The following is a 141,908-nucleotide window of genomic DNA, read 5'->3' as shown; positions in this document are numbered from 1 at the left end:
GGAAGGACCCTGACGCATGAGAGGTGGTTTCTAAAAATCTGATGAGGAACTGGACAGCGAGGCCCAGCCTGAAGAAACTAATCCCAGACCAACTATGGAGAAGGTTCTGGCACTCCGCAGGGAAAAGGCAGCCAGGATAGGGCACCAAGGGGCTCGAGGGGAGGAAGCTGCACGTGGGCACTCTGAGAGCCCTTCCCCAGACTTCTCTCATTCAGTCCTCACCTCGAGCTACTACGAGGTTAGGTGCTGTGACCCATTTTAAGGTTGAGGAAGCTAAGGCTCAGGTAGGTCAGGGTAGAGGCAGGATTTGAAGTAGGGTCAATGTGGCTCCCAAGGCTGCAAAGGAAAAAAGTTTACTGGACAGAAGGCTCATCAAGGCTGGGACTGTGCCTTGCCCAGCACCTGTCACCGTGCCAGGCACAAAGCAAGGTTGGTGAATGGTTGCTAATGATGATGTCAGTATCACAAATAAATACACACACAGAGACAAATACACAAAATAAACATACAGGTCAGGAGATGTCCAGGATTAGCAGAATTGCTACAGGCAGCAGAATGATCGATGTTGGATTAGCATACTAGGAGGATTGCTACTGTCATTTATTAGTAATTAATGTGAACTGTTTTTAGCAAGAGAGGGCAGAATCGGAGAATGCTCTCAGGGTTCGAAGGAACCACAGAGGCACCACAGAGGTCACTTTATAAATCCCCCCCGACATAGGCTCCACCAAGCAGGGTGGCCCTTTGGTAGTGGTTAAGCTTGGGGCTCTGCAGCCAGACTGCGGGGTTTGAACCTGGCCTCTCTGCGGCTACTCTGACTCTGCCCACCTGCCTCGATGGCCATATGCAGAGCCCCTCCCAGCTGCGCAGTCCCTCACACTGGCCCAATAAAGAAATTTAATTGTTCTTCTTCCTACTTCTTTCCCCTTTGCAAAATCACTTCTGCTTTGAATTTTCCCTCTGCCTCTCCCACTGGAAGACAGATGTCCCCAAGGAGAGGAACTTTGAATCTCATCTCTGCACACCCAACATACGGTGCAATTGCTGATGCCCGGGAGGTGCCCGGACACGCTGCTAAAGGCTGAGTAACCCACAGCACACAGGACATCAATGAGAGGCAGACCCACGTGTCTGAGTACACAGGCAGGCCCTATGTCCACATTTTAACATTTCTGAGATCAGGACGCATCTTACACCCACCGTGGCTGGCGGCCGTCATTCCTGCATGTGTACGTCAAAGCTTACAGACTGTGGGTGAGCCTTAGGCCATAGTGGAGCACTCTTTTAAGAAAGTACTGTATGCGGTAGGCAGAATAATGCCCCCCAAAGATGTCCACCTCCTAATCTCTGAAACCTGTGAATGTGTTACCTTCCATGCATGGACTAAAATAAAATCCTAAGCCCCGCCCCCCCACCACTGCCAACTGAATGGACCCCCTCTTGGCCAAGAGGACCCCAGAGAAACCTCAAAACTGAGTTCCCAGCCCTGATGGGATGGGAGGTCAGACACAACTCATTCCCCCCACCCCCTTGCTTCCCTAAGGGCTAAACAGAAACCAGTCTCATGATGCTCCTCCCCTTTCGCAGTTTCGCTATGACAACTGACCAGCATTCCTTCCGGATAAGAGAGATCAGCCATGGAGTGGTTCCGCGGAGGCTGCCACAGAGAGGGTTTTTGTTTCCTCTGCTTCACCTTTTGATGTCAGAGGGCCAAAAATTCCACCCTCAGATCATGTTAAGGCTGCCATTTCTGAACATGCATCCATGAAGTAGCATGAAGCTCAATTTTGCATGCACATTTTCTCCTTTCATAAATACTCATGACTCCTCCTGTAGCTTATTAAATATGTGTGTTTGGCTACCCTGCTCAGCACAAATTCCTGTTCCCACTGCCTTTCCCTCAAAGCACATGCTCTTGGCTTCTGCCCAAGGCTATTGTGCTTCCCAGCCTGCAAGATGGCCAGCCTGCAAGATGGCCAGCCTGCAAGATGGCCAGCCTGCAGGCTGCAGCCCTCTAAGAGAAAAAAAGCTCTCCCTTCCAAATTTATGAACCTCATCATTTCGTCAGTGGACACATGGAAAAAGGAACTTTGCAGATGTAGTTAAGCTTGCCCAGGGCAGACCCTCGGGTGGTCCATTCAGCTTCTGTGCCACTCAGGAGTGCCTCGGCTGACCCTTCTGGCACCTTTCTGAAGGTGGGCTCCAGGGGAACAGTCAGCAGCCCCCTGTCTGTCCACGGGGCACCCTCACTGCTCCTGCACCCTGCCCTAGGCTTCTGCCTCCTTGGCCTTCCATCCTCTCACACCCCCTTTCCCTCTCCCACAACTCCCCAGGCTGGGGGGCTGCTTGCTGTCTTTTACCTCCACACATCCTCCCAGATTCCATTCTCAATGGCGGCTGGGCCTTTCCCTCACAGACCACTGGGGATCTCTGAGAGTCTCTAGGCTTTGCCCTTGATATGCTAATGAGGGTGGTAGAGGAATCCTGGCATATCCTTTCTCCTCAAAGCTTTCAAAACCAGGTCTTGCACACAGCCTCTCTTGCCTTGGGGCAATAAGCCTCGGGGAGCCCCTGCTAGGAAACTGGATTTAAAGAGGGAAATGAAAATGCATGGGCTTAAATTTACAAAAAGATTACCGTTTGTACATTACTATGATAAGTATGGGCCTGGGAGTCAGGTGCGGTCTCCAGAGCTTGAGGATAAACTTCAGGCAGAGCACTTGCAACTCCATGGTCTTGAATCCCCAGCACAGCAAGTGTGAAGGAAAGTGCACGGAAGCAGAAGTCCTTAGCTGGGTCTGAGTCCCGAACGCTCCAGAGCTCGTGTATGTTTCCTGATAATTAAATTCAGGGTTTGGAAGAGGCCATCTCCAAGGGCTTTCAACTCTGACAGTCTCTGGCCAAAGGTTCTCATTCCATATACTTTAAATTTCTGATTAAAATTGCCAAGTACAATCAATATTTTAAAATCTAGGGTGCTTAAGGAGTTTGAGATCCTAAGTTCTGCCAAAGCCAGCTCCGTGCCGGGATGTGGACCGGCTGCATCCACCTCCCCGGGAGAAAGAGTGGTGGATCCTAGGGAGGGTTCCTTAGCAGGCAGCTGTCCTGGGCAGGTAGACAGGAGAGCAGAGCCCAGCTGGAGGGCACCGACAGGGAGCAAGAAAATGCAGAGCAAGGTGGCAGGATGTGGGGCCTGGGTGACGTCATTCCAGGAAACCTCGCCAGCAAGTATGGAACCATCCGCTTTTGTCTATTCCCATCGTCGGCAAGCCAAGGGCAGAGGGAGCTGCTACAAAAACCGCCCACAGGTTTTCCTAGCTCCATTCTCAGCCCCTCTAATCACTTTCCCATTCTCAAGAGCCGGAGAGCCCCACCCTTCTGTACCTTCACACTGATCAGAATCAAGACCAGGCCCTGCAGGGCCCTGTGTGGTCTGGCCCAGTAGTTCTCAACTCTGACTGCACACAGCAAGCCTGCTGGCCCGAGCCCAAGACATTGAGATTCATGAGAGTTGAGTGGCCGTGGCAGAAACCACTGGCCCACAGAGCCAAAAGTATTTCCTTCTGGCCCGTTACAGGGCTCGGAACTGTTCAGTGGGGGACAAACCCTGCCTATATTGTAAAATGTTAACAAAGACAAATTGAAGAATTTGATCCCCTGAAATTGTATGTGGATCTAAGTGTCAGGGAACCTGGGGCAGGTACTTTTCTGTCTCCAGAGGTTGGATCCCACACTCAGTAGCGAGGCGTTAACCCTGAGCAAAGAGAACGGCCCTCCCTACCTTTGCCCCTTCCCAGGGTTGCCCCTGTGTGCTCACTTCCAGGAGCTGCTGGGACAGGGGCTGGGCTCCAGCTCAGGGTGCTGCCCCACCCTCACCATCGCCGGTGCAAAGTCCAGGCGCCCCAGCCTTCCCCCACCCCAGTGTTGGGGAGACTCCTTCCTGAGCCTCACTCCTGCCCTCCTGCACCCACCCCAGCGAGGCTCCATGACTGAACCACGGAGAAGAACCTGCACGAGGGCAGCCCCCTGGGAGGCCAAGTGGGCTCGCTGCCCATCTACAATAGAGGAGGAGAGAGTCAAAGGCCATAGTGCCCAGATGATCACTCCTCCTTGTATGTCCTTAGCATTTCACACCTGGGATCCGTTATCTGTTCTCTACCCCCAGGGCACCGTGGATACCAGGCACAGAGTGACTGCTCAGTGAAAGAGCAGAACAAGGTCGTCCCCCAACTCTAGGCTGCTGACAGTACCACCTCGTGTGACCGTACCACAGCCCAGAGGGAAGTACGGATTGTCTCTGCCTTTTGCTGAGGCACAAAGAACTCAGGTGACTTCCCCTTGATCACATGGCTGGTGAGCAGCAAAACGTGGATTTGATTTCAGGGCATGCTCTTTCCACAGCAAACTTACGGGACAAATAAAGGTGAGAGGCAATAGGAGACAATGGACTGGAACAGGGGCTTGGAATCGGTGGGTTCTGGGGAAAATCCTAGCTCTGCAATTCATTGCAGTAGAGGCTGCTACTTACCTCAAAGACTATTCTCAGCATCCTTTGCCTCTAAGTGCGCCCAGGTACCCGCAAAGCAGCTAATAGGAGGTGAGCAAAGTATTGTGTGTGACCTCCATCAAGTCGTTAAGTCTTTAAGATGAACAGGTGCACCCTTCTCTGTCCATTCCTCCCTTCTCCCCTTGGAAAGAGCATGTGATGATGGGAGCATTGGCAACCACCTTGGACCATGAGGACGAGGGTTACACCCAAGAGACCGGAGATTGAAGGGCAGAGAGTGCCTTGTAGAGCTGCTGCACAAGCCCTGCGTGTTTTTACACAAGAGAAAAATAAATTTCTTTAAGCCACTAATTGTGGGGAATTTTTAAAAAGCAACTGAATATAATCCTAACAAACTTACTCTCTCTGAGCCAAGTTTTCTCATTGTGGTCTCCTAACCCAGAGTATGAGGATAGTAAGAGCCACGTCATGGAGTCATTATGTGGCTTAAATAACAGCAAATGCTTACTGAGCACCTGCTACTTACCAGGCATTTTTCTAAGCATTTTACATTTTACTTACTGTGTACTGACACGTTAAGTCCTCAAAGCAAACCCCCAAGGGAAGTACTATTGTTATTTGCCACTTACAAACAGGAAACTGAGGCACAAAGAGGGCATAAGTTAATTAGGTTCAGCTGTGAGTGACAGAAACTCCAAGCCAACAATGGTACCTGTGTTTCTCCCGCACGACAGCCCAGCGGTGCGCTGCCCTGGACGCTGCAGAGGTCTGCCCCATGAGGTCCCCGTAGCTCACCAAGCTGCTGTCTCTGGAGTGTGGCGCCCACCAGGGCCCATGCTGGCAGCACCAAAATGCAAGCAGCATGATAGAAGATGGGATTGGGGTTGTCTCTTAAGAAAAACTTTCCAGAAACTAACATGTGACATTTTGGCTCAGATTCCATTAGGTGGGACTTAGGTGCATGGCCACACATGGCCACAAGGGGGCTGGGAAATGTGGTCTTTATTCCGCAATGGCACGTGCCCAGAGTAAACTTTGTCACTTGAAAAGGGGAGGATGGATGCTGGGGGACTTCACCACAGAGGGTAAAGTCTAATGAAATAAAAAGTGGCAGAGCCTGGATTCAAACCCAAGCAGTCTGGCTCAGAGATCAGTTATTTAATACCAATGGGCCAAATTCATGATTTGGTAAATAAAGTTTTATTTGAATACAGCCAAGCCCATTTGTTTACATATTGTCTACAGCTGCTTTTGCACTACAAACGCAGAGTTGGGTAGTTCCAATACCAACTTTGGTTGGCTAAACCAGGCCAGAAATATGGCTAAACAGGGCCAGAAATATAATATTTTACCCTTTCCAGAAAAAGTCTCCAACCCCTGCACTATACTGACTATCTTAAATGAGATAAAGTAGGTAGAATGATTGGCACAGTTCCTGACCGAGAACACACACTCACAATGGTGATTGTATCGCCGTTGCTGTAATAGCTGATAACATCAGGATTGCCATTCGAACCGGCCCCACTATCGGTAATTCACCAGGCTGCCTTCCAAACGAGAAGCAGAAACCCCACTGCCAAGGTGAGGCTGACGGAGAGATTAGCAAATGTTCCCAGGGTCCTCAGCAAGTTCTCCCCGCTCTGCCAGGGGCCAGCAGAGCGGTGAGGTCAGTGAACGCAGCTCTCAGAAGGTGGAAGAGGAAGCGTCTCCGGCCAAGCGGAGCTTATGTTTTGCAGGGTTGGGGACAAGCTGAAATTGCAGCTATTTTTCAATGCCTCAAATGTGTGTAGGTGAGCAGAAGTTAAAAAGAGAATCTGTTGACAAAATGATTCTAAATTTCATCAGTAAGAGGAAGCTGGAAAGATAACCAAGAAAAATTAGAAAAAGAAAAACATGAAAAATGAGAGAAACTCTGCCAGGAATTTTAGATTATGGCATCTCATTTAATCCTCACGATAACTCCGTAAGGTAAACGCTGTTACTAGCCCCACTTTATCTATCTATTTCTCTATCTATCTATCTATCTATTTATTTATTTTTAAAACAGGGTCTCACTCTGTCCCCTGGGCTAGAGTGCAGTGACATCATCATAGATCACTGCAACCTCAAACTCCTGGGCTCAAGCGATCCTCCTGTCCCAGCCTCCTGAGTAGCTGGGACTACAGGTGTGTGCAACCATACTTGGCTAATTTTTAAATTTTTTTGTAGAGACGGGGTCTTGCTCTTGCTCAGGCTGGTCTCGAGCTCTTTGCCTCAAGCTATGCTCTTGCCTGGGCCTCTCAACATGCTAGGAACACAGGTGTGAGCCACCACACCTGGCCTTAACCCCACTTTAGAGATCAGAAAACTGAGGTAGATGACAAAGAATCTCCACAAATTACAGATTTTTAAAAAAATTTTTTGTAAAGACAGAGTCTCATTATGTTACCCAGGCTGGTCTCAAACTCTAAGGCTCAAGCCTCCCAAAGCACTGGGATCTACAGGAGTGAGCCACCTCACCCGGCTAAGGATTATAGATTTAGATGCCTCTATATCTTTATGTATACCTAATGCCCATAGCTAAATCTGTGCCCACACCTTTCCCCGTTCCTATACAAATGGCTTGAAAACGCATTTTATGCAGGTTTTTTCCAACCAGATCCTAGACTCTCTGCTTTCTCCCAATGCCTCCAGAAACCCTGGTCCCCTGGGAAACGCCATGGGAATGATTAGTATGTTTATCTCAGATGGCTAAAAAACCTAGCACACTGCTGGCACACTGTGATCTCTAAATGTTGCTATTTAATACATAACCCCCTGAGTGAAAATTATGTCACACGCATACAGAGAAAGAGAAAGAGCCCACGAGTGCCCACATACATGCAACAAGAAGCTTTACCATCCCAAACCTGAGGCTGAACCATGATTAGTAAATTCCAAGCCTCTTCTTCTTCCTGCTGTTTATTACTAGGACTTAGAGAATCTCAAACTGTTGGGTCGGTTATTTGATCCAAAGGACAGGGTTGATCAAAGACTCTGATAACCTCTCTGCTAATTAAAACCTATTCCACACACCAGTGCCAATTAGAAACTGCAAGGGCATCCAAGGCTCTCTCACATGACTAGAGCTGATGAATAATTCCTGATAGCACCTGTTAGCACCTGGCTCTCACAGTCTGCTCCCTGGATGGGTTTCAGGTAAGTTAAAAAAAGCTGCCAGGGTTTCTCTCTCTCACTTCCTCTTCCCATCCCTCCCACGCCCATGCAAATGGGGACACCACCACATTGCTACGTTGTATACTATTGGTGATCACTGTCATCAGGTGAAGGAAGCCCTGGACAACAGCAAATCTGGAAGCCACCCCTGACTGGCCCGGGGAATGCTGGTTCACAGGTCATGGTACTCAGCTCCGGCTTCTCTCTTATCCCAGCACCTCCACTTCTTCCTTCTAAATATCCCTCGAACCCTTCGTTTGTCTCCACCACCACTGCTACCTTTAAAGATGACGAAAATCCCTCACATAATCTGAATACCTGGCAAAGTAGGATAAGTAGAAAAAGTAACATCTGAGCTATTCAGTTTACTTGGTATCTCCTAGGTGCAAAGCACTGTGTTAAGTATAGACGAGCTCTCTTTTAATTCTTTCCACAACTCTATAGGTAGATATTACTACTGCCATAGTACAGATGGTAAAACTGAGCCCAAGAAATGTCAAGCAACAGTTTCATGGTCCCCAGAGCTAGAATTAGAACTAAAATCTGAGTTTTCTTTTCAAAATCCAAGATGTGTTGGACTCAGTTCAATTCAACAAGTATTTTTTGAGCATCTACTGTGAATGCGTGAAGAATTTATGGGTTTAAGGGTGAAAGCGAAAGTACATTTCCTAAGGGGAAATGGGTCTGTCTCTGTGAGTGGAGAAGACGCTGGCTACATCTATGTTTCTCTTTTTATATGCTTTTTGTTTAGCTAAGGTTAGTTATAATTGGGACTAAATTCCTTTCTATGTTTGGACATGACTTAAAGGTCATGTTATACGTATTGCGGGGAAAGTTCCATAACCTGGTGGTCAGTGTTCCACAGCCTAATTACCCCATTCTTTAAGACTGAAATACCCGCTTCTTTTCTTATTTTTCTGTAACCATTTCCTCCCTATTGTTTTTCTATAACTGCTTTCTCCTTTCTGCTTTTCTGATTTCCAATACCTCTCACTTGTTTTTCTGTCCCTAATAAAATCCGCAAGATCTTGTGGAGAGCCACAAACAACTGAGATGCTTTCTTAGATGACACATCTGCAGCCCCAAGGCAGAAGAGTCCGAGTGCCTCCGACCAGCGTCCCCTACGGAAAGGAGAGTGAAGTTGGCTTCTCCAGCTGCCTAGGGCTTCATCTGTCCCCTCTCTCCTCTGCCTCCCATATAAATCCTACTTTTGCCTTTGCTAAATCTATTTTGTTTGTTTCCCTTGAAATAAGAAAATTAATATGCTCATTATTCCCTATGTTTCTGATTTATTATTTGACAGGCACTATATTATTATCTCCATTTTACAGAAGAGGAAACTGAGACTCAGAGAGCTTGAGTGGCTTGTCCACATTAAGTGGGAGGCAGGTTTTCATGGAGTCCCCAAATTCCCTCCTCTCTCCCCAGGACAGCGCAAAGCCCAGATTCTGGCCAGTTAAAGGAGGTATTTCTAGGGGGAAGAAATGGACCTGACACCCACTAGGCGTTTCTGATACGAGTGTGCCCCCTGGTGCCACAGAGCTCTCCCTGGAACCGCCAAAGTGCCCGCGAGGGATGCAAGGCCCAGAGGAAATGTGGAGCGTGGGGCGTTGGGGCTCTACCTGGGGACAAATAGAAATCTGCCTGCTTTGCTTTTCACATAAAGGATTCCTTAGGGGAGGTCAAGAATGCGTCTCTGCGTGGCTGAGCCTAAGTCGCCTACCCGCTAACAGGAAGGGAGCCGGGAGCCCACGCGCCCGTGGGGGCTCATTCCCAGGGAAACAGCGCCATCTGCTGGACCTCGTGGTGTGACGCACTCGGTGACAACTGAACAAAAGCATTCCGCAGCAGCACCTACCGCAAAGACACGCGAAATGCTAGCTTGATGTTTTACTGTTAGTAAAATTTGAGACTCTGCAAGGATTGATCCACTTAGCATTTAAAAAAAAATGAAAAAAAAACAAGCTACTGTGGTTTGAATGTTTTTGTCTCCCCCAAATACCTATGTTGAAATCCTCACCCCCCAAGGTGATGGTATCAGGAGATGGGGCCTTTGGGAGGTGATTGGGTCATGGGGGTGGAGCCCTCATGATGGGATTGGTGCCCCGATAAAGGAAGGCCCAGAAAGACCCTCACCCCTTCTGCCATTCGGGGAAATGGCAAAAAAGATGCCATCTATGAGGAAGTGGGCCCTCACCAAACACCAGATCTTCCAGCACCTTGATTTTTAACTTCCCAGCCTCCAGAATGTGAGCAATAAATTTTTGTTGTTTAGAAGCCACCTAGTTTATAGTATTTTGTTATAGCAGCCCAAACGGTCTAGGAAATGAGCATTTGTTAATTATTTAATAAATATGTATTGGACACCTAGTCAAATAAGACAGGCATGGTTTCTGCCCTTTTGGATGTTGCATTCTGGCCAGAGGTAGACCACCACCTCTCTCTCACATGCACATACACTCTCATGTGCACACATGCCTGTGTACACATGCACACGCATGTACACACATGTATGCATGCATATGTTCATAGGCAAGCTCGTTTTAGGTGTTGACAAATGTCATGAAGACAAAATATAAGAGATGACATTTACTGGGGTTCTAAAGTAGTAAGTAGGGATTTGATCTCCAGCCAGGGCAGTGGAAAAGGCTTCTTTGTATTAAGACCGAATCATGAGAAACAGGCAGAAGGAGGACACATTTTCCAAGGAGAAGGAACAAGGGCAGAGGCTGGGTCCTGTTAGGTTTGTTCCGGGCGGGAACCCGAAAAGTATGTATAGGATGGAATGCAGTTAATGGGAAACTTAGTGATCATAAAGCCTGTGAAAATAACCTCAGGAGTCTGCAGAGTCTGGAGGTTGTAAATCTAACTCTGACCACAGAGCCGGCATTCCTATGCCCCTTGATAAGGACGAAGCTACCCCTACCTCTGCAGGATGAGACCGAAGAAGGGGTTCCAGAAACTGGCTGTGTGAAAAAGCATTTATTACAGCGGCTGTTCTGGCCCAGTTGCTCACTCCCCCTGGAAAAACCCTTTATAAAACCCAAGGCTCCCCTTTTTCTCTCGGGGGTGCTTTTTCCAGCCTCCACCCATCTGCACCCAAGGGTTAAGATAAACAGCATTTTGCTACACGTGAGGCTTTGTGTGTCTCCCTCTTGGCTCCGGACCTAACAGGTCCCACCTGACAAAGGGAGAAAGCAGCCACTGTGGCTGGGATGTGGCAAACACTTGGCCCAGCTGAGTTCCATAAGCAAAAGACCTAAGTTAGTAAGATTCACTTTTCTCAAGATTATCTCTTAAAAAAAAAAAGTGCTTATAATTGAACCTTTCCAGATTCTTACACTACAGAGCACTCTTTCAATTACTTTAGTTTCAATAACTATGGTCTTTCTGGGGATGAACTCAGGTGAGCTACTTTGGCTAAAGACATTTAAACCAGATGCAACCAATAGTTGTAAAGAAGGCTTTTAAAGATCACTTTCAAAAGCAAACCGATAGCTGGTTACATCATAGAGACCATGGTTAAACACCTACAGGTACAGGTCCTGCCCATGCAGTCACTACGGAGCACGACACACGATCCCACAGGGACCCTAGCCTCTCAGACTGGGCCACCTCTGTCACTTGCACACCAGTATCTCTCTCCATCACCAGGGTCTGCCCTTGATGGGACACAGAGGTGACAGCAAAGACAACCTACCAAGGAACGCTGTCTAGTGCCGCCTGGTGCCCCCAGGGCCATTGTCCTGCAAGACTCAGCACAGGTGTCACCTCTCAATGACCCCCAGCCCCACTCTGTGTCTCCCTGTCACCCGGGCAGACCCTGCTGTCATGCTAGAGATTTCTGTGTTCTCAGCCAAGCCCCTCACCAGCCCACGAGGAGCCAGCCATGTCTGGCTACGAATTGCACCCCATCACCTGCCCATCCAGTGAGTGAATGCTGAGTGTCTGCCATCCACCAGGTGTGATTCTAAGCACTCGGAGCAGAACAGGGAGCAAAACAGCTCCTGGCCTCATACAGCTTCCAACTGCTGTGATGTAGTAGGCACTCGATAAAAGCTGATTAAATGCTACACGTGAAAGAAACATACCCCAATAAAAGTGAGTGTGTTAAGCTGGTAGTGGGGTATAAACTGCTTTTTTGGACTTAATTTAACAACTTGTGGCCCGGCGCAGTGGCTCACGCCTGTAATCCTAGCACTCTGGGAGGCCGAGGCGGGCGGATCGTCTGAGGTCAGGAGTTCGAGACCAGCCTGAGCAAGAGCGAGACCCCCGTCTCTACTAAAAATAGAAAGAAATGATCTGGACAGCTAAATATATATATATATAGAAAAAAAATTAGCCGGGCATGGTGGCACATGCCTGTAGTCCCAGCTACTCCGGAGGCTGAGGCAGAAGGATTGCTCGAGCCCAGGAGTTTGAGGTTGCTGTGAGCTAGGCTGACACCACGGCACTCTAGCCCGGGCAACAGAGCGAGACTCTGTCTCAAAAAAAAAAAAAAAAAAAAAACTTGTAAATATTCATTATCTCTGACAGAGAACACTATTTCTTGGAATCTACCTGTATTAGTTTCCTGGGCCAACATAACAAAGTGCCACAGATTCAATGGCTTAAAACAATAAAACAGAAATTTATTCTTTCAGAGTTCTGGAGGCCAGAAATCCAAAATCAAGGTATTGACAGAGAGAATCCATTCTCTGACACTCCAGCTTCTGGTGGTTGCCGACTTCCATGGCTTGTGGCCACATCACGCCAGTCTCGGCCTCTGTCTTCCCATGGCCTTGTTCTCTGTGTGTCTGCGTCTTCTTTCCTGTCTCCTATAAAAACACTTTCTCATTGGGTTTAAGGCCCACCCAGATAATCCAGGGCAATCTCCCTATCGCAAGATCCTTAACTTAATTACATCTGCATTCACGGGTTCTGGGGAATAGGACGTGGACATATCTTTTTTGGGGACCACCTTTCAACCTACTACATTACCATAGAGCAAAACTTCTCCTATTTAAAAATTTTAAGATAACATAAGCTCTCTGCACAAAGATCTTTAGCGTGGTATAGAACTAATGGAAAACAGCCTAGAGGTTAAATGATAAGAGGATATTTAAGCCAACTTTCGTACAAGATCAATTATTGCCACAACCATTAAAAACATTTCCAAAAGTTTCATAACATAGGAAATGCTTATATTATAATGAGTGGAAAAAAGCAGAATATAAAATTGTCTATACAGCCCGATTTCAAATATGTAAAATTATTCAAAGAATAGTAAGTAGAAGGAAATGTGCCTATGAAAAGTATTTATCATCCATGAGTGGGATTATTGGCCTATCTTTTTCCTTCTTACTAGTTCTCTGAGTTTCCTAAATGAACACAAATTATTTTTAGGATATGAGGAAATTTTGAGGAAAATTTGTTTATCAAGAGGTATGCAGCTAAACATGGTGATTGAACACCTATACTTCTCTTGGCTTCCTCCCTAAACCAAATGGGGAGCAAAGGATTGAAAAAAGATATAACAATGATATAAATCATAAATAGGATAAATGATATAAAACCACAAGCAAGGGAGAGAAGAGACAAAAGATGAGAGAAGTCGACACAATTTCAGGGGATGGGAAAATGTCCGTGAGCCCAGCTGCTTAGGACAGGCGAGCCCCACCAAGGTGCCACAGAGAGGGGGCGGGGCTGCAGGTAAGGTGGAAGTAGGTGTAGGAGGCAGAAGACTTGCAGGGTGTCCTCCTCCCTTCCCCCCTCAGCAGTAACCACCTCCACCCTGGGGAGGGAGAAAACAGGCCCAGTGGAGAGAGTGGGGGGCTGGGGCAGAAAACCGGAACAAGTGAACATACACACTCCAATCAAAGGGGTCCCCAGCCTTCTTTCACTCTAGCTTCTAGAAGACAGGTGAACATCCCCTCCTAGGTGGGATGGAAGATTCTTCCCTGGAGAAGTTAAATGGCCTTAGAGAAGAGATGTCAGAAGACTGACATTGGAGAGTTCACCTCGAGGCCAGCTGAGCCCCAGCATCTCCACAGGGACGCCACCGGGCAGCCAGCCTCGGACTCACACCCCCTCGCAGTGTTTCCAATCCCCTCACTGACGCTTCAGCTCTCAAACGAGACCCACCAGCCGGGGCCTCCAGTTGGAAAGTCTCCAGTACAAAAGAGAGACCCAAAGAGACAAAGACATGGAGAGGAGACCTGAAGGTTCAGGGAGAACGTAGAAAATGGAAACCTTTGAAAAGAGTGCTTTAAAAAAAAAACTCTAAGTAATATCCTGAGTTAAGATATTACATTTACGAAAGGTGGCCGGGCGAGGTGGCTCACGCCTATAATCCTAGCATTCTGGGAGGCCAAGGCAGGAGGATCGCTTGAGCTCAGGAGTTCGAGACCAGCCTGAGCAAGAGTGAGACTCCGTCTCTACTAAAAATAGAAAAATTAGCCGGGCATGGTGGCATGCACCTGTAATTGCAGCTACTCAGGAGGCTGAGGCAGGAGGATCCTTGAGCCCAGGACTTTGAGGTTGCTGTGAGCTAGGCTGATGCCACGGCACTCTAGCCCAGATGACAGAGCAAGACTCCATCTCAAAAAAAAAAAAAAAAAGACATTACATTCACGCAAGTAGAACGAGAAGGATTAATCAACACCATTAGAATGGCTACTATCAACAAACAAAAACAGAAAATGGCAAGTATAGCAAGGATATAGAGAAACCAGATCCTTTGCACAGCTAGTGGGAATGTAGAATGGTGCAGCTGTTGTGGAAACGGTGAGGTGGTTCCTCAAAAAATTAAAATAGAACTACCATATGATCCAGCAATTCCACCTCTGGATATATATATATCCAAAAGAATTGAAAGCAGGGACTAGGACAGGTATTTGTAAACCCATGTCATTGCAGCATCATTCACAGTACCAACAGGTGGCAGCAACCCCAATATCCATTGACGAATGGATAAACAAAATGTGGTAGATGCATACAATGGGACATTATTCAGTCCGGAAAAGGAAGGAAATTCTGACACGTGCTACAACATGGATGAACCTTCTGCTAAGTAAAATAAGCAAATAAGACAGATACTGTGTGATTTCTACTTGTGCGAAGTACCTATAGCAGTCAAGTTCATGGAGACAGAAAGTAGAGTGGTGGTTGCCAGGCGCTGGGAGGTGGGGGCATGGGGGGAGAAGAATGGAGTGTTATTGTTTACTAGGCATAGAGTTTCAGTTTCAGAAGATGAAAAAGTTCTGGAGATGGACGGTGGTGATGGTTGTACAACAATGTGAATGTACTTAATACCCCTGAACTATACACTTACAGATGGATAAAATGATAAATTTTATATTTATGTATATTTTACCACAATTTTTTTTCTAAAAAGATTGATGGGAAATAAGAGCTCTCTTAGAAATAATATTTTTTAAGTTAGCAGAATTAAAGTTAGATCTGTCTGCTGTAGTATTATCCCAGCCTTAGAGAGCCTTCCCCAATCAGCCAATCAAAATATTTTTGACCCCTTACCCTGATTTTTCCTTCTTAGCTCTTAACCTAAACAATCATCGACCTGCTATTAGTGGCTTCCTCTGTCCCCACTGGCAGAGGGCCCATTAGAGCAGGAGCACGTTCTGCACCGCTCGCTGTTCTCTGCCCACACCTGGGGCCGTGCCCGAGCCGGGGCTGGCACACAGCAAGCACCTGTGGGACACAGGGAGCAAGGACAGTCGAGGGAATCTTCCAAAAGGAGAACAAAAGCATAAGGATTTTAAAAATAGGGGAGAAAAGATAAGAAAACTATGGAGCCAGTTTAGGAGACCCACCCTCTAACAGGAACCAGAGAGAACAGGAAAAACCAGGCAGAGGAATTCTCAAAGAATAATAGTGGAAAATTTCTCACAACTGAAAAACAGTACGCCCCAGACTAAATGCCTCTGAAAGGAAAACAAAGCAAAACAAATATTCACACTGAGGCACACACACTGGGGATTTAAAAAAAGATCTTAAAGAGGATTTTTCCTACAAAGGAAAACAAGTGACAGAAGATCAGGTACCAGAACAGCGCCGGACTTCCCGGCACCCACAGCAGCGCTGGGAGCTGGAGGAGAGTGAAGCAATGCCACCGAAACTGGGAGAGAAGTGTCCCACCCCAGCCAGACTTTCCAGTACAGCACCTGGGTACGATGAAACCTCTGCAGACAAGCTGGTCTCAGAGAGTGAGCCTCTTGTGCATCCTCTTTGGGAAGCTTTTGCTGGATGTGCTCCAGCAGAGCAAGGGAATAAAGTAAAAAAGACCAAGACACGGGCCAGAGAATCCAACACGGGATGACCAAGGACGGTGGCAGCCACCAGAGGGAGCAGGAGGGCGGAGGAGTCCAGGACCGGGTTTGGGAGGGAGGGGAAGACCGAGTTTCTCGCTGCAGCTGACGGTACACTGTATGAAAATCAAATTAAAAGTAATCAAATAGAAAATAAACAATTTAAAAAAAGACAATCATTAATAAAGGGAGGAAAAATTTATATAAGAAAGGACTACAGTATTTGACTTAGCAAAAAATACATAGTCATAACATCATAAGGCCAACACTGACTATTGCTCTAATTGCACGGGGAACCGGAAGAAGGAGAGTAGGTCATGAATGATATAAGGACACTGAATCTTTATCAACCCAAATGGCAAAGCGATTAGATGATGTCTGAAATTGATTAGTAAACAAATAGCAATATAAGCACGTTAAGAAATACGGAGGCAAAATGCAGAAGAAACAGCTTAAGAAACGGAAATTGGCTGCCTCCAGGGCTCAGGACAAAGGGCAGAAAGGTGAAAGGCAGGAGATTGCTGTTTTTCATTATTGCTGTAGTTTTTTTAGTATCATTTCAGTGATTATATGTATGCATTATTTTATTAAAGTGAAAATTAACTAGCTTAAAAATTCAAATTAATGGGATTCCAAAAACGTATACATTATTTGACAATGTTGCCACAACCAGAGGGGACAGAGAGCAGCTGTGACAAAGGGCAGGCTGAGAGGGCGGACAGAGGAAGGAGGGACGGCTGCAAGGGCTGGGCCCGAGGGACACTGGCAGGAGACAGAACTCTGGGACTCAGGGCAACAGGTGGCTCTGCAGATGGATAGAAGTAGCCGCCCTGGGCCAGGGCTGTGACTGAGGTCGCAGGAAGGACAGGGAAAGCCCCGCAGACTATAGGAGCCTGTTTGCAAAGCACTTTGTTTACTTCCTGCTGTTTGGAATGTCAATGAGTGAAGTCCAGCGGGACCTCTGACCTAGTCCCACTTCCACACACCGTGTGGGGCCCGGGAGTACTTTCTGTGGCATTGTTTGCGCTCTCTGTCCATTTGTCCAATCTCAGGGGTGGGACCCTCCGCCTCCTCACATACTTGAGAGTGGATGGCCGGGGGCAACTTCCCTGGCAACTTCTCTGGCTCTTTCAACAGGGAACCCAGGATCCAATTCAGTTCTTCCTGTCTCTGCAGACACCGTGGCCGGAGCTGCATGGCGTGGCTGGCGCTCACTGGGCCGGAGCTCTGAAGTGTCACAATATGAAGATCACAGCTCAGATTCCACTAGGTAGTGACCCTGGACAAGTAAGTGGCCAGACCTCTTCCAGTCTGTGTCATCATCTGAAAGGGAAAAATAACACCGGACATTTGCAGATCTTCCGTGAGGAGCCAATTAGGGATCCACATGCTCAACAATTGTTCAAGCCTGTCTGCTCATACCAAGTGTCGGCACCATAAAAATCCAGGCAACCAGTTTATTAGCTTCCTGTTGCTGCTGTAACAAATTAAGACAAACTCAGAAGTTTAAAACACCACCAACTTTTTATCTTACAGTTCAGAAGCTCAGAAGTCCAAAATCAGTTTCACTGGGTTGACATTAGGGCCTGTGTTCCTTCTGGAAGCTCCAGGGGAGAATCGTCTCCCTGCCTTTCCCAGCTTCCAGAGGCCCCCTGCAGTCCTCGGCTCGTGGCTGCTCCCCCATCTTCTAAGAACATCACCCCAACCCTGCTTCCCTTGCCACACCGCCTTTCTCGGCCCCTGTCCCTCCTGCCTCCTCTTACAAGGACACTTGTGCACTAGGCCACCCAGATGACCCAGGATCATCTCCCCATCTCAGATCCTGAACCCAAACACATCTGCAAAGTCCCAGGTAACACATGCACAGATCCCGGGGATTAGGACATGGACATCCCACCACACGAGACCTTTTGAAAGCCCACTAAAACTGAGCTAAGGAGACTTCACTAAGGAATCATGGGCAGAAGTTGAAAACCAATTTAAAAAGCCAGAATGACAGAAAGGGTGCTGCTAGGTCCCGGGATTACAATTTACTTGGAAAGGTACTAAACAACTGCTGAAGCTCTCCTTAAGATCTGAAGTATGTTGACACCTGCCAGAGGTCCTGTGTCCCCACCAACACACACCTCAGGGCAAGAGGTACCTGACCCCCGGCTGAAGTCTCGGCCTCCGACCTGCCTGGGTGCAGGGCAGGAAGAGGTCCCCACAGTCTAGGGCTCGGCGCGGTGCTCCGGGAAGGCGGGTTCATCTGTGGTTGTTGATTAGCAAAGCTGATCACTTGCTCAGGACTAGCGAAGGCACAGCGGTAATGTGGAAATACCTCCCACATTTGATCAGCAAATTTCCCATGAACCAGGGGACATTTCTACCTCCTGTTTCTGGCAAAATGTATCCCCGTGAAAATTGCTCATTAGGTACTGCAGAACCCACTGTCAGTCACATCCTTGCTACCGATAAACTGGAATCAACTCAAGGTTAAACTGCACTCTTTCAGGCATAACTACACACAGTAAGTGCCTAACATAGCAGTTCAGAAAAGACTTACCACTGTAGTTGAAATAGATGTAGAATTTTTAAAAATAAAACTCAGTGGTGGTTGCAAGTCAAACTATAACCTTAGGAAAATGATTTATAGGGAATTCTGTCTGGCTGAATGCCCTCCCGGCCCCTAGAGCAGCTGGGACATTCCACTGAGATCATCACAAGTATTAGACCTTGTCCTTCACCTTCAAAGACCAACCTCCATGGCCCGGGAAAAAACAAACATTAACAATGTTCCTTTAATAAACGTGGACTTACCTCTACCCCCTCAAAACCCTCAAATGGTGGTGAATAACACAGTGCAATGCTAAGCCCAGATGTAATCCAACGTAACTGTCAAGGCTAATTCATATTGAGAGCTCATTATGGACCGAGTTCTTGATAGAGTTCTTTCATCTAAGCTCCTAACAAGCCTGATGAGCTAGGTGGCATTTGCTATTTGCCCAGCCGAGTAGGCAAAGGAGGTTACTAATTTGTTTGAGGTCAGCAGCACAGCCAGGAAGAATGGAATGCAAATCCAGAGAGCTTGCCCCAAGTCCAAGCTCTGAGCTACTGCCCTGTGCCGCCAGGCTGCTAAACTGTAATAACCCCCACACTTCTTGTGACTAATCCAAAAGGAATAAAGGAAGGAAATTCTTCACTCTTTTTTAAATATATCTTTGTAAGCCCTCTGTAATGCTGGCCACAGGGGTTCCTGAGCGAAGCCAAGTGTAGGACAATTAGGTCCTGGGTGATGAACAGGGAACAGGGCCGTGGAACATACTGGGCTCTGCTGCGTCCGGGGAGGTCAGGGAAGGCTCTCTGGGGTAGAAGAGACCTGACGGTGAGGCCAACACAGCGCCCTGGGAGGTCTGCAATGAGGGGAGTGACGTGCCCGTCTGGCTGATGTTGGGAAAAGGATCTTTGAAGCAAGGTGCATCTTTGGTGGTATCTATTATCGGCTTGGACTCAGGCCAGATCTGCACTGAGCCCTTCAGCGCCGGGCTCACAGAGCAACTGCCAAGAAAAAAAATGTGCTCATAAATTGCAAAATGCCCACGTGGCTTTAAGACCTAAAGTGACGCTACTCTTAGGAAATAAGATGATAATGCAACTTTATACGTTTCCCTCCGTCACTTCGTACATCCAAGTCCCTGGAACTTAAAACAGCTCTTCCCCCACCATTCCTTCAAATTAGCTATTATATGGTTCTTCGGTATAATTTAAGCTATTTTTTAGATTTAGTACACAATTCTTAAGGGGGATATTACATCCTTTTCTTTAAACATTTATAAAAACAAATCAGCTTTTTGTGTAACCATCCCGACAGGAAAACTTTCTCACCTCTAACTTAAAAATTTGCTTCAACAAAACCTTGCTAACGAGTCATTCCTAACCCTCAGCACAGTCCCTCCTGTCACGAACAAGGGACCCGACTTCTTCAGATCAAAGTTATGCCTAAATATCCAAGCAAGCTATTTAACGAATCTAACAAGAATTCTGTCTTAGGCTGGATGTTACAGCTTTAAAAATTATAGGAAAGCGCCAGGCCCCAGATTCTACAGGAGTGAATTCAATAGGGCCGATAAAAATAAACTCACCTTAAAGGTTACCTTCAATCCTAAAACATCTCCAAAACTCATAGCTGAAATGAAGTGGAACAACATTTACGTGGCTACCAATCTATGAAACAAACAAGAGCTACCTTAAATAATAAAAATGTTTCATCTTCTAAAATAACTTCATCTATTTGTAAAGGGTCTAACAACACTCCACTCTGAAACTGTGACAAAAATCCAACACAATCACAATGACGCAAGTCTAACGTGCTATGCTGGGAAGCTGGGGACCTTCCCGTGCATTTTATATAGATGATGTGTGATCATACTGTTGGCACAAGGACCTTCCATGTCACTGTTCTGATTCTCTCGGTGACTTCTAATCATGTAGACCACCAAATTTATTCAGACTCACATTAGATAGCATCTTCAATTTTCCACTTGGTAAAGATTTAAGCACACAGAAAAAATTACTAATTAACTTTGGGAAAGAACATTTACATTTCTTACAGAGCTCAGTGATTCCTTCAACTTTTAAGTTCGCTAGTGACTTTGATATGATCTCACTATGATTCACAAGTCTCTGAGTCAAATCATTCATTTGGCGGCCTCCTCTTCATCCTAATATTCTAGAGAGGTTTCTTACACTGATGTTTCCCTGCTAATACGTTTCTCATTATTTCATTTTTCCCTAAGGGCACGTAGGCAGATCTAAAGGAAAACCAACAGAGTGAAACTGTGGGAAAGTACCACATTATACACCAGGCGTGAAGGCCGGAGACACTCTTGCAGACTCGTGTGCGACCCGCAGCTGTATTCATCCAGGGACGGTACAAAGTGATCCATGAATGGTCCCCTTTATATAGGACAAGGTCACAACCTTGATGACAGTACAGGCGAGGTCTTGAGCACACACCCTCCTTCAGGTGCCCCTGCTTTCCTCATCTGGGAACCAAAACGGTTGACTTCTAACCTCCTCTACGATTGTAAATGCTCTTGGCTTAGACACAAAGGTTATCAGTAGGATGTAGTGTACAACTGATGTCATGCAAAACCTTTTTCTGAGAATAATCTGCTTTTCTTTTCCTTGGGGCCGTGAGGTCAGTGACGGGCGAACGGCAGTGTTCTAATCTGATGGGACAGTCCCCAGTGGGGGGACTTTCATTCCCTTTCCTTTGGGAATCCCAAAACCCCCGGGGGCGGGTGGGCAGCAGGTGTAGACCCTGCGGCAGAGAGGAGGACCCCATCCTGTTCTGGCCTTACCTCACCAAGGAGTCCACTTTGAGTTTTCTAGAGAGGAACTCGAGGAGACCAAACAGTCAACACGGAGCAAGCCTCTGGAGCGGCTCTGGGGAAAGGAGCTGTCCTCTGTCCTTCTTGCCCTTTTTATTAGAAAACACATCCTTCTTCCTACCTCTGCCACTATAAAGACGCGCTTCTAAACAGATGCTCTCTTTAAGTCCCTGGAGATGAATAAATGCTGCCAGGAGCCCAAGCCACACCGCGCTAGGACGGGCTTTCTTCCCAGGAGCCACTGTACAGCTCTCCCGGCTCCACCGTGCCCAGTCTCAGGATGAAAAAATGCACGGAAAGTCTCATAAGGACACCAAATACTGGAAGAATCTCTGTCACAATTTCAATTATTTTCTTTTTTAGGAAGGCCCCATTTTTTTTAAGAAATAAAATACTCATCAAATCCCATATCTTAGTGCACTGCTGACAGCTTCTCCCTATCTGACTGCAGCACAGCTTGCCAAGCACAAGGATCCAAAGATAGGCAGAAAGCCAGGCGTCATGGCACACGCCTGTAGTTCCAGCTACTCAGGAGGCTGAGGCAGGAGGAGCTTGAGCCCAGGAGTTTGAGGTTGCTGTGAGCTATGATGACGCCATGGCACTCTACCCAGGGCAACAAAGTGAGACTCTGTCTCAAAAAAAAAGGAAACTGAATGCCCCTCCTCACCCCCTCTTCATTTAAAAAAAAAAAAAAAAAATGAAAAAACAAAGATAGGCAGGAAGAGCCGCCTCTTCTGGACTCATCCATGCCTCCAACTTCCCCACCAGCCACCTCCACTTCCCTCCAGCCACACATGCCTTCAACTGGACTGCTGACTCAGGCTTCCCCTAGAGAAAGTGGAGCATAGCTTCAGGTCAATTCTTGTGGCAAATTTAATAGAAAAGCATTAATTAAAAAAAAAAAAAAACCAAAGGTCACACGCAGTCACTAAAAATTCTTACAGACATATTCACTTCAGAATTAACAACCCATGCACGCATGGGACCCCTGTGTTGGCAGTTTATTTTAAAAAAACAACACCCTAGTTATCACAGTTTCTTCTTTGCCCACCATTTTCCTTAACAGAAGAAGTTCCAAAAAATTGGGGGGATATATTCTCTTTGTAGACTGACACATTTGCAGAGGAGTCATGAATCCTAATGATTCAAAAGCTCCTACTTCAACTCCTGAATGAGGCAAAGAATAAATGACAACGTAAGAACAAATTTTGTGTACAGCAATATCATAATACAACATTGAATTATTACAGTGCACTGGTTGCAATCAAGTTCACAATAGAATATTCTTAGACCATACACCAGACAAACTAAATTCACCCAACTGCTTACAAACTGGAATAATCAGTGCAAACAGTTGTCTCAATAGTGAAAACCAAAATCGGTAAGGCTTTTCTGGCAGTGAGTCTCTGGCACGCACGGCCCCCTCTGCTCAGAGGACGCGGGCGCCCTCACTTTGAGTCTTGGTCTTTCTTTTCATCTAAAAGGGCGGAGTGGATCCCCAGCTTTTTCAGTTCTTCCACCAGGTCCCCATTCTGGTGCATCTGCAGAAGAATGTCACAGCCCCCCACAAACTCGCCGTTGAGGTACACTTGCGGGATGGTGGGCCAGTTGGAATAGTCTTTAATGCCTACGGGGAAAGAACATTTATTCAAGTGTTATTTCAGTGGTCAAAGCTGAACCTTTCATGGCAAAATATGACTTTTACCCACTCCTAGCAGAACACCCACTGTCCCTCCCTTGCTTCCCCAATTCTTGTAGAACACTGTTTGCTACTAAGAGCATGAGCTTTAGAGTCATACAGACCAGAGCTAAAACCTTAGCTCTTACAATTACAAACTTTAAGACTTCAGACAAGTTATGTGTCCTCCATCCTTTGTTTCCACCCTCATCTTACAAGGTTTTTGTGAGCATCAGGTAGGTAAAGCTCTTAGTGAAATCCCTGACACATCATCGACACTGGATTAATGGCGGAGAACCAGACTGGTTAACATAAATCACGTAAGATACACAAAGCCATAATTCTCCACACATCTGCCAGTCATGCTTTCAGTAAAGCTAAACCTGAAGAAATGTCACAACCAACTTCCCTTCCCAATGGACTACTTAACATGGATCCATTATGGTTAACTCACTGCCAAACCAGGCAATCCCACCCATGCGCTTCTCAAACTTGTCTAGGTTGGTGCATACTCCCAGTTACTTAGGCCCAAGACGTGGAGTTGTTAATTTTTTAATCTTTAATAGTTACTTTTACTCAGAGAAAAATCCCTGTCCTGTGGCTACGGACAGCCAGCTTCCATCCTACGCAGCTACCTTGATGGCTCTCTGTGGGGCAAGTGATTTGGCTCAACCCAAAGTGACAGACAAGTCTAAGGAAAGAACAGGCCAAGGCTCCTCAAGGTCCATGTCCCGGGCCTGGGGGTGAGACCTGCTCTGCTCTCAAGAGCTCACAGCAAACAAGAAACCAACCAGCGTGTATGTGATCAGTTCCATGTGCAAAAAAATTTGGCTTTGAGGACACAGAAGAGATGAGGCACGCTCTGTGACAGTGCAGCGTGCGACTGTTCTGTTCAATTCTGGGCCACAAGATGGTTATGACAAGACAGTAGGAAAGCAATGCGCCTTCAATCTTGAGACATAAACGATTACTCCTTTTTAACACACATTCCTTTCCATCACTTTTTTCCTACTTGTACGCTGAAATGAATGTACTTTCAAAAACATTAGGCTGATAGAAAGTCTGTGTTGGGCATGTTAAAAAACAGAGATGGTCAAAGGATGGCACTTAATTCCTAGAGTTACATATATGTGATTTTTCCATATTTATAAAGATAAATATTTTCAAGTGGCCCAAATAAGCATGAAGATAAACAAAACAGAAAAGCCAACAGATTCTTCAAGCAAAATACTATATTATACAAATTTAAAAATCAGTCAAATGCTGATATTTATGTAGACAAACTAAAAATACAAAAACTTGTTCCTGACGTCGCATCATTTATTATCAAACATTTATTTTCCAAATAAAATTACCAATTTGAGTTATATCAAAAATAACAGTCCCAAGATACAATGTATTTTTCTTTTAAAAGTTACGGCCTTCTAAAAAAAACAGTGACTTTGCTCTAAATGACAGCCCTGGAGAAAGCCCTTGAGCTTTATCTGTCTCCTCCAGACTTCACTTATTAACAAATGGTTACAATCTTACAGGCCACTCTGGGTGTTAGGGAACAAAATCAGATAGAGGTTTGGTGGTCACCAATAAAGGGTAAATTCCATTAAACACCAAAACATCTTTATAATACCAAATATCTAAATCTACTAAAATACCCTGATGAATTCAAGTTTTTCGTCATTCTGATGTTGGGTGCTAGGTAAACAAAAACAATTACTTAGCATATAAGTTGTGTGGTTTTGGTTAGTTTCAAACTCTCCTCAAATACAGTCTGTCAGAACGTACTTTTTACAATAATGCCAGTTACAAATCTTTTGCCTTTATGTTGACTGAGAGCAGGGTGTGGGAATTAAGAAATGCTTAAAGTAAACATGAGCTGCTTTTAATTCTCCTAAACTTTCTTAAATACCTTTTATACCAGTAAGCCACTTGTGTGCATATTTTTTTTTTCAGTTAGTAATATACCATGTGGGGTCGGGCGCGGTGGGTCACACCTGTAATCGTAGCCCTCTGGGAGGCCAAGGCAGGAGGATTGCTGGAGGTCAGGAGTTCGAGACCAGCCTGAGCAAGAGTGAGACCCCACCTCTATTAAAAATAGAAAGAAATTATCTGGACAACTAAAAATATATATAGAAAAAATTAGCTGGACATGGTGGCGCATGCCTGTAGTCCCAGCTACTCAGAAGGCTGAGGCAGAAGGATCGCTTAAGCCCAGGAGTTTGAGGTTGCTGTGAGCTAGGATGATGCCATGGCTCTCTAGCCCGGACAACAAAGTGAGATTCTGTCTAAAAAAAAAAAAAAAAAAAAAACCCATATACTATGTGAAGCTTTCCATGACAATCAATTTTTACTGATTTCTCTGGATGGGTGCCTATGATTTTTGAAACACATCAAAAATGAAAATAAATTTGCCACCTGAGGGCCACTCAAAACCACGTTTAATCCTAAAAGGTACAATTTTTTTTTAAGTAAAATCTTTGCTGAGTAAAAGAATGAATTGCTTTTCATCAATCATTTTTATAGTATCACATTCAATCAAAGCACTGGGCCTGTCTCATTCACTAGGCTTTACGCCGTGGCAGACCATCAGAGAAGGGCACCAGAACGCTTACCACCAAACAGGTGGGTTTCAGACCAGATGGGTTTCCGGAACATCCTGAACACTCAACACACATAGACATGTGCGAGTAAGACTAACCGCTTCCAAACCTCTCTGCCCAGGGCTGTCTTCCCTAATGACTTACGTTTCAAGAACTCAGAAGAACTCCACCTCAAGAGTGAATGGCAGCATTTTCTCAACAGTATCCAAGGTGCCCACTAACTGACAATTCATCAAAATTAAACTTACCTACTTCTTATATTTCTAGATTAACAGCTGATGTCAAGGCAAAACTTTAACATCCTTCTTAAAAACAATGCTATTTTCCATTTTTAGGAAATCTGACTTGAAGTTTAAATATTTAAGGAAATATCCAATTGCTTCCTATAGAGTGAAGTGAGAAACTTTTTATTTTTTTATTTTTAGAGATAGGGTCTCATTCTTTTGTCCAGCCTGGAGTACAGTGGTTCAATCATAGCTCACTGCAGCCTCGAACTCTTGGGCTCAAGTGATCCTCCTGCCTCAGCCTCCAGAGTAGCTGGAACTACAGGTGCACATCACTATGCCCGTATAATTTTTTTTATGTTTTGCAGACGGGGTTTTGCTATGTTGCCCAGGCTGGTCTCAAACTCCTGGCCTCAAGTGATCTTCCCACCTCAGAAGTGCTGGAATTACAGGCGTGAGCCCCCACGCCAGCTGAGAAACTTCTAATAATAAAAGACCACTTTTCGTAAGTTGAATATTAAAATGAATCCAGTGGTTAATTTCTCTTATATTTTAGTTTTTAAAAACTGTAATATGCAGTGGTAGTTCTTAAAAATATCACCTGAAATAACTCAGAATCAGAGAGTAACTCTTGAAAATTAGAAAATCATACCCCAAAATGGATTTTACTGGTAATCATATTTCATACGTGACAGTGATTCAATTTGGGACAGAAAATGTCGACTGCAAAAACAGAGTAACACTAGGAATTGGAATTAGGAGGAAGTCTTATGAAATTAGTCCATACACATCTACTGCTCTACCAAAAAAAAAAAAAAAAAAAAATTAATAATCCAAAGTATCAAGCCAGCAAGAATAGAGAAAATATACTTGAAAATTCCCTTCCAGAACTTTCAGAAGGTACCTTTCAAAATCCTTCACATTTCAGAGCACTGGACTTCGCTCCTGGTTTGGACAGTAAACCGTAAGAGCACCATAATCGTAGTTTCGTTTTTTCCTGGAAGTATTTCACTACAGGAGCTTCGCAGTCTGATGCAGATTAATTCCAACTCTGTCTCTTCCTTACTAGGCTCTGTGACCTTGGGCAAGTCACATCACCTCCAGGAGTCACATTTTCTTCATCTTCCCTAGAGAATGGCTTTAGGACTACATGAGATCATCTGAGCTGAAACCATGGAAACCTGAAGCACAGTTTGGCTTCCCAGAGTGGGCAAGGCACAGGCACATGGGTAAGCAGACCTGACTTGCTAGCCTACACAGGTAGCCTCAGATAAACCTATTAATTCCTTACCCTCAGTTTCCTCATCTGTAAAATGGGAGTAACACTTCTATGCCCCACAGATTTGTTATAAAGATGAAATGAGATATAATTGGCGAAATGAATTAAGCTCCTAGCATAGCGCCAGGTGCAATGTGAACATTTTCGCCATGTCAATGTCATCTACCACCCACCCTTCACAGGAATGCTTTTTTCAGAAAAATATGCAACCAAAAGAGCATATGGAAAGAATGCAGGAAAAATACCAATTGAGTATGCCATACGGGAATAAAAATACCATCTACAGAGCTGAGGGTTACTGAGCTTCCTACTCTTAAGTGTTTTACATAATTAATCTTGTTTAATCCTTACAAAAATCCCAGAAGGTAGGTATAAGTATCCCTGCTTTACAGATGAGAAACTAAGGCTCAGAGAAACTAAATAACTTACCCAAAGTCACAATGTTAGCATGTGGTGGAACCAGCATTTGCATCTAGGTTTCTAGAAGTACAAAAATCCACATGCTACCTGACTCCCTCAATAGAGGTAGTATCCACCCTGCGGCTACCATCTGTCTCTCCTAACCACGAGCTACACAAACACTGCACCTGTATCTGCAGTATATGGGACTGTTTTACATCTCTTAGATGTATATACACAAATACCATTATGCTATAATTACCTTTTTGCAACTTGTTTTTTGACTAAACATTGTATTTCTGAGATTTAGCCATGTTAAATATATTAGACCTAGTTCATTTTAAACATAATTTAGTTTTCCATCATATGACTAAACTACAGTTTATTCAGTTGGCTTATTCAGTCTGCCACTATTAATAATAGACCAAGATCCTGTCTTGTCAGTTTCTCATTATTGCAAGCAATGCTAAAATGAACATCTATATATATATATATATATATTATATATATATATATATATTGTGTGTGTGTGTGTATATATATATATATATATATATATATAAAATAACACACATATGCAGGAGTCAGTCTCTCTGAACCACAGGGTGACAAACTATGGGCTTCAGGCCAAATCCAGTCTATTTCCTGTTTCTGTAAATAAAGTTTTACTGGAACTCAGCCATGTTCATTCATATATGTATTGTCCATAATTGATTTCAGGCTCTAACAGCAGAGTTGATACAACAAAGACCACACAGCCCACAAAGCCTGATGTGCTTACTCTCCAGCCCCTACTCCCTTACCATCCTCTGCAGCTCCCCCCTCTAGACTATATACACCTAGGAGTGAAGCAGCTCAGTCTTAGGCTCTGTTCACCATGAACTTGACTGAGTACTGATCACACACAATTTGTTATCCAACTAATTCCCTGATACTGCAAAAGTTGAGCATATTTTCAAATGCTTAATAAACATTCAACAATAGGATAATTATTTATTCAATAAATATTTGAGGCCCCGTTCAATCAGACACTTGTTCCAGGTGCAAGAAATACAATGGTGATCTAAATCAGCAGAAATTTACGAGTGTTTACAATACTTTTTAAGATCAGGGAAGAGGCTTTTGCAATATGATAAGTAAAAGAAGCATTTATTTATTCATTAAAACATACATTGAAAGCTTGCTTTGCGCAAGCAGTACACAGGGCACCACAGGCAGTTGCGTAAGACCTGTCCCTTGCTGTCAGGAGGCAAAATATCATGTATAGACAAGCACAATCTCATTATGTGTTTTAAAAAATATTAGGAAGCAGATTCAAAGGTTAACAATACTTTATGTGGAATTACAGGTGATTTTCATTTTCTCCATATTTTCTGATGTTTTCCAAGTTTCTTCTTTGAGCATGTTATATAATTATATTTATATTTGAATATAAAGGATATTCTTTATTAAGACCAGGGTTAGGAAACAGTGCTGTCAGTCTACTGGAGCCTGATCTCTTTGTGGCTGTCTTCTGTGTGTGTTCCAGATAAAAAGGAGAGGAATAAGAAGGCCAGAGCCCATTGCTGCCTCACAGTCACCTTTGTTCCTTGGGTCACAGTCTCAAGACCTCTCTGTATCACACTCCTTGGAACCCAGGCCCTAGAACTAGGAAATAGTTCCCCAAACTTCCTCAGGCTTGGGCCCTTGTAAAGCTCGGCCCTCTCTGGAACCAGAAAAAAGAAAAGGCCAATTTTGCAGGAGCTCTGACCGTGTTACTAGCAGTGACCTTGGGTCTGGGCAAGGTACAAAGACATATGTTTGGCTGACAAAAGCAGCATCAGACAGGCTGTGAATCTCTCTTGGTAAACTCAAAGGTGCAGAGAGCAAAGAGATGAAGAGTCTTAGTACCCTAGCTAAAATAATCCCCATTATGGAAACACGCTTATTCTACCCTGCCCCAGTCTCACTGTATTAAGAACATAAGTTCAGAAGCCAGATGTATAAGCTGGAAGACAGAAATATAAATGCTATCAGCACACATTCTTACTTCTGCTCCTACTTTCAGTTTATTAGCTATATGTCAATATATCCCATCTCTGATTAAACTAAAGGGAAGAACATAAATTCACAAACCAAAGACCCTCAAAACTTTATAAGAAGCAAGACAACAACACAACTTTTTACTAACGCCATATTGGCAATGTATGGGGACATGTTGCAAGGCCCCAGTTAAAAGACCGCAAAACAGTTACTCTTATCTTTTAAGCGGAGAAGCTGCCTCTGAATGAAGACTACAGATCCCCCGTACATGATAAAACCCAGAGCCTAGCAACTGGTAGAATTCTAGGAAGACAAAAGGGTCATGAGAATAATACATGGTAATATTATATATACCTGGTAATGTTAATCTGCCTTCTCTACTCCTCCACTTAACAGGCCTCCTAGGTTCCACCCACCGAAACTATCGCCTACAGCAAATATAGGATCAGGTATCACCAAGAATTTTTAAGGATTAGATAACTTGGGAAAAAATACATTTGAAAGCCATAAGTGCTAATAATAAAATAGCTACCATTTATCTGGGTGCTTTCTGTATCAGGCAAGATAATAAGCACTTTCTATCATTTTGACTTTCTTCCTCACAAAAATTGTGCTAAGTTGGATCTCATTATCCTCATTTTATGGAAAAGGAAAATGCAGTTAAGTGACTTGTGTTTGCCAAAGAAGAGGATTCCAACCCAAAGCTTTTCCACAACACCAGCTTGTCTCATTAATGTAAGAAATGACTATGATTAGTAATCTCAAATGTAGAATACCAGTCCATTCTAACATAGAACCTGGTACCTCCTTTTAGCACATTGTGACTAAACAAGAGTAGTAGGCCAGGGACATGTGGGAGACTAAGTCATTTAAAGGCTCTAACTTGAATGCAGGGGTACCCTAAGCCAAAAGGACAAGGTACAACCTTTCCAGTTCTCTGCCAACCCTGACCAACCCTTGCCAAGGAGCAGGCCCATGTGCCTGGCCTCTTCCTCTTCCCCCACTCAGATAAAAATGGGAGAATGCAGGTAAGGTGTCTGGAAAAGATGCTAATTAGCTGTCAGGGTCTTCCCTCCTTGCCTGGGGCCAGTGAAAAGTCACAAGCCTTCCGTGGCTCCGAGATTGAGGGAGTGAGTTAGTCTCGGGCGCAGGAGTCATTGCTGCTGCTTCTTCCCACAAGTCTCTCGAAGTCCTAGCCCCCACACAGTCAACCCTGCGTTTGAGCACGTAAAAGCCAATGTCATCCCTTTTCCCCCAGAGCACTAGATCCCAACTAAGACCAGTCAACTGTAGCACCAACCCTTTCCTTGTAGCAATACAGAGGATGGTCCCTGACAGCCTGTGCCTTGAACCAAGAAAGGCCAGCCTCTGACCTCACTAGCCTCAGATAAAGGCAACCTCCGCCCCCTTCCCAACACCAACAGCATCAGTGCCTTATCCACGAAACAGGCCAATAGCTTCCAATCTCCTCAAAGTGTCCCCCAAAGTGCCTACCTTACAGTGGGCACTTATTATGAGTTCCCTCTTTGCCCCATTTCCCAGCCCTACAGAGCGGGGAGTGAGGCTGACGATCGCCTTCCTCGGACCCAGCCCAAGACAAATCACCCTGAAACGCCTATTTCAGCTCAAAGTAAGGATCAGTGAACCCCCAGAACTTACCCCACTGCCCAAGCTGGCAACAGTACCAAAGCCTCAGACCCTTAAGACTTAATTCAAGTCACCCCCGATTCAGATCTTCACCCCAGACTCTGATCCAGAATAGCGCTCCCCGGCCTGATCCCGTTGGAACCCCCAGATAGACCCTTATCGATAGAGCCCCAACCCCCAACCCGGCGTGGCCGAGCCCCTGACCTTCGGCCCGGTGCGGAGAAACCCCTCAGCCTCGCGCAGCTACCCTCCCGGTCCCGGGGGCGGTGGACCCCTGACAGGCACAGCGGCCTCCGCCGGCCATCCCCACCCCCCGCCGCCGGCAAGCCTGACCTTGTCGGAGCTCGGGGTCGTCCAGCACGTTGTAGGCCGCGTAGTCGCGGACGCCGTGCAGCCGCAGGATCTGCACCACGGCGTTGCTGAAGCCGCACTGGGGCTGCTCCGGCGTGCCCTTGAGGAAGACCACCACCTTGTCCTTTTTCACCAGCGCGTCCAGCTGCTCCGCCGAACCGCCGCCGCCCGCGCCCGAACCCGCCGTCCGCACGCCCGGACTCCGTAGGACGCCGCTGCCGCCACCCGCGCCGCGCCCCCAGCGGAGCAGAGCCGCCGCCGCTCGGCCGAGGGACCCGCTCATTCCCGAACGCTCGCCGGAGCCCTCGATCGACTCGGACCTCGGCTCGCAACCCCACTCCCTCCCAAGCCCGACTGCAGCCCGCCCCGCCCCCGGAAGCCCTGATTGGACCGCCTCCGGCCTGCTTTCCGTGATTGGGCAACACTGACCCGCAATTACTCAATTCTACCAATCCTGTTGCTCGTCCCGCCCGCCAGATGGGAGGTGGTCCTTATGCCTGAGCTGCATCCTAACGCCTTACAATTGGCTGCGAGCAACCGTTTTGTCAGTTGATTGGAGAAAGTGGATGTCTATCAGGGTCACGCTCGTAGGGCAACGAGAGGCAAAACCAAGGGGAAGACCACTTTCCTCCCGAGAGCCGACGGGGCCAGCTGGGATACTCCGGGACGCCTGAGAAAGGCGCTGGGCGGGGTCTCACCCGCTTCGCGGAACGCCGGGAAGGGGTCACGTCCAGATAAAGGTTCCGGTTCCGTGTCGGCAGCTGCTGGATTGCCATGGCAACCCGGTTGGCTGGCGCGTGATGTGAGCATCCCCGGAGGTGGTGGGAGTAGGGCAATCTGACGTCCCCCTCTGCCTGCCTAGGTGAGCGTCCCCGGTGCCCCCGGAGGGCCGCGGCCGAGTGCGGTCCGTCGTGACGGGGAGCGGGGGCCTGCCTGGGGCCTCCAGCGCCAGGGCTGTGATCTCGCTTCCAGAACCTTCCCTCGGCCCCTCCGTCCACGTGGGAGCTGAGGCTCTGGCCTGGCCCTGCGGCTCCAGCTCTGGCGCGCGATTCTCTCTCTAGAACAACTTCTCTTTTAAAGTCTTGTAAAGCGCTCGTGCCTGTGTGATTTCTTCTGGGTTTCGAGCCTCATTGGCCTCCCAGCCCATGGAAGCCCTTGGGCCAAGGGTCCGGAAAAGTTTGTTGAATGGGGAACTAAACAGTGACAAACGTTTCCGAAGCAGGTGCTGGGTGCTAGGCATTGTACCGGCACAGAATCTTCAGGGAGACCTAGTGCCCAAAGTTTGGAATCAGCGTGAGAAATAAGCAGATACAAACGAGTGTGGGAGTACAGAGGAGAGAAAGCAAGCTTCGGTAGGCCAGTTGCTTGCTCTCTTCTCCATTGTACTTGTTATTGTTTAACATATACTGTATTTACTCGCTTGTTTGTTGACTTCTCTCCCAGGCGCTCCACATTATTCACTGCTGTATCCTCAGTGCCTAGGACAGTGCTTGGAACGTGGTAGGTGCTCATATTGGTGGAAAGAATGGATTCAGGAGGGCAGGACTCAGTGGAACTGCTGTATAGTCTGTAGTCTTGGAGCCGCACAGGGTTGGCCCTACCCTGGAGCACACCAGACTTGCAGAAAAAGCATACCCCAGAGGAAGCTGAGGCATGCCTGCTCAAGAGCCAGCGGTTCCATGTGCAATTTTCCTCTGATAATTCTAAGGTACTGTTGCCACGGTGATAATGACTGTGCCATGTCATTATCTATTCACCAACAGTAAGAGAAGCTTGGCAGTCGAGATATTGTTTAGCAGATGAAGTGGTTTCTGTTGGACACTTTAAGTACTGCTACAAATCACTTTTAAAAACCTTGAATATTTTTTTAAATGTTGCTGGAGGTGACCAGCATTTGTACTTTGGGAGTGCTCACGTTTAAAATCAATTTCAGTGAGTGAGTCTTTCAAGTAATGGTTCGGCCTGAAACTTGAGCCTAGTAAACTAGTAATATAAACTTAGGACATTACCCAGAAGTGTTCCTTGGTGTCATATTTTCACACCCATCAATGTTTTTGGTGCTTGCTAATTTTCTAATGTGGGGCAGAAAATGGATCAGGTGCTTAAAGAATCTTTTTTTTTTTTCAGATTCATTGATTCCAGGTAAATCAGAGGAACAAGCATCATGAACAGAAATATATAGAAAATGCTGTTATGCTGAAGCATAACTTGTTTCAGAAGTCCAGCATCTGGTGCACTTAACAATAGAGCATCTATTAAATTCTGTCCAAAATGACGTTTTGTTCATGCTTATATTGTAATACGTTTTTTGTTTGTCTTTAAGTAAATATTGGTGATTTGTCTCTGAAAACCTAAGTTGTTTTTCGCTGTTGACCTTAATAATACACAGGCTAAAAGTAAATGGTATTTATACAGGAAAAGTCATTGCAATGGGAGAATGTGTGCCATAGTAAACTATGTTTGTATGCAGGGACATAAAAGAAGACAAGTTTTTGAAGGAAAAATGAGGATGATTACATAATAGTCTTGAGGTAATTATCCTTGGCTACAAGGATCAGTAATAAGGGTGACACCAGGCCAAGGTTGGAAAGGCAGTTGCTGGGTAGATGCCCTTGCAGGCATATTTTTTGTGTAAGGTTATGATGGCCTTTGTGCAAGTTTCCAGTTTTTGTGGAGTCTTCTGTGATCGATTTTGTTATCAGGGATTTATGCACGAGAGCCCTTCTCTTCATGGCGTTCCCAGGTCTATTTGTCAGGTTTTTCTTTTAATACAAGTGGCTCCGTTTTGATGCTGGCAGCTTTCACGTTGCCCACTCTAAACTGTCTAAATCTGCTTTTGTGTTGCCTGCAATAGGGAGCAAAATTTGCAAACTTGTATTCTGAGGATCTGAGACATAGAGCAGTAATGGGGAGTATCACATCCCTTACCTAATGTATAATATTGGCTTCAGAAGCACAGTTGTCTTTTTTAGTTGTTACATGTTTTATTAAGTTGAAAATACAACTGTCATTAAACATTAAGGGTAATCCTTGAGCAGGAAGAGTATAAAGCCTGTTTTTCAAAATTATAGTGGAGTTGCCATGTTATGTAGAGTATAAGAACATACAGCATATGAAATGCTAAGGATAGGAGAAAGCATGTTGGTGCTAGTTCAAGGAGCTGAGAGGGATGTCTTTGATAGCATGAACAAGAACAGGGAAGCAAATCATGTATCTAAAGTGAAGAAACTGAAACAATACATTTAAATTTTTAATAAAACCCAACCCAAAACACAGTGAAATGTTTATTGTATATGTTAAGCAGATTTTTTTTCCTGCTTTTGGTTTAATGCCATTCCTGGAGTATTAGCACCAAGCATCAATGATTTTAAGAAGCAAAGAAAACAGTATTTAAAATACTTCTTCCAAAGCATCAAACTTTTGTGTATAATTTGGCATTTTGGTTTTGAGATTTCTCTTTAGAAATCCTATAATGAAAACATGACAGAGTATACTTCTTAAATAAACAGTTGTCATTAATTTGCACCTATGCTCAAATATTTTTAAGTATTTGAACACATAAGTAAATGATCTATATCAGTTTGTGATCTCTGCCTGTGGACATTAATGGGGAGGTGGGGATGGGAAGTACACAGAAACTTACGAGAATCCTGGGATTTTGGTCACAAAATGCAATTAAATTCCAAACTAAATAATCATTCCATGTAAATGTGCTGACTCAGGCATCCTAAAAATGTTTTTCTTCCCTGTGCTTATTTATAGATAAGGAAGGCTTCACTATATTTGGTAAAACCCTTTCTACCCACTTGTCCCAAAGCAGATTCACCATTGAATCCAGAGTGAAAATGCACAAACCTGGGATAGGTTCTTCCATTGTCGGCCTCACATGAAGAACTAGCGTTGGATTATTGAGCCTGAGATCACACTTGACCTGAACGTTCAGCATGTCAGTGTTTCCATTCCTTTACGTTCCTACTCAGTGCTGCATTCTTGTTTATTCAGCAGTGACCACTTCTTAGAAAACGAGAGTGTATTTCTGTGTACAAGAGCATGTGATAGAGAAGTGTCTGTCAGGGCTGGCCAGAGAGTGTTCTGCAAATGTCATGTTAAGAGAAAAGTGGCTGCTTGGGTGGACAAGGGGCCGAGTCACCAAACATTCCTGAGCTAAAATAGTGTTTTGAACTCAGAGTTCCATCAATTTCAGCTGGAACCTGAAACCTTTCTCTGGTGCACTTAGTTATTATCCAGTAATTTTAGATCATCACTGCAGCCCTGGAATTAATTGGATTCCCTGATGATACCAAAAATAATATAATGTGTGAGAAAGCAAGGCAAAACCCAGCCCACCAAGAGAATTTTTCGAATCCCTAATGCAGAGATAGAAATGCCTTTTGGATTTTGACTGCCTCTCTCTGACAAGGCAGCTGGTTTATTAATACTTCCCTGGCCATGGGAGTGGCCTCAGCTTTGCTAATCGCTGGCGCCCACTTCTTGGAGACAGGCTAGAGGCAGGAAGGCAGGCCCTGCTCTCCTTGCCTGCCCTCAGAGTACTGGGTGAGTGAAGAGAAATGGTGTGCAGTAGATCAGGTTAGTTTAGTCTAGAATAGACCGTGGGAGATAGGTGATTATTTATGAAAAGCCCCGATGGTGTAACAGCCTGATTTGGTCCTGGGTTCCAGTCCTAAACATCACTAAATACTCTGGAGCTCTTTTTGACTTTCTTCAAATTTTTCCATACCACCTATTTTCCCCTTCGTGGATTTTTGAAAACTGTGTTCGATGTCTGCTAAAGGTTATACATATTTCAAGATTTCTTTATATAAGGGCTACAGAGTTACAAGGGGTCTATTTGTACTCTATCCCTCTGCTCCTAAATATTTACCCCAAAATGATACCTTGTAATTATCTTGTATTTTTTTATCCTTTAAACAACCTTTGTATATTATATATACATGAGTTCATTTGAACCTTACATTAACCCCAGGATAACAGTTCTCAGACATTTTGGTCTCCAAATTATGTTCTCTTTCATATTTATAACATCTTGTTGACAGACATTAGCACTTTGTGTACCTCTGTAAGTTTTGTTGCCTTCACGTGGAGTTTTTGTTTTCCTGCGCTGAACCATAGCATCACCAGCAATTCCTACAGAAAATTAAGTATTTCAGCTATCTTTGGTAGCTCTGCATGTGTATACAGTGAATTCAGAGATGATTTTTATGCTTTATAAAATTACAATGACAACTTCAACCCAAAGATCCAATTAAAAAAACCCCTAAGCCATAGCTTTCACTTCTCAAAGTTGTGTCCTCTCGTCCCCATGCTGCTTTCTCACTGGGGACTGAGCTCCTTGTCTATGTGCCTTTGAAGTCACATCTGCTGGCCTTTGTTCCATGGTGAGCCTTATTTAATTCCAAGGAAAATAGCCTGAATCGCCTGTAAAGTGGTATTAAGAACGAAGTGGTAATCATAAAACTTGTTAAGCCTTTTGATTAAAGGTGGTGAAAGAATTGTTGACTTTTCCTCAACTGCCTGTTTAATGAATTTTAATGTTTCGTTTTATGTGTGTCTATTTTTACCAGCAGATAGTTTCTATAACTCAAATTATTAATTACATTCTAAATTTTTCTGAAAAGATCCCAAGACCACAGAGTATACAAAGCGAGGAGCCAGTGCTGGTGTGTGTCAGAACTGTTAGGAAGATTTATCTGTTAGCGGAAGTTTATATCTGCCTCTGATAGTCACGGAGTTTGCAGCTAGAAGAACATTTAGGAAGTGTAATTGTTTTCATTTGAATAATTGCTAAGATGTATTGCCAAGGCCGTAAATACTCTTTACGATGAGTCAGAATTTCACTTTGTACTTCAGCCTTTGAGCCTTAGTCATTTCATGCCTTCAAAATTAAGTCTTGCTCTTGTGAGAATCCAAGCTCCAGCCTTCTACAATTCATCTAGCAAAGAAGGAGAAATTCACCCCAGTTTCATGGTTTGAAAGGGATGGTTCAGGTTAGAAATGGGATGAGACATTCTTTGCAGGAAAAAAATGGAGGAGTTTGAATAATATATTTTCTGCTTTTATGGCCAGAAAAATTCTATTTGTTAATTCTAAACTTTATATTTTTTGAAAGTGTAGCCTAGTGAGATAATGTTAGTATCAAATTTCAGTGGGCCAGAGTTTCAAAGAGTTTTAATAAAAGACATATCATAAACCAATTATATTCTGTTAAAAAAAAAAACAGAAAAAGGGAATTTTTTTAGAAACAGGCTTACCTGCAAAATTGGGTGACCAAAAGAATTTTGTATTAAAAGTCTTAAAGTTCAGAGAACAAGCCTGTGAATAAAAAAAAGAAGTCTTGAGACGTGCCATATTAACATACCTTCTTCCCGCCCCAGATGCACGGTGATCTGACATTTTCATATCGTAGCTTTGTCAGTGCAGCCCTAACAGGACGTGTCAGTCCTGTTGATGTGGTTATTCCCACTGGTTCATCTCTTCCTGCTGTTCGGTGGCCGCCCTGTGATAATTCACACGTACTGTTGGCTGTCTGTGCATAGGGCCAATAATACCGTTTTACTTGAAGGAATTTTTGCTTGTGTTCAAAAATACCACATCTTTCATTGGGAATAGTAGTCAGAGGAGTTAAAGCACACGCTTTTTTTTTTTTTCCAGAAAGTAAAAAGAATACATATTTCAAAATCATTCGGTCTGCTGAGAAACTTGGGGCATTTTATAAAGAGTCTCTGTCTTACCCGACCAGGCAGGTAGAGGGCGGTAGGCTGTTTTGCTTGGGAAGCTGGGGCAGCCAGGAGCCAATAAGGGCTCCCTGGTAATTACATACGGTGTCTGGGACTTAATCAATTTGCCCACTTTTAGGAGGGGTCCCTCAGTTCTCACTCAAGGTCTATTATTTTGGGGAATGGCTAACTTGCTTAGTTTTCTAATATAGCTACAACAAATTAGAAGCAGTAGATGTAAAAGGCTAACAGTAAAAGAAGGAAGAAGAAATGACTGATCGGTCAACAGAAGATTAAAGAATAAGCAGCAGACATTCTGGAATTTTTTTTTTAAAAGCAGAATTCTCAGGACATTTGATATAAGAAGGGGCAAACAACCTTCACAAGGGATTATTCCCTGTGCGGTAGAGCCTTGTGTAACCTTTCCAAGTAACCTCGAAAAGAATAATTTCCACATACTCGGGGTAAGAAGTCAAGGAAACATGCAGTTTATTTTAGCTTCCCAGCAAAAATTATGCACACGGAGCTTAAGGTTAGGGTTATGTTAAAAAATAAACTCCAGAGGAATGCTTTCTTTCCCCATTATGCCAGATAAACAGTTTTATTCTAGCTCTTATATACCTCATATTTGTCCATGGTAAACACCATAGAAATGCTTACTAAATTTAATTAGGTGGTGAGGGATTGAATGATATTGCATAAAATTGAGTTTTTATAACTGTAAAGCAAATGGGCTTGAGAGAGCTCAGCTGGCATTAGATCAGAAAGGGCCATGCGTAAAGTGGTTCTGCCAGCGCCGATGTACGATTCAATCCAGGACGTACGCTTCAAGGCATCAAAGAATATAGCCACTTCACTCGCCTCACTGCCCAGCCCTATTTCACGGCTTTTGGGGACCAGAAGCCCTTCAGGGAGTGTATGTATCATACTTTTATTTATTATGCCCCGCCACACACACACACACACACACACACACACACACGACCATCAGCTTCTAATTCCGCAGAATTTATTGTTGTAACTGGTGCCTTAGCGCCATCCCTGGCACTTAGTCTATGCTCAATACATAATTATTGAGTAAAGAACACATGGTGAACAATACAGACAGTATCTCAGCAAATCCCCAATTGTGTGAAACTCACTATTAACCACAGGTGCTGTAGGAGGTGAAGAAACATTCGGCACTAGAGCAGCGGCCAGCTCCGTGCTAAGCAGGATGGGGGAGGGGGGCACTTGGCTGAGTCTTGAAAGAAGGTAAAGAGCTTCCATAGAAAAGGGAGGGACATTCCTGGAAGAGGAAACAGCCAGCCAGGGCAAAGGCACAGAGGCCCATGAGCGCCCTGGAGGAATGCCAAGTCATCTCTTGAGAAATGCAGAGACGCGGACATAGCTAGGGTGAGGTCAGGTGGAAAGGGCCTTAGGATCGTGTCCTGTGGGTGAGAGGTCCAGAAGTAGAGTGAACTGCAGAGTATTTGAGCTGTCACACTGGCAAGAGTGTTGAGGACGGATTGGAGGTGGCTGAGCTAACAGAGGGAGAGAGTTGTAAGATTTAACCATTCCATTCTCTGGGTGGTGCCAGGGAAGGGCTCCTACGCAAGCTGAGTTGGATACCTTGAAGGTAGGTTTGGCAGCATTTGGTGCTGGCTGCGCGGGGAGGGGCTGGAGCTACTGCCTGCTGATGCAGGGACCACGGGGAGGAGGCAGGAGGGTTGAAAAGCTGAGGTCATGAATTACTTTCAGACATTCTGAGTTTACAGGGCCATGAGAGACATCTAAATCATCAGGTGATAATCTGAAACGAAGGGGGAGATTATCCAGATTATTGCCTCTATGGCTCTGGATCTATTGATAAAAGAGATTTGGGCAGGGAGGGCAAGAAACAGAAGAGGGCAGAGAAGAAACCCCAGGGCAAGCATGTCGCTGGGAAGGACAGGCCATGGGGAGAAACGGGAGTAAGTGCTTCAGCAGAGAGGGAGTGACTGGCAGTGTCAGAAGCCACGGAGAGCGGCCAGGTAAGGGCCCAGGGTCTCCTGGACTTGGCAGTGGAGGCAAACATGGTGTGGGCTGAGGCAGTCTGTGTTTCCTGACCTTGGGCACTTCACTGAACCTCTCAAGGGCTCTGCAGCGTGACAGAGTTGTGTCTGTGCATTTGCCAAGTGTCTTCTGGCTATCATATTTGTCTGTGTGTAAGCCTTGGTGTCAGGCCATCTTACAGTTTGTGAAGCGAGCAGGTAGGGCCAGCCCATTTGCCCATAGTCATCATGACACAAACAAGCGTTTCCATTTGGCTGACGAAACAGCCTTGATTGCTGAAGCCGGTGCGCTGGTCCCATGGCATTGACCACTCCCACCTTCTCTCCTGCCTGCTCAGGGGAGTTGCTTCTGTCTGCCGAACATAGCTTTTCAATTAACCAGGGGTAAAGTTAGCGGCACTGACCATTTCTCTCAGCATACCAAGTCTACAACATCAAAGATGAAATTTAGGATTAAAGTTCTTTAAAATCTTCAGCCCCTGCTGCAGCTATTACAGTTGTGAGGACTTGCGTCAGCCTGTTTGGAAAGCATTTGTTCTGCATGTGTTTGGTACCAGTTGTTTGCAGTAAGATTCTAAGGTTTTGTGGCTACCACAGTGAAAGTCAACTTTCTCTGTTAGGGAAGTAACCTGGCTCGTCAAGAATTGTCGTCAAAAGCAACAGGTTTTATACAGACACATGAACCTATTTGAATTTAAGAGCCCCTGCCACTCAGATAAAGGAATAACCTGGGCCCCAAGCGTGGGTGTCCCCAAAGAGCAGAGCACCGCCTGATCATATGGGCATGGGTGGGGATGACATAAGTGTCCTGGATTGGTTCCACTGCCCGAACTAGGGTGCCAAGGCCACACCTCTGAGTGTGTGCTGGGACTGAGCGTGGAGCCTCCCCCGGCTTCCTGGGCACTCTGCCTATCACGGGGCGCTTCTGATATTATCACGTGTTCAGAACAGCCACGTCTGTCAAAAGCAAGGAGAGAACACTTCAGCAAGTTTCAAAAACGTGTCTCCAGGGAGCAGAAAGATGAAAGATTTGTTTTTCTCAGTGAAAAAGTCCTCCTTACTTACAGCCTATTCACGATTTGATTTCTGTCATGAAGTTTTGTTCAAAAGCACAGCAAGCGGAGGATTTAATTTACCCTAGTAGTACACATTTGCACAGAACTTCAAGTTTGCAGCACATTTTCATCGTCATTACTCTATGTGAGCCCCATGACATCTCTTATGGGGAAAACAGAACTAGAACCAGCCCCATTTGAGAGATGTGAGGAGGTGACGCGGTTCATCTCCTCACCTGGCTGGGGAATGCAGTGCAGAGAGACGCCAAGAGAGGAGACGTGGATCTAGGGAGCGTTTCCTCTCCCAGCCCACACCGCAGCTGGAAACACTGGCAGGATCAAGGCTGCATCTAGAATTCAAAACAAAACCAAGCAAACAGGCCAGGTTTATAGTATGCTGTTGTTTAAACCAAAATGATGAAGTCTGAAGGCCGTGTGCAGCCGGGAGTGCTGTGAGTTAAGAATAATCGCACATCTCATGTGTCTAGCAACCAAGGACAGAGCTGAGCGTGAACATGACTTTCCTGGAATGTAGCAATTCAGAGAATATGAAACCGCATTCATTATCTGAAATGAAACCACATTCATTATCTGAAATGGGCTCAGCCAGCCCTGTGTGTGTTATGGTATAAAGCTGAGGACGCTGATGTTTTTCTTGCTACATATGCAGGGAATCCACATAACTGGAGACTTCAGCCTTGCGTGCTCTCTCTCTCTCTCTCTCTCACACACACACACACAGGCTGGTGCTCTCCCTCTGGCAGCAGATAAATCACACACAGACTTCTCACCTGTTATGAGTGCTTGTTTCTTTGCAAACTATTTGAACTTTTCATCAATAACCTTGACCCAGAAGGAACTCATTATTAACATTTTGGGCTCAGCATAGCTCTGTGTGAAAATATAACCTAAGAAACAGATTGGAATTTAATCATGACCAGAAAAATGTCCTCCACTATTGCTCTCAGACAGATTCCTAGTTAGTACTAGTGTGGGCGCTGGGGTCGGATGCCCGGGTTCATACCCCTGGTGAGTCACGTGATAGCTGTGTGATGATGGGCAGATTATTACCCCTCTGTTTCCTCATTTGTAAAATGGGATGACGATAGTAGCTATCCTGAAGGGTGGTGATGAGGATTAAATGAGTAATATAGGTAAAGACTTAGAACTGTGCTTGGCACATAGCGCTAAATAAATGTTAAATATCATTATTATTCTCCATCATTCAAGATATATCTCACAGCCCACCTTATCCAGAGGACATTCCCCCAGACATCAGGCCTTCACACCTCTCTCCCATCTCTGGATTCCTCTCTGAGTCAATTCTGTACTATGCTGTCTAGCATTTGATGACATGCAGTGTTATTTTATTATTTCAATGTTTCATGTGTCTTAATGTTGCTTCCAATAGACTAGAAAGTCCTGGATGGCAGGAACCATGTAATTTTTTTTTGTTGGATTTTCACAACTTGAGACCCGATCCTGGGAAATTACTAGGCAATTAGGCCACTTAAACATCCTTGGAGTGTGTTCATCACTGGGAATAAGTAGGAAAAGTCTGGTGGTGTGGGAGTGTATGTGACTACTGTAACAGTTGAAACTTAAGATGTAAAGACTTATGTTGATACAAACACCTCTACAAAATGTCTGTAGCAGCTTTATTCATAGTACCCCCAAACTAGAAAAAACACAGGTGCCCTTCAACAGGGGATGGTTAAACAAACCATGGTACGTCCATACCATGGGATACTACGCAGCAATAAAGAGACAAACTCTCGATAACAGGCAACAGCCCAGACCGATCTCCAGAGAACTACATTGATGGAAAAAGCCAATCCAGAAAGGTTACATTCTATCTGATTCCATTATATAAATGGAATTATGTAATATAAATAGAACATTCTTGAGATGACGAAACTATAGAAATGAAAACAGACCAGTGGATGACTGAGATTAGGGAGGGGATGGGGACAGGTGGGAAGAGCAGCCTGTGGGGCTCTCCTGGTGGAAATGTTTTGTGTCGTGAGGTGTCAGTGTCAGCATCCTGGTTGTAACATTGTAGCACTGTTTTGTAAGATGCTGCCATTAGGGGGAAGTGGGTAAAGGGTATAGGGGACCTCTCTGTATCATTTCTTACAGCTATTTGTGAATTCACAATTATCTCAAAATAAAGCACTTAATTTAAAAAACCCACTTAGAGTTGTCCCAATAGAAGCAGAAAGAGTAGATTGAGTTGCCCACTGCTGGGAGAGACATGGCAAGTCTCTTCTGGAAGGATTTTATTTTTTAGGAATAAAATTTATCAATTGTACATTAACATTTTTGTTTACACGAGTACTTATTCCTTGGAGTATAATGGTAGCAGTGTTTAGTCATGTTGAATGACATTATTGTCTAATACAATCGAGATTCTCATAGTTTTTTAAGTTGGGAGAATAACTTAGAGAAGGTCTTTTCCAATTCTCTCATTTCACAGATTCAGAAACTCAGAAGTGACCCGAAGTTCCACAGCTTGTTAGCAGCCTTAACAACAGCTAGAACCCCATTGCCATAGAATCCACTCCTGTGCTTCCTACACGTTATAATTGTATTTTATAAAAGCAGCACAATGAAATGTACCTAGAGGAATATCCTGAATTACTCCAGTTTCCTTGCCTGGTGCTGACATGACTCATTGCCACCCAGGAGGGTGGCCCCTGCTCCGTCCCTGGGTAGCAGCTGCCCGTGGGGAAGGTAACCTACCCAGAGACGTTCACACACCAGGGTGGGGCATCCACTCACCCTGGAAGCACATTGGTAGGACCGAGTGGGAAAGAACAGACTAACAGAGAACTGGCAAACAGAAAACAAAGAAGAAACAGCTGAGAGCAGAGCTGAGTTGAAAACCAGCTCTCCACGCTCAGATCAGGACTTCTCTGAGGAGCACTCCAGAAATGGGCACCCCAATGTAAGCTTCTCATCTATGTTCAGCCAGCAGCACTTACTTAATTCACCACTAAGTGGGAAACCAGGCTAGAGACAGAGAGATGGGAACACAAATTTCCAGAGCACCAATTACTGTCCTGGGACCCTGAGTAGTACCCCTCCTCTGCACCCTGTTGCCTCAGTTTACCCATTCATATACTATAATACTAATACAGGGGCTGTATTAGCCAGAAAAGCCATTGCAGCTTTTGTTCTAATCTTCCTGAACACACAAACAAAGCACGCTTACAAAATGAGAATTGTACAGATTGTTGTTGAAGCTGCCTAACCAACTGCAAATGTGAAACAGACCCAAATAATTTCCTCAGGCTTATTAAATTAGCCCCTGCTTCCCTGCGAGTCCTGGTGGAGATGCTGGCTGCAGGGAAGGGACATGGGGAAATAGCAGTAAAAACTTTGCTTTTTGGAAGACGTTTTGTACGTTGCACAAACAGCCCCCACTGCCAAATGAGTCAGAATTTCCGAACGGCATAATTTTAGTACCCTTCTTGTGGTTCCCTCTCTGGGCTGCTTCTGAAAAGGAGGCCTCAGGGCGGGGTTTCCTGTGCTCAATTCCAGAGATGACAGAGGGCTTTTCCCCCATCCTTTGCCAGATTTTTTTTCCAGATAGGCTTTCATTTCTACTCCTTTCTGTAGCAGCCGGTAATGCTGAAGATGAATTGAAGTTTTTGTAGCGTCTCTAGTTGCAAACTCCCCCATTCTCCTACACTGCTCACTCAACATTTTTTCCTTCCGTATGGACTAGTTTGGAGAGGAGAAAGACTGTCATTGAATAAAAAGCAGGGTCCTGTTTCTGATGAGATGTTTATGTCAGGCTTAAGAAAAGTAATGGGGGAGTATTCTGAAAAGCAGCAAGGCCTACAGAGCCAAAGACAGTAACAACAATAATAATACAACTAACACCTGCATAGTATTTTGCAGTTTATAAGATATTTTTATCACATGTATTTTTGCATATGAAATATTATTGCTATGCCCATCGAACAGGTGTGAAAACCAGTGTTGTAAGAGGTTACATAACTTGTGGAGTTCACTCACTTAAATAAGTTGCAGAGTGGCACCTGGAATTTGGGTCCCTCCGTGGCTCTGTGCTGCATCTCTGAGCACCACACTACCCAGTCACGGACAGGGAATCATTGCACCGTGATCTCCTTGAGGGTAGGCGTCTATGCCTCATTCTTCTCAGTATTTCCAGAGACTAGCACATGGTTAACACATAGTTCAGGAAATGTTTCATGAAAGACTGAACAAGCCATGTGCCAGAAACTATAGTGATCATACTAGATCCACAACCAAAATGTAACAGCTCACAAAAGTTGGGTGCTCACAATCCCAGTCACAAAACCACACAAGAGAGGCTCCTATTACTAGATCCATATAACAGAAGAGAAACCAAGGATGAGTAATCAGCCGCAAGATGTAAATTGGGGCACTCTGGCACCAGAGCTTGAAATTTTAACTTCTAACCCTGCAAGACACTGACTTTTCACAGCCTGTTGCTCCACCCTTACAGCAGCCTGGGGGGGCCAACTCTAGCCTTGTGCAAATCACCTGACCTCTTTGTGCCTTGGTTTCCCTCAGAAGACAAAACTCATTAAACTTTTCCTAACTACCTAGAGGAACTTTGCAGAGATTTAATGAGGAGACACATTTGAAAGGTTCTGAAAAGCAAAACATATTATCTAAATGAAGTATTATAATAATGGTTAATCACCATCTGCACCTTCAATTTGGCTGTTGTAACCCCACGGCCTGCGGCAGCACCTCGGATGGAGTCATGATGATAATGAGAGGCTTAATAGCACACCTGGAACTGGTCACCTGGAACCAGGCACCTGGAACCAGTGAAGTTCAAGGCTAGGAGAGGCCCTTTGTGTGCAACTCCAACAACGCTATGAATAATTATAGCTTAATGAATGGTATGTAATGAAGGAGTCAGGGCTGACACGCTGGCGGTCTAATTCAAGGTAGGTCTACTTTGGTGTTAATCCTGGGTTTGGGCTAATTCTCTCTATTCCTCAGTTCAGAAAAGACACACACATCCCATTACTATCTGGTCATGTACAATTTAATCTCTTAGGACACTGACTTTGACACTGAATTATTCAACAAACATCTGCCAGCCCTGCCAAGAAACAAAAGAGGAAAACGCCCTCCCCAAAGCATTGGATTTGGGCCAGTTATTAAAGTGCTGGAGCTCTGTCTCCTCATCTGTAAAATGGGCCAGCCACACCTAAATTGTGAAGACAGAGGTTCACATGGCACCTAGTTTGACAAGTTGTATCCCTCATTAGCGGCTCTCATCAGGATCCAGAGGAGGCGGATCCAATCATGCAAATATGTAATTACTTTGAAAAAGATAAGGGCTGGGGCCAAAGACAGTTCAAAGCTTGGCTGGATGCCAGTGACTGCCCGGCCAGGGGGGAAGAGGAGAGGGCTGAGGTTCAAGGCTCCCAGCCACCACACAGTAGGCGGAGTTTGGCAGGAGCTTGTGGAGCAAACCCCAGGCCAACGCAACTGCAAGTGCAAAGGCACAGAGGCAGATAAGATTTGGACCTTCTGATTCAAGGTTAAAGGGAGTCGCTGGAGCAGGGGTTGGTGAACAGATGAGAGGAGGTGTCTGCTGAGCTGTGGCTGAGGGCAGGAGAGGCACATTCGTGGGCCTTGGGCTTGTGGGAGGTTCACATTATGGGTGGGATTCACATTCCTTGTGACCCCCAGACTGTGGGGTGGGAGGGAACTGACGAAGTCCCCGCCACCCCATCAGCCCGGTGGATTGGGGTCACTTCCTTCTTGGATTTCGCGCCTCCTGGCGGTGTGCCCCCGCCTAAGTTGGCTCTGCGAGGAGAAGACGTGCCCGTCCCCTTCCCCAAGTCTGGACGCGCACAACTCCCGCTCCAGATCCAACTTCCCGGGGGACAGGCAGCTCTGCGTGATCCCCTAAGATAAGACCGGGCTGGGGTGGGGGGCGCCGGGCGGCTCTCCAGGGCATCGCGGACAGCCCCCAACGCCGGCCCAGGTCTGCGACAGGGGGCGGTGAGACTCTCCCCCCGTCCGGGTCCCCGCCGGCCTCCGCCGAGCGCGCGCGGAGCCGCCGCGTCCCTCTCCCGCCCAGCCGGGTGGCGGGGCCGCCGGGCGGGCGGCTCCCGCGGCAGGTCCCAGCGGGGGCGGGGGCGCTCGGGTGTCCGGGCCCCGCCCCGCCCCGCCCCGGAGCCGCCCGGGACGCAGAGAGGAGGGAGGGAGGCTCGGCCCCAGCCGCCCGCGGCGCGCGCTCCTCCACGCTCCGGGCCGGGTAAGTGGCGCGGGGCCGGCAGGCCGGGCTGGGGCCGGGAGGGTCGGGGCCTCGGCTCCCGGCCCGCCGCGGACACATCCCCTGGGATCGGGCGCCGCAAGTCTGGGGGACCAGGGAAGCGAGCGGGCGCGAGGGCGGGGGCCCCGGCGTGACAGCTGCGGGCGGGCGGGTATTTTTAGTTTGAATCCAACCGTTCCCTGCTGGCTCCGAAATCCCCGAGCCCTTCCTCTCAACCCCTGGAGGCTCGGCCAGCAAGAAGAAGCCCTGAAAGCTCGGGGCAGCGCGTCCCAGGGGCGCCGGGCGCCTCCTCCGGTCTTCCCTTTGCCTCCCCTGGAGGCGAGGGGACCTGTCACCGCGGCGTGTCCCCTGGCCTCGGCAGGAACGGGGGCTGGATTACCCGTCCTGCAGACCGCGCGCTCTCACTCTCGGCGGTGCCTGAGAGAGCAGCGCAGGCGGTAAGGAGGGGAAGTCCACCGCTGGCTACCTTTCTTTAAGACACCTTCGGGCTGTGCAGCGTTGGGCGGGCGGCTGAGCCTCTCTGAGCCCCATTCCCGCATCTCTAAAGGAGGGCTAGTGAGGCCAAAGATCACTTGCAAGGCCTGAGGCAGCCTCAGGTGAATGTTGGCCTCGTTTGGGGGCTTGACTCCTGACAGCAGACCCATGGACGTGGCCCACTGGTCAGCCCAGGTGCAGTGTCCCACACAGCCCAGGAGTCCTGTGCTTCAAACCTGGAAGCCAGGGGACTCCAGCCTGGTGATGTGACAAGGAATATTTCTGTTCTACCCCTTTGGCCATGAAGCTCTGACCCAGGTCTGCTCTAGGCCCTCTCCCAGGCCCCTGGTCTCTTTCATCTCTGAAGGGGTCGCCTCCTCCTGGCATTAGGGAGGGGTTTTCTACAGCCAAGAGCTGCTCTTGGTGTAGCCCGATGTGTTTCAGGGGGCGTGCTCCACCCCACGTGAGAGAGGGCGGGAGAAGATGATGGGCACGTGTTACAAAATCACCGCCCTTCTGAGCTTGGCGGGACAGCCTCCTTCATCCACCAAGAGAAGCAGAAACAGGCCCAGAGTGGGGAGTGATTTGCCCAGAGCCACACAGCCTGGCTCTCCTGGGGGCCGGGCCTTGCCTCCTACGACTGCCGGGCAGCCGCCAGCTCGCAGGGGTCAGGAGCTGGGAGGTAGGAGGGGTGCACCGTGCCAACGAGCTGTTTTGCTCAGTTTCCTGTCACTGTGCCCCAGCGGGATGCTCTAACACATGTGGGTCTGCACATTCCTCAGGCAGGACAACTCTCGGCAGGCTGACAGCCACAGCTGTGCCAAGCCTGCTGGCCCCGGGCGTTGTTTTCAGCCAGCGAGGCCCCTCTGGGGGTGGCTGAGCGGGGAGTGGGCTAGGAAGTCTTATTTCTGGAACTCACGGCTTGCTGGGGGGGGGGGTGGGACTGAGGATTTGCTGGTGGCACAGAGGGAAGTGGTGGGAGCGGCCGAGGTTTCCGCCTTAGGGTACAGGCTGGCATCTGGCGACCCCCCCCCCCCCCCCCCGCAGGTGCCCTTCAGGGTGAGTCTGAGCTCTTTCTGTCTCCATGGGAACCACCCTCCAGCCTGAGAGCTTTGCTTGTTCTCTGCAGCGTGGACCTGGCCACGCCTGGGCGAGGCCCCTTTGCCTCGCGATGCAGACACCTGGGGCAGGGGTGCTGGGGGTCCTGGCCGGCTGCTCTGGGAGGCCAGACTGGGCAGGTCCAGCATAGCCTCCAGAGCACCCTGGCGCCCCTGGGAGCCCAGAGGGTAGCAGTGGGGGCGGCCAAGTGGGATTACCTTGGCCCTTTCCCAGCTGTGTGACCTTGGGAAAGTCACTTTACCTTTCAGAGCTTCAATGTCCTTCCCATGAAAAGGGGAAAACCACAGCCTTTGCACTGTAGGGGCGTCACGAGAATTAAATGAGCTATTCTACGAACAGCATTTTGTATGGTGCCAGACATAGGATATGTGAGCAGTCGTCACATGTTGGGGTGAAGGGGCCTGGTTGGCTTACCTGGGTTCCCATCCGCTCTGCCCCTCTCTCTCTGCCGTGGTTTCCCCATGTCTGTCAAATAGTGGGTGGTCCTTCCAGCACTGAAAGCTGGTCCTCAGCCCCCGGAGGGAGGGAGGTTAGAGAGAAGCCTACGAGGAGCTCAGATGTGTCTGTGGGGTCTCCCTTCTCTGACCGCCTGTGATCCTGGCAGTAGCCAAGGCTGCCATTGCTGGCCCGTTTACGGATGAGACTGACATCCAGTGGCCAGACGTAGTGGAGCCAGGATTTGAACTCAGGGCTTTTGACTTAATGGTCTTGAATACACCACACAGCCTGTCTTAGACAATCCAATGGCAATGTTATATGTTAATCATTGAAAAAACAGCACTGACCAGGCCGGCTCCCTGTCTTCCTTAAGTCACTGGTACTTGCTGGAAAAAAAAAAAAATGGATTCTAAACATTTTTTTTTTTCTGTAGCATCTAAAAGCCCAACTAGACCACCAAGAGAGGAACCCTGGAGGAAGCAAAGGCATCTTTGCTTAAGGACTTAGTGACGACTTTCCTGGGGGCTGAGCGGTCAGGAAGCAGATGGGGACACAAGTCCTGGGAGTGGAAGCCTCAATTTTGTCCTCTCTAAACTAGTGAAATATCCCCCTTCATGGTCGCTGAAAGGATCAATGAGGTCACTGGGAACCACATTCAGCAGAGCACCCCGAGTGGTGGAGCACACCACATCGTAAACAGGGGTGACGGAGTGTGTTGTTATTACTCATCCTCCTGCTGGACCTCTAGGCCACAGGTGCGGCGCAGGGAGTCCTAGCATCTGCGAAATGCTTTCAGTCTCAACAGAGAGCTGCTTGGGGTGTTAGCTCAAAACGTAAGCACACTAACCTTGAGCTGTTTAGTGATATGTGCCCAAGATGTGAAATGACGGCAAAACGCAAGAAGGGGATTATCTTAAATGAAAGTCAGATGTCACCATGGGTGGGGAGAGAAGAGGACCAGGGGAGTCGGGGAGAGGGGAGGTCACAAAGGAGGTCAGTTTGTAGTCAGTTGTTTTGGGTCCATGTGTGCTTCACACAGGCCTTACGCATAGGTTCTAGTTCACAAATTTAAGCAGGTTTAAAAAAGAAAAAGGCAAGGGAATTATAATGCAAAACCAAGGTGATTATCTTTAGGGGGAAGAAGCGATCCTATTGTACTCTCAGTGGGATCCATTATGTTCTGTTTCTCCAGTCCCATGGTGGGCTCGTAGGTGTTATTTCTAAATATTTTTATGCTTCATCATTTGCAAATAGAAGGCACACATATATATTCCATTATATATATATCTCAAATCTCACGTAGTACAAATAAAATTAATAGATAATATGGAACATTTTCAGATGCTTTCTTAGAAGAGCAGCCTCTTCGGATTTAAATGTTAATCTGGTTGGATTTAAAAAATAAAGCACAAATCCTGTTGTATGACACATGACTTGACTTTATTTAGGAAACATAATCTCCCTCTTCCCAAATTATGCAGCAAGAAGATGGCATTAACACTCCGTGATCTCAGATTATCAACAGGGCTTTCTAAAGTAGCCTAATGATTTATGCTTCTGAATCATAAAATCCTGAACTCTTTGAGCTGGGAGGAACTTCAGGTCCACTGGGTCAATCTGCTTGTTTTTATAACTGAGGGAAGTATCCTGGCCAAGGTCAACATCGGGCACATACGTAGGTGGACAGTGCACTCTGGGCTGCCACACCTGTATGACTCTCATGAGGACACCACCCAACACACCACTGTGACTCCTGGGCCACAAGCCTCCTCCTCAGGGCAGGCAGGGAGACACACGGGTGGTACATTCAAATGATTCGATCATTTTAATTCTAAAAAGTCAGAGAAGAGCTACAACGTGCAATGTGACCACACACTTGGAGAACTTACGTGAATACAAACATCATCAAAGGAAATACCCAAGCAGTGCTAGAATCTTATTTCCTACAAGAAGTCCTCTTAGGAGAGACCCACTGTGACGCATCCTGCTTTTTGCAGGGCACACCTGATCCTCCAAACAATTTAGTGCCATAGGAGTGGTTATTCTCATTTTTAAGTTGGGGAAACAAGTTCAGAGAGGTTAAATGCCTTGCTCGAAGTCACACAGCGGGCAAGGATGGTGCAGGAGTTTCACCCAGAGGGAGAGCTGAAAAGATGAGACACTTTTGTTTTTTGTGCGCGGTGTTGTGAACATGTTCTTTACTCCTTGGAAGCTGAAACTCTGGGCAGCGCAGCCCCGCCTGGGTGGGCCGTGGGGAAATACTTGTTGAGGACGATTGGGTGGTGTTCTCCTGGCTGTCAAATCACAGAGGATCCGAATCCTGACGGCTCTAGCTCCGCCTTGCTTCCTCTGCTGCATGGGCAGTGGTGCGCTGAGAGTTGGGGAAATCCATCCCATTTTTGGTGCTTTTGGTATACACTTTTTTCTTGGTCACCTTCTCTCTACCAACATCAAAGTTGTGCTGGCCTTCCCTCTGCAGAGGTGCCTGTGACAGCCAACAGGGCTCAAAGGGACAGGCATCCCAGGACTACTGCCTTTGGGTGGTGGTTTTCCTGACGCTCAGCTGCTGTGTCCCAGCATGGGTGCTCACCTGGCCAGTGGAGCCCCCCACTCGTAGGGCCAGTCGCTATACTGTGAATCCATCTGTTTCCCATCTGGCCAAGGGATTGGTGATACCTCTCTGTAGGACAGGGCTCAGCAAGGACTAACGAGAGAGAACTTTGCGCAGGTAAGGCAGCTTTCGGAGACTGGGAAGCACACCCTGATGTCCGTGCCCAGAGAGCCTGTGTGTGGGTGTTCAAGAAGTATTTAGAAGTGGCAGCTGCAGAGGAACCAGTGGAGCTGAAGAGATGATCTCTTCCGAGTCTATAATTTTACATATGAGGAAACTGCGTCACCACAGGCAGATGACTGGCCCAAGTCTTGCAGGTGCCTGGGGGTCGGGACAGTCTCTCCGGACTCCAGGTGGGTGCTCTTCCCTTCCAGCCACCTTTACTAAAAGTCTGTTTCACTGGTATCCGCCGAGAGGGTTGCGTGATGGAAACGGAAGGCTGGTTTTCAGGGTTAGGCGTACGCGGTCGTCACAGGGTGGGCCACCGGGGCTGGTTGGACTCTAATTTAAGCCAAGAGTTTTATTTGAGATCTGAAAAGGGCTCCGCCCCTCCCGAGTGACATTTGCTGAAATAATACGCTGGCTGACTCACTGGGATAGCCTTTTTCCTTAATGATGGGAGGAACCTGCCTTTGACCTTCACCTGTGCTGGTCTCGGCTTCCTGCTCTCTAAAGTGGGGGGTTGAAATTAGGATATCTCTAAGGTGCCTTCGAGTCCAGATGTTTCTCATCCAAGGACCACAGCCTCACGGTAGGTGTTCGGGGACCTGAGTCTGGCCGCTCCAATCTGCCTACCCACGCCAGGAGGGCCAGGTCACTGAAGCTGGTGACTCCCTGCTAATCCTTCTTGCTCTGAGGATGAAGTCGCAAGTCCCAGGCTGGCCCAGCTTTCTACAACCTGGGCCACCTCCCAGTCCCATGACGCCCCCACCCGTCTTGACCTTTCTCACCTGGACACCTGCACTCGAGCTGTTCCCTCTGCCCAGCTGCCCTTCTCCCTGTGCCTCCCCACCAACACCTGGCCAGATGTCACCTCCTCCCGAAAGCCTTCCTCAGCCACCTCAGATGGGATTGTTGATTTCTGTTTTCCTGTTCCCATTGCACTTTGCCACTGACACGAATCAACAGTGACTAGACTGTGCCCTCCTAGAAGGAGGGGTACAGGGTTTTTCGTCCTGACATCCCACTCCCAGCCCAGGGAGACGGGGTTATTGCTATTATTTAATAAGAGCCTTTACACTTTTAAATGGGATCTTACAAATTTTAGGGAAGCTGATTCTCACAACGCCTTTAAATGGATTGTGCAGGGCAGATCCCAATATACCCAGGACACAGAGGAAAAACGTGAGCTCCAGGGTCGTGACCCGAGGCTGGGGAGAGAAGGTGCCGTGTGCATCACCTCCCTTCGTGGCCCCCTTCAGGGGACTATTCTCTTGGAGGATGTGGCTTTCCTGGGCTCTCTGGGGGCCGGGCCTGGAACCTTAAAAATGTCTCCTGACCTCCCCTGGGACTCACACCTGAGTCCTCTCTCCTGAGTACGCCAAGCTCCCTCCCCGTCTGGCCTGCCTTCTTGCTCTTCCCTCTGCCTGAAAAGAGCCTCCCCCGGGCCTCTCCCTCTGCGCACTGGGTCTCAGCTCACAGTCACAGCCTCAGAGGACCTTCCTGCCCACGCAGTAGCGCATCCCACCCTGCCACTGCGCTCTGTCCTGTCACCAGTTTTATTGCTACCTGAACTTATCTGAGTTATTTATTTGCAGTTGAGTTTATCGTCCATCTGTTTAACTAGAACATAAACCCCGTAAGGGCAGGGATTTTTGTCTGTGCACAGCCCAGCCATCGTAGCTGCTCAATCCTGTGTGTATTTATAGAATGTGGGAGTACCTGCCCTGAGCAGGCGGACTGGGTGCCATCTGAGATTCCTCACCCGGTTTATCATAGCAGCTTGCATCTACCTGGCACTCACTGGATGCCTCAGTACCCTCTGCCTTTTCCCGTCGTCCTCGCAACCGCTCAGTGAGGGATGCTCCGACACTGTCTTCATTTGACAGAGCGGTTAAGTAACCTGTCCTCGGCCCAGAGCGGTTAAGTAACCTGTCCTCGGCCCCTCAGTTAGCAGTGGGGGTGGGCATTGAACTCAGGTCACTTGATCCCAGTGCTCAGGCAGGTCACCACCAGGCTACAGTGGGCCCTGCCCTGCTGGGAGTGCAGTGGGCTGGCGCTGGTGAGTCAGGCCCAGCACTCAGCCTCCTAACCAGGCCTCTGGTTCCTTCTCCGCACACCCCGATGACTCTCTCATTGCCAGGCCATTCCTCAAAGGAAATCCTTTCAGTGTGACCAGTGTCACGTGGGTCCAGGAATGCCAAAGTTTTCCAGAGCCAGGGCCTACCCTGGAGCACCCCACCCTGTCTCCTCTGACCACACCCCTTTCTCCCGGGGAACCCCATCTGTGACTCGTGCACTAGCTGCTGGGCACTTAGTGACCACAGCCAGAGCTTGTAGGTTGGGCGTGAGCCAGTGGGGTTGCCAGGTTGCCGTTCACCCGGCTCTAGGCGGCCAGCGAGCAGCCGTATATAATTTGTCCATTTTATCTGTTTGCTGATTTCAAACTCAACTTTGCTCAGAAATAATTTTAAGAAATGATTTTCTTTTTTTTTTTTTAATTCCATCTTGTGGCATCTCTTATCCCACTTTCTTCTGGGTAAAACTACCCGAATGCCTGGGCGGCCAGGGTCCAGGCCAGGCACTCCGTGGCTCGGTCCTTGCTTGTTAACGTGCTCCTTCGAGGGGCTGAGAGGATGGCCCCCATAGGTTCCTATTTGGGTCCCCTACAGGAAGCCACGGGGTTAGTCATGCAGCTCTCAGCTGGAGCTGACTTTGGTTTGGGAGCCAAAGGCACTTGTCTGTGGCTGGGACCTGGGCACTTCCGCCCTGTAACCTACGTGCCTTGGGCAACGACATTCCTTCAACTTACTGACACTGGTTGAGACGGACACGGGGTGGGAAAACGCCAGAGACAAGTCCATGCCCTATGGGAGGAATGCGGTGCATGAGATGGGTGCTTTAAACACAGTCCTTTCCTAGGGGACAGTGACTCGGGTCTGGGAGGGGTGCCAGGAAGGACCCTTTAATTCTGCCCAAGGACACAGTCTTTCCGGGCCTCACCTCCCTTCTCTGTAAAGTGGGGGACAGGTGCTACACCCTCGCCTTGCTGGCTGTGTATGAGCATCTGCTGTGAACCGCAGACCACCCCTTGGAGGTACGGGGTCATCGGTATTGTCAGTTTACCCAGCAGAGAAAAGTGTCACTGAGACCAGCTGTTTTCCTATGCAGAAAACAGGTTAGACTTTCTCTGTTGGTGGAGTTTCTCTCTGCTTCTGGGTCTGCAATGGAATTACACAGATCTGGGCTGGGATCCTCGTTCTGTCACCTGCAGTGTGACCCTGGCAAGTCACATAACTTCCATGGGCCTGACTCACCTGTGAAATGGGGCCAGGCCTTCCCTGCAGAGTCAGATGAGATAACGGATGCGGAATTCCCAGCATGTGTAGGTGCTCGCTCATGCTCATTCCCACTGATTCCCTTTCCAGCCTCTCTGAGCACGCCCCCTTTTCCTTGGGTGCTCCCTGGCTGGGGAAGTAACCGTGCCGTTATGTAGGTCACTTGGAAGGGAGCTCGCACTTCAGTCTGCCTCTGCCCCCGGCACTTGCAGTGAGCTGAATGGGGCACAGCTGCCGGTGAGTCAGTGCTTGGCTCAGGTGCTGCTGGCGGATGCCCGTGCCCTCGTCGGTCCAGGGGAGCGTGATGGCTGCAGTTGGCCGGGCCAAGCCTGTGCCCCCTTAGGGGGTACACAGGGTGCCGACCACATACCTTGACCACTCGTTGCCTGCCCAGGGCACCAGCCACCCCCAAATGACCAATGTGACTTTTTTCTTTCGTAGAATTAACTTTAGGAAAAAAGTCGGTGTCACCACACTAGGTCCTCTTGTCTTATTCCCGGGTCTGAGCCTCAGGGTCCTCCTCCCTACAATGCAGGGGCTTAAAGTAGGTCAGATCTCTGAGAGCTCAGACCAGGGGCTACTGGTAACTGGCAGGACAAATTTGGTGGCACAAGCCTACGCACAGAATGACAGTCACTCCCTCTCCATCTTTTTTTTTTTCTCTTTTTTTTTTTTTTTGAGACAGAGTCTCACTCTGTTGCCCGGGCTAGAGTGAGTGCCGTGTCGTCAGTCTAGCTCACAGCAACCTCAAACTCCTGGGCTTAAGCGATCCTACTGCCTCAGCCTCCCGAGTAGCTGGGACTACAGGCATGCGCCACCATGCCCGGCTAATTTTTTGTATATATATATTTTAGTTGTCCATATAATTTCTTTCTATTTTTAGTAGAGACAGGGTCTCGCTCTTGCTCAGGCTGGTCTTGAACTCCTGACCTCGAGCGATCCACCCGCCTCGGCCTCCCAGAGTGCTAGGATTACAGGCGTGAGCCACCGCGCCCGGCCTTTTTTTTCTTTTAATACTTAGGATCATATGATGTTCTTTTAATCACCTGGGCTCCACCCTAGACCCAATGAGTTAGAAACTTCTGGAAGTGGGGCTGCTTGTGTGTATTTTAAAAGCTCCCCGGGTGATTCTGATGCACAGGGATTCGTGAGGACCCCTGGATTTTGTCTAGGACAACATTCCAGTGGATGCTAATCTGCTTTTAGCAGCTCTCAAACCCTTGCCTACCTTCTCTCTAACAAGCAGCAGGCGGCAGGTGCAAACTAACAACAGTATCGAGAGTTACACATTGTTTATGTTCATTCTATTTCTTACCATGTTCTATTATATGGCAATCAACCCTGGCCCTGCTTTTCTAATTAAGGTAAAGATAAGAAGTCTTCTTTTAAAATAAATTTAAGTTTAAAGGGGTCAAATTAAAGAAAATTAATTAGAAAAATTAAAAATGCAGATGTGTCTGCAGACGTGGCCAAAATCGTGACTGTGATGCACAAAATAGCCGAAGTGTGTGAACACACGGAACTAGATGACTCTAAAGGCCCTCCCGGACCCAACATTGTGACAGGCCCGAGGGCTGTCTAACGAGATCACCTGCTAACTCGGGGCTGTTCGAGCCCCTTAGCAGTCTGGACCCAGCTGTGTGCATAGCAAAAGGGTGTCCCCGCCAGGCCGTCCTCAGCGAGCCCCCAGGGACAGGACAGCTGGATTCTTTCCCTTACATTGCACTTGTCTTCTGGCTCCATCATCCCCCGACCACAGGGACAGCCTGAAAAGCCACCTGGCCAGCTCTCAGGGTTATTTTCCTAGAGGCAACATTGCCGCACAAACTCAGTGGATGCAACATTTGAAGACCTCAGTGTCCCCAGGGTCCTGGCTCCCCCATCAGTACCAGGACAAACCAGGCCATGGAGGGCAGTGAGGAGCCCAAAGCCCCAGAACAGGACTGAGCCCTGCTGGCTCCCAGGCCTAGACCTTGCTAATCAAGAAGGGCCCCCAGCCCGAGGCCTTAAATTCTCTAGAGGGGAGACAGGAACAGAATGTGATGTGAACAGACCCTGCCTGGTCCCGGCCAGCTCTCCCCACCTGTGTCCAGTGGCCCCTACCCGTTATCACGGGAAAGTGGCCCGTGAGCCTTTCGTTGGGGAGCGCTGGTGTGCGGCTCCTATTGTCCTTTAACTGACAGAGTGATTTGCATCCCGGGCCCTGGCAGGGTGGACCCCATCCTCAGGATCCAGCAACGGTTCAGGTCCTGGCTTGGAGGGGTGGGGAGGGGTTTCCGCAGAACCACCCTGACTGTGGGGTGACCGCAGCTTACTGGCAAAGGCCCCCACACATTGTAAGGGAAATTCCAGAGGGAAAACCCTGGTGGAGACACAACTGTCAGCATTTGGAAAGCTTTGCCTATCAGCAAAGTTAGGTTATCAGCAAATTGTATCGCTGTTTGCTGAAAGGAACAGGAGAGAATCTTCTAGGCTCCCAGACCTAGAGGAATGCTGTGCTGATAGGCAGGGGGCGGGGGCGGGGCTGCCCTTGGGCTGATAAACAGCACTGGCCTTTGGAGCTTCTAGAACAGAAGTTGGCAAACTTTTTCTGTAAAGGGCCAGAGAGTAAATATGTAAATATGTTTAGCTTTCCGTCGTATATCTGAAAGCAGCCACAGACACTGTGGGCATGAATGGATGTTGGTTGTGTTCCAATAAAACTTACTTTATGGACACTGGGATTTGAATTCCATATAATTTTCATGTGTCATGAAACATTATTATTATTTTGATTTTTTTTCCCCCCAACTATTTAAAAAGGTGAAAAACATTCTTGGTTTGAGAGCTATAGAGAACCAGGCAGCGGGCCATGGTCTGCAATCCCTGTTTAGAATCCCCCTCTGCAGCAGAGAGTGGGCCTTACAGATCTGAGCCAGTCACTCTTCTAATAATTTCAGTTCCTAAAAATGTAGTTCTGAAGCAGGTCTCAATTTTGTGTCTGCTAGTTAAAATAGAACCTTGTGTTAATTAATTAATTTGCTCATTTGGTAAATATTAACAATCTAGTGGTTAAGAGCAGAGGAAATTGTCCTATTTTGGCTGTGTGACCTCAGGCCAATGGCTTAGCCTCTCTGATCCTCAGTTCTTTCATCTATAAAGAGGCAGGAATAGGAGGACCTACTGCATCAGTGAAATAATCCTCATAAGAGTTAATGAAGTGCCTGGCACATAGCATGCCTTGTTGAAGATTCACTACTATTCTCTCACCCCTGTAAAGGGTTCAGGAAGGATGTATCCAGGTGGGCTGTGGTGTTTTATTCCATCATCCAACAATCCTGCACCGCAGAGAAGGTGCTTCACAGGGGAGGCCCAGAGAAGTTAGGAGCTTGTCCAAGGTCACAAGCTAACAGTAAACGGTAGAACTGGAAAACTGTGATTCCTGTTTCCATGCAGTGCCCTTGCAGGGGACCTGAGGGGAGATTAAGCTACTTTATCTAGGTGCTTGCTAATAGGATTCATTTAATCATTAGCACCTTTCCCATGAGAGCCAGGGCTCTTGTAACTTCTCTGTGCTGTTTCTCAAATTCTTGGGGAGACCAGCATCCTTTGGGGGACCTCACAGACCTCCAGCAGCTTGGGGTGGCACCAGTCTGAGTGTTTTCTGTGAATATCTTTGGAGGAAACTCTATGCTCTTCGCGGAGCTCTAGTTTAGAAGGCCCAGTTCAGAACAAGCATCTGGGGAGACTGCGTTTTCCTGCGTCCCCTTGAGAGAGAACTACTGTGGTTTCTGAGTCTCTGTAGGGCTAGTGGAAAAGGCTCTAGAAGGTTCTGGAAGTTGAGATTCTTCTGAAGAGCTGCTTTTGAATAATAGAATCCTCAGAGTCTTGCAAAACAAATACTGGAGGTGAGTTTGTGAACAGTTTTATGTCTTGCTTTTTTCTTCTGTAAAATGGAGTTGGTGATGTAACAGTTGTTTGTTGCTTCAGTTCAGTGTGTGTGTGTGTGTGTGTGTGTGTGTGTGTGTGTGTTGGCTCCTGCAACTGGCCTCGCTCAAGGCACAGAGGAAGGCTGGGTAGGAAGCCTGTCCTTGGATCGCGGAGGCCTCGGGAGATAGAGCTTAGGCGAGAGATGCAGTGACTGGATCAGAGAGTCCCTGGCAGCCGTGATTGGGAGCCAGCCAGGGACGATGGGCCAAGCCTGGGTTTCTGTACCCCTGGCGCTCCGCTGAAGACTGTTAGTAAGAGGAGGAGGACACACAGGCATCAGACTGCCGGCCTGTATGTACCTGGGGCAAGTCTCCCTCTTGGCGCCCAGAGGAAAAGCTGCTCGTGACCTTGGCTAGTTCTGAGAACACAGGCCCGGGCAGTCCAGCCCCAGTGGGTGGCTGGGAGGTGGGGGGTGGTCTTGAGAGTGGACACGAAGAGGGAAGTAGGTATGACCAACAGTCCCTGGCTTGCCCAAGACTCAGAGGTTTTTGGAGGCTCAGGACTTTCAGGGCTAAAACCTGGAAAGTGTCCGGCAAACCAGGACAGATTGTTCATGCTAGATCAGAGCCATGTCACTTTGACCATGGAGTTGGGCAGACTGTGTGAGGGGGGGTTGTCGTCTGCCTGAGCCTCAGTGTTCCCTCAGACTCAACTGCTCCTCCCCAGTGCTCCCAGAGCCCCTGTGTGCCTGCGTGTCCCCCACAAGTCTGCAAAGGCAGACACTTCCCTTGTCATCAGGGCCAACCCCTGCCTGCCCCAGGCCACAGAGTGTTTAGCGAATGCCGCTGGATGAACGGATGAGGCTGGAGGGTCTCCCCCTTCATGTCTTCCTCACTGGTGACAAATTAATCAGATGCTGACTCATGCTTTTCCGCTCTGCACGCCTCGTTTCCCTCTCCCATGTGCCCATCCCTGCCCTGGGCGCCTCCCCCCTTGTCCCTGCAGCTCCAGAGGCCCCCGCCCTGTGGCTGCTCCCTTGACCCCCAGCTGCCAGCAGTTTCTCCCACCCCGCCTGCTGCATCCCCTGTGAACAGACCCTCACTCAACCTCCCCGCTGGGCTGGTCTGTTTTTGCGTCTTTGTCCCGTGCACTGTGAGCTCCTTAAGGTGAGCATCTCCTCTGCTGTACGGTGTCTTCAGAGAGTGAATGGAGCTGAACACATGGGGCAGAGAGTCATTCATTCGCTCTCCCACCGACTCCTCGGAGGGCCTCCTGTGTGCCAGGCACTGTCCTAGGCAGTGGGTTGGGAGAAAAGACTGGCAAAGCCTTTGCTCTGGTGGGACTTACATTCTAGAAGGATCTAGAGTCATCTAGATTCAACAAGCCAGAAAATAAGTAAACAGCAGTGTATCAGAAGGTTGTGTGTGCTCGGAAGAAAACACGAGGAAAAGGTGAGTCACCGGAGGCCCTGCCAGCTGCTTGCAGGCTGGGGGTGGAGGCACCAGCTCCTCGGAGGGGAAGTCACTCAGGCCCTGCGCACATGGCGCCCATTCTCTGCAGGCAGAAAGAATGCATCGTCTCCCTGGTGGGGACAGTCCTACTGTTTAGTGTAGTCCACTTGGGGACAGTGGCATTTGCCTTTCATGCAAAGCATATGGGCCATCCATCCCTTTAAGGAAATCCAGCAAAGCCAGCATTGTCTGAGAGGAGGGAGAAAACGTTTTAGAAAGTCAGATGGGGTTTTGTGCCTGGTGTGGGAAGCCAGTGTGTGTCAGCACCCACCCCACCCCGTCTACTCCCACCCCCCGACTGGGCTCACAAAGAACGGGGCTGATGCACTGACCCGCCCTCCTCCAGCTGGGTGGGTGGCCTTGGAGCCCCGCAGCAGCAGGCAGGGACAGTGGGCTCTGCTAAGGGGCTGTTGGAGAACCCACGTTCCTCCAATGGGAAAGGCAGTAAAATGGCCAGCGGCCAGGCAGTGGGTTGTCAGGGAGAGGACCAACGGGGATAATGAGGCCCAGAGGTGCTGGCTCAAGCGCAGCACACAACAGTGGGGTATTGTCCCTCTGGTCTGACGGGGAGCTCAGCCCCAGTCACTGGCCTGGGCAGCCTCCTCCCACCAAGTCTGCAAGGCCAAAGCCGAGTCCCCAAGGGCAGCTTCTCCCTGCTGCCTGGGTGTGGGCAGCGCTGTTGCTGAGGTCTAGTGGGTTCAGGACGGCACCTCTGAGTCTACAAGGTAGTTGTTCAGCCCTACAGGTAACCCCTTCATATTGGGACCCACAGAGAGCAGCAGAACAAAAGCCAGTCCCTAGGCTGGGTGCCCCTGGCTTCACACAGACACATCGTAAACCTGGCGTCTTGAAGCCCTGGCAGGAGTAGGCATGTGCTAATTATAATCTGTGCAGCCTATTAACAATTGACCTTGGACTCCAGGGAGGTGAAGGCTCCAGGGAGGAGTTATCAGAGCTGCTCTGAAGGTCTCAGACATAAGGCAGGAGTTAGTGATACAGAAGACAGATTCTTGGGGTAATTCATGGACATCACCTTACAACCCCAGCAGAATGGGGATGCTTTAACACCTCTTGGGCTTTGCTGAGGGACTACTGGGGAGGAGAAGGCTTATTTGCTGTGTGACCTTGGGCAGTTCACTTAACCATTCTGAGCCTAACTTCAACATCTTTATAAAAAGAAGCTAAGCATTTCTATTTAACAATGAGTGGGAGGACTCAGTGAGTAGATGTATACAAACACCTAACACAACGCCTGACACCTGGTAGGTACTTAGCAATGTTGGTCCTCAGTCTTCAACTCCCTGAAGAATCCTGGAAGGCTTCCTAGAGGGAGTGTTGTCAGAGTTGGGTGAATGTAGCCAGGCAGACAAGGGCAGACGGACCAGCAAAGACCGAGGGGAGAAGCCCGTGATGTGTATGGGGAGTCATGAAGCTCCTGCTGCAAGCAGGGGAGGTAGGAAGGGAGGAGGTTGAGGCTGCAGAAATGGCTGGAGAAGGATTTCTTCTGTCCCACTAAGCATCCTGGACTTTCTCAGGCTGGGGCTGTGAGGCGCTGGAGGGGTTAAGTCAGAAAGGCCCTTCCCCCGAGCCTTTAGATGTTCCTTTCTGCCAAGAGAGGACTCTGATCCCCCTGCCTCCTGCAGAACTGGCGAATTTCCTAGGAAGCGAATGGAAGCGTCCTCCGAGAACTCCCGTTTGGATCGAGCCCTCCCACTCCTCAGGCTGGGGTACCATTTGTAAAATTAAAAGCAAGGTTCAAGTGGTTCTTTGTTGTTTTGTAAACCAAACCTAAAAACTATGGAGGGTATTTTTTCCTAGCTGGAAAGTAAAGCGTGCTGGGCTTTCTGGTTGGCCTTGTTCCTGGTGCTGCTGTAGACCCAGGGTCTGCCGGATCCAGCCGGTGGGACTGAGGGGTGACTTCTTTGTATTGTGCTTCGGACCCAGGCTCTGCGCATGCACGTAGGTACCATTGTCATCCTCATTTTACAAAGGATGATACTGAGGAACAGAGAGGTTAATAAGCTTGCCTGCATCACACAGCTAGTAGCTGGAGAAGCCAGATTCAGTCCTAGACTGCCTGTGGCAAGCTTGTTCTCAGGCTTCCCTGAGTCAGGGCTTTCGGGAAGCAGATGGGAATTGCAGATGTTCCCACCAGGAGAACAAGCATCGGCACAAAGTGCTGCTTACGATTTCAGGGGTGCATGGAGCCTTTGAGACCCACCCAGGGACCCCAACATGTAGTCAGAGAAGGCAGGTTAAAATCCCTGGTCCATAGAGACATTTTGGGTGTTTGTGAACCTGTGGATTACAGAAGGTCTCATGGTATAGACTCAGGGTGGGGGCAGGAGAGGAAGTCCACGGGTGTTGAGTGCACCCCCTGCCCAGAGAGGAAAGGGACACTGAGCTGTCAGGTCACCCAAAGAGCATGAGCTTTGTCAGGGCAGCAGGATCTTGTCGGTTTGGTTCATCTCTGTGACCTTCAGCACCGACCGCAGTGTCTGGCGTGGAGTAGGTGGTGAGATGAGATTTGTCATAAAATGAATTAAGCGTCTCCCAAGCTTTGGGAGGGAGAGAAGTTGGGCTGGGTGTGGTTCTCGGTTGGAGACGAGATGGGTGCAGAGCAACTCTCTGCCTGTTCCCTGGGGTCCTTTGAGGGCACAACTTCGTCTTCACCAGCGGGGCCTGCTGGGTGCAAGGAGAAGGCAGAGGACAGCAGGGGGAGAGAGCTGGGTTTGGGGCAGCCGTCGGTTCTGGGAACCTGGATCCGGGGCCCCCACAGCTGGGGCCGGTGTCCGCCGGCTGCTCTGCCTGATTCATTTCAAGCCAAACTCTCGAGAGACCTCCTGGGTATGGGGAGGCCTCACCAGGCCCATCAGCGGTGACCGAGCCTTGCATGCCTCTCGGGCTTGTCCCCATCTCAGCACACTCACCGCAGAGGGGCTGGCCTGAGTGGGCACCTCGCCAGCCCCAGGCCCTGGGGTTCGTCCCCCACCCTGTCTGTCTCTGCAGTTGGCCAGCTGTGTTATGGGAAATCCTGTTCTGACTCAAAAAGAAACCCTCCCTCTTTGCCTTCCTGACTCACTTCCTCATTTTGCTGACCATCTTGCAGCATGGCATGGGTGCTGGCGCCAGGCAGGCCTGGGCTTGCTCCCGGCTCGGTGCCTTCCTCCCATCTGATGTAGGCGGGAGAACTGGCCTCTCTGAGCCTCAGTTTCCCCATCTCTGAGGTGGCACAGTCACTCCTGCCTGGGCAGTTGATGGGGCCTTCATGGCGTCTGTGCAGTGCCTGGCACACAGCAGGTAGCCTCACACATGCGACTCTTGCCTTTATGACAGGTATTTGGTGACATTTTACCCGACCCACGGGAGCCTTCTTTGGCATCCAAAGGTCAAGATCCATGATGACCTTGACACCATGCAGGGCAATCACAGGGTCACAGATGAGCCAGGGTGGAGGACAGGATAGCAGCAGCCAGGAGACCCCTTACCTGTCAAATGGTGTTGGCCAAGGTGTGCACGGCTGGGTGTTTTCTTGGGAGAGAGACAATGAGGACAGACTTTGGGCAGACACCCTCAGGTGGAAAGGAGGCTGCTCCCCAAACCTCATTAGTTGTCTGCAAGTTTAATCTGTTCTTGAAAGAAGATCCTTCTACATGAATCCTTGGCCTTTTTTTTTTTTTTTTTTGAAGAGTGGGTTTACAATGAAAAGGATGCCTTAGAATTCAGTGGCACTTTACAAGGCATTTCCTAGCATGTGACCTACGGTGCCATGCTGCAAGGACCCTCCTCAGTCCAATGTGGTCTCCTGACAGCTGAGCAGATGCTGCCCTGGCAGCTTGTGGGCCCTGTCCCTGACCAGGCCGTGCCACTCCCTTGCTTGCAAAGCCACATTGGCTCCCTGTCGCCTGTGGAGTAAAACAGACACGACCCTTTGGAACCCAGTGCAGCCTGCTCTCCACGCTGCTCCTTTCCGTCTCCCTTTGCTAATAGTTCCCAAGCCCATCCTGCAGCCTTGCCCTTTCCGCCTGCCCACCTGTTGCCCACATCAGTCCATCTGCCAGTCTACCCTTTCCCTCTTCTCACCTTGTCCCTTCCCGTCTCAGCCAGGGTGTTCGCTTCTCTGTGAGTCCCCAGAATCTCACTCAGGATCATTGCTTCCTTCTCTGGGCTCCGAGAGTATCTACTGTGCCTCTGCGTTTAATACCATAATACTCCCATTTGGACTTCGTGGTCTGGAGAGCCCGCCGGCCAGCTGTGCGACAGCACCGGGCACATCTGGAAGTGGCAGTCAGGGCGTCTTAGATTTGACTCTTTGGCTCCCAACCAGCAGCTCTGGGACCCTGGGCAGGCCGTGAAACTTCTCCCAACCTCTGTGTCCTCATCTGTAAAATGGGAGTAAATAGTAAACACTGCCTCTCCAGTAACAATTTGTATGTTCTTATTAATCCAGCAAATGCTATTGAATTGAATTGAGTAGCTTCTCACAGGGGAGAGTTTGTTCCTTACAGGAATTTCAGACACCAATTATGCACCTTAGGTTGAGAAGCCAAAGCTATGTGAACGCTTCTGAGGGCTTCACTTAGCTTTCCTTTCCCACAAAACTGCCCAGGGCTTCCCAAGGCAAAGCCACCGCTGGAGACCACACCTCCCTCTCCCAGGCCAGTGCTTTGCCCGTCCCATCAGGCTGTGGCATCTCTTTTGGGAGGCAAAGTTTTCTTTCCGTTTGTTCCACTGACTGATTTGAAAATTTCCTGTCATTTGTATAATGCCTGTAGGACCCGTTTGGATGTGGAATGGCGTCAGGCTCTCGGAAGCTGCCAGGCTAACACAGCTGGGTCAGCTGCAGCTCTGGGGTTCGGTAGACGCAGGTTCAAATCCAAGCTCTGCCTCCCGGGCAATAACAGTGACCAATTCTGAGATTTTAAAGTCAAGTTATTTCACCTCTGTGAGTCTCAGTTTTCTTGGAAATGGGGGTGATGATACCAAGCTTCAAAACTGTCTTAAAGATCAGGTGCGGTAATGAATGCCTGGGGAGGGACCGCGTATGAGCCGGACCCCAACACGTGTTCAGGACATGGACGGCACCGTTCTCCACTTTGGAAAAGATCTCAAGCTGTCCCCTAGCTCCATTTGCATTGGCACACCACCGATAAGGCACAAGTGCTACCTCCCTGGAAGGAAGAATGTCCTTCCTGCCTGAGCTATGTGACAACACAGTAAGACTGCCTGAAGGAGGTAGTGAGTATCCCTAATGGTGTACAAGAGTCTTGGGAGCCTTTTGATGGCTGTGTTTTTTTAAATCTTTAAAAATTATTTCAGAATATTACAGAGGTACAAATGTTTTGGTTACACGAATTGCTTTTGTAAAGTTTGAGTCAAAGTTGTAAGTGTGCCCAGCACCCACATAGTGTGCACTGTACTCGTTAAGTATAAAGTTACCCACCCGCTCCTCCCCCCTCCCACCTGCTTGGTTTCCGTTGAATTTTACTGCCATGTGCGCACGAGTGTTCATCTGTAAGTTTCAGTTTAGTAGTGAGTACGTATGGTTTTTGTTCTTCCATTCTTGTGATACTTCACTTTAACTGAGTGGTCTTCAGTTCCACCCAGATTGTTATAAAAGGTATTAATTAGTCCACCATTTTTTTTTAATGGCTGAGTAATACCCCATGGTATACATATACCACATTTTATTGATCCCCTCATGAATTGATGGGCACTAGGGCTGTTTCCACATCTTTGTGATTGTGAGTTGTGCTGCTATAAACGTTCGAGTGCAAGTGTCTTTTTTATAGAACGTCTTTTTATTTTGCTTTGGTTAAATACCCAGTAGTGGGATTGCTGGATGAAATGGTAGGTCTACTCTTAGTTCTTCGCGTTCTTTGATGCCATCCTACTTTCCATAGAGGTTGTACTAGTTTGCAGCCCCTTGGTGGGTGTATTTTTAAGGAAATTCAAGCAGAGATAGGTGGTTAGACTAGGTCAGTTTGAATCCCTCCTAGTTCGGGGATTCTGGTTTTTTTAAACAGCTTTATTGAGATATAATTCACATAACATACAATTCACCCATTTGAAGTATACAATTCAGTGCCTTGTAGTATATTCACAGAGTTGTACAACCATTACCCCAGAAAGAACATTTTTATTACCCCAGAAAGAACCCTGCCTCATTAGCAGTCAGTCCTCACCCCTCCCACCTCCCTATCCCTAAGCAACCACTAATCTACTTGCTCTGTCACCCAGGCTGGAGTGCAGTGGCACAATCATAGCTCACTGCAGCCTCAAACTCCTGGGCTCAAGCCATCCTCCTGCCTCAGGCCCCTGAGTAGCTGGGACTACAGGCATGCACCACCATGCCCGGCTTTAATTCTTTTTTATTGCTAAATAATATTCCATTGTATGGATAGACCACATTTTGTTTGTTTATTCATTAGTTGATAGACACCTGGATTACTTCCACTTTTTTTGGCTATCATGAACACTTATGCACAAGTTTTTGTGTGGACCTATGTTTTCATCGCCCTTGAGTATAGGTTAAGAGTGGAATTGCTGGATCATATGATAACTCTATGTTCATCATTTGAGGAACTGCCAGGCAGTTTTCCAAAGTGGCTGCACCATTTCTTATTCCCAGTAGCAGCATATGAGGGTTCCAGTTTCTCTACATCTTCACCAACACTTGTTATTATATGTTGTTTTTTTTTTTTTACTATAGCCATTCCAATGGCTATGAAGTGCTACCTCATTTTGGTTTTAATTTGCACTTCCCTGATGGCTAACAACATTGAACATCTTTTCTGTGCTTTTCAATATGCTTATTGGCCATTTATTATGTACATCTTCTTTGAAGAAATGTCTATTCAGATCCTTTGCCTATTTTATAATTGGGTTAGTTGTCTTTTTATTATTGAGTCATAAGAGTTTTTTGAATATTCTAGATATGAGTCCTTTAACAGATACATAATTTGCAAAAAATTTTCTCCCATTCTGTGGACTATCTTTTCACTTTCTTGATAGTGTCACTTTGTGTGTGTGTGTGCCTCTGAAGCACAAAAAATTTTAATTTTGGTGATGTCTAATTTATCTTTTTTTTTTCTTTTGTTGCTTATGATTTTGATGTCACATCTAAGAAACTATCGCCTAATCTAAGGTCAGGAAAATTTATGCTTATGTGTTTTTCTTAAGAGTTTTATCGTTTTGGCTCTTACGTTCAGGTCTTTGATGTATTCTGAGTTAATGTTTGTGTACGGTATGAGGTGAGGGCCCAACTTCATTCATTCACATGTGTTTATCCAGTTGTCTCAGCACCGCTGGTTGAAAATTAATTGTCTGTAGACATGAGGGCCGTTGTTTCTTTCTCTGCGAGTCATTTTGAAGAAATGAAAGCTCCCGTTCGGAGGCACAAAATGTTTTTATACCAAGATGGGTCCTGGCCATAACTCTGCCAGTGAGCCCTGCAAGATCTGGGCGTGTCTGTTTCCGTCGCTAAGCCTCCGTCTCCCATCTGTGACACGGCACAGCTAGATAAGAGGATTCCTAGGAACTGATCTGGTCGCGACATGCTGAGACTCGGGTTTCCACAGAACTCTCATGGGCTCCTTCTTGTGTCCTGTCATCCCATGAGGCCACCCCACAGCTTGAGATCCGGAGCCAGTCTCAAACTAGGGGTCTTTCCAGCGGCTTCCTCCCCTGGCCTGGCTCCATGAAAGCCGGCCCTGCCTTTCCAAGGCTGTTGGTGTTGTGCTCATTCCCTTCGTAAGCAGCTCTGCCCTCCTCCTCTGTGCCAGCCGTGTCCCAGGCCTGAGCACACAGAGTGGATGAGACGCAGCCTCTGCCCTGGAGGGCGGCATTCTAATGGGAAGACAGACATCAGCCAGTGATCCGGGGCTGAGTGGGGCACGCTGGTTGGCACTGTGTACCACAAGCTGCAGGTGCAAGGAGGTGCATGGCAGCACATGGCTTTGCTGATAGGGTCCCAGGCCTGGCCCGAGTGGCACACACTTGCTCTGGGCCATGTCTGCAGAGCGGCAGGTTGAGCTGCAGAGTAAGGCCATCGTGGAAAAAGCCTTTGCAGCTCTTTCACCTGCCACCCAGCAGCAGCTGTCACTTTGCTCACACCGTTGGCTCTCTAACCAGCCACGACACGGTGACCAGGTGGGTGCTGAACACTTGTCTACGAGTACAGTTTAGTGGTGGAGGGGGAAGTCCCTGGAGCTAGATTATTTGAGTTGCAGTCCTAGCTCTGCATGCTTTTGGAAAGTTATTTAACATCTCTGTGCCTTGTTTCCTCATCTGTGATATAGGGATACTAATAGCATCTACCTGGTAGGAAATTTGTTTCTAAAACATTACAAAGTGCTTTGGAAAATGGCCTGGCACAGGGGTAGCTCTTACTAAGGTCTCCTGTTGTTACGGGCTGGAACTGTAGCTTGTAACAATGTAGCAACACCCCAGCATGCTGCTGCCCACTCCACAATTGGTTGTTATGGCCCATGGCTGTTACACATTGTAACGTGGTAACATGGTACGATTAGCCTTTAGGTTGTAAGAACAAAAGATGATAATGATAGGCCAGACACAGTGGCTCATGCCTGTAATCATAGCACTCTGGGAGGCCGAGGCGGGAAGATCATTTGAGCTCAGGAGTTCGAGACCAGCCTGAGCAAGAGCGAGACCCCATCTCTACTAAAAAAATAGAAAGAAATTATCTGGACAACTAAAAATATATAGAAAAAATTAGCTGGGCATGGTGGTGCATGCCTGTAGTCCCAGCTACTTAGGAGGCTGAGGCAGGAGGATGGCTTGAGCCCAGGAGTTTGAGGTTGCTGTGAGCTAGGCTGATGCCATGGCACTCTAGCCAGGGCAAAAAGAGCGACACTCTGTCTGCAAAAAAAAAAGATGATAATTGTAGTCCTTTACATTTGGATCGGACAGGACTTCGCAGCAGCATATATTTTTTTACTAACAGTGATTCTGTTAGAAAAAGTTTCGAGGTGAATAGAATGTGCCCCTCCCCTTCACAACAGCCTTCCCCCTCAAAGCTCACTCATCTCAGAGTGGGTGGAAGTCAGGTGACAACTAAGGCTCCCATTTTACCAATGAGGACACTGGGGTTTGGCAGCTACTTGGTGGCAGAGCCCACAGCAGAACCTGTGTCCCCTCATCCCGCTCCAGGGCCTGTTCCAACCCTGCCGGTGGCCCGAAGGAAGGCTCGCCTTTGGGGGTTGACAGAATCTGTGCTGATGTCCACTGTCACCCGGCTCCTGTCTTTCTCAGTTCCCCTGAACAGCAGCACGTGCACGTCAGGGACTGGGAAGGGCAGAGAGGTGCTCATCCTGGTTCCACATTTCTGTCTTATAGTTAAAAAAAAAAAAAGAAAAAGAAAAACTGAACACTTTTTGAGTATCTACTAAGCACCCACAGGGGCAGGGATTCTTATTTGTGCTTCCAGATTTCTCTCTCCATTCACAAATATCTGTGAGCACTTCGTGTGTGTCAGTGTCTGTCCCAGGAATTGTGATCAAAACAGGCAAGGGCCGTGCCCAGGGGCAGTTTCTGTTCAAATGAGAACAACAGGCTCAGAGTTCAGAGGAGCTGGACTGAAACCAGGTCCCCATAATTCAGAAGTTGTTGACTTTCGATCCTGATGCCAGGGACCTGTCTGGCATCTGCAGGAGGATGGAACAGAAGCCCCCTGGAAATGCTCTTTGGGAGCTCAGAGAGCCTCATGCACCAGGGAGTGACTGCATTTGTTTTTCTGATTTTACACACTCTTGGCTGTTGGTTCATGGTGCCGGGTTTTGTCGTGAGAGCTGCCTGAGTTCAGAGAGTTGGCTGGCAGCGCCGTTGGGATTGGAGCAGGTCCCTGTTGGCCGTGTGTCTCCTGGTCACTCAGTTGCTCACTCCCTTAGCCTTCGGCCAACAGGAACCTCAAAGGAGAGATGCCTGGGAAGTGCTTCGCACAGAGCCTGGAAGTTTGGGTGTCCTAGATGACAAATGTAGAAATAAGTAAGATGATTCACCACTTGGAACTGCAAATTAGAACCACAGTGAGATACCATTACATACCAATTAGAAGGACTAAGATTGAAAAAGCTGACCATACAGTTTAGTGAGAATGTGCACACATGGCTGGTGAGCATGTATGGTATAGCCACACTGGAAAATAATTTGGCAGTTTCTTCAAAATGCAAACATATACCTACCGTATGATCCAGCCATTCCATTCCTAGGTATTTATGTAAGAGAAAGGAAAGCTTATGTGCACACAAAAGTGTTCACAGCAGCTGCATTTGGAATAGGCAGAAACTGTCCATCAGTGGGTGAATGAATAAACAGTCTGTGGCATAGGAATACTGTGGAATGTTACTCAACAATGAAAGGGAACAAACCACTGATACTGGCAATAACATGGATGAATCTTAGTAGTTATGCTGAGTGAGAGAAGCTGGACCCCCTGCCCCCAAAAGGAGTACAGTTGACCATTGAACAACACGGGGGTTAGGAGAACCAGGCCCTGCACAGTTGAAAATTTGCATCTAACTTTTGACTCCCCTAAAACTTAACTACTAATAGCCTACTGTTGACCGAAAGCCTTACTGATAACATAGTCAATTAACACATATTTTGTTATATGCATTATATACTGTATTCTTATAATAAAATAAGCTACAGAAATGAAAATGTTATTAAGAATATCATAAGGAAGAGAAAATATATTTACTATTCATTAAGTGGAAGTGGATCATTGTAAAAGTCTTGATCCTCATCATCTTCTTGTTGAGTAGGCTGAGGAGGAAGAGGAAGGGTTGGTCTTGCTGTCTCAGGGTGGCAGAGGCGGTAGAAAATCCACGTATGAGTGGACCCGTGTAGTTGCAACCTGTGTTGCTCAAGGGTCAACCGTATGTCCTGTGTCGTTCCATTCCATTTATGTACAAACTCCAGGAAATGCAAGCTAATATGGTGACAGTAAGCAGATCAGTGGCACAGCGTGTGGGCGGGAAGGAGGGTTTACAAAGAGGGTTAGGGAACCTTGGCGGGTAATGGGTATGTTCATTATATTGATTGGGGTGAAGGTTTTATAGGTGTGTATGTCAAAACTTATCAAATTGTGAAGTTTAAATATGTGAAGTTTCTTGTTTGTCAATTATACCCCCAATAAAGCTGTTAAAAATAAAGTAATGGCAACCCTAATTTCTAGCCAATCAATCAATAAGCTGAATCTGACCTTGCCCTCCTTCAGGGAGCTCCTGTGGTAGGCACCCACGAATATGAACAGTAAAATACCAACAGTGCGATGGGACTGCTGCTTCCCATTCCCGCCCTGTCACCAACCTTGCTGTGCCACCATGAGCCTCAGTTTTCTCCTTGAGAAATGGGAACAATAATAATACCTACCTCCTAGGTTTGTTGGGAGGAGAACATGGGAAAATCCGTGTAAAAGTCTTAGTAAACATGCCATAAATGGCAGCATGCACAGGGCCCTGCGGGGGCCCAAAGGAGGGAGAGGTCATTTCTGCGGGGGGAGTGGAGGCTGACAAGGTGTGGCCCTGAACGGCTGGGAACTGAGTCCTGAGAACAGGGAAGAGTCTGCTAGGAGGAGAGGTGGATGGGAGTGCGGGGGCGGGGTAGGGGAAGGACTTCCCAGGCAGAACTCCCTGGGAATGTGGCATCCAGACTCGAAGCTTCCAGAAACATCGGCGGCGGCAGCGTGGTGCAGCCGGCCTGCAGGGCCCCCCTGGTGAGTTAGGGCTGTGGGGTTAGGCAGGAGCCCTCTTCTTCAGGGTCCCTGAAAAGTGCCAACTTCATCCTCCAGGCCAGGGTTTCTTGATTTGGGGTCTGAGGAAGATTCCTCTGGAGGCCACGACTTCTATGGGAAGTTTTAAAATCTTTGTGTAATAAAAGTAAACAAAAAAGTTTAAATCTTATCCTTCAGCATAGCGCTTTTCAATTGAGAGACATTTTCATCTAGTAGAAAGCTGTCATTTCTGAAGTCCGTATTGATAGGAGCGGGGTCTGAGATTATTGTACGTGCATCCATACCTTTCTTCTACAAGGGTCTGTCCATGTGCCATTAGGGCTTGAGGGCTGGGGAGTTCCGTGGCGAGGTGTGCATGGTCATTGTAGGTGACCTGCTCTCTAGGGCTACAGCACAGACAGTCCAAGAGGAGGCGGCTGCTTGCAGGTGGCAGATGCCCAGGAAGGTAGGGCCAGCTGGCCAGGAAGGTCCGGTGGGCTTGGGGATGTTCCCTCTGTGGCGGGGAAAATGCAGGAGGCACCTGGGGAGGGGGAGGCCTGTGTCTGCTCCCACCTCTGACTCCCAGGGTCAGTGAGACGGAGAGAGAGCGGGAGGGGGTGGCATGGGGGGCATCTGTCAGTGCCCACTGTGCTGTAAAGGATGCTGGGGTGGGTCACTGGGGAAGGTGAAGGCCGGTGCAGGGACAAGGGGCTGGACATCCTTTCGGCCCCACCTCACTGGGCCAGATCTTCTCAGCAGAGCCTGGGGCCCCAGGCCTGAGGGCTGGCACAGCACCTGCGGTCAGCCTTCCCCAAGCCACATGGAGAACTCTCCTCTGGGACCAGGGCCTTGGAGGTTTCCTCTGCAGGCACTTGGGGGTGTGGGTGGTGTTTTCACTGCCCCTGCATGGGGTTGGGGAAGGGCAGCTTCCTCAGCTTCCAGAGGGTGCACAGCACTTCCCCCTTCTGCCCTGCTCTGTGCGGATGGAGCTGGAAGAGGCGATGGTAGGGGGGACAGTGTACCCCTGGAATGCAGGCTTCCGTTCTCACCCACCTGGCCCCTGCCCCCTTGTCCTAAATGAGGCTCTGCTGGCCTTCGGGGGTGGGGTGTGAGAAGTCCCGTTCATTCGTGTTCACCCAGAGCAAGCACCGAGCTCAGTGGGGAGCAGGGGAGATGAGGGGACAGGGATTTCTAGTCCAGTGGGACCTAGGCTGAGATTGACATCTACATGGGACAGGGGTGCATCGCATTCAGGAGAGGCTTCTTGGAAGAGGCGCTCTGTGGGCTGAGCCTCCAGGGATGCCGGGTATCCTAGAGAGAGGGGTGTAGGCAGGGGGGGCCCAAGGGGGAGGGCAGGAGATGCCTGGTGCATGCAGAGGGGACAACACGGGGTGTTCCAGGGTTCCTAGGAGGTCCAGGGTCTATGGGGCAGAGGGGGCCTCAGGAGGAGAGGCTGGCGCACCGGTCGCCCTGTGGTTTAGGGTGCCCTGCCTGTATGGGGGGGCAGCCAGTGCCCTCAGGTCCCTCGGGGCCTCTGAAGAGTGTGTTCCCTCAGGGGAATTCCTTCAGGTCTGTTGATTAAACAGAAGCCACCACTGGGTATAGCTCCAGCAAAGCTGTGTGAAGCAAATACATTGGAATTTGGGGAGGGGGCAGGAGCCCCTCACTCTGTCCTCTGAATGGGGGAAGCCTGCTCTGCTGTTCTGGAATGGAAGTGACTGACAGCTGAAGCAAGAAAGGCAGAAGTTCTTTGGACTTTGCTTTCAGACTTCTAATCGTCGCCCACTTTGACCCAAAGCTGGTGACACCTAGCTCCACCCTCTGCCCGCACCACGTGTAGGACTATGCCAGGTACACACATGCCCCGTAGCCGGAAGGGGCAAGTCCAGCCTACAGGAGCCTTAGATGTCCTCAGATTCAGTGGTTCTCAAAGTGAGGCCCTGGGACCAGCAGCAGAAACTAATGAGACGTGCACGTCCCAGCCCCGCCGTGGACACCGGGTGGGATCCAACTCTGCGCTTAGCAAGCCCTCCAGGTGGTTCTGAGTTCTCAAGCCTGAGAACTGCTAACCTAACCTGTTGTTCCTCAAAGGGTTTGTTTTCGTTTTTTGTTGTTTAAATCACAGCTCTCAGTGATGTTTTCCGTTCTATTCTATTTTCTTTCCTTATAAAGCACTTTTGATCAAGACCCCTGAATTGATTTCACAACCCACGGTCACACTCACAGTGTAAAAACCAGCACCATCCAGCCGATTTGATTGGCCTGTCCACATCACACCTGTGGCCTGTGGCACTCAGTGTCCCAGCCAAGTGCCCTGACCTATGAACGGGTGACCTGTGCCCTGACACCCTGCCCAGCCATCCCCTGCCTGCCTGCCCTCTGACTGGCTCTGCCCACACTGCCAGCAGCCTGCTGCCACCCTCGGCCAGGGTGCCCTTCAGGACCTGCCTGAGAACCCCCAGGGGGCCCTCCCCTTCGGAGCCTCTGATTGGCTGCCTTCCCAGAGCCTGAGCCAATCACACCTGGTCCCAGGAGCTAAGGCTCCACCCCGAACCACCTGCCCTGACCCAGGGATGCCTCTCCTCTGTGGGCAGCCTTCACCCCTCCCCACCCCCTGCGGCTGGGGACCCTCTGCACCTGGCACACACTCTGTCCTTGCACCCCACCCCACCCCACCATTCCCCGTTTCTCTTAGTTGCCCTAGTGCCCTCTCACCCCTTTCAGACATTTGTACTTTTGCACTGGCAAGGCCAGCGTTTCCCAGGTAGAAATCTTGGTGCCCTCAGCCCGTGCCTGTTGCTGGAGAGCTTGGGTTTAGCTCACTCAAGAGTGGTTGGAAAAGCTGGTTTATAGTCAGTGCATTTGGGGAAGGAGCTGGGCTAGAGAGCAGCCGGCTTCCACCGCCAAACACCATTTATCTGCGATGGTGGGGCTGACTTGCAGTGGCTTTTGGAGCACGTGTCTCGAAAGCAGTCGCTGGCTGGTCCTCTTTGTGGCTGCAATGGTAAAGTGGACCTCACAACCTCCCTACAAGGTGGGGTTTCCTGTATAACCGCTCATAGCCAGTGCACGGGGCAGAGTGGCCCTGCGGCCTGTGTGGCTTTGGTGCAGTCCAAGGCTCTGTTTGCTTACCTCCAAGGTGAAATAAAACCCAGTAACTGCTCCTAACTCTAGATTCAGCTACCTCGGAGGGTCGCTGTAAGATGTCATAAGACGAGCAGGCCTGGTCCAATGGCCGCGTTATGCTCATTGAGGGCTCCCGTCCCTCCTTTGCACGCACTTTCCTCTCAGAATCACCTTCTGCTGATGCCACGTGAGAGAGAATTGCCCGGGTCCATCCTCTCGGTGCCCTGGACAATGGCCTCCCTGCACTGTCATCGGTGATAAGTAAACAATAGAGTGTTCCAGAATCCATTCGAACAAGCTTTGGGATTAAAACCAGCTCCAGCTCAGTTCCTGGAATTCCACCCGAGTGCAAGGGAGCAGTGGGGGAGAGAGGACAAGGGTGGGAACTGTGTGTGGCAGGGCAGGAATGAGTCACGGGACAGCGCGTGAGTCACAGCGAGGGGAGCACGCCCCTAGCGGGGCTCTGGCCGGTTTGCGGTGGGTGGGCAGCCCCGGCCAGGTCAACCGAGCCGGAGCGCCGGGATGTCATCGCTTGTACGGCTGCCACGGGAGCAGGGGTTCACTGGGGTCTGAATCCCGACGCCTTCTGGGTTCCAGAACCAAATGTCCGTAGGCAGTTGGGCTGGCACAGGGATGGAGTGACCAGGCACAGTGTGACTGAGGCTGCCTGGTGGCTGAGGGCTCAGCTTGTCCTGAGCTCTGAACTGAGGCCCAGATTTACACCCTGGAGTTGCCTTCCTGGAACCTGGGTGCTTAGCGATGACGCCCACAGAGGGCTGGCTGCCCGGGCTCGCCACACTGCATGGCCGGGAGATGCAGGCAGGGCCATGGAACTCTGTAGCACCGTGGGGTGGGGGTGGCCAAGAGCAAAGGCCTTAGACTCAGACCATTCTGCTACTTGGCATTCCTGTGACTTTGGGCAGCAATCTTAGTATCGGTTAACCTGAGTTTTCTCAGCTATTAAGTAGGGGCAATAGTAAGTGTCTCACCAGGTCTTTGTAGGATAGATGAGTTAATAGCTGTAAGTCTTTTGTTACAGAGTCAGGCACACACAGGATGCCAGATAAAGCTGATTATCACAGTCACTATTGTTGATCCCAGATCCATAGCTTTTGGGCAGGGTCTTCGCTTCTCTGAGTCTCAGTTTCCATCTTTGTGAAATGGGACAAATGATGCCAGCCATGTGATAGTCGCTCTGTGAGCCTGACTTTGCCCCTTTCCTTGCTCGGGAGGGTTTTGTGTCATGCCTGAGGGTTGTTCCCTTGCGGGATTTGGTTAGGTCCTGAGCAGGATTCTTAGAGGCGCCTCTAGATCATCGAATGGCAAGAAGTATCGCCACATTTGCAAATTCCCAGGGCATTTTAAAATTGCTGTTAGGATGTTGGAGGGATTGAGGCAGGGGGCTGTCCTAACCTGGGCCTTGTGGGGTGACTGCCCCTCACCCGTGGCACTGCAGAGCCAAGAAGGGGCACCACCCAGCAGCCCAAGCTGTGCAGGACTCCTGATAGGGAAGGCACAGGGCAGGGGTCTAAGCCAACCGACTCCAAGAGACAGGGCTCTGAGCCCCAGTTGGCAATCCATGGTGCCGACCCGGCAGGCAGGCAGCACCGGGCATTCTTGTCCGTGCCAGTAGCCTGTCCTTCCTGCAAGGCTGGTCCCCGGAGACCAGATTGCAGCTTGGCCAGTTGCTCTTGGGCCTGGAATCAGGGCAAAGGGAGCTGGTGTCCAGGGGGACATTCACAGTCTTCAGTGGACAGCCTGTGCGGCTCTGGCCTGGGGGCCTCACGTCTATTCCTCCCTGTCCCCTGCTCTGCCCTGGGTCACAGGAGGGCCGAGCCCTGCAGGCTGCATGGCCCAGGCTCCCCTGTGCTGGCTTCTGGCGGGGTCAGAGGTAAGTGCACAGGGCAGAGGCAAGAGGAAGGCTGGAAGTTCCTCTCCGCCCTGGGTAGGGTCTTCTGCAGCGGTTGTGTCTCTTTGGGGGCTCTAGTTCCTGCTGTTTAGTGTCCCCCAACATGGGTCTGGTGACATTACCTCCCCCTTCGTCTCTCCAGCCTAGTGGCTGACCTCTGGGATCCCTTTGGCTCCTTGCAGCCCCTTCACCCCCTCGTTACATAGCTGGACTTAGAGTGGGTTTCCTCTGCCGGTTGGACCCTGTCCCGTACAGACTTGCAGTCCTCCCAGGGGCAGTTCTGTTGGATGTCCGGATGGTAGTGGAGTGGGACTTTATTTTGGAGGCCATGTAGTCTAGTGAGACAAGCACGGGCTTTGGAGTCCAGCAGATCCATGGCAGGGGGTCCCCACGCCTGCCCCCTTGGGCCCCATGGCGTTCTCAGCGGAGGCTGTGCTGTGGGGGGAGGGGAAGCTTGCCCAGCTCCCAGCTAAGGGCCTCCTCTGCCTCTGCTGCCCCCGAGGTGGGCTGCCTCTCACACCCAGGTGCCAGGAGGACTAAAGGGGGCGGTGGTTTTGGACAAGTGCCTGACAGTGCGGGTATCTCATTCTTCCACAAACGTTAGCACCCCCCTCTTCCCTCGCTGGTCTTGTCTTTTTCTTCAGTCTACACCACATTTTCCAGCACCCTCAGTCAACCACACACTTCTCCATGACACTCCAGCTTCCTCATTTTGCCTTGCGCTTTCTCTTTGATTCTGTTTAAGGTCTCCCTTTCCGAGGAGACAGCTCAGGCCTGGAGCTCAGGTTCTAGAAGCCTCTCCCAAAGAGCACCTGCACTGTCCCCTCCTGGGGAGGCCGTGCCTCCAGCTGTGCCCACAGGGCCCGCCTCCCCCGGGACTGGTTGGTCTCCTAGACCAGTGGCTTTGGACCCAGGTTCCATCTTCTGAGCGCGTGTCTGGTCTCCGGACTGCTCCGTCTTCTGCCCCAGCCCAGGTTTTCCATCAGCAAGACCAAAAAAAAAAAAAAAAAAAATACTTCTCTTCCAGCTGTCATTTGTGATAACCACACCGGCGCTGGAACCCAAGGCTGTTTTCTTTCTAATTGTCTCCTCTGCAGACCAGCGCCAGCCTGAACCGGAAATGGTCAGTGTCCCCTGGGCCAGGCCTCTCGCTGACTCAGTGGGGCCGGCTCAGAGCCTCGCCCAGAGCCCTGCTCTCCTGCGCCCACACCCCAGGGATGGCCCCAGAAGTGGCTTGGAAACAGAAGCAGCTTATTGTTTACTCTGAGCACGTTGGTTTCTTGCCATGCTTGAAAATGCATAGTTTTTTTCCTTAATACTATCTCCAGAATGGGTACTGCGGCTCATGCCTGTAATGCCAGCATTGTGGGATTGCTTCAGGCCAGGAGTTCAAGACCAGCCTAAGCAACAGTGCAAGACCCCCATCTCTTAAAAAAAAATTTTAAAAACACCCAAGAAAAATTTAGCTGGGCCTGGTGGTGCACACCTGCATTCCCAGCTACTCAGAAGGCTGAGGTGGGAGGACCTCTTTAGCCCAGGAGTTCAAGGTCACAATGAGCTAAGATTGCACCATTGCACTCTGGCTGGGCAGCAGAGCGAGACCCCATCTCTTAAAAAATGTATACCATCTCCATTTAACCAATCAAGAGATGAAAATTCTCTCCTGTAGCCTCCCCTTGTCCTGGGCCACGTGCAGCTGCCGTCTCTGCGCTGACCCTCCAGCCTCAGCCCACCTCTGTTCAAGTTCTTCCCTCCTCTGCCCACCCTGGCCAGGGTGGCCTGTCTGGAGCCGTGTCACCCACCCCCTCAAAACTTGCTGGCTCCCCGTTGCCCTCAGGGTCAAGTCCAGCATCCTGGACGTGGCCCCTAAGGCTCTCTGACCTGGCCATTGCCCCCCACTCCAGCTTCCTCCATTGACTGCTCCCGTTCCCATGCTCCAGCCTCAGCCGTCCCTTCCCTCGGCCCCCTCCCCCAGTGTATCGGGAGCCCACTCCTGTGCCCTCAGCAGGCAGCGCCTGCCAGCCAGCCCGCCTTCTTTGTGCCCCGTGGCCCTCTCGTCCCCTCTCACACAGCTCACACTGGCCTGTGCTGTAGCGGCCTGATCCGCACCCCTGACTGGGCGGGGAGCCCCCCCGGGGCCAGAGCCACACCTGGTGTATCTCCGGATCCTCAGCACCTGGCGCGCAGCAGCCGCTTGTATGCACAAACTCGTTAGTCTAACAGTCAGTGACCCCTGTCCCTCCCTACGCCAACCTTGAGATGGTGAGAGCAGCGGTCTGGATGCAGGTCCCTGGGGAGAGAAAGCCTCCACCGGACACAGGCATTTAGGAAAAAGGGAACCGCTTCAAGCATGGCGTGTACCCCAGGTTCTGGGTAGGTGGCATTTTCATTAATCATTAATTAATCCAGGTGTTATCCCCACTTTCTAGATGAGGAAGTGGACACCCAGAGAGGTTAAGTGACTGGCCAGATGTCACACAGCTAGTGAGTCTTTGGGCTTGGACCACCAGGACCAATTCTAGGTCCTTCTGGCCTCGAGGCCGGCCCTGTCCCGGACACATGCCTGTGGGGTCACTTGGCCAGCTAGCTTGGCTGGCAGCTGGGCTTTCTGCAGTTGCTGGTTGCAGCCTGGGACCATCCAAGACAGGGGTTGGCACACGACAGCCTGTAGGCTGAGTCCGGCTTGTGGTCTGTTTTTGCACAGCCAGTGAGCTGAGAATGGCTCTTGCGTTTTTAAAGGGTTGTAGAAACAAGGAAGAAGATGCAACAGGGACTGTTTGTGGCCCACAGAGGCTAAAAAGGTTTGCTGCCTGGCCCCTCCCAGGAACAGCGTGCCCTGCCCCCTTGCCGATGTAAATGTCCCCTGACCACCCCCCTTGGAAGTTCAGGGAGTGACCAGCAGCTGCGTGTAGTTACAGCCATGGAAGCTGGCCCATCGGCCTGCCGAGAGGGAATCTGGAAGCAGTGCTCGGGCCGGCTGAGGGGGTCGCTTGGGCAGAGGAGGGAGCTGGGGCCCAGACCAGGCTGACAGTCTGAGGGCACAGGCTGGTCCCCAGGCCCAGCTCGGGCCAGGCTTGACCTGGCTCTCAGGGCTCTCAGTAACATGGACGCTCTCAGCCCACAAGCTCGGGGGTCCTCAGAGACTCCCTGTTCAACGTTCACAGTGTACAGACGGGGAAACTGAGGTCCAGAGAGGCAAAGGCATTGGCTCAGGGAAAATGTTCAGACTCCAAGTCCAGGACTTTCTCTTGCTGTCCCCACCTCGGCCATAACTGGGCATTTAGGAAGTCCCCACCCTCTTCTAACCCAGCACTGCAGGTCACTTCATCTGCTCACTTGTCCTTCCATTGACATTAATGAAGCGCTGATGACCTGTCTCTGGAGGCCTAGAGCAGGACTCTCACCCGGGGCCCAGGCACTGACAGGGGCCTGTGGATAGAATTCAGGGGCCCATGAACTTGAATGGGAAACTAACGCCGTCCTACTCACCTCTAACTGACAGCATGTCCTTCAATTACATGCGAGGCGAAACCAACCCCCCTCTGGCATTGGCAGCACCTGGAACTTTGTCGCATGTATGTTTTTGGCTGCGTCATGGTTGTTGCTGGTATCTTGACATGTTGCTTGTGCTCAGCCCATTGTTAGGTCTTGTGATTTAATGTGTTAATAAAGAAGTGTGTGTGTGTGTGTGTGTGTGTGTATCCCATGAATTTGATTTTTAGTATTTGGTAACTGGATTTTAACATGAGGTTTCCTTTGTAATTCTTTGCACTTTATTCTTGGCATTCAAAGCCCCTACTCTGAGAAGAGGTTCACGGGAAAGTTTAGGCCTCTCCCCACTCCCCGCTTGTGGCTCCACCTGCAGCCACACTGTGTTCTATGCGCAGCTTCTCCGTCCTGCCGAGAGCTTCTCTAAGGCAGGGTCGGTACCTGCTGTCTGTCAGTTGGTGCTGTGGCTCGGAGCGTGTGCTTGGTTCCTGTTTGTGTCATTGAATTAAAGCCAAGTGTTCTGGCAGAGTAGGTCAAGAGGAGGCCCGGGCCTCCTGAACTGCGCTTGCAGCCTCACCCAGCCCACGGGCCGGTCAGTCTGAGGCCCCCGCACCCTGCTTACCCCACTGGCCCTTGTGTTCCATGTGACACGCCTGGGGGTCGCCAGACCACCGTGCCTCATGGCCACGGGCATGTCCCACGAGAAGGGCTGTCCAAAACCTCGCTGCGTTTGGTGGTTAGAGCCATGGGGCCCCACTGTCCTGTCATCTGAAACTCAGGGAGACTCGTTTCTGTCCCTCCCATTCCTTGCTTTATAAAAATAAAAGCTGAGCTTTTGGAAGCCAGTCAAGCCACACACTAGACAAGAAATTAGAGCCACAGTGAACCAATTTAAACGCTTCGCATTCTCATGTGCTTTTCAAAAACAGGGAGTGGCTGCAGGGGACATATTCAGTTGTTAGAGAAAATCAAAACATCTCTGGAAGGAAAACAACACACAGGGAGAATCTCGGGCCAGTCGCAGAGCACAGCCCGCTGGGTCAGCAGCCCTTCCCCTGGCCGACCCTCGACCCTCGACCCTCACCCTTGGCCCAGCCCAGCGGCACTTCTGATGTCCTGTTTCTTCTCTCTTTGTCTTTCACGGGCTCCCCTTTGAAGGTCCCCCCACCCTGTGCAGGCCAGGGAGGGCGTCCTGGTTCCCAGCAGGTGCTTGTGGAACAACCAACTGTTGACTGAGAAGAAAGAACCAACAAATAATTTAGCTAATGTCAAGGAAAGGGTTTTTTTTTTATATATATATATTTTTCATTGTAAAGTAATACTTAACCTTTCTAGAATATTCACAAAGTGGCCAAGAGAAAAAATAAGGGAAAAAAACCTTCCAGTGGTGGTTCCATCAACCACAGATGATTGTCCTTAACCCTGTGGCCTCCAAGGTCACTGTGCCCTGCCCACGCCAAGGAGAGAGGGGCCAGAGGACCACATGGGATGTGCTTAAGGGCCAGGCCTGGGAGTGGCCAAGGCCACTCTGCCCACACACCCTGGCTCTGGCCCAGTCATGTGGATCCTCTAATGACAAGACTTCCCAGCCTTATTCTGAGTGTTGTTTTTTGTGGTCATTAATGTTTCATTTTGCTTTTATTAGCTGTAGAATTGCGACTACTCAATATATAATTTTGGCTCATTTTTTTTGTATTATCCTTATATCCTAAAAATTCTCCCTTGCAAATTCATGTTAAGGGTTGGTTGCATAATATTATAAAGTGCAAGTGTACCGTATTTTAATGAACTAATCCCCTGTTATTGGGCGCTTAGGTTGTTTCTAGTTTTGTTTTGGTTTTTTTTTGCAGTTTTCTATAATGCTGTGGTGAGCTTTTTGGTGTGTTAAACTTATACCCATTCTGGGCTAGTTCAGCATTGGGCTTACTCTGTGCACGGCATTGCAAGAGGTTGGAGGATAAGCCGGACACAATCCCTTCCCATAAAACGCACATATCAATAACGTTAGTTCAAAGCAGGCTATAGTTACTACAAGCAGACAACTAGAACTGGAATACGGAAGAGTTTTGCCTGGGCTTTGAGAAAGTCACAGGAGAAAACCTGAGACTTTGCAGCCACAGCCCAGGGTAAGCCATGGGGTGGGCTGTCGAGCAAAGGGAGTTGGCTTGGCGGGTGACCCATGCCAGCAGGCGGGCGTCCCCTAAGGCAGGAGCAGCAAGTGGGTTGCAGAGCTGGCACTAAGCCAGCTGATGGGCAGCAGCTGCTGTGGACCCAGGGTGGTGGAGAAGCAGGGACAACACGCCCCTAACATGGCCACCCCAGCCTGAGAGGGTCATTGACCTCAGGTGGAGCTCGGGGTGGCATCAGCTTGGCCGATGCCTAAAACTATGTTCCTTAGGTCGAGACCTCTTTGATCCATTCAAATCAGTTTTCATTATGGGTCCAGGTATCTCAGACTGTACTTTTGAGGTCCAGGCCTTCAGCCTGAACAGACAGAAGAGAGTTGCCCGGGAGCCCCACCCTGGGGGAGGAGGGGAGCAGGGAAGCTGAGGGGCCGAAGAGAAAGATGCCTTGCCAGCCTGCTGCCCTGGGCCACTCTCCCGGCTCAGTGGCAGCGAGAGGACGGACCGTTCTCCGTCCTGCCGCCTCTAGAGCGTTGGCTGTGTGACACACATGCTGGCCTCTGGCTGTATCACCCAACTGGGAGCACAGGGAGGGTGTCAGCGGTGGGACGTGGGCCTGTCCCCCACCCACCAGCCTGCCTGGGGGCCTCCCTGCAGCCCCCGCTGATCCCCTGTGGTCCTTCCCCAGCCCCCGCAGGTGCCATGACTCAGCAGCCCCAGGAGGCCTTCGACAGGAGCGTGGAGGAGGCCCAGGCGTGGATGAAGGCCGTGCAGGAGCGGCTGCAGGTCAATGACAACACCCAGGGCCCCCGCGCGGCCCTGGAGGCCAGGCTCCGGGAGACGGAGGTATGCAGAGGCGTGGCTGCGGGTCCCTGTGGCCTGGGCCAGCCGTACCCCTCCCCCTCGGACCTCAGGTTTCCCGTCTGTTAAATGGCAGGGCTGGGCCAGACAGTGCTTCTCAAACTTTGATGTGTGTACAGATCTCCTGGAGATTTTGTTTAAATGGAGAGTCTGATTAGGTGGGCGGAGGTGGGTGGGGCCCAAGAGTGCATTTCTGACAAGTTGCAGGTAATGCCGTTGTTGCTGGTCTGTGGGCCACACCGTTGGTAAGGGACTAAGAGCATGCCCTCTGACCTCCTGTCCCAGCAGGGGCACCCATGCAGCCAGGTGGGTCCCCATCCCCAGGCAGCCCCTTCCCTGCTTCCGTGTGGCTAGGGTTCCTGCCAGGTCTGGGTTGGCCCAGGTCTGCCTTCAGCAGGGTAGGGAGGGGGCTCTGCCCAGTGACAGGAGTGACTCCCTGAGCTGCTTCAGAACCAGGGTCTCACTTTACACTCCCACCTGGTGCAAGGCAGGGCCTCAGTCCAATAGCACTAAAGGGCTGGTACCCAGTACCTGGCCAGGCATCGTGGTGCCCTGGCCTGAGAGTGGGCTGCCAGGGACTAGGGGGAGAACCCTGAACTAAGAGTCAGAGACCTGAGTTATAATCTCCATGCTGATGCTAGAGTGCTGGGTGACCGTGGCCAAATCCCTGTCCCTCTCTGGGCCTCATTTTCCCATCTGTAAATGGAGCAGTTGACTTACACACTTCTGGGGTCACATCCATTTAGCTATCCCAGAATTCTGATTTATCACCCAATGATGGTTGCTCTAGAGGAGGACCTACCTTCTTCTGCGGCAAACTCATCACCCAGCCAGGCTGGAGGCGGTGGTGACCCCACACCTGGTTCCCTGTGTGCTTCCTTTTTCGTGTGTTGTCTTATTGATTTTGTGCATTTTATTATAAATATCTCGTGCTTTTTTTGGAAGTGGACAGTAAAAATTAAGGATTTACATCACCTTTTCAGAGTCAATGTTTGGTTTAAGCGTCATCAGAACATCACTAGGGAGGAGCCATTATCTGCATTTTGCAGCTGGGGAAATTGAGTCCGCACATACCGTTGCCCCTGCCTGGAGGGCTTTCTCACTCACATTCTCGCTCCCTTCTCCGCTCACTTTACCACCCCAGGGGGAAGCCTCCCCGACAGATCACAAAGAGCAGACCACCCCTTCTTTCTGCCATCCAGGTGCACCTGGGGCTATGGGGTGGGTGAGGCACACCCTGCTCTTAAAGGTTCACAGCCTAAGGGGAGACAGGTATGCAAATAACCAGGGTAGCCACACTAGCATGTATGAGAAACATTTCTAACATGGGTCTCATGATGTTATTCTCCTCCTCTAAAACCTTCCATGGCTCCCCATTGCCCACCAAAGAAAACCAAACTTCAAAAAGTCCTCTGCTATCTACACAACCCTGTTTTCCAACCTCAGCTCCCCCCACTGTCACATCTCCTAAGCTCACACTCTCCTGTTGGCAGAAAAACCCCTTGATTTCCAATTATTGAGCCTTTGTCCGTGTGTTGCCTCTACTTGGAACACCTTTTTTTTTGGGGTCTGGGTGTGCATGACAAATGAAACACTCCATTGTCCCTGAGTCTCTCCTGCCCAACCTTTCCAACCTTTCCCCTCTCTCAGCCCCAACACCTGACCTTCTCTGTCTGAGCCTCACAGCCCTGCACGTGTACCCGCTGTCTCAGGGCACTTAGCACTTGGACCTTTGTACCCTCGTGGCAGCTCTTCACCTCCTTGTGGTGGGTCTGGCTTAGGCGAAGGCAAGGGCGGCTCTTAGGAAGGGCTGTCAGCTAGGCCAGGGTGGACGGGCCCGGAAGGCAGAGGGAGAACTTCCATCAGGTGAGGCCCCGGGTGAGTCCAGGCAGAGGGAGTCACATCCTGGGTTCTCTGCCACTGTTTCCTCCCACGGGGCTCAGATATGCTGCATTTTCTATGTGCTTTGACATTTCAAAACCACATTCACCATAAGAAAGAAAACATTTCTCTCTTGCCGTCTGGGAAAGGGAGCAGCTGGGGCCTTCCCCACCCACCCACGGAACTTCCCCCTGGCTTCCCTTGTGAGTGCTTCACCACCTCAGTTAAGCTTGTCATGTCTCCAGTGCTACAGTGACAGGGACACGGGTTCCAATCCTGTTCTGTCCCTTAGTAGCTGTGTGGCCGGGAATGGGTCCCATGCCCTCCTGGAGCCTCATGTTCCCATCTGTAAAGTGGAGGAGGACTCGAGACTCCTCGTGGAGTGGAAGTCTTCTGTACAGGGAGACTGGAGAGACTGCAGCTCCTAAGGCAGGATGCACAGGGCTCGGAGGTTGAGAGCCAGGTTGAGAGCCTGGGTGCTGGGGCCAGGAAGCCTGGGCTCCAATATCTGCTGTGGCTGTGGGAACTCAGGAGAGATGTCCAGAGCCCCCTAAACTTCAGCTTGCTCCTGGGAGAAGGGACAGTCGCTGCCTTGCAGGAAGGAGGGAAGATTAAGGCAGATAATCTGTGTCCGTACTTGGCACGGTGCAGGGTATTCTAGCAGAGCTGGGCACAGAGGGGCGGTTGTTTCCTGTGGTTTTAGAGGCTGGGATACATACCCGTGCACTGTCCCTGCCAGCCCGGGCCCCCAGGAGCTGGTCTTGCATCTTGTTTTACGCTCTCTGGTTCCCAGCCTCCCCAGCCTTGCACCTGGGTCCCGGCCTCAGCCAGGCAGCTTCCTCACAGGCCCCCAGGCCCCTTCCTGGTCAGGGGCACACTAGCATTTCCAGGGGCTTGGCTTGCAAAAGCCAAATGCACCCATTCCTAAATACATTTTGCTTCCCTACCTTTGTTCGAACCCCTTTTTCCAATTGCCTGCACTATCTCTAAGACTTGCTTGCTGAGACAACCTCCTCCACGAAGGCTTCTTGGATTTCCCCCCTCCCTCCTTGAGCTCCCACGATGCTCTGTGGTCTCTAATGGCTCTTTTTGCTGTCGTCTGTGCTCTTGGCTGCAGCCCTCCCTCCCCCAGCCTGGAAGCACCGGGCTGCATCCTGGTCCTGTCCATCCCGGACCCCAGGGCCCAGCAACTGCTCAGCTGCTGGTCAGCTGGTCTTGACTGTGTTCAGGGAAAACCCTGATAAACCCCAGCCCTCCAAGCTCCCGGTCTCTGGTTCTTCTCCTCCCTGAGGTTTTCCCTCCCTCCAATCCCACGTTACCTCTGCCCTCATTGGCTGCTTCAAATCGGAATGATTTTGTGGCCGCAGTTCTAGTACTCCTTCCCAGGGGCAGAGCGGCCTTTGCCAAGCACTCCTGGGCCACATCCTTGCTGGCGACGGGCTATAAAGAACCTTGTGTGCCAGCTAAAGAGCAGAGTTATCAGGGCAGCAAAGGAGGGTGGAATCCACTTCTCGAAATTCGGCTCTGGCAGCTCAGCCACGGCCTCTGGCCTCTCCTGGCTTCAGCCCCACAGCAAACGTCCCGCTGGATGGTGTTTCAGGGAGAGCTCTCCCTCCAGCAGGGAGGCATCACACGCACTCGCTTGAAAAGGGCAGGGGGCCTCAGGGTCTCTACGTCCACCCCCTCCCCGTCCCCCAGTCCAGCCTGTGTCCCAGCACGAGGACAAGGAAGGCCAAGGTCCACAGGCCTGGGGCAGATCACGCAATCAGGACGCCAAGCTTTGGACTCTCGGGACTTTCTGGGCCTGGCTGGCTCCTCCTGGGTGCGGCAAAGAGAGATTGCATTTCTCTTCCTCCCCGAAGCTGTTGCATCCTTGGTTTACAGAGCGGGACTCCCCTCAAGCTGAAATTGGGCAGCAGGGGTAGGGGAGGCCTCTGACTGCCGCGGAGACTCTTTCTGCAGAGCTCGTGGTTTCTGTGGGTCCCTGGCGGCCCTGCTTGTAAAACTGGAATTATCACGATGCCCATCCAGCCAGCTCGGGGAGTACGAAGTCTCCTTCACAGCTCTGGGAGCCAGAAATAACACCTTCTTCTTATTCTTTTTCATCAAATTAAATCCCTCTCTGGATGGTAAGAAATTCATGCTCAGCCTCATCGTGAGACCATGCTCCTAAGTGGTATGAAATGTCCCGGGTGGGCAATCATACTCAGTCCAGAACATTCCGCAGTGATCCTTGGGTCTTTAGTCCACACTAGCCACTTTCGTCTTTCACTTCGCTGCTCGCTGCTGAGAGGGACTCAGGGGTCCCTGTCTGGGCACTCATTGCAGCCACTACCCTCTGGGACCCTGGCACCTCCTGCTACTTGGACAAATAAACTCTTTCTCTGTCTTGGGGAATCTCTCCACTCTCCACTCCACCTGCACCCCACGCCCTCGTGTGCACACAGAGGCAGGCTGTGGAGGGAGCTTGTTTAATCTTGTCCTTTGATAACACACGTAGGACGGGAAGTCCCTCTATACTATCATCATCATCATCATCGTCGTCGTCGTCATTAACCATTATCATACGAAGCGACAAAAACAATTGAGACCAGTGTCCAACTGCTTAACAGTTTACAAAGTACACTAACTTATATCCATGTTTTAATTAATAGTCTTTTTAAAATTATTATTATAACCCTGTGAGGTAACAAAACAGATTGTTACCACTGTCTCAGGATGAGAAAGGAAGACCCAGAGTAGTCGAGTGACCTGCCTGGGGTTGCACAGCTGTCAGTGGGGCAGCATTTGAGATGTCAGGAGCCCTTCCCCCACCCCATCCACAGAGAAGGGTCAGAGACAGCCAGGCCACTGGGACAACAGTCTGAGGAAACTGACCACCAGCGCCCAGGGAGACAGGCTGGGGCTCTGGGCTTGAGCTTTAGGCAAATGTGTGCAGTCAGGAAATATGATCCAAAGGCAAATAAAAGATGCTAATGCCCAGGTGCGATGGCTCACGACTGTAATCCCAGCACTCTGGGAGGCTGAGGAGGGAGACTGCTTGAGGCCAGGATTTTGAGACCAGCCTGTGCAACATAGCAAGACCCCATCTCTAAAAAAAAAAATTTTTTTAATTAGCCAGGTGTGGTGGTGCACACCTGTAGGCCCAGCTACTCGGGAGGCTGAGGCGGGAGGATCGCTTGAGCCCAGGAGTTGTAGGTTGCAGTGAGCTATGATCCACTGCACTCTACCTGGGCCATAGAGTGAGTGAGACCCTGTCTCTAAAAAGAAAAGATAATACTAATAGGGAACAATCAGTGACACGTGGCGTGGGCCAGACAGGGTGCCAAGGGCTCCCGCCGCATTGCCTAATGCTCACTGCCACCCTGGCAGCACAACCGTGGTCTTCCCCCATTTCATAGGCCTGGAGGATTGAAGTCCCCTGGCAAAGGTCACATAGGTAGCAGGAGGGGCCCTGGGATTGGAATCCAGGCACATTTGACTACAGAGACCAGGCTGTAGCTGCCAGTGAACGGGGATGATAATGGTGAATAATGCGACAGCCAGCATTGACTAGAGACTGTTAGTCTCCGTCCTCCAGGAAGCGGATGGCAAAAAGAGATTCAATGTGCACGGTGTTTATTAGGGGAGCGCCCCTGAGAGAAGATGGGGAAGGAGGGAGCTGGGAGAGGCAGGGAGAGCCGGGTGAGGGGGGTGCAGGCCTGGCCCCAAGGCCAGGAGAGCAGGGAGGGCGGTGGGGGCATGAGGCAGCATCTTACACGGCCATGGATTCTAAGGGAGTTTGCAAGACCGCAGCTGTCCTTGAGTTAAAGTCACTCACCCAGCGTCTCCCAGGAACGGGCCTGACTTGGTGTTCCCTCTGTGCTTGGTCTCCAAGGGAGCAGCCCAGCAGCGAGGCGTTGGCACAAACTGCAAAAGCAGAGATGATTCCGGAGCCTCAGCCGGGGCCCCGGGCCGAGCAGGCTCCCTGCAGCCCACCTGAGAGGCAGATGCTCGGATGTGCTGTGATGTGCACATTACATGCATTTTCTCATTAATCCTGACAAAACTTCGGGAAGGCAGATACTGTTAATACCTCCACCTTACAAACGAGCAAACCAAGTTCAGGGAGAGAATGAACCTCGTCTGAGTTTGCATGGCTAGAGACGGGCCGAGTGGGGCCGAGAAGGAACTCGGTTTCATCACAGGGCACAGGGCAGTTCTCTGCCAACCTCCGTGGCTCCTGCTTCCACGCCCAGAGCCCTTAGCAGGTTGCCCGGGGCCCCAGTGGAAGCCGTGCAGGTGCAGGGCTGCGATGTGAACCCCAGCTCCCCTGGCCTCCGGGTCCTGGCTCTGTCTGCATTTGCCTCACCCTGGAAACTGGCTTTTGTGTCCACAACAGAAAATATGCCAGCTGGAGCCAGAGGGGCGTGTGAAGGTGGACCTGGTGCTGCGGGCGGCTGAAGCCCTGCTGGCCTGCTGCCCCAGAGACCAGAGGCCCGAGATCCTGGCCCAGCTGAAGGACATCAAGGGCCAGTGGGAGGAAACGGTCACCTACATGACTCACTGTCACAGGTAGGGTGGCCAGAGCCGGGGACCTCTGCCCAAGGGACATTTCTCCAGTCCTGGTATTTCTGGGGACAGGATGTTCTCTTGGGATTTGGGCCAGCCTTGCCTGCCTCTTTCTAATTATAATCAAGCTTAATGATGGTAATAGACACTGGGAGCCCAGCGTGTTTTCCCAGCAATTCTTAACAGACTTGGCTGTGTGCACATCCTGCAGCAGAATGGCAGAGTGGCTCTGGAGAAAGGAGGCCTGTGCCCTGCTGGCACGGCAGCCCAGATTCCCCACTTGTACCCGGGAGCCGGGTGGTGGTTGTGTGGGGAGGGGGGAGGAGCAGAGACTCAGACCTGCCATTGACTCTTGCCCCGCTGATTACTTCCTGTGTGGCCTTGCGAAAGTCACTTGACCTCTCTGGACTTCAAGTGCTTCCTCTGGACAATGGGGGTAATCAGGTGCTCCTTGGAGGGTGTCAGGAGGATGGAAGGGGATAGCCAAGGTCAAGAGCAAGGCACAGTGCTTGGCACAAAGTAGGCCCTCAGTAAACGGGAGCTGCCAGCGTCCTCTCCGTTCTTACAGAGCAGGACTGGGAGTGGAGGTGGGAATGATGTTTGCACAGTGCTTCCTGCTTTCCAAACCCTTGCACTTAAATTCCAAGCAAAATGGCTTAATATTGGCTGGGGAGATAGAGCCACCTCCATGCTGCAGATGGGGAAACTGAGGCAGGTGAAGAGGCAGGTTTATGAAGTGAGTTCACGCCCCCAGCCTTCTGTCCCCACTGGGTACAACGAGCCCACAGACGCAATGGTGCTCTGCAAGTGACTGGACACGTTCCCAAGGGCGTCTCCTGACCGTTAGAGGACCTGCACGTGCCAAGGGCAGGGGCAACTGTGTTCAGAGTCCCAGTGCCAGAGAGAAGTGACTGGGGGTGTCCGTGCATGGACGGTGGGAGCCAGGGCCAGAATTTAGGGTGCTGGGACTGAAGGGCTCCCCAAGCTGCCTCCCCAAGGCTGGTGGTTCTGGAAGCGAGTCTGGAATCTGGGGTACCTGGCCTGTAGCCCCACTGCACAGGAGGGTCTTATCCGGGGGTACTGAGGGAAGGCCCGAATCTGGGTGGCCACCAGCTGCCCAGGCAACTCTGAGTCCAGAGCAGGTGTCATCGTGGCCCCATCCCGCAGCCCCTGGGATTGGGGAGGGCCATGGCCTCCCGCCCCGGAGCCGGTGGGTCCCCTCACAGCCCGAGGTCTCTGCCCACAGCCGCATCGAGTGGGTGTGGCTGCACTGGAGCGAGTACCTGCTGGCCCGCGATGAGTTCTACCGCTGGTTCCAGAAGATGACGGTCATGCTGGAGCCCCGAGTGGAGCTGCAGCTGGGCCTGAAGGAGAAGCAGTGGCAGCTGAGCCACGCCCAGGTGCTGCTGCACAACGTGGACAGCCAGGCCGTGCTCCTGGACCGGCTGCTGGAGGAGGCGGCCTCCCTGTTCAACAGGATCGGGGACCCCAGCGTGGACGAAGATGCACAGAAGAAGATGAAGGCCGAGTACGACGCAGTGAAGGCCAAAGCCCAGGTGAGGCTTGGTGGGGTCCATCTCCACCTACCCATCCATTTATCCCCCATCTACCCATCCAGCCACCTGTTTGCCCACTAACTGTCAATCCATTTACTCACCCGCTCACTCTCACCCACTCAACACCCTTCACCCACCCACCCTCCATCCACCCATCTCCCATTCATCTACCCACTCACCTGTCTGTCTCCCCCCACTAAACTACCAATCTCCCACTCACCATCCACCCACCCGCCACCCCATCCGCTTGCCTAGCTGACCATGTATACATCCACCCACCCTCCTACCCATCTGTTGACTCACTCGTCCATCTACCTCTCCACCAAGCTAACCAATCTCCTAGTCATCTCTTCAACTACTTAATCGCCTACCCACCCGTCCATCTACTCATTCACCTACCCGTCAACCCACCCACCTCTTCACCCACCATTCACTCCTCCCTCTCTCCACTGCCTAACTACTCACGGTCTACTATCTACCATCACCCACGTGTTCATCCCCCCCCCGCCGTCCACCCACCACCTAACTGCCCACCCACCCATTATCTACCATCCAGACATGCAGTCCTGCTTCGTGCTTAATATGCATGTGGCGTGGTGACCGGCTGACTGACGGACTGTGATGTTTGCTCTCACCTGAACAGCTTCCCTCCTCTCCTCCCTTCTCTTTCTCTCCCTCCGACCTCCCTTCCCTCCTCCTTCTCACCCTTCCGCGTTTCCTCCTCCGCTCTCTCTAGCCCTCCCGCATCCCTCTGTCCCCCTTTTGTTTGGTTCCCTCATCTCATTCCTGCCTTGATTTTGAAACAGTTCATTGAGTTATTAGCTTCTGTTATTTTTCTTTTTAGAAATTCTATTTGGTTCTTTACTACGTCCACCTGTTCTTTTTTTTTTTTTTTTAATTATGTCACCTTCCCCTGAAATTTTGCATTCCCTCCAGACACAGCGTATATTCTTACTCATTCCAAGCATACCTACCTTACAGTCTCCATCAGGTTGTTCTGGTAGCTGAAGTTCCAGGGTCTAATGCTGTTGTCTGTTGTGTCTCCTGACATGGCGAATTATTTCCTTGGGGGCCTTTGTAATTTAAAGCTGTGGGCTCATCCTAAGCAGAGCTTTATCTGCAGAATCCCGTGGCTGGGACATACCCTGGGGGGGCTTTGTGTCAGCCTCAGCTGGGATCCCCTGGAGATTTACCTTCCTGGTTTCTGTTTTCATGCCACTGTATTAACTTGGGGGTTCCTGATTTAATGGGTACTCTAAATGTGAACCCCAAGCCAAAATCATGCAACAGGCTCCAGCTCCATATTCTGAAAGGTGATCGGGCTTTCATTTATTTGGTTGGTTGGTTTCTTTTTTAATCTCAGGCTAAAACACATAAAGCTTCCTTCTCATGTTATGTTTGTGGAAAGATTTGTTTCTAGTTCACCCTTGGCTGGGTGGGGGGCAGCCACTTGAGGGTCTGCCTTTCCTCAGTGGTCTCTGCTTCTTCCGAGCCCAAGTGTCACTTCTTACTCTGCCTTGAGCATTAAACTCAACCTTCTGGAAATGAAGACTTCAGGCCCACGTGTGAGTTGAACAGGCTGGTTTCCATAGTATCCGTACTTCTGGTCCATGGGGACATCCCTCACCTCGGCATGACATGGGTCTGCGTTTTAGCAATGCTTGTTATGTCTTATCCAGCGTTCCTGGCTCTCTGTAGGGGAAGGACATTCAGGCTGTCTAGTCTGCCATAGTGTCGGAACTAGAAGCCTCCTGGGCCTTCATAGGGGAAATAAATTCTATAATGAGCAGAGATAAGGAATCCATCAGGAGCAAGACTCTGGCCCATGACAGCTTGGGGAGGGACCTGGGATCCGGGCCAGGCACTGCTGCTTCCCAGCTGCGTGGCACTGAGGCAGCTCACCCTCTCTGTACCCAGGTCACGAGGCTGTGTGAGCTGCATGTGAGCTCTTTGAAAACTGGCAAGCGTTTCCCAGTGCAAAGGATCAACTCTATTGTCAGTAGCAGTGAGAATAAAGAGAAACAACAATGGTGTTTGGCATACAGCAGGTGCTCAGAACTAGTTATTGAATGAATGGGAGCTCTACCTCTGTAGCTTGAAGGTAAGCCATCCGCAGAGTCCCAAAGGGGAGTGACAGGAAGTTCCTGGAGTGGCTGCTCAGGGACCCAAATGGACGGGCATGGCAGGGCTCGGGCCTGGCTCTTCACATGTAGCCAGTTGGCCCTTATCTGGCTCTGCCAAGTCCCAAGGGGCAAAGGCAGGCTTAACAGCGATCCTCTCTCCAGGACTGCCCCTTGGGCCTGGGCAAGACAGGCACCTTTCAGCTTGCTGTGATGGTGCAGGAAACAGGTGCTGTGCCCATCCATAGAGAGCCCCTGGCGCAGGCTGCAGAGGAGAGGAAATGGAAAGTGGTTGGTGCACGTGTGTGTGTGTGTGTGTGTGTGTGTGCATGTGTGTGGAGGGCAGATGCTGGGGCACCAGTGAGCGCCAATGCTGGTCCAGATGCAGAAATGATCTCCTCGGAGAGCCTCGTTGTCGTTTCTGTGGGCTCTCCCCTCACATGACCCAAAAGACAATAGAAATCGCAGCTCTTATCCATGGGTGCTACCGTTTCTGAGCCTCTTCATGTTTCTGAACTCATTTGATCCCCAAACCTTCGTATGAAGTAGATAGAGATGCTATTGGCCCCTTTTTCAGATTAAAAAAACTGAGGGTCAGATGCCAGTGCCCCAGTAGAAACAACCAGAAGTCCTAGGCGCTCCCAAGGTGGGCTCAGGTCCCAGGTGAGTCACTGCACCTGTGCCCATCAGAGTCAGGCTGGGAGGGCAGAGGGCAGGTTTGCAGCTCCAGGAGGAGGGTGCATTTGCTTCCAGGGTTCACAAGGCAAAGGCCCGGCTGCAGGGTCCAGGGGCAGGAACATGGGAGCCTCTGTCCTGTGAGACACCGTGGTGATGGCCTGGGGAGGAAGCTGCCCCCTCCACCCCCGTTGGAGGCTGGTCAGTTCCGAGCCCACCATGGACATGGGGCACTGGTGTCCGCAGGGTGACTGGATCCTGCACGGACAAGTGGGTTCAGTTTGGCTTTTTCAGCTGTTGGCTGAAGCCCAGCACCTTTGATCATCTCTTCCTGGACCCCAGAGGTTTGGGAACTTGGCTGTCACCCACGGGCAGCCCCTTTAGCTCTTCGGTGGGGAGGGTCGCGGGACACCGTGGAGGTGTCTTTTGTCTGTCCCAGGGCTCGCCATGGGGAAGACTTAGAGGTCGGTGGGGAGGGCCAGGAAAGGCCCCACAGCCCCTCTGAGGTTTTATTCAAAATGTCGAATGGGGGTGCATTTTTATGGGGAGAGGAGCCATGGCTTCAGTCAGATTCCCACAGGGCACCTTGACCTTCAGAAGACCAAGCAGCTCCTGAGAGGAGCAAACTTCTACCTCGCCCTTGGCAAGAGATTTAACTTCCCCACCCCAAGAGCCTCATCTGCTGAGAGGGACATGGCCCCAGGCATCAACCACACCCGGCCTTCCAGCTCTGGAAAGGACTCTGGCCCCATCCCGAGCAAGGTGGGGAACTCTGCGTGTCCAGGGGCCCCTGAAGATCCTTGGTGGCCTGGATGCCTCCTGGTCCCCGCTGTGTACACCTGAAAAAGGCCTCCCCTTGCTAAAAGGGCTCCCTCGAGGCAGTCCTCTAACCCCAGCAACAGGGCGAGGGCCCTGTAAGGACCAGCCCTGGTGTCTCCCCAGGGGTCCAGGCCTCGCTTCAGGGTGGCCAGGGTCCCTGACGTATGGTACATAGTAATACCTCTCCTCTTGCTAGGTAACAAGCTATTGTCCCACCTATAAAAGCCCACGTTTGACATCCAACATGTTATTTAGCAAAGTCTGTCGTGTTGATGGGGACAGAAGCACCGTGGGCCCCCCTGGACTGTAGTCTTTGCCCAACCCGTGGAGGGACATTATTGATTAGGGCGCTGGGTGAAGCCCAGAGGGCAGCAATAGCATGCTTTGAAGCCGCCGCATTTCCAAGTGAAATATAGACAGAGCAGGCTGGCTGCTGGGAGGGTCTTGTTTGTTTGTTTTTAATCCACCAGTTCTGCTTTCTGAAGGCCCATGGTAGCATCCTCCGTCTCCCCGAGTCCCGAGGCGGCCCGCACAGAAGGCGCGTCCGTCTGGCATCTCGGCCATGAATCAGAGCTGCTGGTGCAGAGGCATAAATCCACGCGGCCCTGTTAATTGGCCGTGTTTCGACAGTCCTGACAGCCCTGCCGGCCGCCGACGGTTTAATTGTTTGGTCTAACGAGGGGGTTGAACACCTTCCCGTTTGTCAGCCTGTTGTCCTCGGCGCGTTGGGCCCGGGCTGCCCCGTACTTGTTAGGCCTGGCACAGACCTCATCTGGATCCCTGCCCTGCCCGCGTGTCCTCTCCAGCGCCTGCTCCCTGTCAGGCAGACTTTTATTTACTCTGGGCCTCGCCGGGTGCCAGCGCCCCGCCTTTCCCACGCTCGGGCCCCCGGCCGGCACGTTCGCGGGAGAGTCCCCATCAGCCAGTCTCCGCTTGTTACCCCTGAACCACTTTGTTGCAAAAATAAGCCTTTCCTGCGGGTGGGCGACGCGCTCTGGAGGGTTTTGATGGATGTGCATGAGCCCTCAGGAAGGGGGCGCAGCGAGGGAGCTTGCCCAGGAGGCCCCAGCGCTGACATCAGGGCCGCTGGCAGGAAGCACGACGGGGACTGTCCCCCTGTCTGGGTCCCCTGTCGGGTTCAAGCAGCAGCCGCGATTTCAGAGAACGAAGCTGTTCACTGAAGGGTCGTTGGAGAAGGGCTCCCCCATCTCTACAATGGGGATATTTTCTCCACTGGTTCCTGCCACGTTTTAAAAGCATTAAATTTCTAGATTGGGTGAGGAGCTTCTCAAAGGAAAAGGGGAAGGCATGTACAAGTAGGTAGGGAAGTTTTGCAAAGCCACTTGCCTGTCCGCTCCTCCCAATCGAGAACTTTTGACTGAGCTCCACGGATGGCACCCTGGACATGAGCTGGCTCCATGGTGACGGTCTGAGGTCGGCCGACTACGGTCCATGTGCCAAATCCAGCCTGTGTGTGTGTGTGTGTGACCCGTGAGCTCAGAATGGTGTTTCACATTTGTAAATGGTTGGGAAAAAATGAAAAGCCAAATATTTCCTGATGTGTGAAAATGATGTAAAATCCAAATGTCAGCGTCCAAATGAGAGTTTTATTGGAACACAGCCATTCTTTACACGTTATCTACGGCTGCTATGTGTTTCGACACGAGTAGCCCACGAGCTGTTGAGCAGTTGCAACAGGAACCATATGGCAGGCAAAAGCTGAAACATTCCCTGCGCCGCCCGCCCGTGACAGAAACAGTCTGGCACCCCCTGGGCTCAAGCAGTCATCTTGGAGTTTGACACTTGCCGTTTGAATTTCACCTGTAAAGCCCACAAGAGTTCTACGATGTCCCAATCCCAGTTTGGACATTTGCAAAATGGGAGGGTTTCATGATTGTTGTATTAAATAAGATAATGCTTTCGAGTTCCAGGCACATGTAGGTGCCTGTTAAATGACAGTCACGTCTTACCTTTTTCTTGACTTTCCTTGGAAACCTCCCTCCGATGGCAGACACTACGTTTATTCTTCCTGCATTCAGGAGGCAGTCACAGAGCCTGCCCTGAGCTAGACCTTGAGAGATGAAATGAACAGGGCAGCCTTGTCTGTGGGGACATCTTGGTTCCCCCAGCAGGTGACAGTGCCATAGACAAGTGCTGTGATAGAATTACAGTGTTTTGGGAACATAGAGGGAAGGCTGTTAATTCAGCCTGGGTTGGTGGGTAAGGCTTCAGAGAAAGAAGGGGGTGCCTAGTGGTTAGCATTGCCAAGTGGGTACCCTCCGGAGGTGTGAGAAGAGCCCGGGGAGCTCAGGAGGTGATCAGCAGTGGCTGGCACTTACTAAGTGCTTACCAGCTACCAGGCGCAGTTCTAGGCGCTGTGTGAGCTCTGAACCATCTCATCTCACTGCACCCCAATGAGGCAGGTTTGTTGCTACCTGCACCATGCAGATGAGATGGGTACTCAGGCACAGAAGGGTTAATTATGTACCCAAGGTGGAGCCGGGGTTCAGGCCACAGGCAGTAGGCTCCCAAGCCCAGAGTCCTGATCACTGGACCACAGAGCCACATCATGGGGACCTGCCCTTGACCACCAGGCTTTGGGGCTTGGACTTGAGCCTGGGGGCAGTGGGGAGCCAGGGAAGGGTTTAAAGAGACAGAGCTGTGATCAGAGAGTGTTTTGAAAAACAGAGTCCCAAGGAGCACAGAGGGTCTTATAGCAGGGACACTGTCATTTCCCCAAACGTCAGCCGCCCTCAGGACATCATCTTGCCCCTGTGTGGTTAGACCTTGAGTGGGACTGGTTGAAAATAGAGATGATTCCAACCCACGCAGTGAATGTCATCCTCTTTGTGGTGAAATGGGGGCAGCTTGTCAGTTACTCGCATGCCCTGTAGACCCTGTTGTGTAATGGAGCTTGGCACTTGCCCAGCTGGGTGACCTTGGGCAAGTCACTTCACCTCTCTGTGTCTTAGCCTTCATCTGTCAGACTGGGATAATAATGGTGCCACCCTATGGTGTGGTCAGAGTTCATGAGGTCATGCACATAAAGTTCTCGGAGCAAGTGCCCAGCAAGTTGGCGAGTGCTCAAAATGATGAGTGTTAGGTAGTAGCAGCAGTGTTAATGTTGTCGTTGCTGTTACCGCACTCCAGTCTTCTGTGCCATTCCTAGGACATGGCTACACAGTTGGCAGGGTCCTTTTGTGCCATTCCTAGGACATGGCTACACAGTTGGCAGGGTCCAGTGCCAATAGGCTTTGGTCTCCAAAGCTAAGTCTCTTGGCATACTGCTCACAAGGTAGAACAGAGCATCTGGAACCTCTTTGTGTCCAACGAAAGGGCTGAGGGTTGGTTGCATCTACCCTCCACACACACACACACGCCCAGGCAGGCTGCGGGTTTTCTGGCCTCACAGGCCAGGGGCAGCCTGGGATGGAGACCCTCATGGCTGGTGATTCTCCCCTCGCACAGGACCGGGTGGCCCTGCTGGAGCGAGTGGCCCGGGAGCACGAGCAGTACCGGGCGAGCGTGGACGAGTTCCAGCTGTGGCTGAAGGCCGTGGTGGAGAAGGTGGACGGCTGCCTGGGGCGGAACTGCCAGCTGCCCACCCCGCACCGCCTCTCCGCACTGCAGGTAACCCCGGCTGTGCAGAGACGCAGGGATCTGAGGTGTCTGCTGAGGGGGTGCTCACATGCTGGGTTCTATGTCATAGTTTATTTAATAGGACACTGCTGGGTGCCCGGGACATACAGACACCCACGGCACGCAGACCCCCGCGAGAAGCGTGGAATCTGGTACCAAATGCTTGGGGCCTGGGCTGCTGTATGGAAATCTCGGGCATTTGGAGACCCAGGACAGCAGCCTAGGCCAGGGGGTCTCACATATGGGGCATTTGGCAATGTATAGAGACATTTTTGTTTGCCACAACTGGGTGCTGCTAAACACCCTACAGTGCTCAGCACAGCCCCCCACAAAGGGCAATCATGCAGCCCCAAAGTCAGTAGTGCCAAAAGGCGAGAAGCCTGGTGTGGCATCAGCCTGCAGGGGGAGGCGAGTCTGCTCTGGCCTTTCTCGCTGGGCCTGACGACCTGAGCCCCTCTGTAAAGTGAGTGGGTCAATTATCTTCAGTGATTCAAGGACCACTTTATAATTTATTATACAACCACGCAGCACCTATACTGCTCCTTTAATATTGGTGTTTAAATTGGCTAGCTTTTAAAAGAAACGGTGATCAAAGATAACCTGTATCACTGTCATAGATGGGAAAGCCAGCACCATTCATCCATTTGCAGTTAGTAGGTAATTAAGGGACAATTGTATTTATTTATATAAATAAATGCAACGAAACCAAATGGAGCCATTAGGCCCTGTCTGAGTCCAGCGTTGCCGGCTGGAGGCTCTGAGCCTGAGACTGCCTCTCTCTTTGTTAACAACGAAGATTAACAAATGTCAGGAAGTGTTAAAGAAAGAGAAGCACCCAACAGGGACTCTCTCCTTGACTTAGTCCAGTGACATGAGAAAGACCTGGGGAAGGAACAAGGTTCTGGTTGCATGTCCCCCTTCCTAAGGCAGACGGCCGTCCTTGGGAAGGCCCCTCTGGCTCTAACCCAGGTCCAGGAACGAGTGTTCTGCATGGCATCCCCAGGTCTGCCTGGAAAATGCAGCGAATGTTCCCCCTCCCCCGCCCTTCTCCCTTCAGGACATCGCCAAAGAGTTCTCCAGGGGTGCGGCGTCTCTGGGGCGGCTGGAGGAGCAGTCTGTGGGGGTCATTCAGAATACCTCCCCTCTGGGTGCAGAGAAGATCACCGGGGAACTGGAGGAGATGAGGAAAGTTCTAGAGAAGCTGCGCGTGCTCTCGGAGGAGGAGGAGGAGCGGCTGCGGGGCCTGCTGGAGTCCAGGGGCGCCTGTGAGCAGCAGATCCGGCGGCTGGAGGCCGAGCTGGGCGAGTTCAGGGAGGGCCAGCGGAGGCTGGCCCAGCAGGGCCTGGAGCCCCCGGCGAAGGCAGGGACGGAGGATGAGCTGGTGGCCCGCTGGAGGCTCTACTCGGTGAGCGGTGATGGGCCAAGCCACGGAGCAGGCCAGGTGCTGTCTGCACCCTGGGGTGTTGCCGCTCGGACTCCTCGGTGTGGTGGGAGATGCCAGACTCGCTCTGGCTTCCCCGGGTATCTAAGTTCCCTGAGGGGTCATAGACAAGGTGGGGGTTCAGCCCCATTTTCTGGGTGAGGAAACTGAGGCCTGGAGAGACTTTTTTCCCCCAACATCCCCAGGGCCACGCGGTGAGTTGGTGAGTAACGTTAGGTCAGAAGGGGAAGCTCTCAGTGAGAGATGATGAGGACCAAACGCGACAGGGGTTCTGGGGGCCAAGCAGTGGGCAGCGCAGGGCAGGGTGGGCTCCAGACCCGGACACGAAGTCCAGTCAGAGGACACCCGCCCTCCCCTGCCCCGTGGGAGGGAACAGCCCAAAGTCGCGCAGCCAGGAAGAGGTAGAGGAGGGTGTCCAGGCCAGCTCTGTTGGTGCCAAAGCCAGAGCACTCTCCACTACCCGCCCTGCCCCCCTCGGAGCAGGAGCCCAGCAAGGGGCCAGGAGTCCTGCCGGTCAAGGTCAAACTCTGAACTTCTCAGGACAGCAGGGAAAGGCTGCTTCACACAATGAAGTGAAGCAATTTGGGCATAGTCAGTGCAGATATCTTCCAGGCCCGCCAAGAATGATAACGGGGTTCACAGGGCAGCTTTAGAAGCAAGCAAAGGCCGGCTCTGACATCAGGTCTACCGTTAGGGGCTTTGCAACCACCAGAAATCTCTTAGCCCAAGTGTCCTTGTGAATAACACGGGGACATGGTAGAGACTAATCTCCCAGGATTGCTGCGAGGCTTAAATGAATGGGACGCCCAGAGCACTGAGCATTAGGGGTCACTGCTTCCGGGACATTTGTACTATGAGGCGCTGACAATGCTGGGAGTTTGGTGGCAATAAAGAGCAAAAGTGTAGCTCAGCGACAGCAGAGGTGCCAGGTCACCCAGGGTGGGAGGCAGGAGAGCAAGGGCTGGGCTCGAGGGTGGGGCCCCCACTCCCTGCCCTTGGTGACAGTTTTCTCCCAGCCTGGTCCACCACACTGGCCACGCTCACCCCTCTGCACACACACCTGCGTCCTACTGAGGACCCTCCCCCTGCCCCTGGGCTATTGCATGTGCTGCAGGCGACGCGGGCGGCGCTGGCCTCCGAGGAGCCCCGGGTGGACTGGCTGCAGGCCCAGCTGAAGGAGGTCATCGGCTTCCCCCACGACCTGCAGCTGCTCTCCGACAGCATCGTCGCTGCCATCCAGGAGTATCAGAGGTATCTGCGAAGGCAGAGGGCGGGCGGCACTCAGGGGTGTGCTGGAACCCAGGCGGGACAGGTCTGGGGCCTCCATAACTTACCTTCAGGGCTGTGGTTCCCTGGCCGTGAAGCTGGGCTGTCAGTCTGCTTGATGACAGTCTTCCTTGCAGGACGTTTTTATCCGGAGGGCACAGACCTTTGAGGTCCCAGCCCAATGTGAGGTGCAGTTATCAGAATCTGCCGCCGCTGGTGGGTCCTTACGCCAAGAGGCTGCCCCAGCCCTAGCCCAGCTGTGCAGCTGTTTCTTCCAGATTGGCAAATGCCTTCGGGGTCAGAGTAGCTTTGGATGTTAGACTCCCATTTCTGTTTATTTATTTTAAAAATTTGATCAAGCGCTTTTGTTTTTTTATTTGTTTTTGTTGTCAATGAGAGGGCCAGTCTGAATTAACTAGTCTTCCATTACCGGAAGAAGTCTTCATCTATTATTTAACACTTTCAGTGACTATGAGAGGGGCATTGTGTGCCCGTTTTACAGGTGAGAAAACTGAGGCTCACTGCCGTTAACCCAGTTAAGGTCACACAGCTGGTCTGTCTGACTCCTAACTCCCAGCTCCTTACGCCTGCTTCAGGTCAGAGGACTGTCACGTGTCTGATTTATGTAAGCACTTACAGGTCCCAGGGAGCCCCAGTGTCTGTCCTTAGGAAGACACTTTTCCCATCGATATTAACCACAGTCCCTTTCATCTGTATCCTGAGTCCGTTGCTGCACACGCCCCCAGCAGCCTGTGGGATAGGAGAGAGCCCAGCAGGGAGCAGCACACGCTGGGCCCCTGGGTCCGATGGAGGCCTCACTCCTGGCCTGAGCCTGCTCTCTCTCCTCTCTCGGTTTCCCCCTCCACGGTCCTCACAGCCTGAAGGGCAAGAGCACCAGGCTGCGCAACGCCGCGGAGACAGAGCTGTGGCAGCGTTTCCAGCGGCCTCTGCAGGGTCTGCAGGTGTGGAAGGCCCTGGCCCAGCGGCTCCTGGAGGTCACCACCAACCTGCCCGACCTGTCTTCCCTCCACACCTTCCTGCCCCAGATCGAGGTAACCGGGCTCCTGCCGGGACGGCTGACCGGTGTGGCTGGGGTGGGCTGCCGGCCAGGCGTGGCACTCCAGCTGCTCTCCCAGGGAAAGGTGTGCTCCTGGCTCCTCCAGATACCTGGGGGCAGCTGATCACACACGGTCTGGTGAGTCCTAAGTGCACAGGCGGCGTCAGAGCTTGTCTGTTACCAGTGACCCAGGTTGTCCTCGGTTCCTGGGTAGAAGGTGAAGGCTGCCGCCTGGTGTGACCCTACACAGACCCTCCGCCACCTGCAAGCACTTCCCCTTCCCTTGGGACCCCACTGTGGGCAGTCCTCTGGGAAGCATCAGCCGTTCTGGAGAGAGCAGCGCATTGGGCTGTTACCTTTACTGTGGCTACAAGTGACCAGAAACCTGACAGCAGTGGCTTCAAGCACGGAGACGTTCAGGCAGCGCAGGGCTGACTCGACAGCTCAGCAGTGTCACCAGGCCCAGGCCCCATGTAGATCCAAGCAGGTCTCCCTTCCTGGCCCCAGGGTGGCTGCCACCACTCCACACACACACAGCACCCATGAACAACAGACAGCACACGAGGTCTGTCTCCACGGCCCCTTCCGCCTCTCAACAGGGAGGTAAACCCAGCCCGGAGCCCCAGTACGGGCCCCTGACGTCTCACTGGTCAGTCGAGGTCATGTGACCACCCTGGACTGAGCGCTAGCTGAGGATGATGGGATTGCACGATGGGCTTGGACCAATGACATTCATAGCCCTGGCGCAGGGCACCTGGCTGCCCAAACAAAATCCTGGCCATTTGATGTGGGACAAAGAGAACAGCTGTGTGATGAGCAGCTGACAGTGGCTGTCACGATGCCTGCCACGTGCCTGCCACCACGGTGGCTCCTGTGTGCCTGTACATACCGCCTGTGGTACCATAAAAGGCTTTTGTGTCTAGAGGTTCTTAGACACAAGCGTGGAAAGAGACACAAAAGTGTGTCAGGTGTAAGCCCCCATTTTATAGTAATTTTCATGCTGGTTATAAAAGGATTGGGGCATGTAGAGATGTGTGAAGAAGAAAACAAAAAGCTCCCATAGTCCTCCGAGCCATAGGAGCACCGTTGACGTGTTGGGACGCTTTCTCCGCCACTTTTTCTGTCCAACGTGGCATTGCTGGGGAGAACCGGTGACCAGGGCTGGTGCCTGAGCCACCTGCACACAGGGTTCCACCAGAGACTGGTGCCTGCGTTTCGGGGCATCTACCCTGTGATTTTCCACCTGGGGCTCGTGTTGGAATAAGAATTTGTTTTCTGTCTCCATGGTTGTTAAGCTGCAGGGTGTAGCCCTTCTTCCCAAGGGTCTAGTGGCCTCTTCCCCTCCATGCTCCAAAGCATGATGATCCATCTTTTTGAGGTGCTCCTCGGGGCTCCCCAAAGTGAATTTCATGTGTGCTACAAACCTCAATTTTAGGGCAGAAAATCCCAAATCTACCTTTTACATCTGATGAAATCCATCTAGACATTTCCGTAAGATACGGTCACCAATAAAAGATTTGATGAATTAATTACAATTTCTGTGCATTTGGGATCATGTTATCTAGTTGTTTATTCTTATATTTTCACTCCATATATTTGAGCTTTTTCTCAGCATAGTTTAAAATCGTTGAAATACAAGTGATAATTTCAATGGCTGCATAACATTTCAGTTTGGACTATGCCAGAATGTAATGTATCCACAATTAGAGATTTAGGTTGTTTCTCATTTTTCACTGCGGTAATTAATATATGCTGCATATCTATGTATACACAGTTTAATTTCCATTTCTACTATTATCCTCCTCATTTTGCAGATGAGGGATGGGAGCCAGGGAGCCTATTTTACAAAAGAGGAAACTGAGGCTCACAAGAGCCCAAGGCCTCCCAGCCAATACACAATCCCAACTCACCATTGCAACTTCCCAGCCTAAATGCTTGACTCCCATGATATTGTGTCTGCGCTTGGTGAAAAGGGGGTGAAGGTGACTCCCCTCCAGGGAGAGGCTTGACCTCTGTGTGGCTGACCACAAGCCAAATGCCTGTAGGTGTGGGTCACGCCAGTACAGCTGCATCAGCTGTGGTTTACGGCCTCCTCCAAGACAAGGTTTGATTTCCCCGACCAGGAGTGTCCACCGCTGCCTTGAGCTCCCGCACAGCACTAGGTCAGACTTTGCTTGGGAAAATGATTATTCTCTGTGTTGGATCAAAGGTACTTACCTGGGATCTTTGTTTGTCCTCTCCCAGCCCCGCACCCACCTAAGCGTCTTAAGTCTGAGAGTAGGTTCTCGGTAGCATCATCCGGTATAAAACAGAAGGACTTTTGCCAGTTGAAGACAAAACCTCTGGCTTCTAGAAGTCCAGACCTTTGGTTAGAGAAGCAAGAGGTGCTTACCTAAGACAGCTGGAGAGCCCAGGCTTGGCTCAGGCTGTATGAGTTGCAAGGTTTGGGGCAAGCAGGGTGAGCGTAGGCTGGGAATGTGGTCAGGACAGGCTTCCTGGAGGAGGTGGGCCTGGGCAGGGCAGAGTTTGGGCTGTGTGGGAGCCAGCTGCCATTATATGAGGTTTCTGAGTCCCCTTAGGTCCCTTCTTTGCCTGGCAAACTCCCACACATCACCACCTTCAGCACTCTGTCGAGGAGTCGCCTCCTCTGGGAAGCCTTCCCGGATCCCCACTCATTGTGCTCCCGCAGGCCCACAGCCCCCTTCAGAATGTCCAAAACACTGCTCGGGAGTCCCACTGCTGTCAGTGATGGGGGTCATTGATAGAGGATCAAGCTGGTTAGGTCTGGATTTGTCTGCAATGTGGAGGGTCGATTCTGGGGAGCTGGCTGGGAGACAGCAGGCAGACAGGAGCTGCGGGGGGCAGGTGGGCGAGGCTGAGGGTGTGTCACAGCCGTGGCATCGGCGATGGAGATGAGTCAGGTTTCCTCGATGGGTAGGAGGCAGAGATTCAGGCTCGAGTATCGAGATGGATGTGGAGGGTGAGAGAGGAACCAAAGTTGGCTTTGAAATTCAGGGTCTCCCCAACGCATTCCTGCCAGCTCGTGTTTCTACTTGTGTTTGCTGCTTCCTCAGACACCAGCACGAAGGCGCAGCTTCCTGAGAAGTTGCAGCCAGAACAGGTATGCTGCTGGCTCCATTCCGAGCTTTGTCCTGCCGGTCGGCCGTGCTCTGTGGTTACTGGAGGCCTTGTCTCCGCAGGCGGCCCTGGCAGAAAGCTCCCGCCTGAAGGAGCAGCTGACCATGCTGCAGCTGAAGACAGATCTGCTGGTCAGCATCTTCGGCCAGGAGAGAGCCACAGCTCTCCTGGAGCAGGTGGCAGGTTCCGTGAGGGACAGAGACCTGCTACATAACAGCCTTCTGCAGAGGAAAAGCAAACTGCAGGTGAGCATCTCGGGCGTCTGCTCAGGACTCGAGCCTGTCCACAGGGCTGGGGCCACCCCTCCAGGTGGGCGCCCTGTGTTCTGATCTCAGCCCCACCCTTTGCCTCGCTTGCTCCTTGTGTGTAAACTGGGTGGGATGCTTGCGTGATCCCTCCACCTGGTTCTCTGGCCACCTGTCTGCCTCCCAACCCTGCCCCAAGCCCCCTCTCTGCACTGCAGTCAAACTGCAGCAAGCCTAGTCTTCTGCGAGAGCTGGGGGAGAGTCAAGTAAGAAAATGCAGACAAAAGCACGTGTAAACTTTCCACCACGATAGAGCTGGACTAACAGTGACACATTGCTAAATGACTACACGAAGTCAAAGACGTGGCATGGCATGGCATGTTGTGGGCAGCTTACTGTTTTATGTAACAAATATCTGCTGAGCATCCAATGACGGTGACAGTAATAGCTGTGATCTGTGGGGCACTGCCTGTGAGCCAGCTTTGGATCCTTGGTCTTATCTACTCCAAGTAAGAACACTACGAGGGAGGTGCTTTTACTCTCCCTGTCTTACACATGAGGAAACTAAGGCAGAGTGGTCAAGTGAGTGGCTCATGGCCTATGGGTGGCAAAGCCAGGACTTAGCACACGAGCTCAGCTCCTGGGCACCGTTGCCGCCATCAGCAGGGCCTGGTACGGTTCTAGTTGCTGGGGGCATGAACAAAGGAAGCCAAGGTCTTTGCCCTCAAATGCTCGCAGCCTGGTGGTGAAGACAAATAAATGGGCAATTCCCAGGGGGCACCAAAGTGCTATTCTAGAGCAAGGGTTTGAGAACTGTTTCATAAAGGGCCAGATGGTGAAGGTTTTGGCGTTTGCAGGGCAGGCGGTCTCTGCTGTAGCTACTCACCTCTGCCGCTGTGGCGTGAAAGCAGCTGCAAATGAATGGGCATGGCTGTGTCCCAGCAAAACTTCATCCACAAAAACAGGCCTCTGGTGGGATTTGGTTGCTGGGTGGGGGGATGTAGCTTGCCAGTCCCTACTCTAGAGGGAGGTGGTCTAAGCATTATGTGAGGACACTCTGGTGACCCTAAGGAAAGGCAGCCAACCCCATCAGGTTCTACGAAGGCTTCCTGGCATGGGTGGTGCCTAAGTGAGTATGAGCTGGCCGAGACCAAGAGCAGCCTGGGTGCAAGGTGCCCGTGAGGAAAGCTTTTAACGTGCGTGCTTCCGGGTCTGGGTCTCTGCAGAGCCTGCTCGCTCAGCACAAAGACTTTGGAGCTGCTTTTGAGCCCCTGCAGAGAAAGCTCTTGGACCTCCAAGTCAGGGTCCACGCTGAGAATGGGCTGCAGCGGGACCTTCCTGGAAAACAGGCCCAGCTCTCGAGGTTGCAGGTAAGGGGTCTGCGGGGCCCGCGTCTCCCCCGCCCAGGTGCTCAGCTGCACCTAAGAGTAGTCCCCTTCCTTTAGCAGTAACCAGCAAAGCAGCAGCTGGCTTGAGCCAGAGATTTAGACCCTTCCTTGAGATCTGAACTTTCATCTCAACAGAATCTTTGCTTATGTATCTGATGGTTCCTGGCCTCCAGTTACTGATTCTTGAGCCTAAAAAAATGATAAACTCTTTGTTTACTCCTCAGTTCCGAAGGCTAACACTGGCATTTGTTTTTAAAATTGCTTTGCGATTAGGTATTCCTGATGAGTCCAGAGACTTTCAGTTAAACAAACCAATTTGGGGATTAAGAATAAATGTTTTAAAAACACATGTGGATTGTAAGGCTGATCACTGAAAATTGTTGGCTGGATAAGGGACTTGCAGGTTTTTAAAATGCATGTGGTACACATTTATCTTTTTAAAACTCAAGCATGGCTCACACATAAATTGAGTGTTCTTGGGATGACATGAAAGATGCTGAATTTGGGGCAGCTAAAATTGGGATGTGCTTCCTCATAACAAGAGGGAACCATCAAGTACAAGTCCAGATGTGAGTAGTCTGTCCCCGAGATGCCGTCTGGTCTGCAGCAGGGTTTATTTTCATCATGTCCTAGGATATTTTTGTCTGTTTTTTAAAATCTCTCCAGCCCTGAGAGTGGGCCCGTCAGACCAGCCATATGCATGGTGCGGGGGGGCCCTGCCCTCCTCGGGCAGTCTCCCCCCACCCCAGGCTCTCCCACCCAGGACCCCACCCTGATCAGCGCCCCCATTTCTTTCTCCTCTGCAGGCGCTGCAGGAAGAGGGGCTGGACCTGGGGGCACAGATGGAGGCTCTGAAGCCTCTCGCCCAGGAGAATCCCAACCACCAGCACAGAATGGACCAGCTCTCCTCTGACTACCGGGCCCTGCAGAGGGCTCTGGAGGTGAGGGGCCACGGAAGGGCAGAGACCTGGCCCCTGGGATCCTGCACGCCTAGGGGCTTCCTCCCTCTTTCCTTCCTTCATTCCACCCCACCTTTTTTTCTTCCTTTCTCCCTTTTCTCCTTCCCTTCCTCTTTCATGCAACAGACTATTATTGAGCGCCTCCTGTATGCCAGGCAGTGTTCTAGGCCTGAGGGTGGAGGTAACGTGAGCAAGACAGCCAAGGCCCCTGCCCTGCTGGGGGCTATGCTCTAGGTGGGTAGGTGGACAATTAATCAGCAAACAGGTGAATGCACGGTTCCATATTGTGATAAGGGCTGTGAGGCAAAAGAATAGAACAGGCTGCTGAGATCCTCACGGCGCACAGGAGGCCCCAGCACTCTGCGCAGCGTGTTTGAGTCCCGGAGGCCACGGAGCTTCGTCTGCAGTGCCCCCTAGTGGCTGCCCGAGGGCTTCCTGGCGTTGGCACAGGACTGCGTCTCCCCCAGCGGTGGGAATGGAACTCCAGGCGCCTTCAGACTTGGCCTGAGGATAAGCTGGAATGTAGAGGCAGGCCTGGCTCTGACACTGATGCAGGTGAAGTCCTGGTTCTGCCTTTGCAACAAGCCCCGAGGAGCGCGGAGCCGGTCTCGGGCAGCTACACCGCGAGAAAGCCCAGTCCCAGGCAGCGTCTCCATCCCGACCCCGCGTGCCCTATTTTAATAACAAATATTCCCAACATCCTCGTTACGATTTTGAAATTCGTAGATATTGCAAGTTACCCACACAGGAAATAGAAAAGAGAAATAAAAGGAAAGTAATTACGATAAAATAGTGTCCTTCGGTACGTAGGTGCTCCCAGACGGCCACACTCTGACGTAGGCGGAGGTCAGAACACGCCCCTCTAGTAGCAGGCCAAGGCCAGCCTCCCACTGGTTTACATAATGGCTGCGTTCCTGGAGAAGTCAAGCATTTTTGTCAAAATTGCAGAAACCCCTTTGTGTTTGTGTGTTACCTACAGTGAGAGTCTAAGCTCAGGTTGTGATGAACAGGTTTTTTGTTTTTGTTTTTGTTTTTAACTGCCGTGGATGTTGGCAGGACATTAGAACACCCTGTGGGGTCTGTGCCGTTCTAATTCTGCATTGTGGGACTGTCCTCCCGAGGATGGGATGGGGGCACCCAGGCCTCTCACTGTATCCGCTAGCGTCACCCCCACCCCATCATTATTGCAGCAACCAAAACTCCCCCGAGTTTCCAGGAAACAGGCACCACCTATAGAGACCCATTGATCTAAGGTCTGGATGAATTCATTTAATTCCAGTTAATAAATTAGCAGCTGGTGGTCTCAAGGTTGAGGCAGGGGGAGTAGAGAGATAGGAAACACTGTTTTCACCCTTCCGGAGCCCACAGAAACCCACAGAAGCACAAAAGTCAGCCTAAATACCTACATGCAAATAAATGATGAGCAGATTAATCACTATAAGAAGCAGCATTCACCGAACATCACTGGGCGTTCCAAGACATTGTTCCCGTTCTGTCGTACCTCTTTATTTATTGTTTACATGCTTCTTTAAAAAGAAATTGCCCTTCTTCGATTATTCTGGTACTCAGTGCTTAAGTCTAATAAGTCCTAATACGTGAAGTGATCTGCGCGTCCCCCTGGGGGGGTGTGTCCCGTACTGGAGATCACAGCTCTGTGCAGCGGGGAGCCTTTGAAGGCGTTTGGTCTGATGTTGGTACACGGGGGGGCCAGGAGGCGACAGTGGTGTGAGAGCTCAGAGAAGTGGAGTTTTAGATAAGTTCTCAGGCCTTCATAAGGTCTGTTAAGGACAGGTGCAGCAACGTCCCCATGGGCCTGGCACTGGCCTGGCACGCGTGGTCTCAGCCAGTGTGGTGGGCTGCAGGAGGCAGGGCCTGCAGTGGCCAAACAGAGAGTCACGAGGACCTCATCCAGGCGGCACAGCAGGACGGGACCGTGGCCTGGGGTCTGACTAGGTGGGGGTGGGCCGAGAGGGGCCCAGGCCGGGTGGCCAGGAGGATGGAGAATGGCCAGCCCCTGGGCTCAGTGCCCACGCTTCCTGCAGACAGAGGAGAGCAAGGCCCCTGCCTCAGAGAGCTGAGCAACAGGTTGGCCCAGGAAAGGAGAAAAAACTGATAGCCTATTTTGACAAACTTTTTATTGAAGCATAACCATATACAGGAAAATGAGTAAGTGTGCAGCTCGATGAATTTTAAAAAAGTAAATGCAGGCCGGGCGTGGTGGCTCACGCCTGTAATCCTAGCACTCTGGGAGGCCGAGGCGGGTGGATCGCTCGAGGTCAGGAGTTCGAGACCAGCCTGAGCAAGAGCGAGACCCCGTCTCTACTAAAAATAGAAAGAAATTATATGGACAACTAAAATATATATATACAAAAAATTAGCCGGGCATGGTGGCGCATGCCTGTAGTCCCAGCTACTCGGGAGGCTGAGGCAGTAGGATCACTTAAGCCCAGGAGTTTGAGGTTGCTGTGAGCTAGACTGATGCCACGGCACTCACTCTAGCCCGGGCAACAAAGCGAGACTCTGTCTCAAAAAAAAAAAAAAAAGTAAATGCATCTGTTACCAGCACCCAGATAAAACCCAGAATGATAGCAGCCTCCCAGCATCCGGGTACCCCTGGGGCACTGCCCAGCCCACCATTACCGACCCTCAAGGGTCACCCTGACCCCAGGCTTGTCACAGCACAGAGTATGCCTGATTTCATCCTCCACTTAAATTGGATCGGACAGAATGTTTTCTTTTGTGTGCAGGTAAATTCATCCATAGTATTGCATGTGGTTATGGACTGATCCTTTTTGCTGCTGTAAAACATTTCATTGTGTGAATCGACCACCGTGTATTATTCACTCTACTCTTGATGGGCACGTGGGTAGTTTCCAGTTTGGGGTTATCACAAGTACCATCACGTGGGTGCCCTTTGGTGAGGATAGGTTCCCATTGGTGAGGATACGCCCAGGAGTGGCATGGCTGTGTCACGAGGTACATCCGTGTTCAGTTGTAGTAGATACCAATGGTTTCCGTAAGGAGTTGTGCCAATTCACATCAGTGGTGGACAAGAGACAAGAGTTCAGGTTTCCCCTACCCTCACCTAGACTTGGTAGTTTCCATGTAAGTAAAACAGGCTCAAGAGGCATTTTAAACCAGAGTTGATCTTCCAGGGGTGAATTCCTTGTGCCTTGTAGAAGGGGGGACCAGCGTCTTGCATTGCTGCCGGGTGGGGACCCCTGGGAGCCGGGCAGGTCTGGGGGTCCTTCAGGGTGGGGGTGGTGCCCAGGGTCTCTTCTCTGGCCAGCGCTCAGGGTGCCCTTGGCCCTCCGGGCTGTGCTGCAGGACCTCGTGGACAGGTGTCAGCAGGGCGTGCAGGAGCATTGCACCTTCAGCCACCAGCTGCTGGAGCTGCGACAGTGGATTGCTGCGGTCACGCAGAAGCTGGAGTCACACCGGGGGGACACGGGCCCATGGGATGTCGAGTCCCGAGAGGTCGAGGTGGAGGTAAGGTGGTGATTTCCTCACCTGCGTCCCCCAAAGCAGCCTCAACAGGCCAACATTTCCACACTGGGGGGCAGGACGGGGGCAGCGCGCAGAGACCTTCCGCAGCCTGAGACCTCACGGTGTGTCTGCGTGTCCTGTAGAGGCTGGCGGCCGAATTCCCGGAGAAGGAGGCCCAGCTGCCCCTCATTGAAGCACACGGCCGGCTGGTGATGAAGACGTCCTCCCCGGAGGGGGCTGCCGCGGTGCAGGAGGAGCTGAGGGAGCTGGCGGAGTCGTGGCGGGCCCTGCGGCTGCTGGAGGAAAGGCTGCTGAGGTGAGAGCCCCTCCCCACCCCAGAGAGCTCAGGGTGCTCGTGGAGCAGATGTCGGGGGCTTTGCTGTGTGCCTGGCGTGGCGCCAGGTGCCTGGGGCATCCCCACACTTTGGCCCAATTGGTGATTCTATCAGGGGCAAGAAAGGCCAGGAAATGTCCTTGGGTTGGGAGTTCTCCTCCAGCCTATTCCAGCTTCAGCCTCAGTTTCCCCATCTGTATCAATGGGCGTCCGCACCTTCATGGCAGGGTAATGTGGGTTTGAAGTCAGAAACTAGATGTGGCTATGCCTTGGGAACACTCTGACAGACCTGAAGTGGAGCACTGACTCGCCACCCTTGATCCCCCAATTCTATTCTCCCGTGGCCTGGTGGGTCCCCGTCACATCACTGCACTGATGGGGAGGAGTTTGTCTTCTCAGCCTCATCAGAAACTGGCAGCTGCAGAGGACGGAAGTGGATTCGGGGAAGAAAATGGTTTTCACCAACGACATCCCAAAGTCTGGGTTTCTCATCCACCCTACAGATCCTATTCCCAGGCATCGTCGCCAGGTGAGTCTGCCCAGTGGGCCTGCAGGAGAACGGGCAGGTCCCAGGGCCAGTGGGGGTGGGGGTCCCCAGCACAGCCCCTCCCTGCCCAGGGCCACATGCTCGGCTCTAAGGACCTGGCACATCCTGCCTCGCCCGAGCCTGCCCCTGCTGTGGCCCAGGGAACCCTTGCCCACTGCCCAGAGGGCGTCAGAGACCCCAGACGCTGCAGAGCCAGGCCACTGGGGAGGGACATAGATGTCCCTTGGCCAGACAGGTACTCACCTCTCTGAACCACTAGCAGCAGCCACTGCAGGGAGGAGGGCGCCAGGGCTAACTTCCTGCAGGCCCCAGGTTGGAAACTGAAATCGCACAAGATGGGTGTATTTTTGTCCCATCGCTGTATCTTGTAAAAAGAACTAACAACATTCTATCATTTGTCACTTCCCCCTACTGCCTTTTAAAAAATGGAGCCATGTTGAAAAGACAGTTATTCCTTGCCCTTCAAAAACAATATGCCAAATTATTCATACTCCCATTCATTCTTTCATTCACTCATCCAAAACATCCATATTGACTGTTAGTTTGTTCCAAGGACTGTGCTCAGAGCTGGGATACAGCTGTGAATGACACCTCCTGCCCTCAAAGAACTTAGACTCCAGCCCAGAGCTTTTCAGGCTGTGATGTGCACTTGGCCTTATATTAAAATGCACCTTGTGCATCAGTAGGTCTGGGGGGAACCCCAAGACTGATTCTGCATTTCTAACAAGCTCCCAGGACACGCCCATGCTGCTGGGCCCAGGAGCAAGGGAGTGGGGGGGGATCCACAGGCAGTTAAATAAGAGTTTACACAAAGCCTGGAGCAGTCAACAGATGGGGCCAGATGTTAGGGGAGCCTTCAGGGAGTGGTGGTGACATGAAATGTCAGCCGAATCCTCAAGGCAGAGTGGGAGTGAAGGAGAGATGGGGAGGGAGGCGTGTCCAGGCAGAGGGGACAGTGTGTGCACAGACCCAGAGGGCGCCAGCTTGAGGGGCTCTTGCTCACAGAACAGGGCAGGCAGCAGCACTGCAGGGAAAGCAGAGCCTGAGGCTCTCGGGCCACACTGGGGAGGTGTGAGAAGCCACCAAAGTGTATTAGCAAGGACTTAGCTGAACACACTTGCCCTTTAGACAGATCACTCTGACCATGGAGCCCAGAGGGGAATACACGTGGTAGAACGGTGACCACTGTATTTTCTATCAGGGGACCAGGGAGCGGAAAGTGAGCCATGCTCTTGGCTCCTAAATATGGTCACTTTGAGTAGAGATTCACCCCTCCTCCCCCAGCCTCTCCCGTCACCTTTTGGGCATCCTGTCCTCGTCCCTGCCCCACTACCTCAGATGGGATCCCCAGGACACATGGCCAGTGAGTGTTTTCTCCTCTGATGCTTTGGCCACGTGCCTTCCTGCAGGCAAACCTGCTCCAGGAGGACGAAGCCAGCCGTGAAGACTTCACCCAGCTCCTGAGGAACTTTGAGCAGTGGTTGCAGGCGGAAAATTCCAAGCTGGTTAGAATCATCGCAATGAGAGCTACCACAGCCAAGGACTTGAGGACCAGAGAAATGAAGCTGCAGGTCTGTTCCCAAGGAAATGTCTCTTGCCCACAGCGTTTGTACCTGCAGATGTGTCTGCCACCAGCGAGGTCTTCAAAAACAAGCAAACAAACAAAAAAAGGAGCACAGACATAGTTCATGATCTGTTCTCCCTTGTTTATAAATAATGGTTTTTAAACATTTTGGGTTCAAAGAGTTTAAAAGAACTTTTCCTGGCATTTATCCATCCCTTCAGCCCACTTCTGTATTTCCCTACGTGGAAACTATCACCACTAACAGCTTGATTCCCATATCAGTTAGCTATTGCTGTGTAACAAACCACCCCAATAGTCTGTGGTTTAAAACAGCAACTGTTTGTTTCACTCGTGATTCTGAAGCTTGGCGATTTAGGCTGAGCTCGGCTGGGTGCTGCCCCTGGGTTTAGTTGGGCTCCCCTGTCTGTCTGCTGTCAGTGGCAGGTCAGGGGGGCAGCTCTGCTTCTGGAGCAGCAGGCTGTTGGAGATGAGAATGACGTGGACCACACCTCTCTTGTCACCCTGTGGGACAGCCTGGACTTCACATAGCAGAGGCAGGGTCTAAGAGAGCAGCTGGGAGCAGGCAAGGCCTTTTGAGACCTAGGCTGGGAAAGGGCATAATATTAATTCCTCTGCATTCTGTGGGACAAAACCACCCCAGGTTCAAGGGGAGGGAAAATAGACTCCACCCCTTCATGGTGAGGGCAGGGACTGCAAAGTCATTTTGCAAAGCACATGGATGTGGCCAGGGGAAGGGGGATGGGGAAGTCATGGCCATTTTTGCAATCAAGCTACCATTTCTCTTCTTTCTTCTTCACTGCCACATCTAATTAGTCACCAGATCCTCCTTCATTCCACCTCCTGGATATTTTTTGTTTCAGTCCCTCTTACTACCATCGTCTTACTTTAGGCACTTACTGTTTTTGACTTTGTGGCAATATCCTCCCAGCTGGTCTCCCTTCTTCCCTTTGGGCCCAACTTCCAGGTTATAGCTCATTCTGCAGCCAGACTAACCCTTCAGAGTCACAGATACGACCTTGTCTTCCCCCTAATGAAAACCTTTCAGTGTAGGCTTTAAACCCCCGAGTTTATCACGCAAGGCCTTTCTCAACCAGGCCTTAGCCTACCTTTCTTTTTCCTTATTTTTCTGCTTTTTTACAATGATAGGTTAGAGTTTGGATTTCTTTTTATTTATCCTGCTTGGCATTCATTTGAACTCCTGAATCTGTGGTCTAGGACCTTTCTGGAAAATTCTTTAATATTATCTCTTAAAATATTGCCTATACCTTGCTCCCTTTCTCTCCCCCCCCCTTATGTGATGTCATTTAAACATGTTATTCCTTCTCACTGTGTACTTTATGTCTCTTACCCTCTCTTGTGTACTTTTCATCCTTTTGTGTTTTCATGTTGCATTTTGGATAGCTTTCTCTGGCCCATCTTCCAGTTTACTAATTCTCTCTTTAGCTGTGTCTCATTTGCTATTACACATGTCTATTGAGTTCTTAACTTTCGTTATTGTATTTGTCAGTTCTAGGACTTCTATGTGGTTCTTTTAATAATCTGCTCTATCATTTTTCATAGCTTCCAGATCATTGCTGAAATTAAGCTCGTCTTTTAAGTCTTTGAACATAGTAAACATAGCTGTTTTATAGAGTGTGTCTAATAATTCAAGTATCTCAAGGCATTTTAGAAATGTTTCTATTGTGTATTATTTCTGCCTGTTCTTGTTCTTGGTTTCTTGTGTGTAGCTGCTTTACTTATGTTCTGGACATTGTGTTTGACAAAATATGTGTGAGAGTAATTCGAAATGTAGGATAATCTCTTCCTCCAGAGAAGATTTTGTTTGCTACTGCCAGACAAGCACAAGCTTTATCATTTCTGGGACCGCTGAGTCCAATTTCAAGGCTTTAGGTTCCCTGGACCACTGAGCTGACTGGAGCTGGGCTGTAAGTCCACATAATGTACAGTTCACTTTTGGTTCACTCTATTCTGAGGGCAAAGGCTTTAGACATTTCAGCTACAGGGTGAATGGTTTTTCAGAATCTTGACCTCTGCAGGGCCCAGACTTTGACCTTCCACCTCCTTACCCCTGTTTGATAGCACAGATCTGTTTCACAGCTATTTCTTCCAAATTTGCAAATGTTGTAAGGGAAACAGCAGGCCTGACTTCTCTGGGATTCTCAATCTTTCCTGAGGTTTTGATTTGACGTGCTTCACTCTTTCGTTAACCTCTTAATGCCTTTAAAATGTTTTTAATATTTTGTCCTCAGTGAGAGGTTTGATCCCAATCATCTAGTTGACCCTTCCTGCCTACCCCTCCTCTCTCATGCTTGGCTCCCCGCTCTCGTTTCTCACCATTGCCACTTTCACTTCCCCATGTTAAACCCCTTTGCTCTTGTGCAGCACATATGCTAGTGGCTCTGAAAAGCTAAGCAAATTGCCCCATATTGCACAGCTAGTAGGATGGGGCAGAGCCAGGATCCAAAGCCAGGATTTAAACCTCGGCTCCTGGATTTAGAGCCCAGCTCCTACACCCACATCACGCAACCTCTCGGGAGTCCTGAGAATAAAAGGTGCCATCCTAGGGGAACACCGCACTGTATTTTGAAAGAAAGATCTGCCCATTCCAACACCACTCTGCCAGGCTCAAAAATACCAATGGAAAGACATGTTTAATGATGATAGCCTTTCTAACGATGCTGACTCTTATGTCAAGCCCTGGAGAACTCGATGCTAGAACGTCAGTGTTGGAGGAAACCACTGGAGGTCAGCAATCCAGCTGCCCCTTCCGTGAAAGAGGCCATTTTGTAGCATTCCAGACAGCACTTTGGGCCTTGGCTTGAATTTGCACAGATGGAAGCCTCACTTTGCCAGTTCTGACTGCCTCCTCCCCACGTGCCTCTCTGTCAAAGTTGACTGGGCCATCCTTACCGGCCAAGTGGGGCTGCCTGGGCCATTTGGAAGCTGTGCCATGATGCTGTCCTTTCCCCCCAGGAGCTGGAGGCTCGGGTACCAGAAGGTCAGCATCGCTTTGAGAACCTCCTTCGTCTTGGGCCAGCACGGGGGACCTCGGATCAGCTGGAAGATCTGCGCTACCGGTGGATGCTGTACAAGTCCAAGCTGAAGGACTCCAGCTCCCTGCTGGTAGGTGCTAAGGATGCACCGGTCTCAGACCCCAGGGAGGGGACCGTGGCTGGGCCCAGACTCACCTGGGGAGACAGACCTTCATCTATTCTGTGCACCCACAGACCAGGCACAGATTATGACTCAGAGAGAGGAGAGAAAGACTCCCGGGGCTTAGACAGTTGACTTGCATGATGTCATTTGGCCATTCAACCACCTTGTGGGGCTGGAGTCCCAGTGATCACAGCAGTAACCTCACAGTTAATGTGTAAGAAGCACTTGCTGCCTACCAAGCCAAGAGTTTTATGTGCATTATCCCATTCAACCTTATAGCTGCCCCCTGCTAGAGTAATGGTATCTCCACTCCAGTCTCCAGAGGGGAAGCTGAGACTCCAAGAAGCTGAGAAATTTGCCCAGGGCCACACTGCTAGTCGGAGGCAGAGCCAGCGTTAAAACACAGCCTCGTGTTGTAGGCGTGACGTGGGGAGCCCTGGGGTCCAGCCCCGCTTCACGAGCTTGCTTTGTGAGTCAGTAGAGCAAGCACTTTCCCCTTTTGGGCCCCCGTGTCTCCTTGCACAAAATAAAAATACTAATAATAGCTACACTAATGACAACAATTACCTTTATTAAATGGCTTGTCCTCATAGCAACCCTATGAAAGGGGTTATTATTCCCTGTGAACCGATAAGGAAAACTGAGCACAGAGGTTAAGTGTCCTAAGTCCCTAAGTCAAAGGAGGAGGATGAGATTGCCCCAAAGGCCCCAGGCTCCAAACTCTGGCGCTTGGGGCTTTCCTGGCCTGACGCAGCTGTGACGGCCACTAGGTGTCAGCCCAGGCCAAGCCAGGTGCGCCGTGGCCCCAGCCGCCAGGGCCAAGGCCGTCCCAGACAGGGTCCCAGCTGGGCCTGAAGTGCGTTAAAAAGCTCATTAAATCGAATCACCTGCTGGCTCAGGCTGTCCAGATGACCAGAAGTTTTAAAGAAACACTCCCCTGACAAAATGAATATTCCATTACAGGCTCTGTTGGGATTTAAGTTTCACTCACTTAACTTATTTTTTTCCCCCTTTTCCTCCCCTTCCCTAAAATAACAGACACAGAGTTCTCCAGGGGAGCCAACTGGATTCCAAAAGGTACAGTGTCTGCCATCTGCTCCACATGGCCGGGGCAGGGCGCCTGGAGGGGTGGTGGGCCTGTGACTCCAGGACGCCAGGGCGGGACTCATGGGCTCTCTGGAAGGTTCCAGGAGGACTGAGGAACGTTTATGGGGCATCGGCTCTGGGCTGCACTGTGCAGGGGCCCTGGGTCCTTGCTCCCAGGAAGCCCCAGGTCAGGGGGAGGTTGGCAGAGTGCCAAGCACACGGTGGGGAAGGGACTTGGAATTCATCATCCCAAAGCAGGGCACACTGGGAAGGGAACAAGGAAGCTGCTGATAACGATGCCGTGACAACAGGCATAAACCGGGACCGTCCCAGGGAATCCGGACTGTCCCAGGCAAACAGGGGTGTGTGGCCACCCCGGTGATGAAAGGGTATATGGGGCTCTGTAGGGGACACAGGAGGGAGAGGTGTGGTGCCTTGTGTGTTCTGCCAGGCAGGTGCCGCCAGGTAGCCCACGGAGCCTCTCTCAGGTGTTTGTAGCCTAAGCACCCACAACAGCAGCAGAGATAATAATAATTATAATAATAGTAGTGATTGTGGTTACTCTGGATACTACATATCAGCCATCCACTGGGTGTGCCCGGAACTGGGCGTCTCATTTAACGCTCCCGTTGACATCTCGACTGCAAGCACGAGGGCACAGAAAGGCTATGGTTGAAATGACTTGTTCAGCGAAGGCACCTGCGTGTCTCTGGCCTCTGACTACAAACCCACAGTTTTCTTTTTTTTTTTTTTTTTTTTGAGACAGAGTCTCTGTTGCCCAGGCTAGAGTGCCGTGGGTCAGCCTAGCTCACAGCAACCTCAAACTCCTGGGCTCAAGCGATCCTCTTGCCTCAGCCTCCCAAAAAGCTGGGACTACAGACATGTGCCACCATGCCCGGCTAATTTATATATACATATTTTTTTTAGTTGTTCATATAATTTCTTTCTATTTTATAGTAGAGGTGGGGTCTCACTCTTGCTCAGGCTGGTCTTGAACTCCTGAGCTCAAACGATCCAGCCACCTTGGCCTCCCAGAGTGCTAGGATTACAGGCGTGAGCCACCGAGGCTGGCCACAAGCCCATGTTTTGACCTTCCACACTGTGCCTTGGAGAAGGCTTCCCTGGGGCCTGGCGAGTCTTCACGTTTCTGGAAAAGCCAAATGTAAATTGACGCTCCCTGTGCCACTGCTTCCAAGGGAACAGGCTTGTTTTCCTGCCAAGCACTGGCCCCCAGTGACACGAGCTTCCAGCATGCTCTGCCCCAGGGTCTCCGAGTTCCTTGAGGTCTCTCAGTCCGTGGGATCTGTGTTTCCTAGGTGCTTTGCACACCAGGTTTTCTTCTTGGTCTCCAGCTGTGTCGTGTCTGGCATCTGCAGGGGAGTGGGTGACCTGTGGACTGGGCAAGGCAGTCGCAAGACCGAGGCCGTGCTCTGGGCCCAATGCCAGCCAGCTCTGTGGCCTTGGGAAGGTTGTTTTGCATCTTAGGGCTCACTTTCCCCATCTATAAAACAGGACTGTTAATGCCGGCTTTATTTACTCTGTGAACTAATTTTGAAGAGCATGTGAATTATTGTATGTGAAAGTAGAAGTGCTTCTATGGCTTAAGTCCTGGTCGCCCCCACCCCCACCCCAGTTTAGCATAACAAACAGCCTCCTCCCGGAATAGGGAAGGTCACCAGGAAAGGCAGGTAATCCACACAGCCCAGCCTGGTGGCTCCTGGTGGGAGATGGGGGACCCAGTACCAGGCGTCCAGATGGCCTCTAACTCCTTCACTCTAAGCCCCTCACTGGTTAAGAGCCCCCATCTATGCAGCCCCCAGGCCAGAGTCTATTTTGGAGCTAAGTCTGGGTCCGCTGGTGCCTGGCCATGGTGCCTAGCATATAGTAAGTGCTCACTAAAAGTTTCTGAGTAGTGACACTTGGCTGGCTGACACCAGCCCTCCTTCCTGCAGCCTGTAATTAATGGGTTACTGTGTGTCCACAGCCTTCGTGTGCATTTGCTGTCCCTCCCTTCCTTCCTCCCTCCCTCCCTCCTTCCCTCCCTCCTTCCTCCAGTATTTACGGAGTGCTGACTTTGGCCAAGCTCTGTCTTAGGCACTGGGACACATCAGTGAACAGAAGAGTAACGGCCTGCCCCCGTAGACTGTGCATCCTGGTTGGGTGGAGAGAGGGAACTCGGGAGAGAGCGTGAGTGTCCCGCTGGTGTTGCCCAGGCACAGTGGGAGTCTCTGGGTCAGAGAGCTCCAAAGGCCGGTCTTACAGGCCCGAGGTTTATCCTATCTGTAGCCAGCAGATGTTGGGTACAGTTTGGTAGGGTATACAAAGCAGAAAGGCTCTCAATCTGCGGTGCCCAACCCCCCGGGCTGTGGATGGGTACCGGTCAATGGCCTGTTAGGAAGGAGGTGAGCGGCGGGTGAGAGCGTGAAGCTTCATCTGTATCTATAGCTGCTCCCCATGACTGCATAAGCTCCACCTGCCCTCACCCCGACACCATCCGTGGAAAAATTGCTTTCCATGAACCTGGTCCCTGGTGCCAAAAAGGTTGGGGACCGCCGCCCTAAATGGCTAAACAATCTGCTTACTTGGGCTGTGCTTAAAACAATTGGATATGTAAAAATTTGACTTTCAGCTGGCTTTTGAGTGGGTCTGAACCTGCTGTGAAGGGAGCACCCTAGGGGCCAACACACAGAAACCATCTTTGCTCATAGGACAGCTTGTTAAAACATATATTGCTCCCCCTCCCCCCTCCCGAGTTTCTGACTGATTAGGGCCAAGGTGGCCCAGGAATCTGCATTTCTAAGAAGATCCCAGGTGATACCGGTGGCCCAGGGACCATACTTTGAGAACCACTGCTCGACACTGTGGATTTCAGTGCCGGCTCCACCATCAGTGTGTGCGACCTGTGGCAAGTCACTTAACCACCATCTTCCGCTGAGTAAAACGACGGTCCACGGAGCTAATGGTAGTAAAGTTTCTGTTGTAACAACTGGCACATAGTAGGTCCCCAAGTGCAAAGTAAACGAGGACCTGGGAGACCCCTGCAGTCTCCTGCTTCTCCTTCTGAGAGCAAAGGCAGCAATGATGCTTCTGCTGGGGGGAGATCCTCCCTTAGGTTTGGTCCTTGTGCTGTTTTTCGCTGCCTGGGCTGTGCGCGTGTGAGCATATGGCTACGTGTACGCGCGCACGTATGCACATCCGCACACAGGCCTGACAGGTAGAAATGGGTGCTGTCTTCCGAGCTTGTAATCTTGCCAACTTAAAAACATTCCATGTATTATTTTTAGTCCAAAGGGAAGGAAAAAAAAAAAAAACCTGCCCCGAAGCTAATTATTTATGAGCAGTTGGTTCTCTACACTTTTTTCGTCCCTCTGTGCCCCAAGTCATTGAAAGCTCCCGCCACGTCAATGGCTTCAGCTTGCTTGTTTGTATAAACAGAATAATTAAGATTTATTAAATTTGCAGCTGCCCACGCGCTTGCCAACGCCGTGCCACGGGTGTGTTTGCCTGCAGCACTCAGGCGCAGGAAATGTGATTGCTTTTCGAGCTCTATCGGCCCACGGCAGTGGTGCAGCCCCACCCGAGACAAACTCTTAGTTGGGGAGCAGATTGGCAAGTGCTTCTCTTTCCTGGGTAAACTAAGGCAATGCCTGTGTGCAGGAACGGAGAGCAGACGCCTCCCATCCGTTGCACATTGTGGGCTCCTGGGATGTGAACGCAGATGTTGAGTGACCTTGGAGTGGCATTTTATTTACTCAATCCTACTGCATGGGTTTTAAGACTCATAATTTTTCACATTTTCACGTCTCTGGAATTTGGGTGTCTTATTACAATCTAGGTCTTCCAGTGAGGATTTGGGTTTACTTCCCTCCACCGCCCACCTGAGATTTCTCTAAATTAAAATCTCTGCCTGTGGGTGGTGTTTTGGTTGGTTTCCTGCAGACCACACCGACTGTGTATACTCAGACCGCTGCCGTGGGGAGCTCCCGCCGGGGTTCAAATCCTCAGGGAAGAGTTTTTACTTCCCGCCCTTTCCCCAGTGCCCAGATAAGACCCCGAGTTTCCTTCTTCCCCTTTCTGTGAGTGAGTTCACTCCTCGTTTCCCCTCACACAGAAGGCGCCCCACATTTGTGTGGGTGCCCCAGTCGGGTGCTCCGTCTTACTTGCTGTTTTTTCGTTTCTTCGTGGTTTGTAAAATAATGATCTACTCTACAACCAGTGTCTTAGATTGGATGAAGTACTGTAATCCCAAATCTCGGGAAGCACTAGTGGGTTTTTCATGCTAGTTGATGACTTTGTCTCCCAACTATGATTGTTTAAAACCCCCCACTTGTGCCAGGCACTGTGCTGGTCACCCAGGTGCCTGGTCTTTAACACTCACAACTGCCCTCCCCATGTTTAGTGTTGCACATGCCTCTGGGCCCTTCTCCCGCATGCTGCTCACGGCCAGACTGGGTCGGGCAAAGGCCTCGTTGCTTGACTTTGTGCCCCTGCTGCTCTCTGTGCAACTCTGGGGGCAGGTCACCTCTGGAGACAGCCCAAGGCCTGGGCTTTGCCACGGCTGTGCTGTCTCTGATCTTTAAAACGGGAGAGGCAGGGACGGGCCTCAAACCGTGCACTGTGTCCTCACGGAGCCCTGTCTCTCCAGCCATCCACAGAGCCCAGGAGCAACTGGTCGTTGCTGATTTGTGAATGAGTTGGTGCTAAAACTCTGGACATGAGTTTTTGAGACTAGTCTTTGACTGCTGAAATCCAGAAAAGTGTTATCTCACTTGCTTTCCGTTTCCTTATCTCTCTGTCTCCAAGTCTGTGAAATCCCCCCCAGTGAGGTAACAGCTGCTACATCTTCGCTGAACCCAGTGACCACGCTGTGCCGTCACCGTGCTCGGCCTGGGCGGCACTGGGGCTCACGACTGTGTCCTCCTCTTCCAGCCGCCTCTGCCGGGTGCCTTCCTCTTTGTTTGATGGTTTTCCACTTATCCAAACCTGTGTTGATGAAACCCAGTGGTGAAGAAATGCCACTATTGAATCCGGGTCCTGGGAAACACCCCGAGCTTCAGAGGGGAGGTGGCATCACGTCCACACCCGGGGCCCCAGGCCAGAGGGGACCATCCCAGCAGAGCCTTTGGTTGTCGTAGTTGCTGCTTCTTGTGGGAAGTGCCACACAGGATGGTGGGAAGGGCCTGGGCTGTGGGGCGACACTGGGTAGCGGAGACTGTCCATGTGACTTTGGGCTGGTCGCCTCCCCATAGCCTCAGGTCCTTCCTCTGTAAGATGGGCACGGAAAAGCCCACCTCACAGAGCTGTCGAAGGGACTCAGGAAGCCCACGGGCGAGGGAAGAGCAGAGCTCAGGGCCTTTGGGGGCTGTGCGGCGAGTTCATTAACAAGTGGGGCCCCGACGTGCCACACGTCAGGAAGTGAGAGCAGCTCACAGAGGGCAGCAGGCGTCTCTGTGGTCACCTTGCGGGTGCTGCGGGAGGAGCAGACGGCCAGAGGCACGGGAGGGGAAGGGGCCTTGTTCAGTATTTCGTCAGCAGGTATCTACTGAGTGCTACAGCGGATACAGCAACGAACAAAACTGATGTGGACCCTGCCTCCGAGGAGTTAAGGGCAACACAGCCCTTAATCAGGGACCCAAAGGAAAGGTGTTGGGTGCCATGCCATTCGTGTAGTGGGGGCTTGGTTTTTTTTTTGTTTTTTTTTTTGCCTAGGGGCCAGGAAAGGTCTCCCTAAGGAAGCAACTCAATGTGAGGTGAGAATGATCAGCAGGATCTAGCCAGGTCAGTTGGAGAAAAGAGGGAAGTGAGCATTTCGGACAGAAGGGACAGCCTGTGCAAAGGCCCTGTGGCAAGAGGACGTAAGGGCCATTGAGGAGCGGAGAGATGGCATTTAGGAAGGGCGGTGCTTTCCTCTCCGGTGGGACTGAGGCAGGTGATGGTGCCTGATCCTGTCTCCCCAGTGGAGGGGAACATGTGCTGCTCGTGGGAGCTCCCGCCTGCCCCAGCACCCATCAGCGAGAGAAGGAAGGACACGTGAGCACCTGCCACGCGTGTTAGCACAGCACGCGTTGCCTCGTTTGTCCTTGTAACTTTGGTAGGCAGGTGTCATTCTCCCTCTCCCCCAACAGATAAAGGAACTGAAGCTCAGAAAGTCTAAGTGGCCTGGTGTAGGTCACACAGCCAGGAAGTGGCAGAGCCAGGGTTAGAACCCAGGACTCCAAACCTTTAACTTCCCCCCATATCCCAGTTCATCAGTGGTAGAGGATTAAGTCCCAGTTACTGTGACAAACTCATCTTGCCTGAGTTCCTCAGAACTCTGGAGTCTCAGGTTCATGGGAGACCTTGAAGGACTCTTGGTCAGAGCCTCTACCGAGCACTTAGTTCCTCTACACAGCGTCTCCTGTTCCCTCCTCACCGCCATGTGCTCATCAGCCCCCCACTTCCATACCCTCAAGGATGGGGAGCTTATCACTTCCTGAGGAAGCTCCTTCTCTCTTTGGATAGTTCTGTCTCAGTAGAAGACAGGTGGTACTTTCTGTAGGGAAACTGAGGCACAGAGGAACTCTTGGAACTGGGAAGAGCTGAGGTTGTCAATTTCTTTGTTAGCTTCTTAGAAGGTAGTTAGTTCATGTCTGTGTGTGTGTGTGTGTGTGTGTGTGTGTGTTTTCATGTTGTCTAAGCATTTGAGAACCATATTAAAATGTGCCTTTTATTTTAAAGAGCCTTTTAGAATTCAGGGCCCTCAGAGTGAAGACGTGAGCTCTGAGTGCACGGGCCCTGGGCAGGCGGCAGGAGTCCTTTGAAGAAGACCACCCTTGTCAGCGCTTGTAAATGCAAACATACTTTGGACCTTCGGGGATGTTTTCCCCAGAGGCTCATGGCCAAGGCACAACCCTTCACTTGAATAAGCAAAGTGTTAGCTCTGGGAGTGGAGGGGCAAACAGGAAAAGGACGCTTGTAAACAGACCCTCCATTGGGAGGCTGTTAATCACAAGTTTTTAGTTGTGTAAACCCAGGCTGGGTGGGCGTGCAGCACATCATCTTGCCCGCTTCTCCCTCTCCCTGGCGGAGTCAGATGGGTCAGGGGTTTGGCTGTACCCGGCCCAGCAGCTGAGGGAGCCACTTTCTCTGTGAACTCATGCTCATTCGGCTGCTTAAACACTTCATCACGTGCCACTCTTGAGGTCACTGCTGAAATAAATGCAGCCAAGAGTACTTTCCCGTTGTGTGGGCTGTGGGCAACCTCAGTGTCTAAGGCCTTTGGTGAGCGAAAACGTGTCAGGCTGGAAGCAGAAGGTCAAGTGTTATCTGGAGGAAATAGCTGGGGCAGGAGAGGAAATAAGATGACTCAGGTATGAGAGGCAGAGAGATGGAGTGTCCAGGTCAGAACCTCCCAGGAACACCTGCACTTAGCAATGTTTCTTCACCACGACGGTCACCACCACCACCGCCACCACCATCTCCATCTCCATCTCCATCTCCATCACCATCACCATCACTGTTACCACCACCACCACATCACCATCACCACCACCACCACCATCTCCATCTCCATCACCACCACATCACCACTGCCACCACCATCTCCATCTCCATCTCCATCACCATCACCATCACCACCACCATCACTGTTACCACCACCACCACATCACCACCGCCACCACCATCTCCATCTCCATCACCGTCACCACCACCGCCACATCACCACCACCACCATCTCCATCTCCATCACCACTACTATCACCATCGGCACCACCACCATCTCCATCTCCATCACCATCACCACCACCATCACTGTTACCACCACCACCACATCACCACCACCACCATCTCCATCTCCATCACCACTACTATCACCATCGCCACCACCACCATCTCCATCTCCATCTCCATCACCACCACCACCACCACCACCACCATCTCCATCACCACCACCATCACTGTTACCACCACCACCACCACCACCATCTCCATCACCACCACCATCACTGTTACCACCACCACCACCACCACCACCATCTCCATCTTCATCACCGCCACTATCACCATCGCTACCACCACCATCTCCATCTCCATCTCCATCACCACCAACACTATCACCACCAACACCACCACCGCCGCCACCATCTCCATCTCCATCACCATCACCACCACCATCACTGTTACCACCACCACCATATCACCACCACCACCACCACCACCACCATCTCCATCTCCATCTCCATCACCACCACCACCATCACCATCACCACCACCATCTCCATCTCCATCTCCATCACCACCACTACTGCCACCACCACCACAACCACCATCATCGTCTTCATCACCACCATCACCATTACTACTCACCTTCATCACCATCACCATCATCATCACCCTCACCATCACCACCACCATCTTCATCACCACCATTCTTATCACCAACACCATGATCATCATCACCATTATGAGCAGCACCATCAAGTGTTATTGCCATCTCTACCATCACCATGGCCATCGTCATTGGACTTTAGCTTTTGGTGCCCCAGAGGGTGAACCTTTGGTTCTTCAGGGAGCCAGCAGACATATTCTATAATAATAGTTTTAGTGCTATTACTACTAATAATATTAGTAGTAATACTAGTTAATAATATTAACTAATAGTACTAATAGTTACCAATAGTGCCGGTACTCTTGTTACAAATAGTTGCTAACAGTATAATGGTAGGAGCTGGTATACCTTTCAACTGAGGTGTAAATATACCTTTGCTGTGAGTCCTCCCCACAACCCAGCAAACAGGGATAGGTGTTTTATCTCTATTTGGCAGAGCAGGAAATAGATGCTCAAGGAGGTCATTGACTTGCCCAAGGTCACCTGTCTAGTGGGTGGCAGTCTGGATTGGAACCCCGTCTGCCAGGTTCCTACGAGCTGGCGCCTGTCCTACCATGCTGCACCTTGGCCGCGAGGCCTCGCTCTCCTGCACGACCAGCTCTTGACCTCGCGCTCCCTGGCAGGCAGATATCCGCGAAGCCGCAATCTGGCCAGCCCCTCCGGAATTTAGGAAATGCCTTTTGGCCACTTCCATGGACATTGTAGCAGAGAAATCCATTAGACACTCGGACTTGTGAGACTGACCTTTGGTGACACCAATAATGATAACGATGATTGATGATGATGAAGAGGAGAAAAAAGAAGGAGAAGGAAAAGGAGAGAGGGACGGGAAGTGGATGAGGAGGAAGAAGAGCAGGAGGAGGAGGAGGAGAAGGAAGCGATAATGACCCTGCACGGGGGTGACGATGATGGCAGCCATGTGGCGATGGTGGTGACGACGATTAGGATGGTGGTGCTATGAAGGAGGCATACCAATGCTAATACTGACAGCAGCTTTTGAGGACCTACTATGTGCCGGGCTCTGTCTCATTTGATCTTCACAGCTCTGTCAGATAGGTACCATTATTGCTCATATTTATAGACGAGAAATTTGAGGTTTAGAGAAGCCGAGTGACCACCTCCAGATTCAGAGCCCGCGCTCTGATACGCCGGGCAGGGATTTATGTAACAACTGGCAGAGCCCATCACTGTATATTTTTTTCCTTCCTTTCACACCTTGAATGGTTTGAGAAAACTGCAGAGATCTTTGTTTCTGGCAAAATTCACACTAGCCCCATTTCACAGATGAGAAAACCGAGACGTCACAAGTCAGTCCAGCACTGCCACTGCTCCTGGCATCTTCTCTGCCCCCTGCCCGCCTCAGGGTCCCTGCGCCCGCTCACACGTGCTCTGTTGGTTCCGCAGACTCGGTGGCGAGGTCTCGGCTCCCTGCTGCGGAAGGTGTGCTGTGTGGCGCTCCCGCTGCAGGTGCTGCTGCTGCTGTTCCTGCTGCTGCTGTTCCTGCTGCCCGTCGGGGACGAGGACCGCAGCTGCAGCCTGGCCAACAACCTCGCCCGCTCCTTCACGCTCATGCTGCGCCACGACGGCCCCCCGCCGACCTAGCCCGCCGGGGCGCACAGGTACCTTTCTTCTTCAGCCTTCCTCAGTCCCAGGGCTGCTCCTGAGGGCGCCCCCCGCCCAGGGAAACTGGAAACAGAGGCAGGCCCGAGACCGCAGAGCTGCATCAGTCCAAATACTGTGTCAGTGTTCCCAGAACAAACTTTTTATACAGTGTTGTCTTAGTCTGTTTACTGAATGTGTACTATGTGTGACTAAGGAATAATGTACAGAATTTTATATACTCTGTACGTAAATGTTCAGTATGTATCATTTCATATGCGAGGTCTATTTGTAGTTGGGAAAATTCCTAGCCGTGTGCGTCTCCAGTGGAATTTTGTGGTGGTGTTGACTTGGCCTGCGGTCAGCCCTGGAAAGCAAGAACAATAACATCACTTTTATGACAGTTTCTTATCCAGAAATCAACCCCAGAACTCAGATGTGAGTGAAAAGGCCTCTGAGCTGCCAATGTAGAAGAACAGCACAGACCTCACTCAGAGCCCAGTGACTTTTGCTTTACGCACAATGAGAACAGATGTGCTTGTCTAGTTGTTAAAACCACAAAGATTAGATGCTGTGGATTTGAAGTAGAAATGACAATGACCAGCGGCAGGCACAGAGATGGCAGTAAAAAGTGACAAATGACAGAGTGGTATCAACGGAAGAAAATAAGAATTACAAAGAGCAGATCCGGAATTATAAAAGCACAGCCGAATGAAGGCATTGAGTGCAGGAGCCCCTGACCCCCACCACTCAGGAGCCTCTGATCACACGGACCAGTGATGAATGTCCACGGTCAGGACGCTGCGTCTTCAGGAAGTGGTTAATCATGCCCTCGGTGTTTTGTTCAGGGAGAAAGGGAAGGAGCTAGACTTAATTTTTCAGATTTCCGTGCAGAATGGTGAAACATGCTCTGTGTGCAGAGCCCACCTGACAGGGCCAGGGAAAGACGTGTTTCTTTTGTTGCTCTTGGACCGAGTGTTCATCGTCCAGAACTCAGGCTGGAGGGCGGAAGGGAAGCACCTGCCAGGCCAGGGGCCGAGGACCGAGGGTCCAAGACCGAGATCAGCCTTGGCGCTCAGCCTGTCGGAAGGGCTCTCCCTCCCCTTCCCAGAGGCTCTCTGGGGACAGGCAAGTCCACTGGCCCAGGAACGTCCCACAAGCATCCCCCATGGGACCAGGGCCCAGGCCACCCAAACCAGGCTCTCTCCTGCCAGGTCTGGGCAAGCTGGGCTCCACGTGCCGCCGGGAAAGGGCCGAGGCAACTCCCTGTTGGGCTCTGGGGCTGGACACACGTCCCTTCCTCCCCAGGGATGTGTGGGTGGGCTCCTGAGTGCTTTTCGACTGGATCATGTTTTCCCTAAATCAACACTAAATTTTCCTTTTTTAAAAAATACTTAGTGCCCACTCTTTACAAATGGATTTTGTCTGTTGAACTGCAAATATGATCTCAGAAGGGGATTTCCTCGGGCCTTACAGGGGACTTTGGAGTCATAAAGTGTTATGGGCCCAAAAAGGCCCCATACAGAGGGAAACTGAGGCCCTTCGTGGGTCCTGACCCCCAGCACGTTGCTCTCTCATACACCCTGACCCCTCCCTCCCTTGCCTCAGGTCCAGGTGAGCTGTCCCCACGGGGACCAGGCCCCGCAAGCAGGACCGGCTGGACGCTCACGGGCAGGAAACCAGGGCTGGCGAGGGGAGCGCTGGGCGCTGACTCAGCACTGTCCTCCAGGTGTTTGGGAACCGCAAGGCCCATTCTCTGCGGGTGGCACTTTCCTGGAAACCAAGGGTTGGATGAGCCAAGACCTCAGGCCCAGGGGGCCAAGCCCAGGTGCCCACTGAATCGATTGGTCCAGCCCTGGAAGCCAGAGCTGTGACAGGGACTTTGAAAGTTTCCATGTCTACTCTCCCACTTCACAGGCGAGAAGGCTGAGGCCCAGAGAGGGGAAGTAACTTTCCCATGGCCACACAGCGAGAGGCAGCAAGGCCAGAGCCAACTGGTCGCCACGGCCCTCAGGCCACACCCTGCTCTCGGTGCCACAGTGGCCCTGTGTTGGCAACTTCAAAATGAAAAGCTGACCGTGTGCCTGCAACCGTGCCACGCACTGGGGAGGGAGAGCCCGCACATGCAGGATGGCGGGTGGGAATGTCTATATATGTGTATATTTTAAACTTTGATAATGATCCCATAAAGTCTGCTTATTTGCATATAACTGTTTTTTTAAAGAAAGAGAATTGATATTTTCATTATTTTCATATAAACACAGTTATAAGATGATATCACTGCCCATTTACTGGTGCTTTCAGATGCAAGCTCTTTCGCTTAAAGCGGGTGCAGGCAATTACTCTTCTAATGACTTCACTTTCTAGCCTCTTTAACAACAGCTGCGGAGAGCTTTCGGGTTCCGCTCGAGAAAGGCATCGCTGTGGGACCTACGCGTGTGTGTGTGTCTTGTTCCTCTGTCCCCAGAGTGAGAGGGGTCTTAGAGTTGGATCATGGCCCAACCCAGTGTGTGTGTGTGTGTGTGTGTGTGTGTGTGAGAGAGAGAGAGAGAGAGACAGAGGGAGAGACAGGGGAAAGTGACAGACAGAGACAGAGAGAGACAGAGACAGGGAGGAGAAGGAGGAGAAGGGGGTGGAGAGAAGGGGAGGAAGGGGAGGAGAGAGGAACACCAGTGGGTAAGATGGATGCATCGGCCGCCTCCCCTACCTGTCCCCCCTCCCCTGCCCTTTTCCTCTTAGTCTGTTCTCTGAGTGCGCAAGACACAGGCAGGATCTAGAGGGTGTTTATGAACAAAAGCTGGGAGTGGGTGGGATGGCAGGTATGGGCAGCAGATGAAGCCAGGAGACCCCCAAAGGTGCCCAGTGGGGGTGCAGAGGGAAGACGATGATGGAGACAGGAACATGCTCCGTCTGGTGCTCGCGGTGCCCCGCCCCACGGTGGGCACCTTGCAGCTATGTTTTACAGAATTCCCACCATGGTCCCCCAGGGCTCGCTGTTGCTTTACCCCACGTTTGAGATGAGAAAGCTGAGGCTAAAAGACATAGAGACACTTGCTCAAGTAAAAGTTGAACCCAAGTTTGACCCCAAAGCCACGTGGGGAGGAGGGGGCTTTAGGCTGGTCCTCCAGGTGGCGGTCGCTGCAGCCTCTGGGAATGGATTCAGCGGACAAGCGGGCAGAACTCTCTGCCCACCACTGGGCTGGGACATGGCCAGAGCTGACCCTTCCACACGTTTCCCCGAGGGTGGCTCTCAGCACTGAGGAGCGTCACGATCATCTTCACACCACTCAGGGGAGCAGGACTTTCTGCCCACCTGGGAGAGGAGCCCCTCTTCTGAGTGATGTAACTGCAGCCCCAGCGCCCAACGCAAGGTAGGAACTTCAGCTGAGGCTTGTTGAATTGCACTGCAAACCCAGAGGCAAGTGTGCTTCCTGACATACCACTCCCTTCTTGGGTGCAGAGGAAGTGGGTCCTGGACGTCGTGACCCGATTCTCCCTCTCAGGCCCCGTTTGCCTCGGCAGCTGCTAGGGTTCCCGGCAGGGACCAGGGGGCCAAACGTGCTTGTCCCTGGGCAGCTCCAGGGGAAGGACGCTGGGGACCCTCCGCAGCCTGGGGGACAAGGAGCATGACAGGCGGAGGGCAGATAAAGGCCTGAAGGTGGGCAGTCTGTGCCACCCAGGGCCCCTGGTGGGTTGCTGCTGGCGAACTGGGAGCAGGGGGGTCAGCCTTGCTGGGGGAGGGCGCAGGGTGCCCCGTCAGGGAGCGAGGTGTTGTGCTGGAGCCGGAGCCTGACGGGAGGCCGAGCGGCTTCGCAGGAGCGCTGGGGACCTGCACTTGGGGCTGGTCTGCTGGATGGGCCAGGCGGGGAGGGGACAGGGGAGCCAAAGGCCAGAGACCACGTCAGCTTAACACACTGAACTGTGTGCTTGAAAGGGGTTGAGATGCTAAATCTTATGTGCATTTTACCAGAATTTGAGCGAGAGGTGGGGAGAGAGACGGGGACGGAGCACGAGCATGCCGGGCTGGGCCTCCCAGGTCCCCAACTTTCCTCCGAGGACAAGACCCAGTGGCAAAGCCGTCACTGACCAAAGACAACATGAAAAAAATGAGAAACGCCTTGAGTTTTTCCTCTATGTAGGATTTATTCTCTGAGAGCATGTCCTTCCTACGTTACGTGGGAAATGAGGGCTGGGTAGGGGCGGCTGTGCCTTCTTTTTAGGTTTATATTCTGTTCTCTGAGCCCTCGTTGGACAAAATTAAAAGTTGCCCCACGTACAGTGTTCTTTCTGCAAAAACACGAAACCCTGAAGTTTGGGAGCCCTGCTAGAGAGGGCGGGGGGAAGGTTGCTCGGTGCCGGATTCCCGGAGGGAGATAAGAGAAACAGGAAGAGGGACACGTCTGGGAATCTGTGCAAATAGGCCGGGGAGAGGTCAAAAGCCTGCCGGCCGTGGTCTCTAAAGAAAAAACCAGAAGCCCACTGGCCCTGCCTGCCCCCCGGCCGTTTGTGCACCCCCCAGGATCTGTGGCTTTCTCTCCCCTGGGCATGGGCAGAAGTGCCCTGTGCTGTTTTTCATTTTAGTCCAATGCAACAAGCATTCTTCCAGTCCTTTCTCTGTGCCAGACTTTGTACTGCAAGATCCGTGGTGAACAAAGCCAGTCCCTGCCTGCAAGGAGCTCACAGACCAGGGAAAGAGTTTGTGCCACTGAAGGTGCCCTTGACTTTGGCCGTCTGCCCTCCCAGAGGGAGCAGACCCCGTCCCAGGAGCTGGAAGGGCCACACAGGGGAGACGCTGGGAACGCTCAGGACGGGTGTGGGGTGTCCTGCTGTCGCTCAGAGGTTACCGTGGTGACTGTGCCCCACGCGGGCAGAGGTGGGTCAGGGGAGCAGCGGCTGGGCAGGGCGAGGACAGGACCTGGGCACAGCAGGAGGGGGAAGCAGACGGCTGGGCCTCAGGAGGACGGAAAGTTTTGGGCTGCGCCAGCTCTCAGAGCGAAACAGCGTGAGAGGGTCCTGGAGGGTGGGTGGGAGGCCCCAGGCTGAGGCTGTGGACATGCAGAGTTTTTCAATACTACATAGGTTATTGTTCCTATTACTAGCACCATTATTAGTCTGTAGTCATGGTAAACATTTGTGGTTGGAAATACCAAATTAAGAAACCCACTTTTCCCCATGGGGGAGTTTCTGGGTTGGCAGTGATCACACTTCAGTGATGAGTGTGTCGTGAATTAGGATGATCTCTTGCCCTTTCCCACCTCCCGCCTACGGTTACTCCCCAGAGAGGGGCGCTGAGGGAGCCCCAAGAAGGCTGTGCCTACGGTTGTGGGGCCAAGCCCCCTGCCTGCTCCCTGAGTCCTGGGATGCCAGCAGCTTCCTTTGCAGTCTGTCATCGCAGTGTCTCTTATTGATGGCAGCAGTGTGATTGCAAGGGAGCCCCTGTGTCCCTGGCCCACAGGGGTCCTTCCCTGATCCTTCTCCCAGGGGACCTCAGCTAATCCATCAGGGGCTCCCCCACTCCCCTCACCTCAACCTGATTGTCCCCAGTCTAGGGCCAGCATTGCGGGGAGGTGTGGACAGCTACCCCGCTTGCTGCACCCACGGCAGACATCGGGACTTGATCGTGCACCGTTTCCCCTCCCCCGCCAACCAGTGGACCTCACTCACGGGCCTCAAAGCCACTCCTGGCAGCTGCTGCCAATCAGTCACATTTGTTAGGTGCGGAGAACCTGTTCGACATCCTTACACCTGATACCAGCCCCCCAGAAAACTCAATTCTGGCCTCCTTTTTTTCCCCTTTTTTTGTAATTTATGTTAAAGTTAGGATGTTCCCAATCAAAACTCACTTTTCCTTCATCCAGTACTGGAGTGAGACAAGCTGAACTCAGAAAGCAGGTGGTTCGAGGAGCGACCAGGCAGGACTCTCAGGGGAGGCACAGCGGAGGGAAAACGCTGACGTCTCTGGAGGAGCACATCTGGGTTTGGGGCTGTCAGAGTGGAGGACGTTTATAGACCGTCCGGTTCCAGCCTGTGCCCATTTCACAGGTTAGGACCTGACGCCTCAGCAGCTCCTACTCAGCCAGTGGGCTCAGGGAGTCAGTCCCAGGTGACAGGGCCAGTGCTGGACGGGGTTGGGCTGGAGCTCTGCAGGTGGTGGGCTGTGTGACCCCGGGCCAGTTCCCTGCCACCTCCCCCCACCCATTAGCAAAAGGGGAAATCAGCCCTGGAGCCTCAGCGCCCCTGGAAATGCTAGCTACCCTGGGAAGGTGGGCACCCGTCTGGAGGGAAGTTTCTAGATTCAGCCACAGGTAACAGAACCCCCCTCTTCCCCCACCAACTTTGGATTAAACAAACTAGGGGCTTGACCTTGCTCTCATCCTGAGAAGTCTAGAGAGAGGCTGTTGCTGGCATCACCTCCTCCCCCGAGGATGTCAGGGCCAAGGTGTTGCAACTGTCTTTTTCTCTTTTGTCACGGTCACCTCGTGGCCCAGATGCTCACGCTTCCTCCAGGTTTTCATCTGTGTTCCAGGCAGGAAGAAGGGGTTGAGCTAGCCGAGGCTGCCCTCCTTACAAAGAGCTTTCCTGGAAGGTCCACTGTGACTTCTATTGTCACCTTGTTGGCCAGGACCATGTCATACGGTTCTCCCACATCTGTGAGGAGTCTGGGGACATGCTTCCCAACAAAATAGGGCTCGTTTAGTAAGAAAGAAGGCTAGGGTGGGTGGGGGGGCACGCGGATGTCTCTGCCACAGTCAGAGACGAAAACCAGGGTTCATCCTGACCCTCTCTGTCCTGGTCTCACGCTCCGCGAACAGAACTTGGGAGATGTTCACCCTTGGACTGTTGAGGATGACCCTCCACCACTGCCTGCCACCTGCCCATTGCTGACAGGGCCCCTGAGTCCCTCGAGTCCACCCAAAGGTACTGCAGACGTTCTTCTTGCAAGACTTGGGAACAGACAAATACAGCAAGTGTCCCTGCTCGCCCAAGTTTGTGCACGGAGGCAGCCCCTCCAGCTCTTTGTCCTGGCGGTATGGACCCAGGGCTAGGGTTTTTAACACCTTGTGTTTGGATTCAGCCCAGAAAATGCACATTTGCTATAATTTTTTCTTGAACTTGAGGAGTTCCTGGATACAAATCCTGGAAATACAGAATCTCTGAGCCTGTCCAGACCAGCCCCTTGTTTTTAGCAGACAATTGAGGTCTCAAAAGGGAAAGAAAGGGACACCCCCTAGGTGGCCCCCATCACCCAACTGCCAGCTCCCACGGGACCCTCCAGCAGAGGGCCAGAATCAAAGGCCTTAAAACTAGCCATCTTTCTCCCTTAGGTACAAACAAAAGAAATGCTTTCTGTCTGTCAAAGTAAGAACAAGGAAGAAATTGTGTCTCAAAGGACAATAAAAACACAAACTCTTGGTCTAAAACCAACCTTATAGCAGGGCACCCCAAGCCTTAAAGCATAGTTGGAAGGACCCAGCACCTCCCAGCACCTGCCTTTTTTAGTTGTCATGGTAACATGATAGTACCCAACCAGAGACAGCAATTGCATGAGGAGACCTCAGTTTCCCCAAAGGATCCTGGGCTTCCTCTCTGGAATGCTTACTTCTGAGCTCAGCAACCAGGGGCCTGAGGCCCATCCATTCCAGGCACCTCTTCGGGGATGAGGGACAAAGCCTGCAGTCCCTATTCCAGTTCTGATGACAAAGGGAGGGAAGGAAATATAAACCGAGGGCCTGCAACATGGCCCTGACATTTTCTAAAAGCCCATGCCATGGAGTCATCTTGTGTTCAGATGCTGGAACCAGAGCACAGGAAGGGTTAGCAGCCTGTCTAAAAGCAACCAGCTAGTTGGTGAGTGGTACGTTTGGGACTTGAACCCGGGGATGGCTGGCTCCAAGCCCGATGCTCCTTCCACCACGCTGTGGAACTCTCCTTTGGCCTCGGTTGCTTTTCTTTCCTTTGTAGGCCCCGGGCTGGTGCTGTGTTGGCAGCTGGTTGGCTAGTTGGGGGGAGTCATTCCCAAGCAGGGGCTGCAGGACATTCTTCCCATGCCCACTGCCACAGGTGACTCCCACCGCCATCGAGAGTTGGCAACACCAGGACAGAGTGCTGGGGGACAGGGCAGGTGCTTACTGTCTGTCTGCCTTCCCCTGGAAGAACAGAGACAGGCCGCCGCTTGCAGGGGCAGGCAGGGGACAGAGGCTGCTCTGTGAGGTCAGGGCCTAATGAGCAGCTCCAGGGCCTCCCCTGGGCGAGACAAAGAGGCAGTGGCCGTGCGTCTTCCAGAAGTTTTATTGGAGAAGAGGAAGCGGACGGGGAAGTTGTGTGTGCCTGTGAGTGGGGTGTGTGTGTGAGTGCATGTGTTTGAGCATGGCATGTGTGTGCGTGTGTGTGTGTGTGTGTGTATACGATACATCTCCATGCAGAAGCACAGCTGGGCAGCTCTTGCTCCCATCCCTGGGCTTTAGGACAACGGAGACCCCAGCCCATGTTCTCTGGAACCCAGGGAGACCACACCTCCCAGGACATTTCCCCTGAGGTCTGGCGTTTTACGCCACTTATGGAAGCAACTGGTTGTCCTCCCTGATGTTCTCCGTATGGGGGTTGAGGGGAGGCCGACTGATCCCTTAGGTCTCTGTCATCTGGAAATTTCCTCGGGCTGGTTTGGAAACAATATCCTCTCTTTTTCTCAGGATAGCAAATAACCTCCTATGCAGGAGGGCGTAGATCTCTCTCACTCTCGTGTGTGTGTGTGTGTGTGTGTGTGTGTGTGTTAGGAAAAATGACAAGTTTCCAATACCAGCTTTGGAGGAATGAGTACTTCTCCCCTCCACTTCAAGTCCAAAAGACCAGCCCCCTGCTTCCGACACGTCCAACCCTGATGGATTTGTTCGTTTAATTTGTCTTCCCTCCCGAGCCGGGAGGGCTCAGGAACCAGAGAGCCCCACGCCTGCTCAGACACCCACCCTGCAGGCATCAGCCGAATCCCACCCTCACTCTACCCTAAGCCGAGGCTACGTGAGCAAACTCACCCATCTTTTGCACCTGAAGACCTGGCCACAGTAACCTGATACTGACCCATTGTTCATGTGGCTGGAATGGTGCGACTTGTGCAGTGTGGACCAGAAATGGCGTGGGAGTGTGTGTGTGTGTGTGTGTGTGTGTGTGTGTACACATGTATAGATGCTGCATAAATGGCTTTTGATGTCAAAAGCAAACTAATTTCATAGTTTAAATGTTCTATTATGTAAACAGTGTGCAGAGGGACCATATTCACTCTTGTCATATTATTTGTGATTGTAAAACATACATTTGCAATAAATTAAGCTTTCTGGGAAGGAGGTCTTGCAGCCAAATGACTTGTCTTGGAACATGTGTGTGTTATCTTGGTTCATATCAAGTCCAAAGCCGACGGAGAGCCTTCCCTGCCTTCCTGGCTTTGTAGGGAGGAACACGGGGACCCCTGGTTTCTTCTCAATGCTATATTTTATAGTTATGTTGACGTTTCCATCCCCTTCTTTTTGTGCAAGTTGAAAGTAGCAGTGTTCTGAGAGATGGTTTGACATTTTTGTTGTTGTTTTATATATTTTTTTAAATGTATCTGCTTTATGTTTGGAAATAAAAATCTCTATTTTGGTCTATGAAATACTGTGTGGTTTGGAAATTCCTTTTCTGAAGTAAAGGGGTGTTTGAAGAAGTTAGGAGAAGGAAGATGACATGTGGCTAAGGCTGACTTAGTTCTAAATTCTGACTTCCAGTTCAGCCTCGTTTCTGCAGAGATTGACCTCAAGGTCACTGAATCCGATGTGAACCTCGACAGCACGTGGGAGCAGCTTCAAACACCCTCAGCATCTCCCCAGACCTCCAGCCACAGCCCAGGGGTGAGGTTTAGGCCGAGGGGATTTCGAAAATTCCAAAATGGCCTCTGAGTAGAGAAACAGCAGCCCAAATAGACACAGGCACCTGCGAGGTCAGACCAGGCCTCTCCAGCCATCACACTCCCACACCGGGGCGCGAAGGCCGTTTGTGTAACAAACAGCCCTTGGGTTTGGGGGTCTGGTTTCCCAGCCCCCAGTGCCCTGGAAGCTGTGGACGAGAAGGGCAGGACTCTGCCAGGTGCAGGAGGAGGGGACAGTGCCTGGCTTTCCCGGGCAGGTGTAAGAAACCGGCAGGTGAACCCAGGACTCGCCACACACTAACGAAGTCTCCTAACAATGGCCCTGGTTTACCCAGAAAAGCAAACTTTATGTCCAGAATCTTCTGCTTATAAAGGGACAGAAGTGTACACTTTAGAACACTTTCCATTAAAAAGATTGAAAATAAAAAGGTTTTGCCTCTCATATAATTGATTCTCCCAAATGAGAATTTTTAAAAATCAGCCATTATTTTAATAATGCTTGTAATAGTTTTCCTAAGTTCTGTTTCCACACCTGTTATCTTAAGAAACCCCTCACAGCCTTTAGGGGGAGAGGGAGAAGGGGCGCTTGGGTGAGAAGCATTTCCTCCGAAACCCCTCATTGCTCACCTGGCTGCTGAAGGAAACGTAAAGTCTCCACGTTAATCCAAGTGGAGTCCAGAACCGTGAGTCAGAAATACCTGGAAACTTCTAGATTCAAGACTGCTTCAGTGGCGCATGCCCTGGAGTCAAACATTAATCAAATCGACTTCTTGAGTTTTTGACCAGGTGAAGCCATTCGCAGAGAAAGAGCAAAAGACGGGAAAGTCCGTTGTGTCAGGAGGTGGGGGGTGGTCCTTGTTTCCCCCCAGCCGGCCCTGTTAGGAAGACTAATGAGGTCCCCGGGGCCACAGGTCACACCGCTGGCCGTGCAGATGGCAGAAGCACTTTGTGCTGTCAGGGTGCAGCAAGACCAGTTCTTGCTACAAGGAATTTACAGCTGAGAGCGGTGATTCCTCCCAGCGTTTCTAGATCCGTTGTCCAGAGTCTTGGAGGAGCTCCAAATGTGGTCACAGGAACTCTTGTCACTCTTGTCACTACTTCACCTTCTAAGTAGTTGTCCAGAAAATAAAGCATGTTCCATGAAGAAAGACAGAGCTTTGCCCACTGGGATCCTCCGCCCCTTAGGTCTCTATGGAATGGATTATGGTGTCGCCTTGATTTGGAGAAGCCTTAATCCATGTAGCATAAAGCTATGCCGCGTATCATTTATGTTCACTAAACATGCCGTACGTGTTTATTTCTATGGCAGGAGCATCAAACCTGGGGTCAGGAACTTCAGTGTTAAAACACTGTTCCAGTGAGAAAATTAGACTCACCCTCCCTCGTCTTAATTTAGCACCTTTTGGGGAACCTAACCTATTGTTTAAACACATGCGGTTTCTACATCTTTACAGAGCTCTCTCATATTCCTAGCTGAATGATTTCATTCATTTTTATGACTACGTGATTTTTTTTTTTTTTCCACAACCCGACGTCCCATGGAAATAATTATCTTACCTCTGTTTTCATCTGTGGCTTCCAAACCCAGCCGTGACATGCTGAATTGGAGAGATTCATCATCCTTTCTCGGAATCCCCTCGGCGAGAATGTTATTCGGCTACTCGGCCTTGTTGGCTTCTCCCATCGTGGTCTCGCCAGCCCTGGCTCCCACCGCCCCTGCAGTGGCCTTTCTCCATCCTGCCTCCCTCCACTGCGCTGCAAGAGGAGCAACCTGCTGAGTTCAGGGCTTCCGCGGCTGCAATTTCACATTGCAATTGCTTGCTGGCAGGATCCTGGTCCCCACGCCCAGCTGCAGCCTGGTCGTCACTGTGGCCCTTCTGCCAGTTTCTAACAGGAGGGCTCCTCGATCAAGGGACGTCAAGGGAAATTGCTCTGAATCGTTCTGAGACACAGCCTGTCTCATAATGTGAGTGTGTGTTTCCTGTCCTTGAGCACGTGCAAATAATTGAGGCCTTTCTCCTTTGGAACGAGGTGATAGTGTAAGAAAAAGAGAAGTAAAGGAAAAAAAAAAGCTAAATGCAATGAATGTGGTGTCCTGGAATGCATCCTGGAACAGTAAAAGGGCATTAGCAAAAAACCCGATGAAACTCCAAAGTTGTTTCATTAACACTTTTGTACTGGTGAGAATTTCTTGGTTTTAACAAATGTCTCATGGGTATTAACATCAGGGGTTAAGGGTAATGGGAACTTTGTGCTATTTTAACAACTTTTCTAAAATGATTCCAAATAAAAATTTTATGTATTTATAGTTTTTCAGTTTGTTCCACTTTATTTCATCTTTATTTTCATTAAAATGAAATGAATAGAATCGTATAAATAATGGTTTACCCAATAGATGAAAAGTTCTGGATTTTCAAAAGCATCAAACATTGAAGTAACTGAGTTTGCAGTTTTTACTCACAACTTTATAATTAAGAAATAGTAAGAAGTTACATACTAAATAATAGCATGTTCTAAATAAGATTACTGTTCGCTTCCAAATACCAAATTCATATTATTTAGGACAAGCACTGAATATCTGAACACTAGAAAAATATATATTTACTTCTTTTTTCATCAGCT

The 141,908-nt window shown here is 50.6% G+C and overlaps 2 protein-coding genes and 1 non-coding gene across 7 annotated transcripts; 2 read left to right on the top strand and 1 right to left on the bottom strand.

Annotated features, from left to right (window-relative positions):
• Positions 1-22,235: 22,235 nt before the first annotated feature.
• On the bottom strand, positions 22,236-31,948 carry GLRX5 (glutaredoxin 5). Its single transcript, XM_069465271.1, has 2 exons — positions 31,560-31,948; positions 22,236-23,007 (listed from the first exon to the last, which is right to left on the bottom strand). The coding sequence occupies exons 1-2, from the start codon at positions 31,858-31,860 to the stop codon at positions 22,829-22,831; spliced, it is 480 nt and encodes a 159-aa protein (XP_069321372.1). The 5' UTR covers positions 31,861-31,948; the 3' UTR covers positions 22,236-22,828.
• A 1,193-nt stretch (positions 31,949-33,141) lies between these two features.
• On the top strand, positions 33,142-33,418 carry LOC138381185 (small Cajal body-specific RNA 13). Its single transcript, XR_011233097.1, has one exon. It is a non-coding gene; the product is annotated as a small Cajal body-specific RNA 13 (non-coding RNA).
• Positions 33,419-47,628: 14,210 nt separating this feature from the next.
• Positions 47,629-133,158, top strand: SYNE3 (spectrin repeat containing nuclear envelope family member 3). 5 transcript variants are annotated; one of them, XM_069489452.1, is made up of 19 exons: positions 47,629-47,676; positions 84,323-84,480; positions 90,758-90,930; positions 92,174-92,483; positions 99,566-99,727; positions 100,794-101,141; positions 102,292-102,428; positions 103,321-103,495; positions 106,701-106,883; positions 108,110-108,253; positions 109,078-109,212; positions 112,558-112,719; positions 112,860-113,032; positions 113,450-113,579; positions 115,007-115,168; positions 118,156-118,305; positions 119,377-119,415; positions 129,197-129,411; positions 131,000-133,158. In XM_069489452.1, the coding sequence occupies exons 2-18, from the start codon at positions 84,337-84,339 to the stop codon at positions 129,392-129,394; spliced, it is 2,925 nt and encodes a 974-aa protein (XP_069345553.1). In that variant the 5' UTR covers positions 47,629-47,676; positions 84,323-84,336; the 3' UTR covers positions 129,395-129,411; positions 131,000-133,158. The 5 variants fall into 5 exon arrangements, with proteins under 5 accessions (XP_069345553.1, XP_069345524.1, XP_069345543.1 ...); XM_069489423.1 differs by having other exon boundaries at positions 129,197-133,158; XM_069489442.1 differs by lacking the exon at positions 47,629-47,676 and adding an exon at positions 59,672-59,720 and having other exon boundaries at positions 129,197-133,158.
• The last annotated feature ends 8,750 nt before the right edge of the window (positions 133,159-141,908 follow it).

This window comes from Eulemur rufifrons, chromosome 2 (genome assembly GCF_041146395.1).
Source record: "Eulemur rufifrons isolate Redbay chromosome 2, OSU_ERuf_1, whole genome shotgun sequence".
Taxonomy (NCBI): Eukaryota; Metazoa; Chordata; class Mammalia; order Primates; family Lemuridae; genus Eulemur; species Eulemur rufifrons.
This window is presented reverse-complemented; position numbering and strand designations above follow the sequence as displayed.

Excerpts from the sequence above, each read along its gene's own strand:
- GLRX5 (XM_069465271.1), bottom strand. The coding sequence starts at position 31,860 with ATGAGCGGGTCCCTCGGCCGAGCGGCGGCGGCTCTGCTCCGCTGGGGG. Across the intron at positions 23,008-31,559 it reads CGACCCCGAGCTCCGACAAG|GCATTAAAGACTATTCCAAC; the intron begins GTCAGGCTTGCC and ends CTTTCCCCGTAG.
- SYNE3 (XM_069489452.1), top strand. The coding sequence starts at position 84,337 with ATGACTCAGCAGCCCCAGGAGGCCTTCGACAGGAGCGTGGAGGAGGCC. Across the intron at positions 112,720-112,859 it reads CCCGAGAGGTCGAGGTGGAG|AGGCTGGCGGCCGAATTCCC; the intron begins GTAAGGTGGTGA and ends CGTGTCCTGTAG. Across the intron at positions 119,416-129,196 it reads AGCCAACTGGATTCCAAAAG|ACTCGGTGGCGAGGTCTCGG; the intron begins GTACAGTGTCTG and ends TTGGTTCCGCAG.